This window comes from Ammospiza caudacuta, chromosome 24 (assembly GCF_027887145.1).
Source record: "Ammospiza caudacuta isolate bAmmCau1 chromosome 24, bAmmCau1.pri, whole genome shotgun sequence".
In the NCBI taxonomy this organism is placed as follows: domain Eukaryota; kingdom Metazoa; phylum Chordata; class Aves; order Passeriformes; family Passerellidae; genus Ammospiza; species Ammospiza caudacuta.
In genome coordinates this window covers 6,298,335-6,435,744 of record NC_080616.1, presented here as the reverse complement: position 1 = coordinate 6,435,744, position 137,410 = coordinate 6,298,335, and the positions used below count along the sequence as shown (strand labels likewise).

Here is a 137,410-nt window from a genome sequence, read left to right as displayed (position 1 = left end):
GGGGTTAATAACACACACACACACACACACACACACACACACACACACAGCCTTGCTCTGGTGTCTCTCCACCCCAAAAATCGCCTTTTTTACCCCCAAAAAACCCACCCAGCATAGGGATGGCTGCACAGCATCACCCGGCTGGGCATGGCAGCCATTAAGGGGTTAATAATACACACACAGCCTTGCTCTGGCGTCTCTCCACCCCAAAATCGCCTCTTTTACCCCCAAAAAGCATAGGGATGGCTACAGAGCATCACCCTGCTGGGCATGGCAGCCATTAAGGGGTTAATAATACACACACACAGCCTTGCTTTGGTGTCTCCACCCCAAAAATCGCCTCTTTTACCCCCCAAAAACCCACCCAGCATAGGGATGGCTGCACAGCATCACCCAGCTGGGCATGATGGGGAGGATGGTAACTCCTGGCCAGGTTTGGGGGCACAGAGAGGCAAAGGGACCCCTCAAAAGAGGGGCCAGACCCCCCAAACAAAGCCGGGCAGGAGCTGCAGGAGAGCCCTGATGGAAACATCACCGGGAATTCACAGCCCCGGCCCCCTCCAGGGCAGCAATTAAAAATAAAAGTGTGAACAAGGCAGGAGGATGGGCAGAGCCACCACCCCGGGCACGGTGATTAATCAGGACAGAGGAAGGGACCGAGGTGACCTTGGGAGGCTCCAGGTCCTGCTGCACATCCCGGGAAAAGGAGGGGAAAAAGGAGATTTGGGAGCGCAGCCCCCCAAGGAAAAGCCCGGCCCGGGGTTTGGGTGTTGGCCTTTGGAAAGAAGCGCATAAATAAATGAGCAATCGGGGGAACTGGCAGGGCTGACACTGCTCCAGGGGGCTGGGACAGCGCTGCAACCCGCCCCGAAATCCTAGAAATCACCCCTGAAAGGGGGGGGAAACCATCACATAAAATGGGGACAAATCAGCCTAAGAAGTGGGGAGAAATCATCACAAAAAATGGGGAGAAATCATACCAGAAAGGGGGGAGGAAATCATCCCATAAAATGGGGAGAAATCACCCCAGAAAATGGGGAGAAATCATCACAGAAAATGGGGAGAAATCATCACAGAAAATGGGGAGAAATCATCACAGAAAGGGGGGAGAAATCATCCCAGAAAGCAGAGAGAAACCACCCCAGAAAGTGTGGAGAAATCATCCTAAAAACTGGGGAGAAACCACCCATAAAGTGGGGAGAAACTGCCCCATAAAGTGGGGAAAAATCACTCCAGAAAATGGAGAGAAACCACCCATAAAGTGGGGAGAAATCATCCCAGAAAGGGGGCAGAAATCATCACAGAAAGGGCAGGGAGAAATCATCCAGAAAGTGGAGAGAAACCACCCATAAAGTGGACAGAAACTACCCCATAAAGTGGGGAAAAATCATCCCAGAAAATTGAGAGAAACCTCCCCAGAAAGTGGAGAGAAATCGTCCCAGAAAGTGGGGAGAAATGACCCCAGAAAGTAGAAAGAAATCACCCTAGAAAGTGGAAAGAAACCATCCCAGAAATTGGGAGAATATACCCAGAAAGGGGGGAGAAATCATCCCAGAATGAGGAAAGAAACCACCCACAAAGTGGAAAGAAACCACCCCACAAAGTGGTGAGAAATAATCCCAGAAAGTGGGGAGAAACTGCCCCAGAAAGTGGGGAGAAATCATCCCAAAAAATGGGGAGAAACCATTCCACAAAGTGGAAAGAAACCACCCCACAAAGTGGAGAGAAATCATCCCGGAAAATGGGGAGAAATCACCCCAGAAAGGGGGGGAAAAAATCATCCTAAAAAGTGGGGATAAACCACCCCATAAAGTGAGGAAAATCATCCCAGAGAGGGGGGAGAAACCATCCCAGAAAGAGAGGAGAAACCACCCCATAAAGTGGGGAAAATCATCCCAGAAAATTGAGAGAAACCACCCCAGAAAGTGGCGAGAAATAATCCCACAAAGTGAAGAGAAACCACCCAAAAACTGGGGACAAACCACCCCGGAAAGCGGCGATGCTCGACAAAACCATCCCAGGAGCTCCGGGCGCCCCAAGCTCTTGGTGCCACCAGCACCAGGTGACAGCGGCCACCCCCTGTCCCCTCCCTGGAGCCAGAGGCACTCCCATCACCACCTCCATCCATCCATCCATCCATCCCCACGAGCATGTCACATTTATAAATACCCCGCGTCCAGCCCCCAGCACCCAGCCCGGAGGCTCGGAGCTCCTGGAACCAGGCCCCAGAAATAAATAAACAAACTGGGGACGGCCCCTGCCTTGCCCTCCCCAACCAGCCCCCCTGGCATCCCCTGCCGTGCCCACCTCACCCGCTCTGAGGGGTTTGTGCTGTGCCCTCCTCGGTGCCAGGCTCTGCCCGCAGCTTTTCCTGCTCCCTCAAGGTCAAACTGCTCCCCTGGCAGCCCCTGGTGCCAGCCCAGCCCCTGGCCTGGCACGGTGCCCCTTCTCCCGGGCACGTTGCTCTGCTTGGAGCCCTGCAGGAGCTCGGAGGGTTTTTTTCCCCACTCAGATTTCTCCTCTGCCTGCCCCTTTTTGCCCAAAATGTTCAGCCAAAACCTGCTCCCTCCTCACCTGTGCCAGGTGGATGCAGCCCCTTCCTCATTTCCCCAAAATGTTCCCACCACCCCAAAATCCCAGCTGGGATTTCTCCTTTGCCTGCCACTTTTTGCCCAAAATGCTCAGCCAAACCTGCTGGCAGCAATCTGTGCCAGGTGGGTGAAGCCCCTTCCTCATTTCCCCCAAGATATTCCCACTCCCCAAAATCTCCCAGGCGCGTTTGCTTGGAGCAGTGCAGGAGCTCAGAGGGATTTTCCCCACTCAGATTTCTCCTTTTCCTGCCCTTTTTCTCCAAAATATTCAGCCAAACCGGCTCCCTCCTCACCTGGCAGCAATCTGTGCCAGGTGGATGCAGCCCCTTCCTCGTTTCCTCCAAAATATTCCCAAAATCCCGAGGGCACAGCCGGGACAGGAGCCAGCTCTGCTGGTCCCTGAGGCTTCCAAGAACCCCCCCTGGCCATCCCCACACTGGGAATTTCAGGTTTATCCGGAATTTGCAGCCATTTAAGCAAAGGAGGCAAGAGCTCAGGGTGTGGGGAGTTTGTCTGGAGCCAAAAGGTGACAAAACCCCGGGGGCTTTTCCTAGAAAAGGCTTTCAGGATAAGGTGGCACAACCTGAAGGGACATTGGGGACACTTTGAGGCCTCCCCAGGTGAGCCCGGCCAGGTGATGCCACCCAAACCATCCCACGGTGCCCATCCCACAAAGCGGAGAGAAATCATCCCAGAAAGTGGGGAGAAACCACCCCATAAGGTGGGGAGAAATTATCCTAAAAACTGGGGAGAAATCACACATAAAGTGGGGAGAAATTATCCTAAAAACTGGGGAGAAATCACACATAAAGTGAGGAGAAATTATCCTAAAAACTGGGGAGAAGAAACCACCCATAAGGTGAGGAGAAGGGCTCCTAGAAGAGGCTTTCAAGGTGGCACAACCTGTAGGGACCTTGGGGACACCTTGAGTCCTCCCCAGGTGAGCCCGGCCAGGTGATGCCACCCAAACTATCCCATGCCCATCCCACAAAGTGCAGAGAAATCATCCCAGAAAGTGGGGAGAAATCATCCTAAAAACTGGGGAGAAACCACACATAAAGTGGGGAGAAATTATCCTAAAAACTGGGGAGAAAGCACCCCATAAGGTGGGGAGAAATCATCCTAAAAACTGGGGAGAAAGCACCACATAAGGTGGGGAGAAATTATCCTAAAAACTGGGGAGAAATCACACATAAAGTGGGGAGAAATCATCCTAAAAACTGGGAAACCCACAGGGAAATCTTGCCCCGAGCAGCAGCCAGGTGCCAGGAGCAGGGACAGGAATTTGGGAGGGATGAGGGCAGAGCCATGGGGGGCTCTCTAGAAAGAGGAAAATAAAGATGAGCACAAAATCCCAGTGTGGTCAGGGAGAAATCCCCACTTTGAGGCCCCCCTCAAGTGTCACAGAGCCACCAGAGTGACCCCAGCTGCCTCCACACAGCTTGGCAAAGCTCATGGAGGTGGTGAAGGCCACCTTGGGGGTTTTTTTTGGGTTTTTAATTTTTTTTTTAAGGAAATTTCCCCCATCACCTGACTGCTGCTGGCCCCTGCCCGCTTCCTCTTTGCCTGGGATATGGGATAACCACACACACACACACACACTGACAAAACTGCTCCCTTGAGGCAAACCCAGCTTGAGGTGCCCTCTAAAACCACCCCAAAAAAACTCCAGATGGGAATTTCTGTCCCCACAGAGGGGACAGGGGTGCGGCAGCTCCATCCCTGCCATCGACACCCCAGGAAATGAGGGAGAAACATCAAATCCAGGGGTGGGATCCCATCACACCAGACCCAGCTCCCCATTCCAGCACCCCACAACACCAGGATGTTTTTACCCTCAGCACTGTGGATTTTCGGAGGGGGACACCCTCCCAATATCCCATTTCCCTGCTTTTTTCGTGCTGCTCAGCCCTGGGAATGGTGACCCCACACATCATCCCAAGGGGCTTTTCCCATCCCCATTCCAGCGTTCCAGGAAAACAGGGCAGGGCAGACCAGGAGCACACACACACAAGCAGAGTGGAAAAAGCAATAAAATCTGAAAATCTGAAATCCCTGGCTGGGCTCAGGGCTCCATCCCAAACACCCGGATGGCCCCATCCAGCAGCTCCACCCCAGCACAGTTTGCAGTTTCCTACTGATAAGGGCGGGCAGATCGCTCAGAAAACACAAAACACGCGGGGCCGGCATCCCTCGGGAAGCAAACCCAGAATTCGGCAGGAAACAAACCCAGAATTCAGCAGGAAACAAACCCAGCATCCCTCGGAAAACACCTCCACGTGCTGGCCTGAACCACCACCAGCACCAAATCTGGGTGTTCCCCCCAAATTTGGGTGTTCCTCCTAAATCCAGCCACCCCAAATCTGGGTGTTCCCCCCAAATCCAGCCACCAAATCTGAGTGTCCCCCTCAAATCCAGCCACCCCAAATCTGGGTGTTCCTCCCAAATCCAGCCACCCCAAATCTGGGTATTCCTCCCAAATTCAGCCACCCCAAATCTGGGTGTTCCCCCCAAAACCAGCCACCCCAATCTGGGTGCTCCCCCCAAAACCCAGCCACCAAAATTGGGTATTCCCCCCCAAATCTAGCCACCAAATCTGGGTATTTCCCCTCAAATCCAGCCACCCCAAATCTGGGTGTTCTTCCCAAATCCAGCCACCCCAAATCTGGGTGTTCCCCCCAAATCTGGGTGTTCTCCCCAAATCCAGCCAGCCCAATATGGGTGTTCCCCCCAAATCTGGGTATTCCTCCCAAACCCAGCCACCCCAAATCTGGGTTTTCTTCCCAAATCTGGGTATTCCTCCCAAATCCAGCCACCCCAATATGGGTGTTCCCCCCAAATCCAGCCACCCCAAATCTGGGTGTTCCCCCCAAATCTGGGTGTTCTTCCCAAATCCAGCCACCCCAAATCTGGGTGTTCCCCCCAAATCCAGCCACCCCAATCTGTGTGTTCCACCCAAACCCAGCCACCCCAAATCTGGGTGTCCCCCCCAGATCCAACCACCCCAATGCCAAATTGCCACCCTTGCCCAGCTTTGGGATTTGCCCCCTGCTGCAGCAGGTGAGCCAGAGCAGGCTGGGACAAACCAGCCCCGTTCCCGGCCCGGAGCAGCCGCGCATGAAGCCGAGCAAACACGGCAGGGAAGCACAGGGAAGGCGGGGGAAAGAAAAAATAAAATAACCCCCCCAAAGGCTCCCTCCGCTGCCTGCCGGCCTCTGTTATATAAAAAACACCCAAGGGGGGGAACACGCCGGGATTCCTGGAAACGAGCCCTGCTTTCCCCGGACTCGCACCGGCTTATTTATTTATCTTACACCAGCACAATAACCACCAGATTTTCTTCGTGTTTCTATTCTTCTTTTTTTTTTTTTTACTTTTTTTTTTAAATTTTTTGGGGGGTTTTACTTTTTTTAAGGAAATTTCCTCCATCATCTGACTGCCCCCAAGCTCTGGGGGCCGCGTAATCCTTTCCTGCCTCGTAATTAATTCATGAATGTAATTAATCGCTCCGGGGCAGTCCCCTCTATTCCTCCCCCAAATTTCCCCAGGAAGGAGGGACACGCTGTGTGTCCTCTTGGTGACCCCCCAAAAGCCGAGTGACACGAGGTATCTCAATTTTCCCATTTTTTCTAAATGGGAAAAGTCCCCACTTTGCGTCCCCCAAACCGGGGGGTGTCCCGGAGCATCCGTGCCTCAGTTTCTCCAGGCGTGTTCGGGGGGGTTCCCCATGGGAAAAGCGACCCGGGCAGGTCCCCCCGAGCTGCCGGGGGTCTCAAAACCCCTGGGACCGCCGAGTTTTGGGAGAGGGCACCGGGACGAGCTTCTGGAGCCTCCCGGGGGCGAGGGGGGCTGATTATTTACAGCAAAATAAGGGGGAAAAAGCAACTCCGAGTTCCGGGATGGCGCAGGACAGGGGGGAGCACCCCCAAGCCGCCCCAGCACCCCACAAGGTGGGCTCCGAGCCGAGGGGGCCCCCCCTGTCCCCAGGGACCCCCGGCCCCGCACTCACCCGCGGGGAAGGGCGAGGAAACGAAGCGGTTCGGCTGCGCTCGGCTCTGCTCGGCCTCGCTCGGTTCGGGCCCTCGGCTCGGTTCAGCTCTGTTCGGCCTCGCTCGGCTGCTCTCGGCCCGGCTCGGTTCGGCCCCGTTCAGCTGCGCTCGGCCCGGCTCGGCTGCGCTCGGCCCGGCTCGGTTCGGCTCTTCGGCTCTTCTCAGGTCAGTTCGGCCCCACTCGGGTTGGTTCGGATCTGTTCGGCTCACTCGGCTGCGCTCGGCCGGCTCGGTTCGGCACCACTCGGCTGGGTTCGGCTGCGCTCGATTCGACTCTTCGGCTCAGTTCGGCTCCACTCGGCCCGGCTCGGTTCTGTCGGGCTCCTCCGCTTGGCTCGGCCCGGCCCGGTTGGGCTCGGTTCCGTCGGGCTCCTCGGCTCGGCTCGGCTCGGCGCAGTCCGGCCCGGTTGGGCTCGGTTCTGTCGCGCTCCTCCGCTCGGCTCGGCGCAGCCAGGCCCGGTTGGGCTCGGCTCGGCCCGGCTCGGCCCCGTGCCGAGGGAGGGCAGCAGCAGCGCCCGCCCGGCCCGTTCCGCTGCCCTCGCTGCGCTGCCGGCCCCGGGCACGCCGGGAGCTGCAGTCCGCGCCTGCCGGGACTTGTAGTCCCCGCCCGGCCACGGCGGAGCTCGGGCTCGGCGCTTTCCTGCCCTGAAACGGGGGAGCGTCCTCCCCAAAAATGTGTGTTTTCTCCTCTAAAGTGGGAATTTCCACCCCAAAAACGGCTCGGGAGAGGAAGGATGGGGTGGGAGGTGAAGGCAGCGCTGTGCTGGGGTTGTGCAGTGCCGTGAACCAGGATGGTGCATCCCTTTCTGTCAGGAACACGGGGCATCGTGGAGATCCTTGGACCAGGATCCTGCATCCCTTAGCACCACAGTCCTACGTCCTTTTCGACTGGGACCATAGGGAGATCCTGGAGCTCCTTGAACCATGATCCTGCATCCCTTTGGATCAGGATCCTACACCTACATCCCTTAGGATTGGGACCACACAGGGATCCTGGAGCTCCTTGGAACAGGATCCTGCATCCCTTTGGATCAGGATCCTGCATCCCTTTGGATCAGGATCCTGCATCCCTTTGAACTGGGACCACACGGGGCTCATGGAGCTCCTCGTACCAGGTTTTTACCACTCCTTGCACCATCCTCCATCCGATTGTGGCCCTGGCAGGGCAGCAGTGTCCCCACATCCACCCTGATTCCCCTCCTGACCCCCAGTCCGAACACGGGACGCCGATCAAAAGCCAAACGCCATCGTTATCACCCAATTAAAGGATTTTTTTTTTTTTCTCCCAGCTCCAGCTTTCCCGAAAACAAAGGCACAGCCGCACACACCCCTTCCAGCAAGTGGAAATTCCTGCTGCTGGTGTTCTGGGAATGGGCAGGAGCCGTCCAGCTCCCATCCAAGCTTTTGGCCGTGGAATGATGCTGGGAATCCTTCAGAAGCTCGCGAAATCCCCACGAGGTCCCTGACGGGTCCGGGCAGGTCCTGCAGGGAGCAAAGGGGACAGCGAAGAGCAGAGGGACGTGGTCAGCCTTTGCTGGGCACCAGCGCCCTGTTTCCAGCAGAAAATTCCCATTCCAGAGGGAGGGGGAGGAGGAAGAGGAGGAGGAGGAGGAGGAGGAATGCCCTTCCCTGCTGTCGGTGCCCTCCAAATCTCGGTCTCGGCGCGCTCAGCCTGTGTCAATATTTTGACTTTGTGTCCTTCCCCCGGGAGGTGACAGAGCCCCGAACGCATCTGAGAGCGAGCTCCGGTGATAAAGAACTGCTAAAAACCTAAAAAACCACTCTGGGTGCTGGGAAAGAGCGGGGTCACCCAAGCTCCCCCTGCCCGGCGTGTTCCCCATCCCCTTGGGCCACTCCCTGCCATTCCCGATAATGGGATAAGAACGCAGTTTTCCAAGGCTTTTTTTCAGGGCTCAAGGGTCATTTGGGTGTCGCGATAAAGAAGTTCTGGTGATAAAGAACTTCTCAGAAACTCTGGGAAACAGCGGGGTCACCCAACCTCACCCTGCCCGGGGTTCCCCATCCCGGTATTCCCAATTCCCGATATTCCAGTGCGGCTTTCCAGCCCCATTTCAGGGCTCAGGGGTCATTTGGGTGTCCTGACTCACCTCACAGCCTCAGGATCCCACCTTGATACACCACAGGGCTTTGGCAAAGCTCCTCCAGCTGCAGGGAGGCTCAGGGGCTTCCACTCTGAGGCTTCCCGAGGGTTGGAGGTGGGGACTGGGGATTTATCCTAGGGCTTGGAGCTCATCCCAGCACTTACCTTGCTGGAAATGGGAATTGTGAGCCAGGGAACCCCTCAGGAATTGTGAGCCAGGGGACCCAGGAGCTCAGAGACCATCTGGGATGGCAGGGTTTAGTTGTTACAGGATCCGTGGGCACACAGACACACAAATCCCAAGGGATGGGGATGGAATCCCATCCCTGGGGATTAATCCCAGGGTCTGGAGCTCATCCCAGCACTTACCTTGCTGGAAAAGGGAATTGTGAACCAGGGAACCCCTCAAGCTGCTCCCCACAAACCCAGAAGCTCAGAGACCATTTGGGATGGCAGGGTTTATTTGTTACAGAATCCATGGGCACACAGACACACAAATCCCGAGGGATGGGGATGGAATCCCATCCCTGGAGCTATCCCAGCACTTACCTTGCTGGAAAAGGGAATTGTGAGCCAGGGAACCCCTCAAGCTGCTCCCCACAAACCCAGGAGCTCAGAGATCATTTTGGATGGCAGAGTTTATTTGTTACAGGGTCCGTGGGCACACAAATCCCGAGGGATGGGGATGGAAAGGAGCAGAAACGTCCCTGGGAATGCTGTGGGGCCGGGAGAGGGGCTGGAATTTGCTTCCTCTAGGCCGAGGGCGCGAAGCCCACGCGGTTGTTGGCCATGTCGAAGACGGTGTAAAACTCCTTCAGGAAAATGTTTCCCAGGATCCAGAGGGGCTGCCCGTCCTGGGAGGGCAGGTAGGTGGCCTCGATGGCCAGGGTGCAGTAGCCATTGCTCTGGAGGGGGGAATAACGGGGGGTCAGCACCGACAGCAGCACAGAGGGAGCTACGGGATCTTCCCGGGGCCTCGGGAATGCTTGGGACGTTCCTGGTGCCTCGGGAAAGCTTGAGAAGTTCCCAGTGCCTGGGCAACTCTCGGGGTGTTCCCAGTGACTGGGGAACTCTTGGGAATTTTCAGAATGTTCCCAGTGCCTCGGGAATGCTTGGGGTGTTCCCAGTGGCTCAGGAACTCTTGGGAATGCTTGGGGTGTTCCCAATATCTGGGGAACTCTTGGGAATGCTTGGGATGTTCCCAGTGCCTCGGGAATTCTTGGGGTGTTCCCAGTGCCTCAGGAACTCTTGGGAATGCTTGGGGTGTTCCCAATATCTGGGGAACTCTTGGGAGCTCTCAGGATGTTCCCGGGGCCTCGGCAACGCTCGGGATGTTCCTGGTGCCTCAGGAAGGCTCAAGATGTTCCCGGTGCCTCAGGAACTCTTGGGAATTCTCAGGATGTTCCTGGTGCCTCAGGATGTTCCCGGTGCCTCAGGATGTTCCCGGTGCCTCAGGAACTCTTGGGAATTCTCAGGATGTTCCTGGTGCCTCAGGATGTTCCTGGTGACTTGGGAACTCTTGGGAATTCTCAGGATGTTCCTGGTGCCTCAGGATGTTCCTGGTGACTTGGGAACTCTTGGGAACTCTGGGGATGTTCCCGGTGCCTGAGGAGCACTCAGGAACTCTCAGGATGTTCCTGGTACCCAGGGAACTCTCTGGAACTCTCAGGATTTTCCCAGTGCCTGGAGAACCCTTGGGATGCTCCCAGTACCTGGGGAACCCTCAGGAACTCTCAGGATCTTCCCATGCCTCGGAATGTTCCTGATGACTTGGGAACTCTTGGGAACTCTGGGGATGTTCTCAGTGCCTTGGGAACTCTTGGGAACTCTCCCCAGGTACCCGGGGAACCCTCAGGAACTCCTGGGAGGTTCCTGGTGCCTCGGGATGTTCCTGGTGCCTTGGGAACTCTTGGGAACTCTCAGGATGTTCCCGGTGCCTCAGGAACTCTCAGGAACTCTCGGGATATTCCTGGTGCCTGGGGAACCCTCAGGAATTCTCAGGATGTTCCCAGTGCCTCAGGAACTCTCAGGAACTCTTGGGATGTCCCCAGTGCCTGGGGATGTCCCCGGTACCTCGGGGACCCTGGGGAGCTCTCAGGATGTTCCCAATACCTGAGGAACTCTCAGGAACTCTCAGGATGTTCCCAGTGCCTGGAGAACACTTGGGATGTTCCCGGTACCTGGGGAACCCTCAGGAATTCTCAGGATGTTCCCAGTGCCTCAGGAACTCTCAGGAACTCTTGGGATGCCCCTGGTACCCAGGGAACCCCGGGGAACTCTCAGGAACCCTCAGGATGCTCCTGGTACCTGGGAAATTCTCAGGAACCCTTGGGATGTTCCCAGTGCCAGGAGGTGTTCCCAGTCCCCGTGGAACCCTGGGGAACTCTCAGGATGTTCCCAGTGCCTCAGGAACTCTCAGGAACCCTGGGGATGTTCCTGGTACCCTGGGAACCCTGGGGATGGATCCCAGTACCCATGGAACCCTGTGGAATTTTGGCCTGGACCCCACAGACCCCACACGTACGTTGAGGACGAAGGCGCTCGGGGGGAGCGCGAGCCGAGCGCCGCCGATGCCGAAGGTGAGTTGGGGCATGCTCTGGGTGTCACTGCAGTCCACAGCGTACTGAGGGGACAGGGACAGGGCTCATGGCAGCCAGGGGACGCGGCGGGGGCAAACACCCCACCCCTGGCAGCGCCACACCACGGAATCGTGGAGTGGTTTGGGTGGGAAGGGAATTTAAATCACCCGGTGCCACCCCTGCCATGGCAGGGACACCTGCCACTGTCCCCAGGGGGCTCCAGCCTGGCCTGGGACACTGCCAGGGGTCCAGGGGCAGCCACAGCTGCTCTGGGAATTCCATCGCAGCCCCTCTCCTAAGATTTCTTCCCAAAATCTCATCTAAACCTGCCCATGGAATCCTGGAATGGTTTGGGTTGGAGGGACCTCAAAGCCCATCCAGCGCCACCATGGGTCCCACACCTCCCACTGCCCCAGGGTGCTCCAGCCTGGCCTGGGACACTGCCAGGGATGGCACAGCCACAGCTGCTCTGGGACATCACCCCAGCCCCTCCGCACCCTCACAGGGAGGAATTCCTTCCCTGGATCAACCCTAAATTTCCTCTCTTTCACTCTGAACCCATCTCCCCTTCCCCTGTCACTCCAGACCTTTGTCCCAAGTCCCTCTCTGGCTTCCCTGTAGCCCCTTCAGATCCTGGAATGGGCTGTGAGGTTCCCACACAATGTTCTCTTCTCCAGGCTGAGCATCCCCACCTTTCTCAGCCTGATGTCCCCCTGCAGTCCCTTTTCCTGCAGGTGCCACCTGAGTTTTTGTAGGACCTGGTCAAACCCAGGGCTCTGACTCCCACGCAGGCTCCCCACTGCTCCAGACCCCCCAAAACCCCCACACTCACCCCATAGCTGGTCTCCTGGGCTCCCAGGGCCTCCAGGATGCTCTCTATGTACTCCTGGGGCACGGTCAGCAGGAATGTCCCCGTGTCCACGATGGCCTGGCAGCCCTGGCTGCACCAGCCGGTCACTGACTGCCCGATGGCAACCCTGGCAGGACAATGGGGACAAGGACGTGGCTTTGGGCACCCTTAAACCCCAAGCATCGAGCCTGGAGCCCTGCAGAGCAGGGTGTGATGGCCAGAGGTGCAAACACCACTCACTCCTCAAGTGCCACCTGCCAGTAGAGCCTCTGTGTCACCGGTGCCCAGATGATGTCCCCCTGGAAGAGCTGGGGGTCCACACCCCCCAGGAGGAGCTCGCCCCCGTAGTCGTAGGTGGGCTGGCTGTGAGGAAACAGAGCCAGGAGAGCCCTGTGGTCAACGTGGGATGGAGAGGGGGGAGTGCCCGAGGAACCCCCAGGGGGACGGGCAGGGGACAGCAGGATGTGAGGGATGGGGACACCAGGAGGTGAGGGACACCAGGATGTGCAGTCAGGGGACACCAGGATGTGAGGGACACCAGGATGTGCAGTCAGGGGACACCAGGAGGTGAGGGACACCAGGATGTGCAGTCAGGGGACACCAGGATGTGAGGGACACCAAGATGTGCAGTCAGGGGACACCAGGAGGTGAGGGACACCAGGATGTGCAGGGCACATGATGACATGAGGGCATGGGACACCAGGACGTGCAGATAGGGGACACCAGGACGTGAGGGATGGGGACGCCAAGATGTGAGGGCAGGGAACACTGTGACATGCAGGCAGGGGACACCAGGATGTGCAAGCAGGGGACACCTGGACATGAGGGCAGGGGACAGCAGGATGTGCACATAGGGGACATCATGACATGAGGGCAGGGGACACCACAACACGCAGGGGACACCAGGACATGAGGATGTGAAAGTAGGGGACACCACAACATGCGGGCAGGGGACACCAAGATGTGCAGATAGAGGACAGCAGGACATGAGGGATGGGGACACCAGGACATGCAGGGGACCAGGACATGAGATCAGGGGACACCACGACATGCAGACAGGGGACACCGGGACATGAGATCAGGGGACACCACGACATGCAGGGCACACCAGGACACTCACAGCACCCTGCAGGGCTCTCACCGTGAGAAGTAGAAGCTGAAGACGGGCTCGGCCAGCTGGTTCTGCTCCAGCATGCCCCCCAGGGCCGTGGCCATGCCCCCCACGGCCAGCGAGGGGAAGGCCATGCCCAGGATGCCATCGAAGGCCGCGAAGTAGAACGGCTGCGTGGGCTCCTCCTGGCTCAGCCCCAGCTCCTGCTGGGTCACTGTGATGCTCTGGATCTGCGGGGAAAGGGGATCTGAGGGGAGGCTGCTGCTCCCAAGGGGCCAACAGCACCAGGCAGAGGGGAAAACTGGGGAAAAAAACAGGAATTGGGGTAAAACCCAGCCAAAGGCCAGCTGGTGACTGGGTTTGTCGCAGGAGTTCTTGGATGAGGAAGAGAGGAAGATATGACTCCATGTTTCAGAAGGCTTGATTTATTATTTTATGATATATATTACATTGAAACTATGCTAAAATAGAATAGAAAAAAGGTTTCTTCAGAAGGCTGGCTAAGCTAAGAATAGAAAGGAATGATAACAAAGGTTTTTGGCTTGGACAGAGAGCTCGAGCCAGCTGACTGTGATTGGCCATTAATTACAAACAACTCTATGAAACCAATCACAGATGCACCTGTTGCATCTCACAACAGCACATAATCAGTGTTTACATTTTGTTCCTGAGGCCTCTCAGCTTCTCAGGAGGAAAAATCCTAAGGAAAGGATTTTTCATGAAAAGACGTCTGTGACAGTTTACCAACCTAGTCACAAAACAACCGATAACGCCCCTAGACAAAAAAGGACACAAATGAACCCTCATTTTAACATCCCTCATCATCTTCCTCCTGCTCATTAACCTCCTATGACTGCTGCCCAACACACTCACCCCAACCACCCAGCTCTCCACAAACCTGGCCCTGGGCACTCACCCTGAGCGTGTCGGAGCCCAGCACGATGGTGACGGAGCCGCTGCCGTAGGACACGTTGTAGGACTGGCCCCTGGGCGTGAAGGTGGCCGAGGCGCTGGGCTGGAACTTGGCGTGGTTGACTGGGGGAGGAAGAAGAGGGAAAGCCCTGGGCATGGGCAGTGAAATGCCATGAGGAGGAATTTCACTGCTGGGTGCTCCTTGGGGTGATTCCCAAGGGATCAGGTCCTGTTCTGCAGTGGGATTTCATTTCTGGGTGCTGCATCAGTGGGATTTCACTGCTTGGTGCTCCCCGAGGTGATTCCCAAGGAGCAGGTCCTGTTCTGCCATGGGATTTTTAAACCTCCCTGGGATAATTCCTGGGGATCAGGTCCTGTTCTGCAGAGGGATTTCATTTCTGAGTGCCCCATTAGTGGGATTTCACTGCTGGAACCTCCCTGAGATAATTCCCAGGAATCAGGTCCTGTTCTGCAGGGGGATTTCATTTCTGAGTGCCCCATTAGTGGGATTTCACTGCTGGAACCTCCCTGGGATAATTCCCAGGAATCAGGTCCTGTTCTGCAGTGGGAATTCACTGCTTGGTGCTCCTTGGGGTGATTCTCAAGGAGCAAGTCCTGTTCTGCCATGGGGTTTCACCTGGGATTTCACCTGATCCCCTGGAATTATCCTAAGGGAGCTGGATGGTGCCTTAGGATAATTCCTGGGGATCGGGTCCTGTGCTGCAGTGGGATTTCATTTCTGGGTGGTCCATCAATGGGATTTCATTTCTGGGTGGTCCATCAATGGGATTTCACTGCTTGATGCTCCTTGGGATAATTCCCAGGAATGAGGTCCTGTTCTGCAGTGGGATTTCACTGCTTGGTGCTCCTTGGGGTGATTCTCAAGGAGCAAGTCCTGTTCTGCCATGGGGTTTCACCTGGGATTTCACCTGATCCCCTGGAATTATCCTAAGGGAGCTGGATGGTGCCTTAGGATAATTCCTGGGGATCGGGTCCTGTGCTGCAGTGGGATTTCATTTCTGGGTGGTCCATCAATGGGATTTCACTGCTTGATGCTCCTTGGGATAATTCCCAGGAATGAGGTCCTGTTCTGCAGTGGGATTTCACTGCTGGATGCTCCATCGGTGGGATTGCCAGGAATGGCCAGGGAGCACCCAGAAGATGGCTGGGAGGAATTGAGGGCTCTGAACTCCCCAAGAAAGCCACAGCAATCCCAGATCAGCACCCCAGGGTCACGTTTTTGGCATCGTGATGTCCCCAGGGTGACAGGGGAAGAACAGGGACAAGGATGTGGCACCTAAACCCATTTTGGGGTGCTCAGAAACGCATTGAGCCCTGCAGTGCTGGGATAATTGGCACTGATTAGTGAGCACTAATTACTCCTAGCAGCAGGAACGTCCCTGCTCACAGCATCCCGGGCTACTCACAGCAAGCAGGACTCTTGCAGTCCGTGGAGGGCACCCACAGGTTGGAGGAGCCGGTGTCAAAGAGCACCAGGAACTTCTGGGGGGGCTCCCCAATGCTGATCTCCCCAAAGTAGGAGGACTGGGAAAAAAAGGGAATTTTCATTGGCCAGGGGATCAGGGACAGAGCAGGTTCCCCTCTGGCATCCCCCAGCCAGGCTGAGCCTTTATCCTGCCCCTACTCCCCCAAAAAATGAAATATTAAATCATTATTGTGGGTTTGTTTTGTACGGAAAAGCCTGGCTCTTTGTGGCTGGGGGTAAACTTCCTTGGGGTTCAAACCAGAAGTTAAAAAGCGGGGGGAAAAAGCAACTTAAGGGTGGGGGGAAAAGCAATTTAATAGTGGGTAAAAAAGCAATTTAAAGGTGGGTAAAAAATCAATTTAGGAGTGGGGGGAGAACAATTTAGGGGTGGGGAAAAAATCAATTTAAGGGTGGGGAAAAAATCAATTTAAGGGTGGGGGAAAAAATCAATTTAAGGGTGGGGAAAAAATAAATTTAAGGGTGGGGAAAAAAGAAATTTAAGGGTGGGGGGAAAAGTAGTTTAAGGGTGGGGAAAAAGCAATTTAAGGGTGGGGATAAAGCAGTTTCTCACTGCTGGAGGTTCAGGGGTGCCCAGGTTGCTGAGGGAGGAAGGACGGGCAGGGAGGGCACTCACATCCAGGTGGTTGGCTATGGGCTCCCTCACCACGGAGCCCTGGCTGGGCTGGAATTTCTTCACCGGATCGTATTTGATGTGCTTCAGGAAATCATCCAGCACCCCAGCTGCCCTCATCTGGTCCCGGATGGACAGGCCTTTCTTCAGGCTGATCCTGCACAGGCAGAGGCAGAGCACAGCAGAGCACAGCAGGAAAGAAGATTTCAGCATTTTCAAAGGGCTTGGTCTCTGGGCTCCTTTGAGACACGACAGGCACTCTCCATGTCCAGGAGCTCTGCAGATCCCCAGGAACTGCTCTCAACATCCCAAGAGCTCTCCGTGACCCCAAAAACTGCTCTCCACATCCCAGGAGCTGCTCTCCATGTCCAGGAGCTGCTCTCCACATCCCAGGATCCCTCCATGCCCAGGATCTGCTCTCCATGCCCAGGATCTGCTCTCCATGCCCAGAATGTCTCCATGCTCTCCCAGGATCCCTCCATGTTCAGGATCTCTCTCCATGCCCAGGATCTCTCGTTGTCCAGAATCTGCTCTCCACATCCCAAGATCTCTCCCTGTCCCAGGATCTCTCCATATCCCAGGATGTTCTCCCAAGATCTCTCCATGCCCAGGATGTCTCCATGTTCTCCCAGCATCTCTCCATTCCCAGGATCTGCTCCCCATGTCCAGAATCTCTCCCTGTCCCAGGATCTCTCCATCCTCCAGGATCTCTCCACGCTCTCCCAGGATCTCTCCACATCCCAGCATCTCTCCATTCCCAGAATCTGCTCTCCATCCCCAGGATCTCTCCCTGCCCAGACTCTGCTCCCCATGTCCCATATCTCTCCATGCCCAGGATCTCTCCATGCTCTCCCAGGATCTCTCCATGCCCACGAGCTGCTCTTCATGCCCAGGATCTCTCCATCCCCCAGGATCTCTCCACATCCCAGGATCTCTCCCTGCCCAGACTCTGCTCCCCATGTCCCATATCTCTCCATGCCCAGGATATCTCCATGTTCTCCCAGGATGTCTCCATGCCCCAGGATCTCTCGTTGTCCAGAATCTGCTCTCCCTGCCCCAGGATCTCTCCCTGCCCCAGGATCCCTCCATGCCCAGGATCTCTCCATCCCCCAGGATCTCTCCCTGCCCCAGGATCTCTCCCTGCCCCAGGATCTCTCCATCCCCCAGGATCTCTCCCTGCCCCAGGATCTCTCCCTGCCCCAGGATCTCTCCATCCCCCAGGATCTCTCTATGCTCTCCCAGGGTCTCTCCATGCCCAGACTCTGCTCCCCATGTCCCCTATCTCTCCATGCCCAGGATATCTCCATGTTCTCCCAGGATCTCTCCCTGCCCCAGGATCTCTCGTTGTCCAGAATCTGCTCTCCCTGCCCCAGGATCTCTCCCTGCCCCAGGATCTCTCCATACTCTCCCAGGGTCTCTCCATGCCCAGAATCTGCTCTTCATGCCCAGGATCTCTCTATGCTCTCCCAGGATCTCTCTATGCCCAGGATCTCTCCATCCCCCAGGATCTCTCTATGCTCTCCCAGGATCTCTCTATGCCCAGGATCTCTCCATGCCCAGGATCCCTCCATGCCCAGGATCCCTCCATGCCCAGGATCTCTCCATCCCCCAGGATCTCTCCATCCCCCAGGATCTCTCTATGCTCTCCCAGGATCTCTCCATCCCCCAGGATCTCTCTATGCTCTCCCAGGATCTCTCCATCCCCCAGGATCTCTCTATGCTCTCTCAGGATCTCTCCATACCCCAGGATCTCTCTATGCTCTCCCAGGATCTCTCTATGCCCAGGATCTCTCCATCCCCCAGGATCCCTCCATGCCCAGGATCTCTCCATGCCCAGGATCCCTCCATGCCCAGGATCCCTCCATGCCCAGGATCTCTCCATCCCCCAGGATCTCTCTATGCTCTCCCAGGATCTCTCCATACCCCAGGATCTCTCTATGCTCTCCCAGGATCTCTCCATACCCCAGGATCTCTCTATGCTCTCTCAGGATCTCTCCATCCCCCAGGATCTGCCCCGCTCCGTGCCCCCCGCGCATCCTCCTCGCTCCCACCATCTCGCCGTCCCCTCTGTCCCTGTCACCCACCTGACGGCGCCCTGGGCCAGCTGCAGCCACGCCAGCACCACCGGCAGCCACCTCATGGTGCTCGCAGCCCTCGGGAGGGGCAGAGCCCGCCGGGGCTGCGCTTTTATCCCGGGAGGCAGCGCCGGCTCTGATCCGGGCCGGCCTCAAGGGCGGCTTTGTGCCCCGGGACGCTGCGGGATCGGCCCCATCAAAGGGCAGCGAGAGATAAGGGGCAGCTCTTATCGGGGACCGGGGACCCGACGTCACCGCGCTGTGTCCGGGCCGCGCTGGCCAAAATCCCCGGAGCTGCTCGCCAGCCCTGGCAGCGGGACAAAGGGACTCGGTGCTCGGGAAAGGCTTTGGTCTGCTCGCCTTCCGCCCGTGGAGAGAGGGATGGAGGCGGGGAGGGCACGGGCGAGGAGATGGAGAACAGCAGGGTCCTCCTGTGGTGTCCTCCAGGACGGTCCCCAGTTCCTGCTCTCATTCCCTCCAGGACGGTCCCCAGTTCCTCCTCTCATTCCCTCCAGGATGGTCTCCAGGTTCCTTCTCTTCCTTTTTCAATGATGTTCTCCTATTCTTTCTCTCATTTCCTCCAAGGAGATCCCCAGGTTCTTCTCTTGTTTCCTCCAGGATGGTCCTCAGGTTCCTTCTTTCATTTCCTCCAAGGAGATCCCCAGGTTCTTCTCTTGTTTCCTCCAGGGTGGTCCTCAGGTTCCTTCTCTTGCCTTTTCCATGATGTTCTCCAGGTTCCTCCTCTTGTTTCCTCCAACGTGGTCCCAAGTTTTTCCTCTCATTCCCTCCAAGATGGTCCTCAGGTTCCTTCTCTCATTTCCTCCAAGGAGATCCCCAGGTTCTCCCTCATTTCTCCAAGGTTCCTTCTCTTCATTTTTCAGTGATGTTCTCCAGGTTCCTTCTCTCATTTCCTTCAAGGTGGTCCCCAGGTTCCTCTCTCTGTTTTTTCAGGATGGTCCCCAGGTTCCCCCTCTCATCTCCTCCAAGGTGATCCTCAGGTTCCTTCTCTTCCTTTTTCAGTGATGTTCTCCAGGTTCCTCCTCTTGTTTCCTCCAAGGTGGTCCCAGATTCCTCCTCTCATTCCCTCCAAGATGGTCCTCAGGTTCCTTCTCCGCTTTGCTCCGAGGTGTTCCCCAGAGCTGTCCTACCTGCTCCTGCTTTCACTATTTGGACAGAAATCCCCCAGTTGGGTTTGGTCACCATCTAAATATTTTCTAGCAAACAAACCAAAGCTTTTTTGGTGATAACCAAAATATTTCCCAGCAAAGGGGCCGTTACCCAGATATTTTCCACTGCTTGCATCCCAAATCCAAGCAAGACAGCTCTTGGAGAAGACACCTGAGGGATTTGCTGCAGCAGGAATTATGGATTTGGGGTTTCCAGCAGGGTTTGGGGGTTCCAGCAGGGTTTGGGGGTTCCAGCAGGATTTGGCGTTTCCAGCAGGATTTGGAGTTTCCAGCACGATTTGTGGTTTCCAGCAGGATTTGGGGATTCCAGCAGGGTTTGGGGTTTCCAGCAGGATTTGGGGTTTCCAGCAGGATTTGGGGATTCCAGCAGGGTTTGGGGTTTCCTGTAGGATTTGGGGTTTCCAGCAGGATTTGGGGTTTCCAGCACAATTTGGAGTTTCCTGTAGGATTTGGGGTTTCCAGCAGGGTTTGGGGTTTCCAGCAGGATTTGGGGATTCCATCAGGATTTGGGGATTCCAGCAGGCTTTGGGGTTTCCAGCAGGATTTGGGGATTCCATCAGGATTTGGGGATTCCAGCAGGATTTGGGGTTTCCAGCAGGGTTTGGGGATTCCAGCAGCAGAGATGTGGGGATGCCCACACAGAGCAGGGATCTCACACCCAGGATTTCCCTCGGGGCCAGGCTCTGGGCATTCCCTCTGCTTTGCTTTCAGTTTCTCTTCTGCGTTGGCTGGGTGGCCCAGCTCCAGCTCAGGGAGTTCCACCTCTCCACCAGGAGATTTCCTGGGATTCTGCAGCGCCCAAACCCCTGGGAGATGGAGCAGGGGAGGTTCTGGGGATTCCTCACGGCCCCTTCCAGGACCTGGAGGGGCTGCAAGGAGCTGGAAGGGGGCTGCTCACCAGGAACCGGAGAGAGAGACAAGGGGAAGGGGTTCAGGCTGAAAGAGAGGAAATTCAGGTTGGATATTGGAAGGAATTCTTCCCTGTGAGGGTGGAAGGGGCTGGTGGCTGCCCCTGGATCCCTGGAATTGTCCCAGGCCAGGCTGGATGGGGCTTGGAGCAATCTGGGACAGTGGGAGGTGTCCCTGCCCGTGGCAGGGGTGGATTCAGATAATTTTTAATTTTCTTCCAACCCAAACCAGGCTGGCATTCTCTGCCCCCAGAGCAGCTGTGTTTATGAACCCACACAAGCACTGGGATCCTTCACGAGCTGCTTTTGGTGCTTTGTTTCCAAAACAGAGGTCACAGCACACAGGAACAGCTTCCCTCACATCGAAATAAAGGTTCCTCTTTTTCCTGTGAGCAAAAGATGGGTAAATAAACTGTAAATACATGGTTGGGCTCCAGGTCTGGCATTTAAATTCCCAAACCAGGTGAGGATCAGCCACTTCTTGATGATCAAAACCTAAAGGGGGCTCTAAGGGAGCTGGAGAGGGATTTTGGAGGGGAAGCAGCACCAGGAATTGTCCTGGAAAGGTCTCCCCATGGGTCACCAGCAGAGACAACCACCCCATTGCATTCATTCTGTGCAGTTCCACACCTCAGGAGCCCTCCTCAGGTCACAGAGCTGCTCCTCAGAGAGGCTCAGCCTGGATTTCCCTGGGAATGACCCAAAGGAACAATTGCTCAGAGCAGCTTTGCTTCTCTGCCACATAGAAATGTCCAGTGGCACCAGCACAGGTGACAATGACAGCAGGAGCTTGAGGTGACACTGAAGCACCTGGAAAAAATCCCATTCACTCAGGGAAGGGAAAACAAATCAGATCCCATCTTTACAAGGAGCTTTTTCCATCTCCTGGCCTGTAATTGCCAACTTCAAAGCCGCCAGGGCTCTCAGTAATGAATCCACCTCCAGCACAGGAACCCAAACCTGTTCTGCTGCCTCTGAGCAGCACCTCCAGACCAGCCAGGTCTGGGGAAAAGACAGAATTCCCAGGAAGACTCAATGCAGCCTTCCCGGGGGCTGCAATGAGGAAATGGGGCTCATTAACAATCATTCATTAATGATCCTCCACTCGAGCAGCGTCACACGGAGAGACAATGAGAAAACAGGGAGCTGGGAATGCCACCCCTGCTTTGCTTTTGCTGCCAGTGAGCGGCACAGGTGAGGTGAGAAAAACAAGAATTCCTCAGAAAAACAAGAATTCCTCAGAAAAACAAGAATTCCTCAGAAACTACAAACACATTTGAGTGTCTGCGGAAATAAAGATCCTTTAACCTCCAGCACCTCCCCTTTACCCTCACTGTAAGGAATGCAGAGCTCACAGGGATTCCAGCACCTGAAATGGGTGAGAAGGGAAAAAACCCTCCCAGATGAGACCATGGGGCACTGGGAGAAGCTCTGCTCCCATCAGGAGGTTCTTGGGAAGGGGAAAAGGGGAAAATCTGTCTGTGCATTGACCAGGGAGGAAATACCAGGGGGAGAAATGTGGTGGATTAACTCAGACTCAAACAAGAACCGCTTAAAAAGGTCAAGGCAGGGATATTCCCTCTGCTCAGCCATGGCTGCTCACGAGACATCCCAAAATCCCAATTCCAGGTGCAGGAAGGAGCCCAGCAAGGCCAGGACAGTCCAAATGGGATCACACAGAACCACCCCCACCCCCAGGGCTCAGCACCACCCAAATTCACCTCATTTTGCTGCCTAAACCCTTTTTCGGGAGCCAAAATCTCAGCAAACTTTTCACCGAAGCAGCTCATCCCTCAATTTTCCAGTTGCCAAAGCACCAAGCTGAACCGTGTGAGCTTGGCACAGAGGAGATCTCAGAGCATCCCCTCGGCTTCAGGGACAGATTCCAGAACAGGTTTGGGAGGGTTTTTCCCACTCAGCTGTTCCAGGATGGATCCCTGAGAGCCAAAGGCACATTCATGGATGCATCCAAGGTGAGGATTCTGCTGAGGGCGTTCCACGGCTGGAGTGTCCCAATCCAGTTTCCCATCCAAGCCAGCAGCACCTGGGGAAAGCCCAGCAGAAGGTGCCAGACCCAAAGGAAAATCCATAAAAATCCACTTTTACAGGGTTCCATAAGGACACAACACACTGGGGGAGCATCACCAAGCCGAATAAAACAACCACAGGGAAAAACAGACCCCAAATCACAGAATTGAAGGGATGAAGGGGCACGGACTGGAATTCCAGCCCGGATCCTCCTCTGGAAGCGTTTCCCCCACGGCCACTAGAGGAAGCTGCGACACTGCTCAGGGAGAGTCCCAAAAGTGTCACCCGAGCTGCGGGGACAGCCCCGAACACCCCGGCAGAATCCTGTGAAAAATGCGTGTTTTATCATTGGCTTCCCGCAAATATTCAAATAAATATTATATGCGTTGTGTTAGGAAGTGATGCTGTTTTGATTGTCTTAAGTAGTGTGTTAAATATAGTTTTAGATGTGAAAAATGCGTATTTTATCATTGGCTTTGCACAAATATTAAAATTAATATTATATGTGTTGTGTTAGAAAGTAATGCTGTTAATTCTCTTAACTATTGTGTTAAATATAGTTTTAGGTTATATAAAAAAAAGTTAAAATAGAAACTATGCTATGTAAGGTACTTTTTTTAAAGAGAGGACTCACAGTGAGAATCCTAGAGCATCCCTAGAGCCACAGGACACCTGAATCTTTCAGAGAAAAGGAATTTCTTGCCCCATTATCAGACGAAATTAACTTCTTCCCGCCTCAAAGGATTTGGAGAAAGAAGTTGGCACTGACCAGACAGAATCCTGTGTTTGAATGGAATTTATGCATCATGTATGAGGTGTATGAATATGCAACAGGTTGTTGCTTTTAAGGGTTAATCCTTTGTTAACATGGGTCATTTTTCAGGCTTATTTTGCCCACAAAAAGGTAGACCCAGCCTGTCCATAACTTTTTGTTTTTATTGTCTCATATTGTCCCAATCCAAATTGTCCAAATTATTATTACTCCAACTGTATTACTATTTTTATAACCATTTTATTACTATTAAACTTTTAAAATTCTAAAAACAAGCGATTTCCCAACACAAAGCTCTGGTGGAGCCACCAAAATGGGATTTTGCCAGATTTTTTAAGGAACCCCAGTGCTGGAGTTGTGGATGCTGAAAATTTTGGATTTTCTGCGTTTGACCTGAACACAAACCATGATCTCATGTGCTTTCAATCCTGACCTTGACAGAGGTAGAAAAAAGGTGGAAAAGGTAGAAAAAAGAAGCAAAAAGTAGAAAAAAGAAGGCAAACCCAGCACTGCAGGGGGAATTCTCTGATCCCAGAATTGGGGTGGCACAAAGAGCCACCCCAGCACCTTCCCTGGAATTTAATTTCCCTGGGAAGGGCCCTCATGGAATTGGAAAACATTCCGTCCTTTTTTCCCTTTCTGGGCAAAAAGGGATTTTGTATTTCCAGCAGGTTCCTACTGAGGCTCCGGAGGGAGTTGTGCTGTCCCACAGGGTGACACTGACAGCTTAGAAATTCTTTATTTAAATACTTTATTTAAAGCTTAACGCAGTTAACTTTTATATATATATATATATATATATATATATATTTATATAGATAGATAGATATAAACAATTTCTTCTCTCACTTCCCTAAATGAAAGCTGGATTTAGGGGGATACATTACTTGGGGTGGGGGTTGTTTTTTGTTTTGTTTTTTCCCTTTCAAATAAAGTCATTTGTTATACATATAAAAATATATTACTTGGGTCTCCTTTCAGTTACAGGCGGCACAAGGGACAGATGAAAGAATGGAAGACGAGCACAAGGACCTCCAAAATGAAAAGAAAAACCAGTGGATTGAAGCACGTGGCACACTTGGAATTGATAGTGCAACAGCAAGCCAAGGACTGCACGTTCTGCGACACAAACATGGCACCACTGGCACTGGGGACACCTGGCCTTGTCCCCAACAGGGTCACGGCTCAACAGGACAGGACAGCACCAAAAAACAAAATTAAAAAAGGCAGAACTTGTGAATTTGCAAGGCCTGGAGCTGGGGGGATGGGGCTCCTTCCTCTTCCATCGGGGTCAACAGCAGGAAAAGGACAAGGGGGACACGAGGGCTGGCACTGCAGCCAGCCCCTGTCCCAGGAGGAACACGGGCACAGCCGGCAGGGAGGGGGGATCCAGGGCACCCCAGAGCATCCCAGGGCAACCCAGAGCACCCCAGAGCAACCCAGAGCAACCCAGAGGATCCCAGAGCAACCCAGAGCACCCCAGAGGATCCCAGGGCATCCCAGAGAATCCCAGGGCATCCCAGAGAACCTCAGAGAATCCCAGAGCATCCCAGAGGGTCCCAGAGCATTCCAGAGGATCACAGAGGATCCCAGAGCCCCCCAGAGAATCCCAGAGAACCTCAGAGAATCCTAGAGCATTCCAGAGCACTCCAGAGCAATCCAGAGGATCCCAGAGCACTCCAGAGCATTCCAGAGGATCACAGAGCATTCCAGAGCATCCCAGAGCACCCCAGAGGATCCCCAAGCACCCCAGAGAATCCCACAAGATCCCAAAGCACCCCAGAGCACCCCAGAGCACCCCAGAGCATCCCAGAGCACCCCAGAGCACCGCTCTCCATCAGAACAGGCACAGAAATCCAGGGAAAGGCCGAGGTGCCGCGTGTCCCACGGGGAGGGACAAGGGGACATCCCAGGGCAGCCCAGCGCCACCCCGGCACCGAGACAGAAATCCACAGCAAAAGGCCACGAATGTACCCAGAATCTGAGCCCTCCCAGGTCCACAGCTGAGAGAACAAAGTGCACATCCCCGACTGCCACCGAGCCGGGCCGCTCCCAGCCCCAGCCGGGCTCGTGGGTGTCGCTTTGATGCCGCTCCAAGCTCGGCTGCCCGGCGGCTCTGCTCCCACTCCCACGGCTCCCATTCCATTTCCCACCCACCCCCCGACACTCAGCCCCCCAGTTCACACATTCTGCATGCCCAGCTGCTCCTCTCCACAGTGTTTTTCCCCCAGCTGGTGGCTCAGCAAAGACACCAAGCTCTTTTGGGACCCGTCCTCCCAAGCAGGAGCCCCGGCGAGCACAGGCTGCAGACTGGCACCAGTTTGGCAACGAACTGGGATGCAAAGGAGCGGCTCATAAATAAATAAGTAAACAAATAAATAAACCCACAGCACTTCTCAGTAGCTGCCAAATAGAACCCTGGTAAAAAAAAAAAAAAAAAAAAAAAAAAACAAAAAAAAAAAAACAAAAAACAAAGCAGGGTATGGCACAAGTGAAGTTTTCTAGACCAAACTTCCGGTCTCCCTCATGGTTGTGGCCTTTCCCTCCTCTTCTAAAGCAGGGGAGGGAATTTAAGGATTTAGGCAATCAGGTTTCTGTGATCACAGTGTGTGCCCATGGCTCTGTGTCCTCCTGGTTTCATTGCAGCTGCCCAATTGAAATTGGATCTGAGACAGGGACAGAAGGATAAAAAGCTTCAGGAACGAACAACGAGCTGAGGGGGGAAAGGCCACGGCGTGAGCTCCTCATCTCCAGGCACCACTGGCAGCACAAGGCAAAGCCCAGCTCTGGAGTGGCCTCACCACAGAGCTCTCCTGGAGGTGTGAAATCCACGAGGAACAGGCTCCATTTGCACAGAGCTCCTGAAGCAGCTCAGTTTTGGGAGCACTGCCCCGAGGCACTGCCCAGCTGCCTCTGCCCTGCCCCAGCCCAGGCTGCGCCACCGCAATTCCACCCTCAGAGTCACCACACATCCCACAAGGCTTGAAAAACCACCACACACCCCACAAGGCTTGAAAAACCACCAAACATCCCACAAGGCTTGAAAAACGAGCAACACACAGAGAGGGGAGGACGGACAGACAGACAGAGCCTCAACAGCAGCAGCTGCAGGAGCCACGCTGGGCCCCGGCGATGGCAACAGCGAGAGAGGGAGCCACACTCAGGGGGGACAGGACACAGAGAGGGGCAGGGACCAAAGCCACGACACGGGGCTGGCACTTGGGGCCCTCAGAGGGGCAGGTCAGTGCTGTTGTGGCGAGTTTTCCTCGAGGTGCCATCGTCCCTGGGCAGGGCCCGCTGCAGGCTGGACATGGCCGCCGTCTTCTTGAGGTCGATGACGGCGTAGGAGTCGGTGCGGCGGGCACCGGGGCTGCCAGGGGCCGCCACCCTGGGCTCCTGCTGTCCCTTGCAGGCCTCGGGCTCCAGCTCCACCTGGATGTAGTTGAGCTGCCGTGGCGGCTCCGGGCAGGGCCGGGGGAAGTCGAAGCTGAAGACGCTGGGCAGGCGGCTGCGCCGGGGCCTGGGCAGGAAAGCGCGGCGCGGCTCCGAGCCCGCGGGGTTCTGCAGGGGCTCCTCCTCTCCAGCCTCAGAGAAGCCATTTGGGGATGGTGTGGGTGCCATGCCAGCGTCCTCATCCCTGTGCTGGGCCGGCTGCAGCTCCCACACCGGCGGCAGCGCCGGCAGGTTCTCGTAGTGCAGCAGCGCCGAGCGGCGCTGGGAGCAGCTGCCGTCCTCCCGGGACGCCTTGGGGCGGCCAGCCCGGCACAGGGACGAGCTGCTGGGGGCCACCAGCCCGTTGAGGTTCTCATAGACACACTGTGGGGACGGACAGCCCTGCTGGCACTCGTTGTTGTTGTTGTTGGGGGCGCAGAGGTGAGGCCGGCATGGCCGGGGCTGCCGGCACAGCCGGCGGTAACCCGAGGTGGGAGCCAGCACGAATTTCACCTCCCCTGGCTGCAGGAAGACCTGGGGGTTCCGGTCTTCCAGGGAGCAGCTGTGGTTCCTAGGGGGGAAAGGAGGGTGGGCTTCAGGCAGGGGGTGCAAACAGTGGCGGCCCCTCGGCTCCGGCTCGCCGGTGTTGACGTAGGTGTGGGACTGCAAGGAGAGAGAAGCAGAGGGACAGTGAAAGGAGGAGACAGCATAGGCCAGGGCAAAGCAGCTGAGAAACCACCAGGAGAGGGGGATTCCTCAGAGGAGACAGGATTTTGGAAGTTGGGGAGGCTTTGGGAGGTAAAATGTAGAAGTTGGGTTGGGTTTTGTGGGCTGGGATGAGAGCGCAGCTGCACACACACACTGTGTGTCCTCATGGATGGACAGCTGCAGGAATTTCCCTGCCACAGACATGTTTTACGAAAAATCCTTTCCTGAGAAGCCTCAGAAACAAAATGTAAACAATAATTATCTACTGCTGTAGAATGCAACAATTGCATCTTCGATTAGTCCATATTAATTATTTCTAATTAATGGCCAATCACAGTCCAGCTGTCCAGACTGTCTCAGTGTGTCACAAAATTTTATCATTCTTTTTCTATTTTTAGCTAACCTTCTAATAAAATCCTTTCTTCTATTCTTTTAGTATAGTTTTAATATAATATATATCATAAAATAATAAATCAAGCCTTCTAAGTCTGAATTTAGGTGTTTGTGTGACAGCTGGCAGGTCACTGCCACCCAAATACCAATGACTTGAGGACAAAACTCAGATTTTTTTGACAGAACACCAGTTCTGGTGAAGTATCAAAGAGGAGGAGCCACCAGGAGTAAAATGAAATAAAGAGAATGAAAAGGGGGACAAGGTGTGAGGATCCCCTGAGCTTTGGGTGATGGAAACCCAGAACTGCAGCCAGCAGAGCTGAGGATGGGTTTACCTGCTCCTCAGGCCCCAGGAGAGGGTGGGTAGAGTCTTCCCCCGCAGAGGAATGTCTCAGGCTGCTCACTGAGGGCTGCTGGGCTGCAGAGCAGGACAGGGATTCTCCAGGGAAGCTGTGAAATCCATTGGGAAGCCCAGTGTAGCCCAGACCTGCGAGGGAATCAAGGCAGAGGAGCATTACATTGGTACCAAATAGAATTATTACACTTTCAGAGGGAGCTGGGCTCTTGTGGACACCCTGGAAGGTAAAACCAGCCTGTGCAGGCACCATCCCAGGGCCAGGCCCTCCTTTAGATCTAAAGAATTCCTCACGGAGACAGGAATTGAGCCATTCCAACGCTCCAGCAGAAGCACATCTGGCACTGCAGGAGGACTGAGCCTCATGGAATGGGACTGTGCCACCACCAAGGAATGGGACTGTGCCACCACCCCGACCTACAGAGTGTCAGGCCATATTCTGACTGTCAGGGTTGCTTTGTATTACCGCATTTTTATTTTATTTTATTTTTATTTTTTCCCTAATAAAAAAAACTGTTATTCCTCCTCCCATATCTTCCCCTGAGAACCCCTTGACTTCAATAATCAGGAGGGATTATAATTAATTTATTTTATTTTTATTTTTTTTCCCTAACGAAGAACTGTTATTCCTATCACACATCTTCCCTTGAGAACCCCTTAATTTCAAAATTACAATTATTAGGAGGGAAGGGGGTTTAAATCCTCCATTTCAAGGCAGGTTCCTGCCTTCTCAGCAGACTTTCCAAAGCAAGACACAGCCCAGCCCCGTGTCCCTGTGCTGTCCCCTTGCCACCATGGAATGGGACTGTGCCACCACCCAGCTCCTGCTTTGATTCTGTCAGGGCTGCTTTGTATGACTGCATTTTTACTTACTTTTTTATTTTTTTCCCCTGATAAAAAATTGTTATTCCTATCACACATCTTCCCTTGAGAACCCCTTAATTTCAAAATTACAATTATTAGGAGGGAAGGGGGTTTAAATCCTCCATTTCAAGGCAGGTTCCTGCCTTCTTAGCAGACTTTCCAAAGCAAGGCACAGCCCAGCCCCGTGTCCCTGTGCTGTCCCTTACTGGGGGGGCCCTGGGGGCTGTGGGCCAGCTCCCCCTCCGAGGGGTGGCTGCTCCTGGTGGCCACCATGGGCTCCTCCACCACGTTGATGCTGTTGCACTGCATCAGGTCCTGCAGCAGGTTGAAGATCTCCTCTGCTCTGGAGCACTTGAAGGCAAAAATCCCTGCCAAGGGACAGAGAGGAGGGTTAGAACGGCGAGGAAATGATCCGCCTTTAAAAAAATATTTTAAAATATAAAAAAAAAAATTAAAAATTTAAAAAGATGTGTTGTTCGCATTCCTAAATGAATTCGGATTTATTCTGCTGTTGTTTAACGCCATCAAGCCACAGCTAAGAACCCTGTGGATTATTCAGGAAATAACAGCAGAAATCATGGAAAACAGAATGGTTTGGGTTGGGAGAGACCTTAAAAATCATCCAGTTCCACTCCCAACCTGCCACAAGCCCAGGCTGGCTTTAAACCCCCTCAGTGCAGTGGAATCTCAGCCCACACAGGTGTGGGGGCCAGGTGAGCCGCTCCCCTCTCCTACTGAACCCCCTCCATCCTTTTCCAGGGGAAAATCCAGGCAGTGACTCCTCAAAGCTGGGCTGGGCCCCGTGCACGGGAGGGAGGGATGGAAATGTAAAATAAAAAAAAAAAAAAAAAAAAAAAAAAAAAAAAAAAAAAAATACAATACAATAAAATAAAATATAAAGTAAAAGATAAAATAAAATAAAAAATGAAATAAAATAAAATAAAATATAAAAAATAAAATAAAATAAAATAAAATAAAAAATACAAATAAATAAAATAAAATAAAGTAAAATAAAATAAAATATAAAGTAAAAGATAAGATAAAATAAAAAATGAAATAAAATAAAATAAAATAAAATAAAAAAATAAAATAAAATATAAAGTAAAATAAAAAATAAAATAAAAAATGAAATGAAATGAAATGAAATGAAATGAAATGAAATGAAATGAAATGAAATAAAATAAAATAAAATAAGTTTTTTTAAAAAATCTCTGGGATTGAAGGAGCAGCCCAGCCCAGGAGCCAATTCCAGGCTGGCACACACACACACAGCACAGCCATGGCAACAGGAGCAGCCTGGCAACAAGGGCTGCTCCCAAACATCCTCATTTTCCACCAAAAAACCCAGCTGGATCTGCCTTGCATCAGGTGGGCAGCAGCATCAGCAAGGAGGGCTCCAGGTAAAATTAATAAGCAGGATAAAATCCTTCAAAGAAGGGAGAAAATTCAACAAAACACATCACCCCTCTCATTTCTGCCCAATAAAAACTCTGCAGGGTGTGAGAGCTCTGCTTCATCCCCTCTGCCTGGGCCTGAACAGAACCAAACCACACAGAGGGCAGAACTTTTATCCCTGGATTACATTTTCACCCCTGCAAAAGGCAAAGCAGAAACCAAAGGACAAATTCCCTGATGGGAGAGGAAAACCCCACTGAAATAAACATTAAAGAGCAGCAGATGCCAGTGCAGATTCACACAGACCCTGAGCGCTCACGGGAGCCCTTTTGGAGTTTACAAACACATTAACAGAACGAGGAAACAACTTTTGCTTCTCTCCCAGGGGATGCAGACGCCAAGGAAATGTTCGGCTCTTTTAAAAAGCATCAGAGCCAGACTGGTGAAGGAACCAGGAGGCACCGGTGTAAAACTGTGATTCCTCAATTCCCAGACTATTCCCAGTGCTGCTGTGACTTGGCACCAGCTCCTGGGTGAGTCACTTCCCTCTCCGTGCTCTCAGCATCAGGGAAACGTGGTGGGAAACCTTCTCCTCTGTCACAGAGTTCCAAAATCAAAGCTCTGAGCAAATTGAGGAGAGCAAACTGGGAGGATGGGACTGCACAACCTGGAGCTGGAACTGGACAATTAACCCCAATATGGAAATGGAGCAAAACTTATAAAAGTGTGAAAACTCATGACTCTGAGTCCATGTTGGATGGAGCCAAGGCTCTTGTGCTGTATCCTCGAAGATTCACCTTGGGCAGGCAGGATGGGGGGACAAGGTGAGGGGACAGGGACAGCCCTTCCCCAGCAGCTCTGTCACTATATTTTAATAAACAGGGGTCACTGTCACTATATTTTAACAAATCCCTACTTTATTCCTTTAACTCTGTCTAGGTAGCCTCTCTAGGCATCAAGGGGAGAGAAATCTCAGCATTGCTGCTCCCAGGGAGCCCCCAGGCACTGACCCTTTATCCAGGGAACCCCTCAGGCACGGACCCAGCCCCCAGGGAGCCCCCAGGCCCTGCCCCTGTCCCAGCACTGACCCTGGCCAGGCACTGCCACTTCCCCTGTCCCAAGGCATTGCCCTGTCCCTGTCCCACCACTGACCCTGGCCAGTGTGACAGCGGCCGCTCTCAAAGGAGAACAGGTGGGAGTTGAAGCACCCCTGTCCCTCTCCCTGTCCCTGTCCCTGTCCCTGTTCCTGTCCCTGTCCCTGTCCCTGTCCCTGTCCCTGTCCCTGTCCTGCCCCTGTCCCTGTCCCTGTCCCTGCCCCTGCCTTGTCCCTGTCCCTGTCCCTGTCCCTGCCCTGTCCCTGTCCCTGTCCCTGTCCCTGTCCCTGTCCCTGTCCTGGCCAGTGTGACAGCGGCGGCCGCTCTCGAAGGATAAGAGGTCAGACTCAGAGCCCCCCAGGCACTGTCACTGTTCCTGTTCCCCCTGGCACCATCCCTGTCCCAGGGAGCCCCCAGGCCCTGTCCTTGTCCCCCCTGGCACTGTCCCTGTCACTGTTCCTGTTCCCCCTGGCACCGTCCCTGTCCCAGGGAGCCCCCAGGCCCTGTCCTTGTCCCCCCTGGCACTGTCCCTGTCCCTGTCCCAGCACTGACCCTGCCCAGTGTGGCAGCGGTGGCCGCTCTCGAAAGGTTGGAGCCAAAGCCCTGCAGCCCCTCTGTCCCTGCCCTGTCCCTGTCCCCCCTGGCACTGTCCCTGTCCCCAGGGAGCCCCCCTGGCACGGTCCCTGTCCCCAGAGAGCCCCCCTGGCACTGTCCCTGTCCCTGTCCCAGCACTGACCCTGCCCGGTGTGGCAGCGGTGGCTGCTCTCGAAGGAGAACAGGTTGGAGCCAAAGCCCTGCAGCCCCTCTGTCCCTGTCCCTGCCCTGTCCCTGTCCCCCCTGGCACTGTCCCTGTCCCTGTCCCCCCTGGCACGGTCCCTGTCCCCAGGGAGCTCCCCAGGCCCTGTCCCTGTCCCAGCACTGACCCTGCCCGGTGTGGCAGCGGCGGCCGCTCTCGAAGGAGAACAGGTTGGAGTCGAAGCCCCCCTGTCCCAGCCCCTGTCCCTGCCCTGTCCCTGTCCCTTTGGGCACTGTCCCTGTCCCCAGGGAGCTCCCCAGGCACTGACCCTGCCCGGTGTGGCAGCGGCGGCCGCTCTCGAAGGAGAACAGGTTGGAGTCGAAGCCGTAGCGCCGCAGGCTCAGGTACGGCCACCGCACGGCGTCGCGCTTGTGCGAGTGCAGGATCAGCTCCCGCCGCGTCAGCTCCATCACCCCCGAGCCCAGCTCGTGCCCCTCGTCGTCCACGTTGGTCACCTGCAGGGACACCAGGGTTCATTAACAAATTAACGTTGGTTAATTAAGAAACCACCCTTTTGTCATCTCCGTAACGCATTCCGCGCGTTCTCCATAACGCGCTCCGCGTGTTCACAGTAACAGGTTAACATCAGAATTGCTTTTCATTCTTTCTTCTGATCTTCTCAACAGCCTTTCCCAAGAACAATGATTGGGAAAGTTGTGGGGAACTCCCTGGGCACTTCCAGGGCGTGACCACCCTTTCCATGAGGAAATTCCTGCTGCTTTCCAGCCCAAACCTCCCCTTTTTGGGACACACAACACTTTGGACCTGGTTACCATAAGAGATTTGATCATCAGGATGCCTTGGCAAGAACAACCAGCTTTGAAGATTGCAGGAAGATCAAACCAGGCTGGCTTACTGGATAAGAAAATCACACCAAGATCTCTGCAAGCGAGAGATGTTGTAAAATACTAAATTTTGTTTATGTGATGATTAACCAATCATTGCAGCCTTCCCAAAATAGTATATGAGCATAGGTAGTCCACAATAAATTTGGATTTTTAGTCCACAATAAATTTGGATTTTTCTGACCATCTCTCAGAGTGTCCCTGTCTCTCTCATCATTGCTGACCTCCCCAGCCCAGCCTGAGGCTGTTCCCTCTCCTCCTGTCCCTGTTCCCTGGGATAAGATCCCAAATTGCCCCTAAACCTCCTTTTCTCCAGGCTCAGCCCCTTCCCAGCTCCCTCAGGATTTTCCAGACCCTTCTCCAGGTGCTCCAGCCCCATTCCCTTCCCTCCAGCCCCTCCACATCCCCCATGCTCTGAGCACCCAGAGCTGGACAGGGCCCCCAGGTGTCCCTGAGCAGCTCCAGGCACTGCAGTTCCACGGATTTCCCCCATTTCCTGCAATTCCACGGATTTCCCCCATTTCCTGCAGTTCCACGGATTTCCCCCATTCCCTGCTGCCTTTTCCCCAGCTGCCAGCAGGGATCCGTGGCTGGCAGGAGCGGGCAGACCTTGGCAGCTCAGCTGCTCTGTCTGGAGCACAGCCCTGAGCAATAAAAGGTTTTTCTCTCCAGTCCCCCCCATTTCCTTGCATTTCCCAAGCAGAGGCGGTTTAGCAGCAAACACAAACTCGTTTTCAGCAGGAGTTTCTTAAGGAAAAGGGGGAAAAATAAAATAAAAACCCCCAAACTAGAAGTGATGAATTTGCAAATCCTCTGGAGGGATGTTGGTGCGCAGGAGTTTGCTCTCCCCCGAGATGTCCCAGACCCTCTGATGGGGTTGGAAGGACACAAATTTACCTTGAATTTGGTGGGATGGTTGTCTGGGATGCTGTCTGGGCACAGACAGCTGCAGCAGCTCCCCATGACGCCAGGCAGAGAGGAAATCCCTGGGGACAGGACACAAAAGGTGGCACAATCAGATCCCAAATCCCAAATCCCAAATCCCAAACCCACCTCTCCAGCTGTGCCCTCCCCGTCCCAGCAGGGCTGGAGCTCCAACTCTTTGCTCTGCTCCTTGATTAATGTCCCAAATGTTAATTAAAACCAATTCTTACCATCAGGCAGTTGCTGGATTTGTTGTGGAGGAGTGAGAAGGAGTTCCCACTGCAGTCCCTCTATCTCCCTCGGGATTTCATGGCAAGCAGGTTTCACCTAAAACATCCCATCTTCCACCTGGCAAGGAGAACACAATTAAACAATGATAAAAGCAGAGAAAATTAAAAAGCAGGGGGTGGGAGAGTGACTGAACTTCCCTTCAGACAACCCAGGGAAAGCAGGTGCATTTTGTGTTGAATTAATTACATTTATATCAACACAGAAAACTCTGCACAGCAATGAAAAATACCCAGCTAAAAATAATTTTTAAAAAAATTAAATAAGAGATATGTTATTTCTTGGCTTTGGGATCTTAGAGAGGAGTGGGGTTTAGCAGGGTGAAGGAAATAAAAGTGAGCAGCCAGGGGTGGTGAGGCAGCTGCTGCTGCTGCTGAGGAATGTGAAGGTGCCTTCAGTGCAGGGAAGGTCCTTCAGGGTCAGAGAACAGCAGCTGCTCTGCTTTGGAGGAGGAAAAAAAAAAAAAAACAAAAAAACAACCAGAAAACACAAAACCTCTGATATCTGACCCAGAAAACACAAAAATTCTGATATCTGACCCAGAAAACACAAAAATTCTGATATCTGACCCGGTCAGGGCAAGGATCAGGCAGGGAGGAGGCACTGAGGAACACTCCTGTGCTCAGCACTCACAGTGAGAAATGCTCCTAGGTTTTTCTGTTGATTTTTTTTTTTAAGTGTAGTGAGAAATGAGAAATTCTGTCATCCCTGATGGGAACTTGGGCAGGTGACAGGGGATGATGCCAGGTGTGCCCTGAGAGCAGCTCAGTGTCTCCACCTGATCCACCAGGATCCCCAGCCTGGCACCAGGGCAGGAAATGGCAATTTGGGACCTCCTTCCATTGGAAATCTCTTTCCGTTGGAAATCTCTTTCCATTGGGAATATCTTTCTATTGGAAACCTTTTTCCATTAGGAACCTCTTTCCTTTTGGGAACCTCCTTCCACTGGGAGCCTCTTTCTACTGGAAACCTCTTTCATTGGAAACTTTTTTTCATTGGAAACTTTTCTTCCCATTGGAAATCTCCTTCCAACTGGGAACCTCTTTCCATTTGGAACCTCCTTCTACTGGAAACCTCCTTCCATTGTAAATGTCTTTCCATTGGGAACCTCTTTCTACTGGAAACCTCTTTCATTGGAAACTTTTTTCCATTGGGACCCTCTTTCCATTTGAAACCCTCTTTCCCTTGGAACCTCTTTTTATTGCAAACTTTTTCCCTTTGGAAACATCTTCCATTGGGACCCTCTTCCCATTGGAAACCTCTTTCCATTGGGAGCCTCTTCCCATCGGGAGCCTCTTTCCATTTCAAGTCTCTCCCTCTGCCAGGCTCTGCCTCCCCCTCCTCCCAATGAACCCACAGCTCACAGAGTGGCAGAGCTGCCCAAGGGTCCCATTCCATTTCTACACACCAAAAACGGCTCCATAAATCACCTCCCACTGCACCTCTCGGCCCTTGCAGAATTCCCCACCGTGCCCCACGCCCTGCCAAGTGCCCAGGAGAGAGGAAAAGTTTCTTTCTGTGCGAGCTGAGAACAAACAAAGGCGGCGCCAGGTGCCCTCCTGCACACACCTGCCAGCCCTAGAGCAGCACCAGCCCTTCCCCTGTGCCACCCCACACCCTGCCCCAGACAGCTGAGGGATTTATTTATTTATTCCCTCACAGGAATTTAGCACAGATCCTGCTCCAGCTCATCTGGGCGCTGGGGGCTGGCTCCTCTCTGCCTGGGCTCTCCCACTCCCACCCCAGCAACTCCCTCAGGAATAACAGCAAGGAGAAAATATTCTGCCTCTTCTTTCTCCACTCCTCGCCCTCCACCCCATCTGTGAGGGGTCAGCCTGAAGTGCTGTGGCTTACCAAGGGCAGTTTTCACACTGAAAACAGAACAAATAAACTAAAAACCCACCAGGAGCTCCCTGAGCACTCCCTGGGTGCTTCCCCCTGCTCCTCACAGGTGAATTTTTCAGCAGCATCCCTTCCACACAGCCACAGAGATTCCCAACTCCCCGGGCTCCTGCTCTGCACTCCCAGCTCTCTTCCCCAGCCCTGTTTGCCAGTTCAGAGCCCAGCCAGGCCCTAAAACCACCCCAAGAGCCCAGCACGGCCCCACAGCAGGGCTGGGTCCCTCCTAAGGCCACCAGCCCCATCCAGACTCCCACATCCCAACCCAAACCCTCCTCAGCCCTGCCTGGAGCAGCCTCTCCCAAATTCCCAGCTCCTTCCCATCCTCCCAAAACCCCCTCGTGCCTTCACCCTCCTTAAAGCCAGAGCTGGAGAAGGTTCCCCGAATCCCAAAGGCTCAGGGGGACACCCTGGCACAGACAGACGGGGGACAGACGGACACCAGGGGTGGAAAAGCAGCTGGACCCACACCAGCCCCTCCAGGACACGCAGGGACAGAGCCGGGAAAAGGAGGGAGCAGGGGGGCAGCTCTGGGGGCAGGAGGGGCAAAAAGGGGAAGGGGGAAAGAGGAGAGGGATGGGGGGATTGAGGAGGGGCTGCAGGGAGGGAGAAGGGGACGGAGAGATGAGGAAGGGGATGGAGAGATGGGGAATGGGATGGAGGGAGGAGGAAGGGGATGGAGAGAAGGGGATGAAGGGATGAGGAAAAGGATGGAGGGAGGAGGAAGGGGATGGAGGGATGAGGAAGGGGATGGAGGGATGGGGATGAAGGGAGAAGGAAGGGGATGGAGGGATGAGGAAGGAGATGGAGGGATGGGGAAAATGATGGAGGGAGAAGGACGGGCCCGCAGAGCCCGTGGGAACGAGGGCCCTGAGGAAGAAGGGGCGAGTCCCGGGGGGCTCCCGGGGATTTGGCTGCGAGGAGCGGCGGGGGCAGCCCGGGGAGGGCACGAGGGGAGGGGACGGGGGCGATGCCGCGGCCCCGCTCGCTCCGGGCGCTGCTCGGTACCTGAGGCGCTCCCGGCTCCGCCGTCCGGGACCTGCGGCCCGGAGCCCCCGGCCCGGCCCTTCCCGGGGCCCGGAGCGCGTCGGGGCCCCCGGCCCGGCCCTGGCCCTGCCCGGCCCGGCGGGTCCGGGGGTCCCCGGTGGGGCCCGGAGCGATCGGGGCCGGGCCGGGCCCGCCGGAGCAGCGACACCGCGACAGCGCCGCGCGGCCGCCAGGGGGCGCCAGGGGGGCGCGGCCGCGCCGAGGGGGCGGAGTCTGGTGGGCGGGGCTTGGGTGGGCGGTGCCTGGTGGGCGTGGTCAGGGTGGAGGTGATGGACGGGCGGGTTTAGGGGGTCCCGGGAGGATTTTGGGGGGTCTGGGGAAGGTGAGGATCTGAGGAGGGTCAGTGGAAAGGTTTTGGGGGTCTGGGGAGGGTTTGGGGGGTTCAGTGAGAGGTTTTGGGGGCCAGTGGAGGATTTGGGGGTCTGGGGAAGGGGATCTGGGGGTCAGTGAGAGCGTTTGGGGGTCTGGGGAAGGGGATCTGGGAGTCAGTGAGGGCGTTTGGGGGCCTGAGGAAGGTTTGGGGGTCACTGAGAGCGTTTGGGGGTCGGTGGAGGGTTTGGGGGATCTGGGGAAGGGGATCTGGGGGTCACTGAGAGCGTTTGGGGGTCAGTGGAGGGTTTAGGGGGTCAGTGGAGGGTTTGGGGTTGTCACAAAGGGTTTGGGGCAGTCAGTGGAGGGTTGGGGGGGATCACAGAGGGTTTGGGGGATCACTAAGAGAGTTTGGGGGTCTGGGAAAGGGGATTTTGGGGTCAGTGGGAGGGTTTGGGGGCTCTGGGGAAGGAGAGAGGCATCACAGGAGGATTTGGGGGTCTGGCTTTGGGGGTTGCTGGAGGGGGATCACTGGAGGGGGATTTGGGGGGTCTGGGATGGAAGGATGCCCTCGGGGGTCCCTGGAGGAGGATTTGGGGGGTCTGGAGTAGACAGAGACTCTAGAGGGGCGTCGGGGGAGCTGCCAGCTCCTCATCCCAGCGCCACCAAGCGTGTCCCGCCCTCTCTGGGGACACTGCGGCCACACGGAGCCACCGAGCCGTGTCCTGCCCTTCGAGGGGACACAGGAGAGCCCCGGTGACCCCTCTGTCCCCCTCCCCATGCCCAGCGAGGACTTTGCCCGGGAATTTTTCCGCCCTGGGGACGGATGGAGGAGCGTGGGGGCAGCAGGGGACGAGGGGGGGCCTCTGCCACCACCCGCGGGGACAAAGTCCAACGGCACCGGGGCCGAGATAAAGGTGCAGGGAGCAGAATAACAGCGTGGGGACATTGGGGACCTCACAGGGACCCCTGCACAGGGGGGGAGAGCAGCATGGAGGTGCTTCCTCCTCCTCCTCCTCCTCCTCCTGCTCATGGGATTGTGCAGAGGATCCTCAAATGGTTTGGGTTGGAAGGGACTTTAAAAATCCGTTTTTAAAGGGGGCAATTTCCACTGTCCCAGGCTGCTCCTCATCCAGGCTGCCTAAAATCAGAGATCAAATAAAATTAAGAAAATAAAAAGCAGATTTATTTATTTATTTATTTATTTATTTATTTATTGAAGGGCCTTCAGGTGCATTTAGGGCTGATGGAGCCCACCCAAAAATGGACCACAGGTCACTGGGTTTTCACACTTTTATAAGTTTGGTTCATTTGCATATTGGGCGTTAATTTTCCAATTACAGCTTCAGGTAATGAAGTCATTGACCCCAAGTTTGCTCCCCCTAAATAAATCAGTTTTGTTCCCATCTCTCAGGGCCTGAGGCAGTGAGGTGTTGTTGACTCCCAGGCCTGGAGAGGAATTGTTGTGTCAAAATGGGAAAGCAGCAGCCGACACTGTGCGTGGAGTTTAGAGTTACGCACTTAAGAATTACAGGATTATAAATGTATGGAAAAGATAAAAGCTAAAATCCTAAGAAGGCATCACAAACCCCATCCAAGCTGACCTTGGGATGGGGCAACCACTTCCACAAAGCAGCACCACGAGCTGTGCCCAGCGCCGCCCTGCACGGCCTCGCCCAGCAGTGCCACGGGCACTGTCACGGAGCCTGGCACCTCCCGTGCCAAACCACCACCCCTGCGAGCTCTGGCTGCGCTCCCAGCCCTGATCCCAGCACCAACACCAGCCATCTGCACCCCTCAGGGCTCCCAAACCAGCCCCAGCTCCCAGGACCACGCAGGTGGCAGAGATCCAGCCTGGTTGGTCCCTGCGGGTCTGGGGGAGTTTTGGGGGACGCTGTGTCGATTCTAACCCCCAAAACCACATCAGCGGGCAGGAAAATCTTACAGCGCGGTGAGAAATGCACGGGAACACCAGCAGGACGCTGTGCTCTGATCAGTTTTTCCCCTGGCTCCTGCCTGGGTGGAATTGCTGCAGTCTGGAGGAGCGTCGTCAGGTGTGCAGGGCTTGTGGAAACTGGGGCATCCTGACTTGCCGCTGGCTAACTCCTTTGTGAGAGCCCAGCCAAGGTTTCTCCACCTCTCAATTGGGGTGTAATGACACTTCCCCCTCTTTCATGAAGCTTCAACTCTTTGTGATCTCGGCAGGGAAATAAATCACCGCGCGGGATCATAAAAAGCCATCAAACGGCAACCCGGGGTGAACCGAGCCGCAGATGGAGGGAAGGGCGCGGGCGCTCGGAAAATGAGAGGTAGGAGCGAGCCAGATGTCATCGGCAGCTCCTTCCCCTGTAGGGTTAATGTCCCCCCCCCCCCTTTTCCCCTCCCTGCCTGCCCTGGAATTCCAGCCATTGGCTGCCTCCCGAGGTTTAGGCTAAAAAGCCTCTAATTAGGACCCCGGCAGCCGCGGAGGCAGCGCCTGGGCAGGCAGGGGGGGAAAAAATAGAGAGAGAGGAAAGAAAGGGGAAAAAAAAAAAAAAAAAAAAAAAACCAGAAAAAAAAGTGTTTCCCTGGCTGAGCTTGGATGTTTTCCTTTCGCTTTGCGGAGTTTTCGCAGCCCAGGCTCCATTCCCTGGCGTGCTCCGGAGCAGGGCGGGACGGCGGGGCTGGAGCGGGCGGCCGAGCCCGGAGCGGCGGCGAGCGGGGCCCGGAGCGCCGGGACAGGGCAGGTACGTGGGGCTGGGAGAGAATCCCGGGACAGGGCAGGTACGTGGGAATGGGAGAGAATCCCGGGACAGGGCAGGTACGTGGGGCTGGGAGGGAATCCCGGGACAGGGCAGGTTCGTGGGGCTGGGAGGGAATCCCGGGACAGGGCAGGTTCGTGGGGCTGGGAGGGAATCACGGAATCCCGGGACAGGGCAGGTTCGTGGGGATGGAAAGGAATCCCGGGGCAGGGCAGGTTCGTGGGGCTGGGAGGGAATCACGGAATCCCGGGACAGGGCAGGTTCGTGGGGATGGAAGGGACAGCCGGACTCGGCCCTGCCCGCTCCCAGGGCAGATGGAGCTGGGGGAGAGGGGGATTGAGAGCGGGGGGCAGCGGGAGGGTCCTGCGAGGGGAAGGGGATGGGGCAGAGCGGGGGGATTTGGGCTGTTCCGAGATTTTCTGGGAGGAGATAACATCGCTGTCTTTGTTTTCGGGAATTGTCCCCTGAGAGCAGGAGGTGACGCGCGTCCCGTCGTGCCGGGCTCTGCCAGGTGCGCGGGCAGCGCTGGTGCCACCATCCCTGCTGGGATCGGCCGGGAATGGGATCAGTCGGGATTGGGGATGGAGCTGGAACCCTTGGACCTGCGGGGGTGAAGTGTGGTGGGCCAGGGAGGGGCGGGGGGCTCCGTTCTGGTGGTCACAGGGAGAGGAGGGGCGGGGGTCTCGGTCCGTACCTGCGGGTGCACGAATGGGTGAGCCAGGGTGGGTTAATGGGTTAATGGATTACTGCTCCTGCCGTGCCTGCGGGAAAACACAGGAAAAGCCTTTGGCAGCGCTGGCACATCCCTGGTGAGCCAACAGGCCACGGTCCCCTCTGGTGACACGGTGCTGTGCGGCAGAGCAGATGCTGAGACCCTCCCTCGTCATTTGAGGGGCTGCAAAGGCGTTTTTAAAGCGAGGGCCACGACTCTGCTGCGCCCAGCAGTGGCACCAAGGGCTGCTCCAGCTGGTGCCACCCCAGCTCCAAAAAGGCACCGTGGGCTCCTCGGTGGGACCGGCTCCAGGTCGGGCAGGACTGGCTGCTCCTGCTCTCCCTGCCAGACCTCAGCTTATCTCACCCCAAAAGATGCATCTTTATTGCTCTGCATCTTCGTTGTTATGCATCTTTATTTCTCTGCATCTTTTGGCTCTGCATCTTTGTTGTTATGCATTTTTATTTCTCTACATCTTTTTGCTCTGCATCCTTGTTGTTATGAATCTTTGTTGCTCTGCACCTTTGTTGCTCTGCACCTTTGTTGCTCTGCACCTTTGTTGCTCTGCACCTTTATTTCTCTGCACCTTTATTTCTCTGCACCTTTATTTCTCTGCATCTCTGTTCCTGCTCCTGCAGCTGTGTTGACGGCAGCTCAAGCACAAACAGCTTATCCCGTGGGTGAGGCCAGCGTGGATCCGTGCCCCTGGGAGCTGCCAGCGCTGCTTTGAGGGGCTTTTTGGAGTTGCTGTGTCTCCCTGGGGACTCTGCAGGGATGGGATGCGGCTCCCTGTGCGGGCTGGGAGCGCGGAGCCCGTGCTGAATTCCGAGCAGGCTGGCGCGGCCGAGCTCCAAGTTAATGTGTGACCTTGGCGGCAGAGCCCGCACGGGCTCCCACAGCCAGCTGGAGACGGGGGCCGCTCCCGCCGAGCCAAAGCCGATTAACATTCCCAGGAATTTCAGCCTCTTTTGCCCAGGGAGCCGCGACGGCTTCCGATGCTTTGGGGAGAGCGAGAGAGGAGCTCGGGCAAACGCATCCGGAGCGGCTCCCACGGGCAGCAGGGAGGGTTTGCAGCCAGGGCGAATGACAGCCAGGTGCCACCCGGCCTGCCCGACGGGTCTGTCGCACGTCCCTTCTCGGGGACTCGCTGGCAGGGACAGGCCACCCCAAAGTGCCACCGCGGTGCCACCTCCCGCAGGCTGGGAGCATCCCCGCATCCCTGGGCAGGGCAGGGCAGGGCAGGGCCCGCAGGCAGCGAAGGGAGGGCAGGAAGGAAGAGGGGACAGGGCTGGGCAGCGGAGGAGCCGGACCTGTTGGGGCTGCCTGGCTCTTTAGCATGGGAGGCGCGTACCTCTGTCACCGTCTGGGGCTAATTACAGGGACTTGTTTACAGCCCAGACGGCTGCCAGCCGGGGTAATCACATCAAACCGGGCTGGGCCGCGCTCTCCGGCGCATCCCCGCCCTGCCCAAGCCGCCCTCCCCACGCCGGTGTCGCCCCACCGTGCTGGTGGCCCTGCCACGGGGTCCCTGTGGCTCTCGGGGATGGGGCCAGGCTGGCACTGCCACCCCTCGGGAATGGGGCCAGGCTGGCGCTGCCACCCCTCCCGAGTCCCCCGGGCATCGCAGGGGTCCAATTAACAGCAAAGTTCCAAGAGATTACACAAATGCAGCTTGGAGGCTTAATGAGCCCAGCAGAGCCGGGAATGCCCCCACATCCCACGGGAGGGAGAAATGGGGACATTTTCCCAAACCGGGCAGCAGCAGAGCTGGGCTGGACACGAGGGTCCTCATTCAGCACCCCAGGGTCTCCCTGGCCCAGCCCTGGTCCCTCACCAAGCCAGCAAGGCCGGGGCTCTTTTTGGGCAGCAAACACCCAGATTATTTCATCCCTATCCCAAAGCACAGCTTTGAACAGCACCCTACAACCAGCCCTGCGTCCCCCCAGGCTTCCAGACCCCAAATGGCAGGAAGAAGCCAGCAGCCCTTTTGTTTAATCTCGCTGATTAGCCGGTGTGTTAATCATTGACCCGGCAGCAGGGCAGGGAAACCTGAGCTGATCCCACCTGCTGCCGGCCCCAGAGCTGCCCCTGCCACAGCCCAGCAGCCCCAGGCGCTGTTTGTGGGAGCACTGGGGACACTGGGGTGTCCCTGGCAGGGGGGACACACCAGCACCATCCCAGTGTGGAGCAGGGAATGGATCCTGGTGGTGGCAGAGGTGGAGAAAGACCAAGATTTCATGGTCTGGGGGTTCTCACCCCTCATCCCTGAGACTGTTTTGTGCGTGGAACATTTTCCAGAGGGGTTGATCCATCCATGGTGGGCGTTGCAGGGGTGAGCCCCTGGCTGTGTTTGGTCACGGCCCCGTGATTTTCCCTCCATCCCACCCTGGCTCCCCATGGCACGGCAGGAAATGTGGGCTGAGGGCGTCAGGCTCTGGGCTGGCATCCAGGGAGCCCCAGGAGCCACCACATCAGCATCTGGCCTTTGTTTTGGGAAGCCGGGGCAGGAAGGAAGCGCCGTGCTGGAGAGAGCCTGCGTGGGGAGGAGGGGAGGGCTCCGGATGGGTTTCACTGCCTGACCCCGAGCCAGGCTGTGCTGTGGGCTGGGACAGCCCTGGGCAGAACAATGGCAGCCCGAGGGGAGGGAATTATTTTCCACTGAGCTGGGCTCAACCTCGGTCTGCTCCCACTCAGGGATGGGCCACTAGACCCGGGATTAGCCGTGGCGGCTGGGGGAAAGCTCCTGCTGTGGGTGTTGTTGTTTTCCAAAACCTGTTCCAGCTTGAGCTTGGGCGTTTGGGGTCTCCCCTGTCTGGCTTCATCCTCATCCCCATCCCATCCCCATCCCATCCCATCCCCATCCCATCCCATCCCCATCCCATCCCATCCCATCCCATCCCATCCCATCCCATCCCATCCCTTCGTGCTCAGCAAGTGCCTGCCTCTATCCTCAGTGTGGGTTTGCTGTAACCCCCAAAGAGAAAGGAGCCCCCCAAAAATCCCTTGGATTCCTGCAGTGGTTCAGCTGAAGGTCTCAAGGTCGTGGTGCCTTGGAGCATCGTCCCAGCTGGACGTGCCCCAAGTCTCTGTAAGGGATGAGGAGCTGCTTGTCCTGCTGCCACAGGGACACAGGATCTGTGTCCAGGGATGGATCCCTGCTCCCTGCCCTGTGTCTGACACCTGTGGCTCTCTCTGTGTCCCCAGCTGATGTCCCTGCCGAGCCCTGCATGGCCCAGGGGTCCCTCCGAGAGACGAGGAGCTGGCACAGGGACACAGGATCTGTGTCCAGGGATGGATCCCTGCCCTGTGTCCGACATCTCTGACTCCCTTTCTGTCCCCAGCTGATGTCCCTGCCGAGCCCTGCATGGCCCAGGGTCCCTCTGAGGGATGAAGAGCTGACACAGGGACGCAGGACCTGTGTCCAGGGATGGATCCCTGCCCTGTCTCTGACACCTGTGTCTCTCTGTGTCCCCAGCTGATGTCCCTGCCGAGCCCTGCATGGCCCCAGCAGGACGAGCCCTCTCCCTGCGGCACCACCGGGGGCCTCCCCCCGGCCTCGTCCGACAGCGACTCCGGCTGTGCCCTGGAGGAGTACCTGGAGCCCCCCGAGGTGGGTGCTCCCCACCCCGTTTCCGGGGCTAGACACACACATTTCAGCCCCTTAAACACATTTTAATCCCTCTCTGAACTCGGTGTTTCCCCCAAGGTGCCGCCGTGCTCGCCCCAGCCGGGCTCTGACCGTGACCGGACGCGGCTCCGCGCCAGAGCGCTCCTGCAGCAGCTGCCCCCCCAGGACTGCGATGTGAGACCCCCTCCTCTGGCTGCTGCTCCCCTCCCCGGGCCCACCTGGGGCTGACATTACCCAAAAACAGAGGCCGGGCCGAATTAAGGGAGCAAAAAGCAGTTTTATTCATTATTCAGCTGCCCTAAATGCAGCTGAAGCCCACCCAAAAATGGACCACGGGGTCATGGGGTTTTCACACTTCTATAAGTTTGGTTCATTTGCATATTGGGGGTTAATTTTCCAATTACAGCTTCAAGTAATGAAATAATTGACCCCAAGTTTGCTCCCCCAACTCCCTTTTGTTCCAATCTCTGACCAGTGAGGTGTTGTTGATTCCCAGGCCTGGAGAGGAATTGTGTAAAAATGGGAAAGCAGCAGCTCACACTGTTTGTGGAGTTTAGAGTCTACCACTAAAGTTTAGAGTTTATCTCCCTGGCCTCATCTGGTCTTGAGATTACCCAAAAACAGAGGCCAGGCCAAATTAAGGGAATAAAAAGCAATTTTATTTATTGAAGGGCCTTCAGGTGCATTTAGGGCAGATGAAGCTCACCTAAAAATGGATCACGGGTCACAGGTTTTTCACACTTTTGTATATTGGGGGTTAATTTTCCAATTACAGCTTCAGGTAGTGAAGTCATTGACTCCAAGTTTGCTCCCTTTTGTTCCCATCTCTCAGAGCCTGAGGCGGTGAGGTGATTGATTCCCAGGCCTGGAGAGGAATTGTGTAAAAATGGGAAAGCAGCAGCCGACACTGTGTGTGGAGTTTAGAGTTTACCCCTAAAGTTTAGAGTTTACCACTAAAGTTTAGAGTTATACACTAAAGAATTACAGGATTATAAATGTCTGGAAAAGATAAAAGCTGAACTCCTAAGGAAGGATGTGATTCCGACTCCTTCTCAGCCAGTGAATAGGACAAATAGGTTGTTGGTGATGATGAGGATGAGTATGGCGATTAGGAAGAATAGTAGATAGGTGAAAAATTTTGTAATGTAGGGGTCTGAGGCCACATGTAGGATAGATCATGGTACAAATAGTGCAGTGAGGAAGAAGGTAAGGGAGTAGAAGTCTATTTTCAGGCTGATGGGGATTTTGAAGTTTATAATGGACTTTCATTCCCAGAAGGAGGTGAGGCTTTCTGCTCCGGAGTGGATATAGATTGCTATTGGGATCAGGCTGATTAAGAAGGAGGTTTTGGCTGTGTTTGTAACCGTGCTGGGAGGTTGCTGGATAGGAGAGGCGGTAGGACGGGGGTGCCCCAGCAGAGCCCGTGCCCTGACCCCCGTGCCCCACAGGAGCGCTACTGCCCCGGCCTCGCCGAGGAGGAGCGGCGCCAGCTCCGCGCCTTCAGCGCCCGCCGCCGACAGGAGGCTCTGGGACAGGGCCTGGCGTGCCCCGTGCCAGGGCCCTGCCACGGCCGTCCCTGCAGGAAGGTGAGCCGTCCCTCCAGCTGCCACCCCCTGGCAGGGAGCCGTCCCCAAAAGCCAGCCCTGCCCCACACCTCGTGTCCTTCTGCCTTGCAGTGCGGCCGGAGGCTGAACAAAGGCGACCCGGGGGTTTCGGCGTCTCGCCTGGGCGACCAGTTCTGGCACCCGTCCTGCTTCTCCTGCCACTTCTGCCACCAGCAGCTGGTGGATCTCATCTACTTCCAGCAGGATGGGAGGATCTACTGCGGCCGGCACCACGCTGAGCTCTTCCGACCCCGCTGCGCCTCCTGCGACCAGGTGGGCGCCTGTTGGGGAGGATGAAACGGGAAAGCCTTGTCAATAGGATTGCCTGGCAAAAGATTTTGAGAATATGGGAACCATAAGCGAGACTGAAGTGAAAGCAAGCTTTAAGGTCCGTTAGTTACTGAACAACAGGAAAACAATTGTCAATATTAAAAATAAGGGATAATTTGGTTCCAATAATAGCGCATGAGCAAAAGATAACCGCGGGGTACGGGGTGCCGGGCTCTGGACCCTTTCCATCTCACGTACGAGCTTGCCAAGTGAAGATTCCCCCCTATATGCCACGTGTCAATGCCATCCCCTCCCATTTTCGGTTTGTCACACTTCTACCTCTGCCCTCATCACCACCTTTGCCGTGCATGCTCCACCACTCGGTTCGGTGGTCGCATAACTCTTTGGGGGTCGTTTTTGATGAAGGCCTCTCCTCTTCCTCGATGTCCTTCAACTCACCCTTGGGTTACACATGCGCACCAAGCCAGTATAATGCAAGCCAAAACTAACATAATATTATATTTAAGCACCAAAGCAATAAATCTCATATAATTAACGTTTTCCTGGGACCCAACCAGATTTTCCCTTCTTTCTGTTCATTTTTAGCAACTGTTATCTCTTGCTTTTTCCTGTCCTTGAACATCTGCAGGAAAGGAGGGGGGGGGATGGAACCTCTCCCTTTCTTTCTTTCTTGGCATTACACCTTCTAACTCTTTTATCAATTACCGTATCAATATCGATTACCGTTCCGATTTTCTCAGCGTGAATCACACCTGTTCCCCACGTTCCCGTTCCAGCTGATCTTCATGGAGGAGCGCATCGAGGCCGAGGGCCTTGAACATCTGCAGGAAAGGAGGGGGGGATGGAACCTCTCCCATTCTTTCTTGGCATTGCACCTTCTAACTCTTTTACCAATTACCGTATCAATATTGATTACCATTCCAGTTTTGCCAGCGCAAATCACACCTATTTCCCACATTCCCATTCCAGCTGATCTTCACGGAGGAGTGCATCGAGGCCGAGGGCCTTGAACATCTGCAGGAAAGGAGGGGGGGGATGGAATTTCTCCCTTTCTTTCTTGGCATTACACCTTCTAACTCTTTTATCAATTACCGTATCAATATCGATTACCGTTCCGATTTTCTCAGCGTGAATCACACCTGTTCCCCACGTTCCCATTCCAGCTGATCTTCATGGAGGAGTGCATCGAGGCTGAGGGCCTTGAACATCTGCAGGAAAGGAGGGGGGGGGGGATGGAACCTCACCTTTTCTCTTTTGGCATTACACCTACTAACTCATTTATTAATTACCGTATCAATATCGATTACCGTTCCAATTTTGCCAGCGCGGATCCTACTTGTTGACCACGTTCCCATTCCAGCTGATCTTCATGGAGGAGTGCATTGAGGCTGAGGGCCTTGAACATCTGCAGGAAAGGAGGGGGGGGATGGAACCTCTCTCATTCTTTCTTGGCATTACACCTTCTAACTCTTTTACCAATTACCGTATCAATATCGATTACCGTTTCAATTTTGTCACCGCGAGTCCTACCTGTTCACCACGTTCCCGTTCCAGCTGATCTTCATGGAGGAGTGCATCGAGGCTGAGGGCCTTGAACATCTGCAGGAAAGGGGGGGGGGGGATGGAACCTCACCCTTTCTTTCTTGGCATTACACCAACTCTTTTACCAATTACCGTATCAATATCGATTACCGTTCCAATTTTGTCACCGCGAGTCCTACCTGTTCACCACGTTCCCGTTCCAGCTGATCTTCATGGAGGAGTGCATCGAGGCCGAGGGCCGGCGCTGGCACCTGGAGCATTTCTGCTGCCTGGAGTGCGAGGAGCCCCTGCGCGGGCAGCGCTACGTGATGCGCAGCGGGCGGCCCTGCTGCCGGCCCTGCTTCGAGAGCCTCTTCGCCGAGCCGTGCCAGGCGTGCGGGGACCCCATCGGTACGGCCGCCAAAATCTGGGGCTCCCCCAGCCTTTGGAGCATGGATTTTGGGTTTTTTTGGGTTTTTTGGGTTTTTTGGGGGACGGTCGTTTTTGGTTTTTTGGTTTGGTTTGGGGGTTTTTTGGGGTTTTTATTGTGGTTTGGTTTTTTTTTTTTGGTTGGTTGGGGTTTTTCTGTTTGTTTTTTTTTTTTGTTTGTTTGTTTGGTTTTGGTTTTTTTTAAATTTATTTTATTTATTTATATTTTTTATTTTTGGGGGGGTTTCGGGTTTTTATGGGTTTTCTTTTGGGGCGGTTGTTTTTGCGGGTTTTTTTGTTTTGTTTTGGGGTTTTTTGGGGTTTATTTAGGGGATTTTGGCGGGGTTTTTTTTGTGGTTTGTTTCTTTGGTTTTTGTTGTTGCTTTTTGGGTTTTTTTGTGGGGGGTGTTTTGGGGTTTTTTTTGTTTATTTTGTTTTCTTTTGGGGTTTTGGGGTGTTTATTTTGGGATTTTTTGTGGGTTTTTTGTTTTGTTTTTTTGGGGGTTATTTGTGGGCACAGTTGTTTTTGGTATTTTGTTTTGGTTTTTTGTCTTTTTTTTTTTTAGGTTTTTTTGGGTTTATTTAGGGGTTTTTGGTGGGAGTTTTTTTGTTGTTTATTTTTGTTTTGTTTTGTTTCTTTGGTTTTTTTGTTGTTGTTGCTTTTTTGGTTTTTATTTTTTGTGGGGGTTGGTTTGGGTTTTTTTGTTTATTTTGTTTTGTTCTGGGTTTTGGGGGGTTTATTTTGGGGGTTTTTCGGTTTGTTTTTTTTTGTGGGGGGTTTTTTGGGGGTGCAGTTGTTTTTGGTATTTTGTTTTGGGTTGGATTTTCTGTGGGTTTTTTTAGGGTTTTTGTGGGGGGTTTTTTGGGTTTTTTGGGATGTTTATTTTGTTTTGGCGTTTTTTTTGTTTTTTTTTTTTTTGGGGGGGGGGTTTGTGGTTTGTTTTGTTTGGGGTTTTTTTTTTTTTTTTCATTTTTGTTTGGTTGGTTGGTTGGTTGGTTGGTTTTTTGGGGGTTTTTCCTTTGCTTTGTTTTGTAGTTGTTGGGTTGGTTTTTTTTTTTTGTTTTTTATTTCATTTTATTTTATTTCTTTTATTTTTATTTTATTTCATTTTTATTTTATTTTATTTCATTTTATTTTTATTTTTATTTTATTTCATTTTATTTTATTTTATTTTATTTTATTTTATTTATTTTATTTTATTTTATTTATTTTATTTTATTTTATTTTATTTTATTTTATTTTTATTTTTATTTTATTTCATTTCATTTAATTTATTTTATTTTATTTTATTTTATTTTATTTTATTTTATTTTATTTTATTTTATTTTATTTCATTTTATTTTATTTTTATTTTATTTTTATTTTATTTTATTTTGAAGACCCTTCCCCTCACCCGCGTTTTGCCCCACAGGTGCGGACACCGAGCAGGTCACCCACCAAGGGCTGCACTGGCACGCCCGCTCCTCCTGCTTGTGCTGCAGCCTGTGCCGGGCCCCGCTGCGGGGACAGCCCCTCAGCTGCCACCGCGGCCGCCTCTTCTGCTCCGGCTCCTGCGGCCGCGGCCAGGACGGCTCCTCCGCCGCCTCCGACTCCTCGGACTCCGCCATCGCCTCCGCTCCGTCCCCCCAGTGCGCGCCCGCGGCCCGGAGCGGCAGGGACAGGGGGCAAGGGGATGGTAGGAGCTTCCAGCATGGGGTGGGAGCAAATCCAGAGGGCTTTGGGGAATTTGGGGATGGTGGAATCCTACTGCCATGGGATGGGAGCAAATCCAGGGATTTTGGGGACTTTGGGGATGGTAGGAGCAAATCCAGGGATTTTGGGGATGGTAGGAGCCTCCAGCATGGGATGGGAGCAAATCTAGGGATTTTGGGTGTGGTAGGAGCCTCCGACATGGGGTGGGAGCAAATCCAGGGATTTTGGGGATGGTAGGAGCAAATCCAGGGGATTTTGGGGATGGTAGGAGCAAATCCAGGGATTTTTGGGAATTTGGGGATAGTAGGAGCCTCTGACATGGGGTGGGAGCAAATCCAGGGATTTTGGGGATGGTAGGAGCCTTTGCCATGGGGTGGGAGCAAATCCAGGGACTTTGGGGAATTTGGGGATGGTAGGAGCCTCCAGCATGGGGTGGGAGCAAATCCAAGGATTTTGGGGACTTTGGGGATGGTAGGAGCCTCCAACACGGGATGGGAGCAAATCCAGGGATTTGGGGGATGGTAGGAGCCTCTGCTATGGGGTGGGAGCAAATTCAGGGATTTTGGGGATGGTAGGAGCAAATCCAGGAGATTTTGGGCACTTTGGGGATGGTAGGAGGCTCCGACATGGGGTGGGAGCAAATCCAGGGATTTTGGGGACTTGGGGGCTGGTAGGACCCCATTGCCACAGGGTGGGAGGGCAACAGGAGCAAATCCAGGCTCTGGATTTACTTTGGGGCTGGTGGGGTCCTGCTGCCCTGGGGTGGGAGGGGGAGCAGGAGCAAATCCAGGCTCCGGGGACTGTCCTGGGAGTGTCACCCCGTGGGAATTGGTGATGAACTCCCCAGGCTGGGTGGGTGGGTGGGTGCCAGCCCGCCGTGTCCCGAGACGCCCCTTGCTGTGGGAGGGCTGTGGGAGGACAGGCTCAGCCTCTCCTTCCCCCTCTGGCAGAGGCGTTCTCGGAGCAGCCCCCCGTGCACCCCGCCTTCAGGAGCCCCGGGGATCTCGGCGCAGCCCCACGGGAGCGGAGCGGCGACGCTGCCAAGGAGCACCCAGGGGCGCTGGGACCCCCAGCCGGCCACCCCTCAGCCCCCCAGCTGAACCCGGAGCCCCCCAAGGAGCCCAGAGCCCTTTTGGGGTCCCCTGAAGCCCGAAGAGCTGCAGAGCTGCAGGCGGGCACCTCCCGTCCCCGACACGGCGCCCGGGCAGGGCACGGCACAGAGGAGGAGGAGGAGGAGGAGGACTCCTGGTGCCCCACCTGCTCCTCATCTTCGGACTCAGACTCGGAGGAGGAGGGTTTCTTTTTCGGGAAGCCCATCCCCAAGCCCGGCATGACCTCCCTGGGCAGGGAGCCCACGCAGAGGGGCAGGGGCAGGACGGCCAAGCACTGCAGCGTGTGCTGACAGCGGGCTGGGGGTCCCGAGTGGCACTGCCAGCTCCTGCCAGGGCATCAGCGCGTTCCAATCGCATCCTGGAGGTGCCCAAGGCTGGTGGGAGAAGCTGCTGGGGTCGCTGCCCCCCGGTGGAGCAGAGCAGAGCAGAGCAGATCCTGCCATTCCTGCCCGGCTCTCCCGCAATTAGGAACAGGTAAAGCAGGAAGGGAGCGGGGCAGGCCCGGCCCCAGCACCTCCCACGAGGCGGCAGGTGGGGACAGGGACAGCTGCCGGCGTCCCCCCAGTGCTGGGGAACGCGGGGTGTCCTGCCCTGGATTGCTCTGTGCCCCACTGCCACCCCTCTCCATCCCTGGTGGCATCAGGTCCCCATGGGGAGGGGACCAGAGACGAAGCTCCAATAAAATCTGGCTGAAATCTGAACTCAGGGTCTGCCCTGTTCCTTCCCAGCCCATTGTGACACTGACACTGTCACCAGGGCCCCATCTCCATCCCTGCTCTCCATCCCTGGTGGCACTGTGGCCTACTGCCACCACAGGGAGGGAACCAGGGGTGCAGCTCTGCTGCTGCTGGTGACAAATCTGCAATAAAATCCGGCTGAAATCTGAAAGCAGGGTCTGCCCTGTTCCTTCCCAGCCCATTGTGACACTGGCAATGTCACCAGGGCCCCACTGGCACCTCTCTCCCTTCCTGGTGGCACTGTGTCCCCATGGGGAGGGGACCAGGGCACAGCTCTGGTCTCAGGTGACAAACTCCAATAAATTCTGGCTGAAATCTGAACTCGGGCTCTGCCCTGTTCCTTCCCACCCCACCGTGACACCGGCACTGTCACCAGGGCTGGGAGGTCCCCAGGGGTGATCTGTGCCCTCTGCCACAGCCGGGGTTCACCGTGGGACCCCTCCCTTGCAGGAACACAACAAGGGCTGCAAAAAGGACACGGTTTATTTGCAGATTTAAACCCAAAAACACTCGCTGGGGTTCGGGGCCGCACTCCTGGCCATCAGGAAAGGAGGGCAGGCACTGCTGCCCTCCCTCCAGTCAAACCAGCGACGCTTTGGCTGCCCTCAGGGCTTTGGGCAGGGCCAAAACACCAAACACATCCTGCTCGCTGCCAACACCTCCCACCTCACCCTGCAGGCTCCCGAGCACCCCAGGGCGCTGTCACGGCGCTGTCACAGCCCTGTCGCAGGGCAGGAGGGGTGGCAGCCCTCAGAGGCTGCTGGAGCCCACGGAGTCGAGGCTGTCGATGAACTGCTCCAGCTGCTGCAGGTGGTGCAGGCGGCCCTGGCGCAGGTTGGCCCTGAGCGCCACCCCCAGCGCCGCCTCCATCGAGGGCTCCTCGTGCAGCAGCATCGTGGCCACCACGGCGATGCTCAGGCTGAACTGCTGGTACGACTGCAGGGCCGCGGGCTCAGCGCCCCAGAACCAGCACCAAAACACCCCCTATTTTAGCCCAAACACCCACAAATACCATCCCAACCCCCGCAGGGCAGGGCACAGCATCAGCACCCCAGAACCAGCACCAAAACACCCCTATTTTAGCCCAAACACCCACAAATACCATCCAAACCCCTGCAGGGCACGGCCACGGGGTCAGCACCCCAAAAGCAGCACCAAACCACCCCTATTTTAGCCCAAACACCCACAAATATCATCCAAACCCCTGCAAACCCCTGCAGGGCAGGGCACACCATCAGCACCAGCACCCCAGAACCATCACCAAACAACCCCTGCTTTTAGCCCACAAACCCACAAATACCATCCCAACCCCTGCAGGGCACAGCCACGGGGTCAGCACCCCAAAACCAGCACCAAAACACCCCCTATTTTAGCCCAAACACCCCCAAATATCATCCAAACCCCTGCAAGCCCCCCCCAAAACGCCAAATTCACACCCTCACCCCCCGGCATGGCTCCCAAAGCTCCTCAGGTGAGATCCCCCCCATCCTGGAGCTGCTCCCAGACCCACAGGGCAGGGCCACAGGGTCAGCACCCCAAAACCAGCACCAACCCCTGCAAACCCACAGCACGCTCCCCCAAACACCAAATTCACCAACCAGCACTGTCCCCAAAGCTCCTCAGGTGACATTCCCCGTCCTGGAGCTGCCCCCAGCCCCTCAGGTGCCCCCCAGGACTCACCAGCTCGATCTTTGCCTTCCTCCTGAGCACAGCAGCAGAGCGGGAGTCGATTCCAGCTGGGAATGGCGTGGGGGGCTCTGAGCAGGGCTGCTGCTGGCCACACACAGCCTGGCACGGGGAAAAGGCCGAGGGTGAGCCCCCCTTTGTGCAGCAGGATGGAATTAGCTCAGGTTTCACCTGACTGTGGAAATCAGCAGTGGAGGGGGGGGGATCAGGCTGCCAGCAGCGCTGGAGAGCCCTGAGATCAGCAGTGATTCCAAAACCCCACGGGAAGCTCAGAGGGGAAAGGGACTGAGCCACACTGGTCAGTCACCAGCCCAGGACTGGTCACCCCATGGAAGGAGCCACTGGTTTGCTGTAGAGAGCTTTGCAGACAGCTAGCTAGCTGAGAAACGTCACATAAAGAGACAAGTGTAAGAGTCACACCCCAAAACCAGCACCAAACCACCCCTGATTTTAGCCCACAAACCCCCAAACATCATCCAAACCCCTGCAAACCCCTGCAGAGCATGGCCACGGGGTCAGCACCCCAAAACCAGCAACAAACAACCCCTATTTTAATCCACAAACATCATCCAAACCCCTGCAGAGCATGGCCACGGGGTCAGCACCCCAAAACCAGCACCAAACAACCCCTATTTTAACCCACAGACCCACAAATATCATCCAAACCCCTGCAGAGCAGGGCCACGGGGTCAGCACCCCAAAAGCAGCACCAAACCACCCCTATTTTAACCCACAGACCCACAAATATCATCCAAACCCCTGCAAGCCCCCCAAAACACCAAATTCACACCCAGCGTTGTTCCCATCTGACTGCTGCACTAAGGGCACAATGTTTTTCGTGTTACTGGACACATTGTGCCCTTAGTGCAACAGTAAGACAGGAAAGAACATCTTTAGCAAGAACACGAAAAAAAAAATTTCAATAAAATATCCACAAAAACACAAAAGTAAGCGTGGTTACCTAATAAATAACTAGCCAATAGTGAGCTCGCCTTTACAATATGCATAAAATTCATTAACACTAATACAAAGATACATACCTACCAACAAAGTTCAAAATTTACTAATCACTCGTATTAGTACTCCCAACAGTTTGTCACTGCTCTGTCACCCCTCCCTTGGGTGCCACCCCACTCCCCCTCTTTGCCCCAGCTTCTCTCCCTCATTAGCAGTAATTAATCTGCCCTGGAGGGTTCTCCTTGGCTTCCTCAGAGCTCCATTCCAGGCCTGCTCACACTCTGCTGTCACTGGATTTGTGCTGCGGGTTTAAGGGGTTTGGATGATATTTGTGGGTTAAAAGAGGGGTGGTTTGGTGCTGGTTTTGGGGTGCTGACCCTGTGGCCCTGCCCTGTGGGTCTGGGAGCAGCTCCAGGATCGGGGGGATCTCACCTGAGGAGCTTTGGGAGCCATGCCGGGGGGTGAGGGTGTGAATTTGGCGTTTTGCGGGGGGCTTGCAGGGGTTTGGATGATATTTGTGGGCTAAAATAGGGGTCGTTTGGTGCTGGTTTTGGGGTGCTGACCCCGTGGCCGTGCTCTGCAGGGGTTTGGATGGTATTTTGATATTTGTGGGTTTGTGGGTTAAAATAGGGGTTGATTGTTGCTGGTTTTGGGGTGCTGACCCCGTGGCCATGCTCTGCAGGGGTTTGGATGATATTTTGATATTTGTGGGTTTGTGGGTTAAAATAGGGGTGGTTTGTTGCTGCTTTTGGGGTGCTGACCCCGTGGCCGTGCTCTGCAGGGGTTTGGATGATATTTGTGGGTTTGTGGGTTAAAACAGGGGTGGTTTGTTGCTGCTTTTGGGGTGCTGACCCCGTGGCCCTGCCCTGAGGGTCTGGCAGCAGCTCCACACGCTGTTGTGACGCTGTGTGGTCACACCCCTGAGCCTCGGCTTCCTGCCCTGGCTGCTCTCGCGGGGCCGACACGGGCTGTGCCTCCAAACAAAGGCACCCCTAAACCCCACATCCTGCAGCCACAGGGACCCCCCTGGGTTCTGGCAGCGTCCCCAAGCCCGGGGGGACACTGGGGACACCCAGAGCCCGTACCTGATTGGGGGCACCAGCCCCAGGTGGGCTCTGGGGCGCTGTGGGGGTCTCTGGTGGGGTGCAGGCGCCCGGGGCAGCTTGGCTGGGCTGGGCTTCGGGCTCTGCTGCAGGTCCCGGAGGAAGCTGAGGGTTCTCAGGAGGATGAAGGCACTGCAGAGGCTGAGGGACAGAGAGTGGCTGTGCTGGGACACGGGGACAGCGCTGTCCCCCATTGGGGTGGGGACACGGAGCTGCCCCACGCCCCAAACTCACCCCAGCCTGGGCAGCTCGTGCCTCGGTTTCCCCAGCCGCACAGGAGCGAGGGCTGAGCTCTGCCTCCCCAGAGCTGCACTCCAGGATTTCCCTCCCGGCAGGCTCTGGAGGGGCTGCTGGGCTCCGGGGAGGTGACCCGTGACCGCCGCCAGCCTTGGGGACACCGCACGGCTCCGCCTGCGCGGCACAGACAGCCAAAGTTGGGAAATCGTTGTTGTTACAAACGGGAATTGCCGGCGAATTGCAACAGCTTTCAGACAGAAGGCGAATTTGTAACGGCTTCTGCGGGCTGAGGAACTGAAAATGCGCACAAAGCAAGGCTGGCGCAGGAGATAACAAAACGCAGAACCAAGATAGCACAGGCAGAGAACAAAACAGCACAAAGAGAGAATGCCAGGGGTCAAGTGGCATCAGGAGAAAACCAGGGGAGGGCCCTGGATGGACCCCCAGACCCTGCAGCAACCCAGGGTGGAGCTGTGGCAAACTTGGCCCTGAGAATGTGCCAAGAAATTTGGGGAAGTTGTGCAATTGCAGCAGCACAAAGGACTGAAAATTGTATGTGTGTGTGTGTGTGCCTCTGGCTGCAGCCAGGCACCCAGCACGGCCACTTCTGTTTTACTTAACTAATAAATAAATACTTATTTATTTATTTATTTATATAAATAAATAAATATATAAAAAGAATATTAAATACTTATTTAATAAGCAAATAAATAATAATAAATACTTCAAGAATAAATATTTATTAATAAATACATAAATAAATAATATCAATAATAAATAAATACTTATTTCCTATCGCTAATTAAACTCTTAAATTTCAGAGTGGGATTAGTCCCTCCCCACACTGTGCAGGGGCACTGTGGAGTCCACAGTGAGGGGATTAGAGGGTTTGGGAAAGGGGGCTGTGCCTCCCTGCAGGCTCTGCTTTAGGGTGGGAATAGAAAATAGGAAAAATAGAAAAATAATAGAAAAATAATAGAAAAAATATAGAAAAAAATATAGAAAAAATATAGAAAAAATATAGAAAAAAATACAGAAAAATACAGAAAAAAGATAGAAAAAGATAGAAAAAAAGGATAGAAAAATAATAGAAAAATAATAGAAAAAATAATAGAAAAATAATAGAAAAAATAATAGAAAAAATAATAGTGAAAACCAGGAAAAATAATACAAAATATAGAAAAAACAGAAAAAATAGAAAAAATAAAGAGAAAAAATAATAGAAAAAAAATAGAAACCATCCCCAGGGGAAGCTGTGTGCGCTGGTGGGGAGGGTTTGGGGAGCCTGGAGCTGGTCCTGTGTCCCTCCCCAGCAGCCCCATACCTCAAGGTGCTCCTGGATCTCAGGATTCCTGGAGGTCTCCTCAGGAGGGGCTGGATCTGCTCCTGGAGCACAGGGAGCCTGATCCTGGCTGCCCACGGGGCTCTGCCCAGCTCCCAGCTCCACCTGGGGACGGGAAATGGGCTGGGATGGGGTGGGATGGGATCTGTGGGGTGGGATGGGATCCATAGGATGGGATGGGATCCATGGGATGGGATCAATGGGATGGGATGGGATCCATAGGATGGGGTGGGATGGGATCAATGGGATGGGATGGGATGAGATGGGATGGGATCAATGGGATGGGATCTGTGGGATGGGATGAGATGAAATGGGATGGGATCCATGGGATGGGATGGGATGGGATGGGATGGGATGGGATGGGATGGGATGGGATGGGATGGGATGGGATCCGTGGGGTGGGATGTGATGAGATGAGATGGGATGGGATGGGATGGGATGGGATGGGATGGGATGGGATGGGATGGGATCAATGGGATGGGATGGGATGGGATCCATGGGGTGGGATGGGATGAGATGGGATCCATGGGATGAGATGAGATGGGATGGGATGGGATGGGATGGGATCAATGGGATGGGATGGAATGGGATCAATGGGATGGGATCTGTGGGATGAGATGAAATGGGACGGGATCTATGGGATGGGATCCATGGGATGGGATCCATGGGATGGGATCCATGGGATGGGATCCATGGGATGAAATGGGATGGGATGGACGGGACACTTAAAACCCACAGGAAACACTGAGAAAAGCCTGGAAAAACTCCACACCTGGCAAAAACAGCAAGGTGGAGAGGGGAAGGGCTGGAGCAGAGAGGAGGGAGATGCCCCAGCAGCCACGGACGCCCCTGAGCCAGGCAGCTCCAGGGCTGGGAGCACCCCTGGGATGGGGGAATGTCCTACCTGCAGCTCTGCAGCACCAGGATCAGCACCACCATCAGCAGCTGGGCTCTCCAGAGGGCTCCTGGCCGGGCCGGGGGGCTCCAGAACACCCCCAGTCCCCGCTGGCACATCCTGCAGGGAACCAGCACAGCGTGTGGGGCTCGGGGTGAGCACAGCCCTGCTGCGGGACGGGGTGGGACGGGTAAAACCCCTCACCTGCGGCTGCTCCTGCCTCTCTGCAGCCCCTGGGGGTGGCTCCGGGCGCTGGGGAGGCTCCGGGGGCTGCGGCTCCTTCCTGGCCCCGGGCTGGCTCCTCCTGGACGGGGCGGGACAGGAGGGCTTGGAGCGCGGCTTGTGCCCTGCAGGGTGGGAAACAGCGGCAGAAGCTCCTCGGGCTGGCCCGGGAGAGGACGGAGAGCAGCGAGGAGCCGGCCTGGGGGCAGCACAGACCTCGGGAGGGTCGGGGACACCACGCCCGGGGCACCAGGAGCAGCTGCCGGGGGCGGCTCCGTCGTGTCCCAGCCGGGTGGTGGCTCCAGGGCGGGCGGTGCTGGTGGAAATTCCCTGGATTCCTGCAGGAATTTCGGGAATTTCCTTGGATTTCTTCAGGAATGCCTCCAGCCAGCCCCAGCATGGGGGGGGTTGGCTTGGGAGGGGTCTCTGTGCGATGCCAACAGGCGGGGACAGCCGTGCTGGTGTCACTCGTTGTCACCCACCCTGCAGGGCCGGACGGGGGCCAGGGCTGGGGCTGGGGCTGGGGCTGCTCCTCCTCGGGGTACTCAGGCCAGGGGTCAGGCGGTGCATCCTGCAGGGAAAAACTGGATTTAGGGAACGGGGCAGGGTGCCCACACACTGTCCTTGTCACCAGGGCAGTGACTGTCCCCTGCCCCATGTCACCACTTGTGGTGCCACCACGGCCAGGTGCCACCAGCCCTCACCTGGTACCAGCACTCTCCAAAGTCACCCTCAGCTCCTGGCACGGCTGCTCTGTCAGGCCAGGGCGGTGGCAGGGGACACTCGGGGGGTGCCCACCTCCTGTCCTGCTCCTCCTCGTTCCAGGGCACGTCCCCAGGGCCAGGGAAGGCTCTGGGGCTGGGCTGCAAAGGGAACGGCCGTGGTGAGGACACTCAGCATGGGAATTTGGGGAGTTTTTTTTCCCCACGGGCCCACTGGGATTTTTGGGATTTTTTTTTTTTTTTCCCACAAACCCACTGGGATTTTTGGGATTTCTTGCTGCTCCCCCCTCCCCGTTGTGCCTCTCCTGCTCGCTGCTTTGGGGGCTGTGGGTAAATCCCTCCCTGCAGCAGCAGCAGGACGCATTTAGGGTGAACCAGCTCAGATTTCACCTGGCTGTGGAAATCAGCAGCAGCGGAGGGGGAGGATCAGGCTGCCAGCAGTGCTGGAGAGCCCTGAGAGCAGCAGTGACCCCAAAATCCCAAAATGAAACCCCGAGGGGATGCACAACCCCACGAGGATGTGAAACCCCACGAGGATGTGAAACCCCGAGAGCAAACGGCGCTGGCAGGGAACAGGGGCAGATGTTTCTTGGGAGGAACCAGAGGGCAAAAATTTGATTTTTTTTTAAGGAAAAATGCTCCCCAAACCCCCCGACATCTGTCATTTCATGCTGTAAAAGCTGAACCCCACTTTTGAACAGGGGAATTTCCCTGGAGTGAGTGTGGGCTCATTTCTGGAGCCCTTCAAGGTCACTCCTGGAGTGAGCCAAAGAGATTTGTGTGGGTCTGGGTGAGCAACACAATCTAAACTGCAATTGCTAATTAATTTTGAAGCTATTGATTTAATTAGCAGTGCCCTGGTGTAACCATTGTGATAAATGAATGTGATTTGGGCTAACAATTGTAAATATATTGTATTTGTAAATATATATATAATATAGTATATATTATATACTATATACTATAGTACGGTAATGTATAATATATAATATATAATATATAATATATAATATATAATATATAATATACACTATATAATATATAATATAATGTATTGTATTATATGATATGATATAATATATATTATATATTATATATAATATAACATATATAGTATAACACTATATATGACATAATAAGTAATATAAATATATTGCAATTGTAAATATCTTGATATTTTAGAAAATATTTGTTAAAAAGTAACAGAGGAAAAAGACATGTAATTAGTGCCACAAAACAGATGTTTTCAGATGTTGATGAGAAAATAGGATACAGGATGTAGTTTGAGATAAGTAACATCCCAAAATAGAATAGACCTTGAGATAATTAAGGAATCAGCCTTGAAATCACTGCCAAATTTGCTCTGTACATGCTTACTTGGTTGTATTAATTTTATATAAAATTGCTGCTCAATTTTATATAAAATTGCTGCTCAATTAAAACTGCTGCTAAGTTCTGATTTTGTGGTTTAATAAATTAAGACATACAGGACCTCATTCATAACACCATCCCCACTGCACTGCAGATTAGTGATAATAAATAAAAAATATATAAATAAAAAATAAAATTTTTATAATAAAATATTATAGAATATTTTTACAATAAAAAATATATTTTATAATAAAATTAAATTTTTATAAATAAATAATAAATAAATTATTTATTTTTATATATAAGTATATATATATATATATATATATATATATATGTACCTTTTTATATATATACCTCTATATAAATGCATTTTTATATTTAGGCATATATATATAAATTCATATATATATAAATACATTTACATAGGTATATTACGTATTTATTTTGCCATTCTTAATCCTGGGGTTGGGGGTGAACCTGTGAAATCCTTTAGATTTCTGCTGGATCCCGACATTTCCAGACTCCTTTCGGGAATTTAGAAATCCACCAACTCCTGTCTGTGCCTGGGGGACCACGAGTGGATCCAGACGTGTCCAGAATGGTTTTGGGACGGGGTTTGGTGACTTGGGAGGGTCTGCCTGACAAAGTGTGACCATCCTTGGGACACGTCCCCCAGCCCTGTCCCTTACCGGGCCCCTCCTGCGCTGGCGTCTCCTGGGCTGCTGCTCCCATGGTGGCACATCCCATGGTGGCACATCCCATGGTGGCACATCCCATGGTGGCACATCCCAAGGTGCCCCATCCCAAGGTGGCTCGTCCCAGGTGTCCTCAGGGCCATCAGGGGGACACGGCCACGGCCCATCCCACCACGGAGCAGGCTGTGGAGAGACCAGAGCCGTGAGAGCCCCAGGAGCAGGCAGGGATGGGGAGCCCCAGGAGCCCACCCGGCTGCCCTGGGAGAGCCCGCATCATCCAGGGTTCCTCCCCACCCTGGTGTCCTCCTGGCTCCTCAGCATCCCCAGGGGTGGAGATGGGGCAGGGGGAACCCAGGGTGGCCCCGGGGCGATGCTGGGCTCCCATCCCAACCCAGGGGAGCCCCAGGAGAGCTCCAGGAGAGCCCAAAGAGATCCCCAAGAGAGCTTTCCCAGGAGGGCTCCAGGAGAACTCCAGGAAAAGCTCCAGGAGAGCCCCAGCCCAGGAGAACTCCAGGAAAGCTTCAGGAGAGCTCCAACCCAGGGGAGCCCAAACCCAGGAGAGCTCCAGGAAAGCTCCAGGAGAGCCCAAACCCAGGAGAGCTTCAGGAGAGCTCCAGGAGAGCTCCAGGAAAGCCCAAACCCAGGAGAGCTTCAGGAGAGCTCCAGGAGAGCTCCAGGAAAGCCCAAACCCAGGAGAGCTCCAGGAAAGCTCCAGGAGAGCCCAAACCCAGGAGAGCTTCAGGAGAGCTCCAGGAGAACCCCAGCCCAGGAGAGCCTCAACCCAGGAGAGCCCCAGCCCAGGAGATCCCCAGGAGATCCCCGGCAGCCGCACGTACCTCCCCGGGGAAGCTCCTCCTGCAGCCCGGCGGGTGGAACATCCTGGCCGAGGGCGCCGGGAGCTGCGGGATCCGCTGCAAGGCAGGGAGAGGCCGGCTCAGCACGGCCCCCGGGGACGTCACTGCCGCCTTGGGGACACTGCCAGCCAGCCAGGTGCCACCCGTGCTGCTGCTGCTGCTGCCAGCCCCGCGACACCTCCGGGGACACCGCTATGGACGCCGAGACCCTGGGGGTGACACGGGGCTGGCAGTGCCCTGGCACCCCCTCTGCCCGCCCCAGGCTCTGTTTGTCCCTGCCCACGTGTCCCTGCCAACCCCACGCGTCACCCCGTGATGTCCCCAAGGGATCCGGGTATCGGGACGCGGGGGCTTGGGTGAGCCCCCCGCCAGCATGAAACCCCATTTTTGTCCTTAAATTGAGGGGTGGCAGCACTGGAGCATGGAGGGGTTGGAGAGCCCTGCACCCCAATCCTGAATCCAAATCCTTCCCTGCATCCCAATCCTTCCCTGCGCCCTAATCCTGAATCCCAATCCTTTATCTCTGCACCCCAATCCTGAATCCAAATCCTTCCCTGCATCCCAATCCTTCCCTGCACCCTAATCCTGAATCCCAATCCTTTATCTCTGCACCCCAATCCTGACTCCCAATCCTGCACCCCACTCCTGAATCCCAAACCTGCACCTCTGCACCCCAATCCTGAACCCCGATCCTGCACCTCTGCACCCCAATCCTGTGTCCCTGAATCCCAATCCTTCCCTGCACCCCAATCCTGTGTGCCTGAATCCCAATCCTTCACCTCTACACCTCAATCCTGAATCCTAATCCTTCCCTGCACCCTAATCTTGCACCCCTGAATCTCAATCCTTCCCTACACCCCAATCCTCCCGGCCCGCACCCCGGTCTCGTTCCACACCAATATCCAGCGGGTCCCTCCTGAGGAGCCCTCCCCGAGCTCTCGGTGCCTCCCCCAGGAGTTTCCCTTCCTCTTCCCGCCCCGCTCCCGGCGCTGATTCCGCCCCCGAGCACGGCCCGGGCAGCGCCGCTTCCCTGATCCCGCCCCGAGGATCTGAATTCCCCCGGGAATCTCGGGGTGGGAGCAAAGAGCCGCAAACTGCACCCCCAGGGTGTGGAATATCCATGGAAGAGGGGTCCTGCACCCCCAGGGCATGGAATATCCATGGAAGAGGGGTCCTGCACCCCCAGGGTGTGGAATATCCATGGACAAGGGGATCCTGGGGTGTGGAATATCCATGGAAGAGGGGTCCTGCACCCCCAGGGCATGGAATATCCATGGAAGAGGGGATCCTGCACCCCCAGGGTGTGGAATATCCATGGACAAGGGGATCCTGCACCCCCAGGGTGTGGAATATCCATGGAAGAGGGGTCCCTGCACCCCAAGAGTGTGGAATATCCATGGACAAGGGGATCCTTGCACCCCAAGAGTGTGGAATATCCATGGAGTGGGGATCCTGCACCCCCAGGGTGTGGAATATCCATGGAAGAGGGGTCTTGCACCCCCAGGGTGTGGAATATCCATGGAAGAGGGGTCCCTGCACCCCAAGAGTGTGGAATATCCATGGACAAGGGGATCCTTGCACCCCCAGGGCATGGAATATCCATGGAGTGGGGATCCTGCACCCCCAGGGTGTGGAATATCCATGGAAGAGGGGTCCTGCACCCCCAGGGTGTGGAATATCCATGGACAAGGGGATCCTGGGGTGTGGAATATCCATGGAAGAGGGGTCCTTGCGCCCCCAGGGTGTGGAATATCCATGGACAAGAGGATCCTGGGGTATGGAATATCCACGGAAAAGGAGATTCTGGGTTATGGAATATCCATGGAAAAGGGGATCCCGGGGTCCCTCGGGGCACGAACCCCCCAGCTCCAGCACCAACCGCTCGGTGCCCGCGCTGCTCCCAGGCTTGTCCCGGGACACTTCGGGGAGCGGGACCCCCCCCATTCCCGGGGAGCTGGAGCAGAACCGAGGAGGGAACAAAGCAGGCTTGGGGAGTTCGGAGAGCCCTGGCAGGACGGGGCTCCACGGCACCCACCTTTGCTGCCATGCCGGCGCCGCTGCTGTCCCCTCCCGGCGGGTCCGTCTGTCCGTCCGTCACCTCGTGGCCCTGCAGGAGGGTCTCCCAAAGTCGCTGCCCACCCAGATCATCCCCTCCCGAGCCAGCCCGGCGCCTCCCGGCTCTCCTCCCCCCTATCCCCCGGCATTCCCGCCGGGAAAGGCGCTCCGGGGGCTGCGGGGCTGGTTCCAGGCGCGGCCACCCCGCCCTGCCCCGGGGATTTCTGCCTTTATCACCTTGACCCGGCCCGGAACGGCCCCGGCAGCCGCGGGGGCTTGGGCTGGGACGCGCTGATAAGGAACTGGTCGGAACTGGTCGGAACTGGTCTGAACTGGTCGGGCCGGCCATGCGGATTGCTGCATGCACATGGCCTGACCTTCCAGGAACGTGGGACGTGTTATAAACTAGAAGGTTGGCTAGGCAAATATTCAAGCAGGAATCAATTTATTCATTAATAAATCAGCAATTTATTAATGAATAACCCAGCAATACAGCGCTGGGTACAGTGGGGGAAGTTTTCCCTCCTCACTGATAGTTGAGGCTCACAGGTATTTATAGGGGTACTCATCAGCTTTCTCAGCAGTTTTTATATAATATATGTATTATACAGAATATATATATATTCTATATATTCTATATATTCTATATACGATACATTATATATAGAATATATATTCTATATTCTATATAATATATATAGAATATATATATTCTAGAATATGTAATATATACTCTATAGTATACATAATATATTGAATACATATAATATATTCTATATAATATATATAGAATATATATATTCTAGAATATATAATATATGCTCTATATTATATATATTAGAAATATAGAATATATATTATATAGAATATACTACATAGAATATATTCTATATATATATTCTATATATATTATATAGAATATATAATATAATATATATATTCTAAAGCTATAGTTTCAAAGTTTCTATTCCTATTCTTTACTCATCAGCAGTTTCCATTCTCAATTTTTACTCATCAGCAGTTTCTATTCCAAATTTCTACGTCACAATTCTATACACGATTGTGATTTAGTTTTTTTCAGGATGTATCCCAGAAAAGGAGCATCCCCAGGTGGTGGGGGTCTGCTTTCCGAAAGAAGGATGAAGAATCCCATCTGGTGAGGTCCAGATTCCAGATGTGGGTCCACCTTTTGATTGCAAGGACTATAAATCTCATAGCAGTGATGTCCAGCTTCCCGTGGTCAAAACTACAAATCCTTGAGGTGATGTTCATCTTCCTTTCTCAAGCTGCTTATCACTGCTTTATTAAGGTGTGAGATAAGCACGTTTCCTTTTTATATATTCTAAAGCTGTAGTTTCAAGGATACAAGCAATATTCTAAAATTATGCTTCAAAAAGTTATTATTGCAGAACTCAGCCACAAGCAGAAAGTTCCTGTCAAAAAGCAACATCTTTAAAGCTTTAATTCAAATGCTCCTAAATCAACTTAAGACTTAAAAAGGTTAATTGTGAACAAAGGATAGGTTCAAAGGCCTTCATCCATGCTCATTAGAATTGGGCTAAACCCTTCCAAAACCCCAAACAGGGTGTGGGGCTGGGGCAGCCCAGGGGATCTGGCTGCTCCTGCCAGGGGGATAACGCCTGGATCTCCAGCTGGCCCCTTAATGAGGGTCACTAATTGCCATAAATCAATTTGGGTGGATCAGTTTGTGGGATCTGGGGGGAGGATCCAGCAGCAGGGACAGACGAGGCTGCAGGATTGGATGGATGGATGGATGGATGGATGGATGGATGGATGGATGGATGGATGGATGGACAGTGTGGCAGGATGTCCCCACGGATCCAGGCCTGGCTTGGTCACCTGGGTGTCCCCAAAGAGGAGCAGGAGGGAAATGGGAATAACAGGAAAACTCTGCTAATTCCAGAAATTCTGTGCAAGAATAAGTTACTTTTATTGTTAAAAGCATTCTATAATAAAAATTATAATAAACCTCTGAAGCCCCAAAACAGATAGCCTTCAAGAAATAATGAGTTAAAACATAGAATGTGAGGCATTTGAAGAAAGCATAGCATTTAGGAAACACATAGAGCAATAAATCGGCTAAAGCATGGAACACAGTGACAGGAAAGAGAGATAGGGATGGGGGAACTGATGGGCTGAGCATGTTCAGAGCCAACAATGTCAAACTGACCCTAAGAGCCTTGCCAAGCCATGGGGACCAAGCCAAGTACACCGGGAATTGCCCAGATTAGGAAAGAGGTTCAAAGGTTCAAGGAGGAAGACTCATCAGGAGACCCCAGCCCATGATGAAGGCAACCCGAACGACCACCAAGATGATCCTCAAAAGAGGTGTCCCCGCCCACGCTCCGCCTACACCACGCCCCATATGAATATTCATGCAAAGATATTATTATGTATATGATCTGATGTAATCCTATATCCAAAACTGTATAAAAGGCCTGCCTTTGTTACGGGAAACTCAGAAATCCATTTTGTGATTTCTCCGACGCGTCGCAATAAAACACCTCCTGCTTATTAGACTTAAGCTGAGTCTCTTAGGCAGTTATTCTCGCCTTTTGGGGCAAAATTCGGCATCACCTCACTCTAACCACAGTGCTCACCCCACCGAGGGCCCTTCAGGACCCTCATTGCCACCGTGGCACACCGAGCACCCCAAATCGTGCAGCTCTTGGCTTTGGGGCTCCACCCGAGCCTCTCCCCTGGGCTCTGTAATGGGTTGAAACTTTAAGTTTGTTCATCAAAACTGACAAAGTTGCACCACCTCAATTTGTTTGCTTAAGTAAATTTCCAGGCTTAAAAGGATAAGGAAGGTGAAACCAAAGACAATGGGTTTCACAAACATTTGTTTATGTGTTTAGTAAACTGTTAATATGGGTGATGGGCTTGCTATGATTGATAGCACAGTAACAGTTTATCCGCTCAGTAAACCTAAGATTCCAGGAACTCAGCAGATTGAGCCTAAAATTCCAGGAATCAGACAAAGGAAAATACCAATCTTCATCTTCAGACCTCCGGGGTGTGGACTATGACCACCTAGACACAAAAGAAGAATACGCAGAGTACTACACATCAACCCAGAAGCAGGACTGTATAAGAACTCCACGAAATATCAGAAGAGTGCGGCAGTGTTAGAGCGGGGACTCTCCTGTCACCCAGCGCGCCCGGGGCGCTGACTCTGCCTATTATCGCTTGCTGTATCAATTAATAAATTTCATTTTATTTGGACTTATTAGTCGGTGATTAATTCCCCACCGCAACTAACCTATAACAGTCCTGATCCCAATCCCGGTTCCGCTCTCGATCCCGGTCCCAATCCCGATGCCGATTTCAGTCCCAATCCCAGTGCCGCTCCTGATCCTGATCCCAGTGCCAGTCCCAATCCCGGTCCTGGTGCTGGTCCCGATCCCAGCCCGATCCCAATCCCTATCCCGGTCCCGTTCCCGCTCTTGTTTCCGATCCCAATCCCGCTCCCAGTCCCAATCATGATCCCGCTCCCAATTCCCGATCCCAATCCCTGATCCTGCTTCCGTTCCCGATCCTGCTCCCAATCCCAATCCCCGCTCCCAATCCTTGATCCTGCTCCCGTTCCCAATCTCGATCCCCGATCCCATTCCCAATCCCGCTCCCGATCCCAATCCCAGATCCCGCTCTCCATCCCAATCCCAATCCCGCTCCCAATCCCAGATCCCGCTCTCCATCCCAATCCCAATCCCGCTCCCAATCCCCGATCCCGATCCCGCTCCCAATCCCCGATCCCGATCCCGCTCCCGCTCCCCGATCCCAATCCCGTTCCCAATCCCCGATCCCGATCCCGCTCCCGCCGCTGCCCTCACGCAGCGCCCCGCGCGCCGGCGGTGACGTCACGCCGCGCCGGTGACGCCGTGCACGGGGCGCGCGCGCGGCAGCAATGGCGGCGGTGGCGGCGGCCGGAGCGGGAGCGGCGGGAGCGGCCGGGGCGGTGGCGGCCCCGCCGCGGGGCATCCGCACCTGGCTGCGCAGCGCCTTCCGCTTCGCCACCGACCGCAACGACTTCCGCAGGTCGGCACCGGCAGCGGGACCGGGGCACGGATGGGGCCGGGATGGAGGCCGGGCCCGGAGCAGGGGTCCGGGTCGGGATCGGGAGCCCGGTGTCCGCCCCGGCCTGGATCAGGAGCAGGGCAGGGATTGTCCCTCCGTCCAGTTCGGGCTCCTCGCCTCAGGGAGGACATTTTGGGGCCGGAGCGAGTCCGGGGAAGGGAGCGGAGCTGGAGGGGCCTGGAGAGTCCTGAGGGAGCTGAGAAGGGTTTGGAGAAATCTGGAAAAGGTTTAGAGAATCCTGAGGGAGCTGGGAAGGGTCTGAGGGATCTGGGCAGGGAATGGAGAGTCCTGAGGGAGCTGGGAAGGGTTTGGGGAGTCCTGAGGGAGCTGGGCAGGGGCTCAGCCTGGAGCAAAGGAGGCTCAGGGGGAATTCCTGGCTCTGCACAACTCCTGCCAGGAGGGCACAGCCGGGGGGGATTTGGGATCTTATCCCAGGGAACTGGGACAGGAGGAGAGGGAACGGCCTCAGGCTGGGCTGGGGAGGCTCAGGTTGGACATGAGCAGGAATTTCCTCATGGAAAGGGCTGGAAGGGGCTGCCCAGGGGGGTTTGGAGCGCCCATCCCTGGAGGTGGCACTGAGTGCTCAGGGTGGGGATCGGGCACAGCCTGGGTTCGGATGAACTTTCCCAAAATCTTTCCCGAGCTCAGCGCTCCTGGGGCTCTGTGATTGCAGGAACCTGCTGCTGAACCTGGGGCTCTTTGCCGCCGGGGTCTGGGTGGCCCGGAACCTCACCGACATCGACCTGATGGCGCCGCAGCCCGTGCCGTAGCTCCGGTCAGCGCGGGGGAGGCACCGAGGGGCAGGACCGGGAACATCCTGAGCTGGGAGGGACCCGCAGGGATCGAATCCAACCCCTGCCCTGCTCAGGCACCCCAGGATCCCACCTGGGTGTCCCCGAGATGCCAAAATCCCACCTGGGCGCCCCTGAGAGCCCAAAATCCCACCCTGGGGAGCGCTGTCAGCCTCAGGGTTGTTCCCATTCCCTGGGGAGCCTGGGCAGTGCCCCAAACCCTCTGGGGGGGAGGAACCTTTCCCAAAATCCACCCTCAAATATCCCAAATCCAGCCCTGCCCTGGCTGCTGTCCCTGCTCACCAGGCTTTGGAGCTGCAGCCCCCCAAGGCTGAACAAACCCCCCAAACTCATCCTGCACCCCCAGGACAGCACTGTCACCACTGAGGTGACACAAACCAGGGGTGAGCCCACCCCAAACCCCACAGAACCCTTTTTTACCAGATTTTAGAGCAGAATCAGCTCCCCTGACGGTGCTGACTCCCGTCCCAGGAAGGAGCTGGAGCTGCTGGGAGCAGAGCTCACCATCCCACCAGGACTGGAGCTGTGGAGCTGCTCAGATGCCACCTGCAGCTGCTCAAATCCCTTTGGAGTTGTTCTCATCCCACCTGGAGCTTCTGAGATTGCCTTGGAGCTGCTAAAATCCCTTTGGAGCTTCTCTGATCCCACCTGGAGCTGCTCTGGTCTCACCTGGAGCTGCTCTGGTCCCTTTGGAGCTGCTCTGGTCCCCCCTGTCCTGCCTGGAGCAGTGACAAGGACAAAAGGTTCAATGCTGAGAGGAAGATTTGGTTTCCCATTCATTCCTCGAGGATGTTCATGGAATTGCCTCCTGTACCCCCCAGAGGTTTATTAAATTTTATGGAATAACAACACAACCCACTGGAATTTCTTTCTTTTTTTCTCTCTTTGTTTTTTCTTTCTTTTTTTTTTTTTTTTTTTTTTTCCTTAATAAGAAATTTCAGCTTACAAAAAAACAAGGTGTAAAAAGAGTAAAGATTTACAAAATAACAACAACAACAAAAAAAATCATAAAAACATGATTTCTGTTTCACACCCGAGAGAGAGACAGGGACGAGCCCAGCCCTGGAAACCAGCAGCTGCTGCTGCCAGGAAATCCAGCCTGGGATGGAAATCAGGGAAAATCCAGCCTGGGATGGAAATCCAGGGAAAATCCAGCCTGGGATGGAAACTGAAATCCAGCCTGGGATGGAAATCCAGGGAAAATCCAGCCTGGGATGGAAATCAGGGAAAATCCAGCCTGGGAAGGAGCTGAAATCCAGCCTGGGATGGAACTCCAGGCTGTGCTCTGATCCTATCCCTGCTCTCCCATTCCTGCTCTCCTCTGTGATCCCATTCCTGCTCTGATCCCACTCCTGCCCTGACCCCATTCCTGCTGTGATCCCACTCCTGTTTGATCCCATCCCTCTTCTGATCCCTGATCCCATCCCTAAACCCATTCCTGCCCCAATCCTATCCCTGCCCTGATCCCATTCTTGCCCCATCCCACTCCTGCCCTGATCCCACTCCTGTCCTGACCCCATTCCAGCTGTGATCCCACTCCAGCTCTGTGCCCTGATCCCATCCCTGCCCTGATCCCATTCCTGCCCCATCCCATTCCTGCCCTGATCCCTGATCCCATTCCTGCCCTGACCCCATTCCAGCTGTGATCCCATTCCTGATTGATCCCATCCCTGCCCCAATCCCATCCCTGCCCCGATCCCATTCCTGCCCTGACCCCAATTCCTGCCATGATCCCATTCCTGCCCTGTGCTCTGATCCCATTCCTGACTGATCCCATCCCTGCCCCATCCCATTCCTGCCCTGATTCCTGATCCCATTCCTGATTATCCCATCCCTGCCCTGACCCCATTCCAGCTCTGATCCCGTCCCTGCCCTGTTCCTATCCCTGCCCCATCCCATTCCTGCCCTGATTCCTGATTATCCCATCCCTGCCCTGACCCCAATTCCTGCCATGATCCCATTTCTGCCCTGTGCTCTGACCCCATCCCTGCCCCGATCCCATCCCTGCCCCATCCCATTCCTGCCCTGTTCCCATCCCTGCCCCAATCCCATCCCCGATCCCATCCCCGATCCCATCCCTGCCCCATCCCATTCCTATCCTGACCCCATCCCTGCCCCAATCCCATCCCTGACCCCATCCCTGCCCCGTTCCCATCCCTGCCCTGACCCCATCCCTGCAGTTCCCCCCAAATCAGGGCAAGTCGAACCCCAGAAGTCCCCAAAGCAGCCGGGAGCGTTTCCCCTGGTGGCAATGTCACTTGTGTGTCCTTGTCACTGGCTCTGGGTGGCAAACACCTGAGTTTGGAGTGGTTGTTGTGGCATTCCTGCTCTGTCCTGCAGCGTTCTCTGAGTGTAGAAGAGGATGTAGGCCTGGGTCTGGCACACCTCCTCCACACTGCATACATTCAGCCTGGAGTCATTGCAGTGCACCCAAAAGCCTGCAAAAAAGGGAAAAAATCAGGGAAAAAATCCTGCAAAAAAGGGAAAAAATCAGGGAAAAAATCCTTTTGAGCTGAGGCTGGAGCCCTTTTAATCTTGGAGCTGCTCACAGGAAACACCCACAGGAGAAAAGACACCTCTGGCTTTTCCTGTAAGCTGGAAAATGGCTTTACTTTCATTTTTAACACAATTTTAATATCATTTTAATATCATTTTAATTACATTTTTAATAAGCATTATTTTAATATAAATATAAATTTAATACAATTGCTTAAATACATTAATATACATTATTAATGTATATTACACTATATATATAGTGTATATATATAGTGTAATATATATATATTACACTATATATATTTATATTACACTATATATATATTACACTATATATATATTTATATTACACTATATATATATTACACTATATATATATTTATTTATATAGTGTAATATACATTATATATATACACTATAATACATTACAATATATATAATATATATTACAATATATATATATTACAAAATATATATACACTATAATACATTACATAATATTATAGTGTTATATAAATATAATATATTATAAATGTTATACTATTTAAATATTTAAATATAAATTAAGCAAAAATTTTAACATAATTTTAAAGTATAGTTTAAAATATAATTTTAAAATGTAGTTTTTAATATAATATAAAAATATATAATTTAAAATATATAATTTTTGGCGTTCTTTACAAATATCAAATCATGATTTCATCAGCCCAAAAGCTCAATTAGCCATAAATAGAATAGAATAGAATTTTTTAATAGAATTTAGAATAGAATTTTTTAATAGAATTTATAAAAATATAGTTTTTAATACAATTTTTAAAATATAATTTTTTGGGGTGCTTTAGAAATATCAAATCATGATTTAATCAGCCCAAAAGCTCAATTAGGCAGCCAAAAATAGAAGTTTGAAATAGAATTTTAAAAATATAGTTTATATTATAATTTAAAAATATATAATTTTAAACAGACTTTTTAAAATATAAATTTTTGGGGTTCTTTAGAAATATCAAATCATGATTTCATCAGCGCAAAAGCTGAATTAGGCAGCCAAAAATAGAATTTTTAAATAGAATTTTTAAATAGAATTTTTAATGTAATTTAAAAAGACATAATTTTAAATACAAATTTTAAAATATAATTTTACAAATATCAAATCACGATTTCATCAGCCCAAAAGCTGAATTAGGCAGCCAAAACCAGAATTTTTAAATAGAATTTTAAAATAGAATTTTTAATGTAATTTAGAAATACATAATTTCAAATACAATTTTTAAAATATAATTTTACAAATTTCAAATCACGATTTCATCAGCCCAAAAGCTCAATTAGGTATCGAAAAATAGAATTTTTAAATCGAATTTTAAAATAGAATTTTTAATGTAATTTAGAAATACATAATTTTAAACACAATTTTTAAAATATAATTTTGCAAATTTCAAATCACGATTTCATCAGCCCAAAAGCTGAATTTGGCAGCCAAAAATTCCCAATTTGTGGCCCGGGGAGGCAGAGCCTGTCCTGGTGCAGCCGCGGGTGTTGCTCATGAATAGTTCCTGTTTTTCCACCCTCCAAACCCGTTCTGTTCATGTCCTGAACCCCCAGGATCCTGAGCAAACCCAGCTGCAGCAGCTTTGGCAGAATGAAGAATTCCCACCATTCCCAGGGGGGGGGGAAAAACCAAAAAACAAAAAAAAAAATGAAAATAAAAAAAAAGCGCAAAAATAAATGCTTAAAAAAAATATTAAAAAAAATAAGAACACACAGGGAAAAACAAACTACTGAAGGGCAAGGAGTGGACCCCAAGGAAGTGGAATTTTGGGGGGAGGATTCCAAGGGAGGGAAAATGCAAGGAAAGGGAGGAGGGGAGAGGTTTGGGGGGATTTGGCCGGGCCAGCTCACGCACCTCCCTCCGTGTTGTAGCAATAGGCTGTGTAGTGTCCTGAGCCAAAGCCCTTGCCGTGATGCATCACCACAGCTGCCAGGTCATAGACACAGCCAGCTGTGCCCGGGGAGGCCGGGGAGTCCCTGCAGCAGTAAGGTTCCATGTTTAATACCTGCTCAAAGAGCACGTGGACCCCGATCTTCTCGCGGTGATTGCGCTCAGACCACCTGCAAACACAAAGCCCGGGCTCAGGGGGCTCGGCAGAGCCAAATCTGGGGGGGTTGAACCAAAATTCCCTGCAAAAATTCACCAAACACAAGTTCTGTGCTCAGGGGGCTCGGCAGAGCCAAATCTGGAGGGGTTGAACCAAAATTCCCTGCAAAAATTCACCAAACACAAGTTCTGTGCTCAGGGGGCTCAGCAGAACTAAATCTGGGGGGGTTGAACCAAAATTCCCTGCAAAAATTCACCAAACACAAGTTCTGTGCTCAGGGGGCTCAGCAGAGCCAAATCTGGGGGGTTTGAACAAAAATTCCCTGCAAAAATTCACCAAACACAAGTTCTGTGCTCAGGGGGCTCAGCAGAGCCAAATCTGGGGGGTTTGAACAAAAATTCCCTGCAAAAATTCACCAAACACAAGTTCTGTGCTCAGGGGGCTCAGCAGAACCAAATCTGGGGGGTTTGAACAAAATTCCCTGCAAGAATGCCCCAAACACACAAATCCCATGCTCAGGGTGCTCAGCAGAACCAATCTGGGGGGGTTGAATCAAAACTCCCAATAAAAACCCACCAAACACAAATCCCACACTCAGGGTGCTCAGCAGAACCAAATCTGGGGGGGTTTCAACCAAAATTTCCTGCAAAAATTCACCAAACACAAGTTCTGTGCTCAGGAGGCTCGGCAGAGCCAAATCTGGAGGGGTTGAACCAAAATTCCCTGCAAAAATTCACCAAATACACAAATTCTGTGCTCAGGGTGCTCAGCAGAACTAAATCTGGGGGGGTTGAACCAAAATTCCCTGCAAAAATTCACCAAACACAAGTTCTGTGCTCAGGGGGCTCAGCAGAGCCAAATCTGGGGGGTTTGAACAAAAATTCCCTGCAAAAATTCACCAAACACAAGTTCGGTGCTCAGGGGGCTCAGCAGAGCCAAATCTGGGGGTTTCGCCCCAAATCCTCTGCAAAAATTCACCAAACGCACAAAGCATGAACTCAGGGTGCTCAGCAGAACCAAATCTGGGGGGTTTGAACAAAATTCCCTGCAAGAATGCCCCAAACACACAAATCCCACACTCAGGGTGCTCAGCAGAACCAAATCTGGGGGGGTTTCAACCAAAATTCCCTGCAAAAATTCACCAAACACAAGTTCTGTGCTCAGGGGGCTCGGCAGAGCCAAATCTGGAGGGGTTGAACCAAAATTCCCTGCAAAAATTCACCAAACACAAGTTCTGTGCTCAGGGGGCTCAGCAGAGCCAAATCTGGTGGTTTCGCCCCAAATCCTCCGCAAAAATTCACCAAACGCACAAAGTGTGAACTCAGGGCGCCCAGCAGAACCAAATCTGGGGATTTGAACCAAAACTCCCAATAAAAACCCACCAAACACACATCCCACACTCAGGGTGCTCAGCAGAACTAAATCTGGGGGGGTTGAACCAAAATTCCCAACAAAAACCCACCAAACACAAATTCTGTGCTCAGGGTGCTCAGCAGAACTAAATCTGGGGGGTTTGAACCAAAATTCCCTGCAAGAATGCCCCAAACACACAAATCCTATACTCAGGGTGCTCAGCAGAACCAAATCTGGGGGTTTGAACTAAAATCCTCTACAGGAACCCCTCAAACAAACAAATTCCATATTCAGGGTGCTCAGCAGAACCAAATCTGGGAGTTTTGAACCAAAATCTTCTGAAGGAATGCCCCAGACACACAAATCTCACACTCAGGGTGCTCAGCCCTGAGTTTCACCCCAAAATCCCCCCAAACACAAATCCCACACTCAGGGTGCTCAGCAGAACCAAATCTGGGGGTTTGAACCAAAATTCCCTGCAGGAACCCCTCCACACACAAATCCCACACTCAGGGCTGCTCAGTTCTGAGTTTCACCCCAAAATCCCCCTCATACACAAATCCCACACTCAGGGTGCTCAGCAGAACCAAATCTGGGGGTTTCACCCCAAAATCCTCTGCAAAAACCCACCAAACACACAAATCCCATGCTCAGGGTGCTCAGCAGAAACAAATCTGGGAGTTTCACCCCAAAATCACCTGCAGGAATGCCTCACATACACAAATCCCACACTCAGAGTGCTCAGCAGAACCAAATCTGGGGGTTTGAACCAAAATCTCGTCCAGGAACCCCCCAAACACACAAACTCCACATTCAAGGTGCTCAGTCCTGAGTTTCACCCCAAAATCCCCCTCATACACAAATCCCACACTCAGGGCTGCTCAGCGCCACCAAATCCAGAGGTTTCACCCCAAAATTCCCTGCAGGAATGGCCCAAACACACAAATCCCACACTCAGGGCTGCTCAGCGCCACCAAATCCAGAGGTTTCACCCCAAAATCCCCTGCAGGAATGGCCCAAACACACAAATCCCACGTTCACGGTGCTCAGTGTCACCAAATCCAGAGGTTTCACCCCAAAATCTCCCTTTGCCATTGATAATTTTTATTTTAGGTGGGGTCTCCCCCTGCCACTGATAGTTTTTATTTTAGGTTGGGTATTTTTGAGCCAGATTTCTCCTCTGACCACCTTCAAACCCCTCAGTGCTACCCATAAAACCCTCCTACACCCACCCTAACCACTGCAGAGACTTTTCCTCATATTTTCAGCTTTTCCTGCTTTCTGCTCCCCAGGTAAACACCAATATTGGCATTGAGTTCTCTCAATCTCCCACCTTCCACTCAGCTTACTGACCTCTCCTTCCAAGCTGCCTGCAAGCTCCATTAAAACCCGAAAAAATTAAGAGTTAAATGCACAAAATATTAAATTGTGACAGAAGAAAAAACCCCTGCAAAGAGGCAACACAAGGGGGTTTCACAAATGTGACAGCTCAGAAGTTACACAGCTGATTTTAGCAGGAATTGAGGGTACTTAAAGGCAAATTTTTGGTCATTTTTCCCCCAAAATTTCCTCACCTGAAGCGTTTAAGGTGCAGCCGGAGGACCTGAGGTAGTCTGTAGATCAGCAACTGCTTCTTAGCTTCACTCAGAACAAGAGGTTTGGGAGAAGATTTTCGCCGTTTGCCTGCCAAAAAACAAACCCCAAAACCCCCCCAAAAGCAAAGATTGTCAGGATTAATTAATTCCCCAAAGAGAAAATTCCTCAGCCATTCAGAATTCCTCAAAAGTAGAATTCCCCGGCCATTTAGAATTCCTTTAAAGCCAATCAGAATTCCTTACAAATCATTCAGAATTCCCAAAAAATCATTTAGAATTCCTTAAAAATAATTCAGAAATCCTTAAAGTCATTCAGAATTCCTTTAAAATAATTCAGAATTCCTTAAAAGCAATTTAAAATCTCAGTGAGCTAGAATTCCTCAGCCATTCAGAATTCCTCAAAAGCCACTCAGAATTCCTTAAAAATCATTTAGAATTCCTTAAAAGTAATTCAGAATTCCTTAAAAGTCATTTAAAATCTCTTAGTGAGCTAGAATTCCCGACCCATTTACAATCCCCCAAAAGCCATTCAGAATTCCTTAAAAATCATTTGGAATCCCTTAAAAGTTATTAAGAATTCCTTAAAAGCCATTCAGAATGTCTTAAAGTAGAATTCCTGACCCATTTAGAATTCCTCAAAAGCCACTCATAATTCCTCAAAAGCCATTCAGAATTCCTTAAAAGCCATTCAGAATTCCTTAAAAATAATTTAGAGTTCCTTAAAGTAGTTCAGAATTCCTTAAGCCATTTAAAATCTCTTAGTGAGCTAGAATTTCTGACCCATTTATAATTCCTTAAAGCCACTCAGAATTCCTTAAAAATAATTTAGAATTCCTTAAAAGCCACTCAGAATTCCTAAAAAGCCACTCAGAATTCCTTAAAAATAATTTAGAATTCCCTAAAAGCCATTCAGAATTCCTAAAAAGTAGAATTCCTGAGCCATTTAGAATTCCTCAAAAGCCACTGAGAATTCCTTAAAAGCCATTCAGAATTTCTTAAAAGTTATTCAGAATTCCTTAAAAGTCATTTTAAAACCTCTTAGTGGTCTAGAATTCCTGACCCATTTAGAATCCCTCAAAAGCCACTCAGAATTCCTTAAAAATAATTTAGAATTCCTTAGAAGTCATTAAGAATTCCTCAAAAGCCACTCAGAATTCCTTAAAAGTCATTTACAATTTGTAAAGTCATTCAGAATTCCTTAAAAGCCATTTAAAATCTCAGTGATTCAGAATTCCTTAAAAGCCACTCAGAATTCCTTAAAAGCCATTTAAAATCTCTTAGTGATCTAGAATTCCTGAGCCATTTAGAATCCCTCAAAAGCCATTCAGAATTCCTTAAAAATCATTCAGAATTCCTGAAAAGTAGAATTCCTCAGCCATTTAGAATTCCTCAAAAGCCATTCAGAATTCCTTTAAAACCATTTTGAATTCCTTAAGAGCCGTTCAAAATTCCTTAAAAGTAGAATTCCCGAGCCATTTAGAATTCCTCAAAAGCCACTCAGAACCCCTCAGCCATTTTAATTCCAAAGTATAAATTAATAATAAACAAATTAATTAATAAATTTAATTTATTTTTCCTCCCAAAGAATCAAAGCAAACCTGAGTTACGCCGAGGCCGGACCCTCCCAGTCTGTGGCTCAGGATTTATGCCAGGCTCTGTTTGCCAGCACATCCACGCTCTGCCAGCCCTGCAGGGGCGTCCCTGGCAGGGCACAGTGCCAGGGCCTGGTGGCACTCACTGTTGCACTGGTCAGTGCCAGGCCTGGTGGCACTCACTGGTCACAGTGCCAGGCCTGGTGGCACTCACTGTTGTACTGGTCAGTGCCTGGCCTGGTGGCACTCACTGTGGCACTGGTCACAGCGTCAGGCCTGGTGGCACTGTTACACTGGTCAGTGCCAGGCCTGGTGGCACTCACTGGGCACAGTGCCAGGCCTGGTGGCACTCACTGTTGCACTGGGCACAGTGCCAGGCCTGGTGGCACGGGTGGCACTCACTGTTGCACTGGTCACAGTGCCAGGCCTGGTGGCACTCACTGGGCACAGTGCCAGGCCTGGTGGCACTCACTGTTGCACTGGTCAGTGCCAGGCCTGGTGGCACTGTTGAAATGGTCACAGTGCCAGGCCTGGGCACTCACTGTGGCACTGGTCACAGTGCCAGGCCTGGTGGCACTGTTGCACTGGTCACAGCGCCAGGCCTGGTGGCACGGGTGGCACTCACTGTTGCACTGGGCACAGTGCCAGGCTGGTGGCACGGGTGGCACTCACTGTTGCACTGGTCACAGCGCCAGGCCTGGTGGCACTCACTGGGCACAGTGCCAGGCTGGTGGCACGGGTGGCACTCACTGTTGCACTGGGCACAGTGCCAGGCTGGTGGCACGGGTGGCACTCACTGTTGCACTGGTCACAGGCGTAGATCCTCCCCTCCAGGGCCTCGCTCTCGGTGAACTTGGCCAGCATCTCGGTGAGCAGGCACTCGGCCTGGGGCTCGGGCAGGATCCCCTTCTCCAGGGCGTGGTAGCGCTCGGGGAACTCCAGGGACAGGTCCCAGAAGGGCTCCACCGTGTTGGATTTGTAGTTGCACGTCCTGCAGGTGACCTGGGACAGGGACACAGGGACAACAGGGACACACGGCTGGCTGTGGGGTGGAACTGAAACGCAGGGAATGCTCACAGCTTTGGGATTTTGGGTTTTCATCAACTGGAAGGACAAAAGGGTCATCAAATGTGGCTCCTGGCCGTGCACAGGACACCCCAAATCCCCCACATCTGCATCCACCCACGGCTCACAGGTGTCACTGCTTCGACCATGGGAAGTAAAAAAAAACACAAGGAAAAGGGTTTTAGTGCTGTAACATGGATTTGAAATCTCCTTGTAGGGTCATTGGAAGGGTTAAAATCATCAAATCTGATTCCTGGCCCTGCACAGGATATCCCAAATTCCTCACATTTGCATCCACCCATGGCTCACAGGTGTCACTGCTTCGACCATGGGAGGCAAAAAACAAAGGAAAAGGGTTTTAGTGCTGTAACATGGATTTGAAATCTCATTGTAGGGTCATTGGAAGGATTAAAATCATCAAATCTGACTCCTGGCCCTGCACAGGATATCCCAAATTCCCCACATTTGCATCCACCCGTGGCTCACAGGAGGCGTCACTGCTCCAGCCTTGGGGGGTAAAAAAACACAAAGAAAAATATTTTAGAGCTGTGACATCCATTTGAAATGTTTTTATAGGGTCATAGGATATCCCCAATTGGAAGGTGGCCAAAAGGGTCATCAAATCTGACTGCTAGTCCTGCACAGGACACCCCAAATTCCTCACATTTCCATCTACCCATGTCCCACAGGAGGTGCTGCTGCTCCAACTTTGGAGGGAAAAAAACACAAGGAAAAAGATTTTAGAGCTGTGACATGGATTTGAAATCTCATTGTAGGATCATTGGAAGGGGGTTTGATTGGAAGGGTTAGGATCATCAGATCTGACTCCTGGCCCTGCACAGGACACCCCAAATTCCCCACATTTGCATTCAGCCATGTCTCACAGGAGGTGTCACTGCTCCAACTTTGGGAGGCAAAAAACCACAAGGAAAGGGGGCATAAAAAATGCAAAGGTACCTTAAAAACACATTCAAAGCCTAAAACCTCAGGACTAAACACATTTAAACCCTAAAACCAGGGGCTCAGGACTTCTGTGCTTGAGCAGGTCTCATCCAGAAGTGGCACAACTGAAATGAATTTGTGCTAAATTTGTGCATTTCCAAGGGTGGAAATGGTGGCAATTCAAGGGATTTTTTCCTCAGGAATTGGGAAATCCTAAGAGACTCCTAAATGGGATCCTCAACGTGCAGAGCCTTTGCCTAAAACCTCAGGACTAAACACACTCCAACCCTAAAAGCAGGGGCAGGACTTCTGTGCTTGTGCAGGTCTCATCCAGTAGTGGCACAACTGAAGTGAATTTGTGCTAAATCTGTGCATGTCCAAGGATGGAAATGGAATTTGTGCATTTCCAAGGATGGAAATGGTGGCAATTCAAGGGATTTTTTCCTCAGGAATTGGGAACTCCTAAGAGACTCCTCAGTGGGATCCTCAACGTGCAGAGCTCCTTGGTGCGAACAGCTCCGAGTGATCCCTGTGGAAAAGCAACTCCATACCTGGCTGAGCAACTGCCCGTGGAAGATGGTGTTGACCACCTTGAGGACCTGCTTGGTGAGCTTCCTCTGCGAGAAGGGGATGAGGATCCTGCGCCTGCTGCCCTCGGACTCGAGCTCCTGCTGCACCTTGTCCAGGAGCTCGCACAGGAACTCCTGCGCGTCCTGCTGGTCGTAGCCGCGGAAGGCGGGGATCAGGCTCCACACGGAGTGCAGCATGGCAAAGGGCGACACCAGGGCCCACTTGCCAGACCACATCACCCTGAACAGGGTGTGCAGCTCGTGGCACAGGGAGATGTGCTTGGAGCTGGGCTCCTTGGGCTGGATCAGCTCCAGGCTGCGGCTGATGGAGGAGCCCCCGTTCAAGGCGCCCGGGGAGCTCTGAACCTTGTCAGGCTTCCCCGGCTCGTTGGCAGCAGCTCCGTTTGCCAGCCTGCCCGGCATCCTGGCCCTCCCGTTCACAGTTTTAGCTAAAAGTTCTTCTGTTTCACAGAGATCAAGAGTCAAGAAACATTCTCTGAACTTCTGGAGGTGGCTGAGCACCTGCAGGATGGAGTTCATGTAGCAAGTGTTGCCCAGGTTCCTCAGCCCCGTCACCCCGGGCGTCATCAGGGGCTGCCTGCGGATGGAGTAGAACTGCTTCAATGTCTGCCTTGAGGTAGGGGAAGCTGTGGCCACCTCCCTGAATTTCCTTGGGATCAAGCTCTCCCTGTGCACGTGGGACAGCAGCCTGGCGCTCTTCCTGGGGGGAGTGCTGGCCAGCTCCTCCAGGAGCTGCCTCTTCATCTCGCGCCGCCGCTGCCGAGCCGCCTCCTTCTTCCTCTCCAGCTCCTCCATCTGCTTCTTCTCCTTCAGTTTCAGCTGTCCCCGGGAGCTCCTGTGGAACCAGGTGCGCAGAGCCCTCGCCAGCAGGGCCTGGCGCCGGTGCCACAGCGCCGTCAGCATCTGGGACTGGCCCTGAGGGCTCCTCCTCCTCCAGGCATCCTCGGCCAGCGCCATGGAGCGCAGCGTCCTCCCGCTCCTCTGGCCCTTGATGGCCGACAGCGAGCTCCTCAGCAGCTTCAGGTCACCCTCGGGGTTGTCGTTGAGGACATAATCCTGGCAGAGGTAACAGAAGACGTAGAGCTCGTGCACCTCCATGGCCAAGGGGTGCCGGCTCTCCTGGAAGTGCCTCAGGGCGTGCTCCTCGATGTAGCGCCCGCACGCCACGTGGGAGCACTTGAGGCAGGCCCAGAGGGACTCGGTGGTGTGGCAGTCCACGCACTGCCACTTCTGGGGGTTCAGGATCGAGTGGTCCTGGGCGAGTCGTAGCCGCCCCACATGTTTGCATCGATCCATGTCTCACAGGAGGAGTCGCTGCTCCGACCTTGCGGGGGAAAACAAAAGGGAAAGGGTTTTAGAGCTGTTGACATGCATTGGAAATCTCCTTGTAGGGTCATTGGAAGGGTTGGGATCATCAAATTTAACTCCTGCACATGATATTCCAAATTCCCCACATTTGCATCGATCCATGTCTCACAGGAGGAGTCACTGCTCCGACACAGGAAAGGGTTTTAGAGTTGTGACAAACATTTGAGATCTCCTTGTAGGGTCATTGGAAGGGTTAGGATCATCAAATCTGACTCCTAGTATGGCACAGGACATTCCAAATTCCCTACATTTCCTGCACAAGACACACCAAATTCCCCACATTTGCATGTCTCCTGTCCATGTCTCACAGGAGGAGTCGCTGCTCCGACCTTGGGGGGATAAAACACAAGGGAAAGGGTTTTAGAGCTGTTGACATGCATTGGAAATCTCCTTGTAGGGTCACTGGAAGGGTTGGGATCATCAAATTTAACTCCTGCACATGATATTCCAAATTCCCCACATTTGCATCTGTCTATGTCGCACAGGACGTGCTGCTGATCCAACCTTGGGGGCAAAAAACCACAAGGAAAAGGGTTTTAGAGCTGTAACATGGATTTGAGATCTCCTTGTAGGGTCACTGGAAGGGTTAGGATCATCAAATCTGGCTCCTGGCCCTGCACAGCACACCTCACATTTCCCACATTTGCATCGATCCATCTCTCACAGGAGGAGTCGCTGCTCCGACCTTGGGGGGATAAAACACAAGGGAAAGGGTTTTAGAGCTGTTGATATGCATTGGAAATCCCCTTGTAGGGTCATTGGAAGGGTTGGGATCATCAAATTTAACTCCTGCACATGATATTCCAAATTCCCCACATTTGCATCGATCCATGTCTCACAGGAGGAGTCTCTGCTCCGACCTTGGGGGGATAAAACACAAGGGAAAGGGTTTTAGAGCTGTGACCTGCATTGGAAATCCCCTTGTAGGGCCATTGGAAGGGAGGGGATAGGGTTAGGGTTAAGATCATCAAATTTGACTCCTGGCCCTGCACAGGACATCCCAAATTCCCCACATTTGCATCGATCCACGTCTCACAGGAGGAGTCGCTGCTCCAACCTTGGGGGGATAAAACAAGGAAAAGAGCTGGGATACAGATTTGAAATCTTGTTGATGGGTCATTGGAAGGGTTAGAACCATCAAATCTGATTCTTGGCCCTCACAGCACACCCTAAATTCCCCACATTTGCATCCACCCATGTTGCACAGGAGGAGTCACTGCTCCAATCTCGGGGGCAAAAAACCGTAAGGGAAAGGGTTTTAGAGCTGCAATGTGGATTTGAAATATCCTTGTAGGGTTATGGGATATCCCAATTGGAAGGGGGCCAAAAGGATCATCAGATTTGAGTCCTGGCCTTGCACAGGACACCCCACATTTTCATCTTAATCTTTCAATTACAGCTTCACATGATGAAGTCACTGACCCCAAGTGACTTCATCGTTTGCTCCCCCAACTCAGTTTTGTTCTCACCTCTCAAGGCCTGAGGCACTGAGGTGTTGTTGATTCCCAGGCCTGGAGAGGAATTGTTTTGTAAAAATGGGAAAGCAGCAGCTGACTCTGGATATGGAATTTAGAGTTATACACTGAAGAATTACAGGATTATAAATGGACGAAGATCTAAAATCCTAAGGCTTGATAAAAGATTGGTTTGACAGAAGCTCCCCAGTGAACTGTGGCTCCTTTCCCAGCCCCTCCAGGCTCTGGGGGCTCAGCACTCTCGGGGTGCAGCTCACACATCCTCTCCTCAACCACGGAGTTTAGAGTTATACACTGAAGAATTACAGGATTATAAATGTGTAAAAAGCTAAAATCTGAAGGCATTGGTTTGACAGAAGCTCCCCAATGAACTGTGGATCCTTTCCCAGTCCCTCCAAGGCTCTGGGGCAGAAGGAGGGGTCAGATCCCCAGCTGCATGGGGTGCAGCTCACACATCCTCTCCTCAACCACGGAGTTTAGAGTTATACATTGAAGAATTACAGGATTAGAAATGTATAAAAAGCTAAAATCTGAAGGCATTGGTTTGACAGAAGCTCCCCAGTGAACTGTGGCTCCTTTCCCAGCCCCTCCAAGGCTCTGGGGCACAAGGAGGGGTCACACCCCCAGGTTACTCATGGGGTGCAGCTCACACATCCTCTCCTCGGCCACATATTTATACAGGATTATAAATGTATAAAAAGCTAAAATCCTAAGGCTTGATAAAAGATTGGTTTGACAGAAGCTCCCCAGTGAACTGTGGCTCCTTTCCCAGCCCCTCCAGGCTCTGGGGGCTCAGCACTCACGGGGTGCAGCTCACACATCCTCTCCTCGGCCCCGCCGCGTCCCGGCCGTGCAGCAGCCCCATCGTCCTCCCACGATCCCGGAGAATTCAATTCTTGGCAATTCCTCACTGCCAGGCAGCTCCAAAGCCCTGGAGAGAGAGACAGAGAGAGGGGGGAAAATATCCTGGTGATCACAGAAACCAAGCCTGGAACGCTGGCAGGAGCATCATCAACCCCTCAGTGCAGAACTCATTTATCCCAGAAATAATTCTCTGGAATTACCCCCAGCATCCCAAATTCTCACACACAAAATTCCATTTCATTCCCTGCTTTCATTTTTTTTTTTTTTTTTATTTGTAAAAAAACCTGCTGATCACATGGAGCCTCTTCATGGTGAGGCTTTTTGTAGTGGATGGCCCAACATATGGGAAAAAATGGGAGTCAAAAAAAAGAAAAAAATAAAACAAACAGGAGGAAAAAATCCTGTGATCGCTTTGGATTTTTGGCTGCTTGGATTGCCTGGTGAGAGACACAGGGAGGAGAAGGGGGAAAGATCAGAAAAAGAAAAGCTGTGCTCAGTTAAATTTCAGTTCTAGGTGGTTTCTCAAACAATAAAAAGGAAGCAATGAGGAGCTGGCGGGTGCAAAGTGCAACAAAATAACCAGAGAGGAGAGAAAAATGGGGACAAAACAGAGAATGGAAAAGCAGATCTGAACGAAGTTAGTTACACAAGGGCCTGGCACACAGAAAATGTGGTAAAAACATCATTTTATGAGGTGTAAAATTAAACATTTGCCAAAGCTTTGGGGCAGGGATTGAGCCCTCGCCTGCCTGGGAGGGCAGGGCGCTGGCCAGGTGAAGGAAATGCATTTCAGTGACAGAAATTTGCTTTAATTGTCACCTTTAGCAGTGCTATTGCTGTGGAGGGTGGGATCTCAGAGAAATCTCAAAGCTCTTCAGTTCTTTCTCCTGGACTGCCCTGAAAGCTCAAGTGGCCACTTGAGCACCCTCAGAACCCCTGAGGATTTGATTTAAATCAGAAATTCCCACATTTCCCTCGGGCTGGGCTCACTCCCTCCCAAACCCCAACATGAGGATTTCCAATTTTGGAAATCCTCACTTAAACAAAGGATTGATTTGGTCTCTTTTTTCCAAATTGGAAAAATCCCTTTTTCCTCACCTTTTCCCCCTCCCTGAGCATTTTTTCCTCTTAATTTTCCTCCTCAGGTGTGGATATAAAAAAAAAAATGAAATTTTATTTCAAATCTTTAACCTCAGTGAGAGCAAGTGGCAGAAATTGCAGCGTGCAGGAGCGCAGACACTGTGGTACCACTGACAGCCTTCATTTACATAAAAGAATACTAATTATGTTGTATCATCAACATCTGTGATTCTGCTCACTGCCATATGCGACAGTGGGGGGGATTTAACCCTTCAGCCTCCCCAGCACAGCCAATTTCTACTTTGGAACAAAAACCAGGCCTGAAAAATAAAATTTTTTTAGGGATTCATCAAACAGCTGGTTGCTGTTGTTTCTGTGAAGTGTAATTTTCATAATTTTCAAAAAATATTGAATTTCTCCTCAGTCCCCAAAGGGGAATTGCTGCTGGGTTCTCCCAGGAAATCAGTCCCACAGCAGATCTATGGAATTTAAAAAATATAAATAAAATAAAAAACATAAAATCAATATAAATAAATAAAAGCAGATCCCCAGCACAGCAAATTTTTACTTTGGAACAAAAACCAGGCCTGAAAAATAAAATTTTTTAGGGATTCATCAAACAGCTGGTTGGTCATGGGCTCTGTGAAGTGTAATTTTCAAAAAATATTGAATTTCTCATCAATCCCCAAAGGGGAATTGCTGCTGGGTTCTCCCAGGAAATCAGTCCCACAGCAGATCTATGGAATTTAAAAAATATAAATATAAATAAATAAAAGCAGATCCCCAGCACATCAAATTTCTACTTTGGAACAAAAACCAGGCCTGAAAAATAAAATTTTTTAGGGATTCATCAAACAGCTGGTTGGTCATGGGCTCTGCGAAGTGTAATTTTCAAAAAATATTGAATTTCTCATCAATCCCCAAAGGGGAATTGCTGCTGGGTTCTCCCAGGAAATCAGTCCCACAGCAGATCTATGGAATTTAAAAAATATAAATATAAATAAATAAAAGCAGATCCCCAGCACATCAAATTTCTACTTTGGAACAAAAAACAGACCTGAAATACAGAATTTTTTGGGGATTTATCAAACAACTGGTTGGTCATGGGCTCTGTGAAGTGTAATTTTCAAAAAATATTGAATTTCTCCTCAATCCCCAAAGGGGAAGAGCTGCTGGGTTCTCCCAGAAAATCAGTCCCACAGCAGATCTATGGAATTTAAAAAATATAAATAAATAAATATAAATAAAATTAAAAATATAAAATCAATATAAATAAATAAAAGCAGATCCCCAGCACATCAAATTTCTACTTTGGAACAAAAACCAGGCCTGAAAAATAAAATTTTTTAGGGATTCATCAAACAGCTGGTTGCTGTTGTTTCTGTGAAGTGTAATTTTCAAAAAATATTGAATTTCTCCTCAATTCCCAAAGGGGAAGAGATGCTGGGTTCTCCCAGGAAATCAGTCCCACAGCAGATCTATGGAATTTAAAAAATATAAATAAATAAATATAAATAAAATTAAAAATATAAAATCAATATAAATAAATAAAAGCAGGGGATCTGCTATATTAAATAGATTAAATATTAAATATATTTAATATTTCTATATTAAATATAAAATTTCTAGTTTATTTATATTTATATATTCCATTTATTTATATATTTAAAAATATATACATAAAATATATACATAAATAAAATATATAAATATAAAAATAAAAATATATATTTATTATAAATTTATATTTATATAATATAAAAATAAATAAATAAATAAAATAAAAAAGAAATAAAATATATAAATATAAAAATAGAAAAATGTATATTTATTATAAAATTCTATTTATATAAATAAATAAATAAATATAAAAATAGAAAAATGTATATTTATTATAAAATTCTATTTATATAACATAAACATGTAAATAAATAGAATATAAAAATAAATATATAAATATAAAAAATAAAAATATAAAATGTATACTTATTATAAAATTATATTTATATAATATAAAAATGTAAATAAATAAAATATATCAATAAATATAAAAATGTATATTTATTATAAATTTGTATTTATATAATATAAAAATAGAAATAAATAGAATATACAAATAAAAATATATAAATAAATGAAAGGTATAAATATAAAATAAAAATATATAAATAAATGAAAGGTATAAATATAAAAATAAAAATATACATTTATTTATTTATTATAAATTTATATTTATATAATATTTTAAATGTAAATAAATAAAATATATAAATAAATAGAATATATAAATTATATAAATATAAAAATATAAAAATGTATATTTATTACATTTATATTTTATAATATAAAAATAGAAATAAATAAAATATATTAAAAATATAAAAGAAGACTGGATCTAGTTGAATAGTTACAACATGGGTTGGACTTCATGATCTTATAGGTCTCTTCTGTGATTCTGTGTGATTCTGTGATTAATATAAACATAAAAATATAAAAATAATCTAAAATAAAAATATAAAAATGTATATTTATTATAAAATTTCTATAATATAAATCAATAAAGCCATAAATAAATCGAAGGGAATATGAATCAATCGAAGGGAATATAAATAAATAGCAGGGAATATAAAGAAATAGAAGGGAATAGAAATCAATAGAAGGGAATAGAAATAAATAAAGATATAAATAAATAGAAGGGAATATAAATAAATAGAAGGGAATATAAATAAATAGAAGGGAATATAAATAAATAAAGATAGAAATCAATAGAAGGGAATAGAAATAAACAAAGATATAAATCAATAGAAGGGAATAGAAATCAATAGAAGGGAATACAAATAAATAAAGATATAAATAAATAGAAGGGAATATAAATAAATAGAAGGGAATAGAAATAAATAGAAGGGAATAGAAATAAATAGAAGGGAATAGAAATAAATAAAGATATAAATAAATAGAAGGGAATAGAAATCAATAGAAGGGAATAGAAATAAATAAAGATATAAATAAATAGAAGGGAATAGAAATAAATAGAAGGGAATAGAAATAAATAGAAGGGAATATAAATAAATAGAAGGGAATAGAAATCAATAGAAGGGAATATAAATAAATAAAGATATAAATAAATAGAAGGGAATATAAATCAATAGAAGGGAATAGAAATAAATAGAAGGGAATATAAATAAATAGAAGGGAATAGAAATCAATAGAAGGGAATATAAATAAATAAAGATATAAATCAATAGAAGGGAATAGAAATCAATAGAAGGGAATAGAAATCAATAGAAGGGAATAGAAATCAATAGAAGGGAATAGAAATCAATAAAGATATAAATAAATAGAAGGGAATATAAATCAATAGAAGGGAATAGAAATAAATCAAGATAGAAATCAATAGAAGGGAATAGAAATAAATCAAGATAGAAATCAATAGAAGGGAACAGGATGAAGGAATGCAGGAGATCAATCAGTGCCCTTTGCCCTCTGCTCCAGCTTTTCCTGTGCTGGCCCGGGAGATTTCCTGCTGGGAAAGGGAAGGGACCCCAACCACCTGAGGCAGCTGCCGAAGCAGCTCTGTCTGTCCAAATTCAGGAATTCCAGCACAAACCCCCTCTGATGCTGCCTTTGATATCCCCTCTTCAATTCAGGTACCCCCAGATAATTCCCTACAAATCCAGGCCATCGTTGAGTTAGGAAGGATTTGTGTTTGTGACACTTCAATGAGAGGTTTTTCCTCAAAAGTGAATTCTCCACCCACCAGAGTTCTTCCCATTCAACACTTCTGCTGCTGACTCAGATTTTTGACTCTTTCCATGAAAACACAAAAAATTGGAATAAATTCTCACACGTTCCAAAGGCAGCTGGAGCTCCCAGGGGCAATCCCAGGGCTGGGATTAAAGGGGAGCAGGATTTGTGAGCCAGGACTGGAAACAAATATCAAATGATGCTGATTTGATATCCCCTCTTCAATTCAGGTACCCCCAGATAATTCCCTTACAAACCCAGGCCATCACTGAGTTAGGAAGGATTTGTGTTTGTGTCACTTCGGTGAGAGGTTTTTCCACAGAAGTGAAGTGAATTCTCCACCCACCAGAGTTCTTCACATTCATTTCTCCTGCTGACTCAGATTTTTGATGCTTTCCATGAAAACACAAAAAATTGGAATAAATTCTCACACGTTCCAAAGGCAGCTGGAACAATCAGAGTGAAATAAATCCCTGGAAAAGCTGGCCCAGGACTGAGGAGAGAAGTTTTGCTCTTTTCCACGTGCTCACAAACATTTTGTGACAATCCCCTCCTGGAACCGAGAGCTGCAGCTCCCAGGGCTGGGATTAAAGGGGAGCAGGATTTGTGAGCCAGGACTGCAAACAAATATCAAATGATGCTGATTTGATATCCCCTCTTCAATTCAGGTACCCCCAGATAATTCCCTCACAAATCCAGGCCATCACTGAGTTAGGAAGGATTTGTGTTTGTGTCACTTTAATGAGAGCTTTTTCCTCAAAAGTGAAGTGAATTCAAACCACTTGAATGAGAGGTTTTTCCTCAAAAGTGAATTCTCCCACCAGAGTTCTTCCCATTCAACACTTCTCCTGCTGACTCAGATTTTTGATGCTTTCCATGAAAACAAAAAATTGGAATAAATTCTCACACCTCCCAAAGGCAGCTGGAGCAGCTGCAGGTCCAGCCCTGCACCCCCTGCAATCAGAGTGAAATAAATCCCTGGAAAAGCTGGCCCAGGACTGAGGACAGAAGTTTTGCTCTCTTTTCCAAACATTTTGTGACAATCCCCTCCTGGAACCGAGAGCTGCAGCTCCCAGGGCTGGGATTAAAGGGGAGCAGGATTTGTGAGCCAGGACTGCAAACAAATATCAAATGATGCTGCATTTGATATTCCCCTCCTCTCTCTAGGTACCCACAGATAATTCCCTTACAAATCCAGGCCATCATTGAGTTAGGAAGGAATTGTGTTGGTTTAACCCCAAACCACTTGAATGAGAGGTTTTTCCTCAAAAGTGAATTCTCCACCCACCAGAGTTCTTCCCATTCAACACTTCTGCTGACTCAGATTTTTGATGCTTTCCATGAAAACACAAAAAATTGGAATAAATTCTCACACCTTCCAAAGGCAGCTGGAGCTCCCAGGGGCAATCCCAGGGCTGGGATTAAAGGGGAGCAGGATTTGTGAGCCAGGACTGCAAACACTGATGCTGATTTGATTTTCCCCTCTTCAATTCAGGTACCCCCAGATAATTCCCTCACAAATCCAGGCCATCATTGAGTTAGGAAGGATTTGTGTTTGTGTCACTTCAATGAGAGGATTTTCCTCAAAAGTGAAGTGAATTCAAACCACTTGAATGAGAGGATTTTCCTCAAAAGTGAATTCTCCACCCACCAGAGTTCTTCACATTCATTTCTCCTGCTGACTCAGATTTTTGACGCTTTCCATGAAAACACAAAAAATTGGAATAAATTCTCACACGTTCCAAAGGCAGCTGGAACAATCAGAGTGAAATAAATCCCTGGAAAAGCTGGCCCAGGACTGAGGAGAGAAGTTTTGCTCTCTTTTCCAAACATTTTGTGACAATCCCCTCCTGGAACCGAGAGCCGCAGCTCCCAGGGCTGGGATTAAAGGGGAGCAGGATTTGAGAGCCAGGACTGCAAACACAGGAAAAACCTCAAAACGAAGCTGGCAGAGATGCCAGGGCTGGGGCTGCCCCAGAAACCCCAAAGTGGATGGGATGGGACAAGCCACGAGCACCAGCAGGATTTAGGGATGGGGAATGAACAGCTTGGGGTGCAAAAGCTCTGGAAGGAAACACTCAGAGCTCTGCTCTTTGGAATTATCACCTTTAACTCTTGGGTTTGCTTTGTTTTTCCCATAAAAGCTGATTTTAAGGGATCTCTGTAAAATCTTCATTTTCCCATCTGCTTAGATCTTTACAAGAGAAGGGATGGGGGGGAAAGGAGGGAGAAGGGGAAAAGAGGGAGAAGGGAAAAAGAAGGAGAAAGGAAAAAGGAGGAGGGAAAAGAAAGAGAGAGAAGGGGGAAAGAGGGAAAAAGGAGAAGAAAGAGGGAGAAGGGAAAGGAAGAAGGGAGGAAAAAGAGAGAGAAAGGAAAAAACAGGGAGAAGGAAAAAAGAGTGAAAAAGTAGAAGAAAGAGGGAGAAGGGGAAAGAAAAAGGGAGGAAAAAGAGAGAGAAAGAAAAAAGAGGGAGAAGGGGAAAAGAAGGATAAAGGAAAAAGGAGGAGGGAAAAGAAAGAGGGAGAAGGGGGAAAGAGGGAAAAAGGAGAAGAAAGAGGGAGAAGGGAAAGGAAGAAGGGAGGAAAATGAGGGAGAAGAGCAAAAGAGGGAGAAGGGAAAAAACAGGGAGAAGGAAAAAAGAGTGAAAAAGTAGAAGAAAGAGGGAGAAGGGGAAAGAAAAAGGGAGGGAAAAGAGAGAGAAAGAATAAAGAGGGAGAAGGGAAAAAGAGGGAGAAGGGAAAAGAAAGAAAAGGGAAAAAGAAAAAGGGAGGAAAAAGTGGGAGAAGGGAAAAGGAGGGAGAAGGAGAAAAAAAGGAAAAAGGAGGGAGAAGGGGAAAAGAGGGAAAAAGGAGAAGAAAGTGGGAGAAGGGGAAAAGAGGAAGAATGGAAAATAAAAAGGGAGGAAAAAGGAGGGAGAAGGAAAAAAAAGGGAGAAGGAAAAAGAAAGAGGGAGAAGAGAAAAAGAGGAAGAAGGGAAAAGAAAAAGGGAGGAAAAAGAGGAAAAGAGAGAGAAAGGAAAAAGAGAGAGAAAGGAAAAAACAGGGAAAAAGAGGGAGAAGGGAAAAGACAGAGGGAGGAAAATGAGGGAGAAGGGAAAAGAAGAAGAGAGGAAAAAGAGGGAGAAGGAAAAAAACGGGAAAAGGAAAAAGAAAAAGGGAGGAAAAAGTGCGAGAAGGGAAAAGGAGGGAGAAGGGACAAGAAAAAGGGAGGAAAATGAGGGAGAAGGTTAAAAGAGAGCGAAAGGAAAAAGAGAGAGAAAGGAAAAAACAGGGAGAAGGGAAAACGAGGGAGAAGGGAAAAGGAGGGGAAAAGGAGAAGAAAGAGGGAGAAGGGAAAAGAAAAAGGGAGAAGGGGAAAAGACAGAAAGGAAAAAGAGGGAGAAGGGAAAAGGAGGAAGAAGGAAAAAAGAGGGAGAAGGGACAAGAAAAAGGGAGGAAAAAGAGGGAGAAGGGAAAATGAGGGAGAAGGGAAAAAACAGGGAGAAGGAAAAAAGAGTGAAAAAGTAGAAGAAAGAGGGAGAAGGGGAAAGAAAAAGGGAGGAAAAAGAGAGAGAAAGAAAAAAGAGGGAGAAGGGGAAAAGAAAAAGGGAGAAGGGGAAAAGACAAAGGAAAAAGAGGGAGAAGGGAAAAGGAGGAAGAAGGAAAAAAGAGGGAGAAGGGACAAGAAAAAGGGAGGAAAAAGAGGGAGAAGGGAAAAAGAGAGAGAGGAAAAAGCAGGGAGAAAGGAAAATGAGGGAGAAGGAAGCACTTGGCTCCTCTGCATGGAGATGGGGAAGCAAAAGAGGGAGAAGGAAGCCCTTGGAGCCCTGCAATCCGTTCAAGATGAGTAAAACTGAACAAAACCCCCAGGGAATAAAATCAAAATAGGGGCATCAGTTCAGCTAATAACATTTGAGAGGCGATTTGAAAACTTCTCGCCTTGTAAATCACTTCAGCACCGGGGCAAACCCCACTGTGCTGCCTTGCAGGCTCAGAATCCCGGAGAAACCTCACAGGGAGCTCCTCTAAAACTCCCAGAGCCAAACGCAGCAAAACCAATTCGGCTGCTGCCCCTCAAAGGGAGTTACAAGAAACCATCCGGGCTCATTCTGCTCCTTTGTGCCATTGCTGCTCGTTTGGAACCTGATTAAAGCCATCTGGTGACAGCAGCCACTTTCTTTTTCTAAAGAAATCTGCAAAAAGTAAAAATAAAACCCAATCCAGGGGCCGGGAGAGGTGCTGGGGGCTCAGCCCTGCAATGATGCTGCTTTATTTGTCCAAAAGGTGATTCCAGAATGAATAAAAGAGCACAAATCCCTGAAAATCATCTGCCAGGACAGGTGGGAAGCTCAGATTTTTTCACTCATTCCTCCAGGGAATGGCAGAAGTGAAGCACAGAACCATTAGCACATTAAACAAAGCACATTTGATTTTTTTTTTTTTAACTATTTTTTTGTAGCATTGTAGGAAAACATGGATAAAATTACCCAAATCCTGCTTTTTTTTGTTTTTTTTTTTTTTTTTTTTTTTTCCTGCTGTCACCTCCCTCTGCTTTTCCTGGTGAATCCCAAGGAGTCAGAGTGTTGGGCAGGATGAAACAAGAAAGTTTTTCAAATATGACTGCTTAGTAAAAGATTTTGAGAATACAGAAACTATATGTGAGATTGAAATGAAAGTAACTTTGGAGATACTTTAGTTGTGACCAGTTGAATGTGATTTTTTGGGAAGAAACAATTTTTTCTGCAAGTAGGTAGACTTAAGATTCAGAGCAGGCTTTGCAGCTTGGTAGATAAGGCTTAAAGAATAAGATTTAGGGTTTAACATGTAAACATAGCATGGCAATGTAGTGATTTTTATAGGTTGTGTAGAAATGTTATAAGATATGCATGCTGTAGTAGATGGGTTAATGAGAATTTGCATATTTAACACTGAAGACGATTTATTGTATTGTAACGGGAGTTTTGCTCTCTTTTTTTGCTCTTTTTTGTTTTCTTTTGTTTCCCTCCAAACAGAGATCTGAACTAAAAACTAAAAGAATAAAACTAAATTTGAAACGAAATGTGTTAAAAATAGAATAAAACTAAAATTTGACTCCTCAGCCCCAGCCTCACCTGAGGTTTGTGCCTCAATTTTTGGGTACAAAAGGAAAAATTTCACTTGTCCAAATCTACATTTCCCTGATGGAATTATTCCTGATTTGCTTATCAGGCTGGAATATTTGATTTATTTGTGAATTTTAGGATGTGAGGGGTGCCTTGGTCCTGGTGGAATTATTCCTGATTTGCATTTTAGGCTGGAATATTTTATTTATTTGTGAATTTCAGGATTTTGTGAGGGGTGCCTTGGTCCTGATGGAATTATTCCTGATTTGCTTATCAGGCTGAGATATTTTATTTATTTGTGAATTTTAGGATGTGAGGGGTACCTTGGTCCTGGTGGAGTTATTCCTGATTTGCTTATCAGGCTGAAATATTTTATTTATTTGTGAATTTTAGGATGTGAGGGGTGCCTTGGTCCTGGTGGAGTTATTCCTGATTTGCATTTTAGGCTGGAATATTTTATTTATTTGTGAATTTCAGGATTTTGTGAGGGCCAAGGTGGAGGCAGGACCCTGATTTGTGAACTCTTCCTTAAGAGCTGCAGGCCCATCCTGCAGCATCTGTTATTTTAATAAATTATCTGTTATTTTAATTTATTATCTGTTATTTTAATAAATTATCCTCCTAAGGGGTTAAAGTTCATCCCCTCAATTTGTCCTCAATGAAACAACACCAGGACAAGGAGGGAAAAGAGGGAGAGGTGAATTTGGGTTTGATGCCACAAAAAGCTGCTCCTAAACCCTTTTAATTTTATTTCCTTCCTAATTCTGATTTATTTCCACATTACCCAAACCAACTGAGAAGTGCAGGAAAAGAGCAGAAAAAATTCCAAAAGAGATTTTTTTTTTCCCCTCCCTTGCTGTTTCCGCATTTTATTTTATTTTGTTTTATTTTATTTTATTTTATTTTATTTTATTTTATTTCCTTCCTAATTCTGATTTATTTCCACATTACCCAAACCAACTGAGAAGTGCAGGAAAAGAGCAGAAAAAATTCCAAAAGAGATTTTTTTTCCCCCCTCCCTTGCTGTTTCCACATTTTATTTTATTTTATTTTATTTTATTTTATTTTATTTTATTTTATTTTATTTTATTTTATTTTATTTCCTTCCTAATTCTGATTTATTTCCACATTACCCAAACCAACTGAGAAGTGCAGGAAAAGAGCAGAAAAAATTCCAAAAGAGATTTTTTTTTTCCCCTCCCTTGCTGTTTCCGCATTTTATTTTATTTTGTTTTATTTTATTTTATTTTATTTTATTTTATTTTATTTTATTTTATTTTATTTTATTTTATTTTATTTCCTTCCTAATTCTGATTTATTTCCACATTACCCAAACCAACTGAGAAGTGCAGGAAAAGAGCAGAAAAAATTCCAAAAGAGATTTTTTTTTCCCCCCTCCCTTGCTGTTTCCGCATTTTATTTTATTTTATTTTATTTTATTTTATTTTATTTTATTTTATTTTATTTTATTTTATTTCCTTCCTAATTCTGATTTATTTCCACATTACCCAAACCAACTGAGAAGTGCAGGAAAAGAGCAGAAAAAATTCCAAAAGAGATTTTTTTCCCCCCTCCCTTGCTGTTTCCACATTTTATTTTATTTTGTTTTATTTTATTTTATTTTATTTTATTTTATTTTATTTTATTTTATTTCCTTCCTAATTCTGATTTATTTCCACATTACCCAAACCAACTGAGAAGTGCAGGAAAAGAGCAGAAAAAATTCCAAAAGAGATTTTTTTCCCCCCTCCCTTGCTGTTTCCACATTTTATTTTATTTTATTTTATTTTATTTTATTTTATTTTATTTTATTTTATTTTATTTTATTTCCTTCCTAATTCTGATTTATTTCCACATTACCCAAACCAACTGAGAAGTGCAGGAAAAGAGCAGAAAAAATTCCAAAAGAGATTTTTTTTTTCCCCTCCCTTGCTGTTTCCGCATTTTATTTTATTTTGTTTTATTTTATTTTATTTTATTTTATTTTATTTTATTTTATTTCCTTCCTAATTCTGATTTATTTCCACATTACCCAAACCAACTGAGAAGTGCAGGAAAAGAGCAGAAAAAATTCCAAAAGAGATTTTTTTTTTCCCCTCCCTTGCTGTTTCCACATTTTATTTTAATTTGTTTTATTTTATTTTATTTTATTTTATTTTATTTCCTCCCAAACAAACTCTGCTGAGCAGGATCTCCATCCCTGCCCTGCTTCAGGTGAATTAACTATTCTTAGTTAAACAGATTTGCTTTAGTCTCAGTCTGAAGCCAGATTAACTCCTGACTGCTGGGATTATGGATTTACCTCTGCAAATAAATCACTTTTGAATCTCAGTTCCAGCTTTTAGTTCATTCTAGCTCAGCTGAACAGCTTTTAGTGCCTCCTTTGTGCTTCTGAAAGAATGATTAAACATCATTAAATCCAAGCTCAGGGCTCTTGCTCACAGCTCCAGGGAATAAACAGCTGATTTCAGGGGTTTTTTGAAGAATAACAGAGTTTTATATGGATTTTTTTTTTTCAGCATAATTAATGCCATTTTAATAATAATGCCAATTTTTTCAGCATAATTAATGCCATTTTCTTCTAAATCTAGAATGTTTTTGTAGTCCACACCACCTCCCCCTAAACAATTATTTCCTTTAAAATCCAAGTTATTTAGAGATTCCAGCCTTGTGGGGGGATTCCTGAGGATGCACTTTTTATTTCTTTGCTATTTTAATCAGCAAACTCCTTAAAACTGCACCAAAACACCTCCTCAGTGAGAATCTGTCTTTAAATATTCCATTTGCCACGAGTGCCACGTTCCTCAGGACACATTTCAGAGCAACTTGGAGCTGTCACATCCCTGGGCTGCAGCTCTGTCTCCATTCAGAAGAGAAAAGCAGCAGAAATCTGAATTTCAGAGCCCACACCACCTCCCCCTAAACAATTATTTCCTTTAAAATCCAAGTTATTTAGAGATTCCAGCCTTGTGGGGGGATTCCTGAGGATGCACTTTTTATTTCTTTGCTATTTTAATCAGCAAACTCCTTAAAACTGCAGCAGAAACACCAAAACACCTCCTCAGTGAGAATCTGTCTTTAAATATTCCATTTGCCACGAGTGCCACGTTCCTCAGGACACATTTCAGAGCAACTTGGAGCTGTCACATCCCTGGGCTGCAGCTCTGTCTCCATTTGGAAAAAAAAGCAGCAGAAATCTGAATTTCAGAGCCCAGCAGAGACGCGAGAGAAGTGAGAGCACCAAGAAAAGCTCCAGGTTTTTTCAGGTATTTTTTTATTCCCTCACTAAATCCCGACTTCTGAGTGATTTCCAGCATAATTAGCTAATTAAAGGGGCTCACCCAGCCAGTGTTCTTGCAAAAATCTCGAGGTAGGTCCCAGGAATTTGCTGTTTTCTGAGGGATTGCAGCTGATTTGTCACCAGCTGGAGGTGGAACAGCTCACGTGCTCCTCATGATCATCTTGCAAGCTAAAAGCTCATTAACAACAATTAGGAAAAATAGATAAACTTGGCAGCTTTGTGTTGTTTTCTGCCTACTGCAGGCACTCCTTAATGCTGTTGTAAAAAGGGAATTTTATTTTCCCTTTCACAGCCAGCAGAACAGTGGGGTTTAATCTGAATTTCCCTCAGTGCACCAGGATATCAATTACAGCAAATTGATAAATAATCAGCTTTATTTCACCTCAAATTCCATCCCAAAGGTGGCAAAGGGCAGAACCTCACCTCCAGCTTTATCTCTTCTCCTTTTTAATCTGTTTTGTTTCCATGGGGTGCTCTGGCTGCTCTGGGCCGGAATTTTGAGCCACAAAAGCCTCACCTGACCCAAAAACCTCCAAAAACCCCAAAGTGAAAAGAATCTGTGGGCATACAGGGAAACATCAACCAACAGCTGAGATATTCTCAGCTCTGAATGGGATTTTTAGATAATTTCTGTTCAATAATTTGGATTTGCTCAGCATCCTTAGGAGCAAAAGCTCATTAAGGGTTTGACACTAATGAGGGAGCTCCTTCTCTCACTGGAATTCAAGGGGGGATTTTTTCCAGAGAAGAGTCTGGGGGGGAGGGTTTGGGAAAGGGGAAAATTTTGGGAAAAGTGAAGGAGTTTAGGAAGGGGTGGAGAAAGGGGGTTTGGGAAAGGTGAAGATTTTGGGAAAAGTGAAGGGATTTGGGAAAGGTGAAGATTTTGGGAAAGGTGAAGGGATTTGGGAAAGGTGAAGATTTTGGGAAGGGGTGAAGTTGTTTGGGAAAGGAGAAGATTTTGGGAAAGGTGAAGGGATTTGGGAAAGGTGAAGGGATTTGGGAAAGAAGATTGGGAAGGGTGAAGGGGTTTGGGGAAGGGGAAGATTTTGGGAAAAGTGAAGGAGTTTGGAAAGGGGTGAAAAGTTTGGAAAGAGTGAATGAGGTTTGGAAAGGGTAAAAGGGTTTGGGAAAGGTGATGGGATTTGGAAAAAGGTGAGATTTTGGGGAAGGTGAAGGGGTTTGGGAAAGGGTGAAGGGGTTTGGGAAAGGGGAAGATTTTGAGAATGATGAAGGGGTTTGGGAAAGGATGGACAGGTTTGGGAAAGATCAAGATTTTGGGAAGGGTGAAGAGTTTGGGAAAAGGTGAAGATTTTGGGAATGGTGGAGGGGTTTGGGAACAATGACAGTTTTGGGAAAGGTGGAGGTGCTTGAGAAATGATGAAGAGGTTTGGGAAAGGGGAAGATTTTGGGGAAGGGTGAAGAGGTTTTGGAATGGTGGAGGGGGTTTGGGAAAGAAGATTTTGGGAAAAGTGAAGGGTTTGGGAAAGGGGGAAGGGGTTTGGGAATGGTGAAGGGGTTTGAGAAAGGGGAGGATTTTGGGAAAAGTGAAGGAGTTTGGGAAAGGGTGAAGAAAGGGGATTTGGGAAGGGGGAAGGTTTTGGGAATGGTGGAGGGGTTTGGGAACAGTGAAGATTTTGGGAAAGGATGGACAGGTTTGGGAAAGATCAAGATTTTGGGAAGGGTGAAGAGTTTGGGAAGTGGTGGAGGGGTTTGGGAAGGGAGAAGATTTTGGGAAAAGTGAAGGGTGAAGTGGTTTGGGAAAGGGGAAAGAGTTTGGGAAGAGTGAAGGGGTTTGGGAACAGTGAAGGTTTTGGGAAAGGTGGAGGTGCTTGAGAAATGATGAAGAGGTTTGGGAAAGGGGAAGATTTTGGGGAAGGGTGAAGAGGTTTGGGAATGGTGGAGGGGGTTTGGGAAAGAAGATTTTGGGAAAAGTGAAGGGTTTGGGAAAGGGGGAAGGGGTTTGGGAATGGTGAAGGGGTTTGGAAAAGGGGTTTGGGGAAGGGTGAAGGGGTTTGAGAAAGGGGAGGGTTTTGGGAAAGGTGGAGGTGCTTGAGAAATGATGAAGAGATTTGGGAAAGGGGAAGATTTTGGGGAAGGGTGAAGAGGTTTGGGAATGGTGGAGAGGGTTTGGGAAAGGGGGAAGGGGTTTGGGAATGGTGAAGGGGTTTGAGAAAGGGGAGGATTTTTGGAAAGGGTTAAGAAAGGGGGTTTAGGAAGGGGGAAGGTTTTGGGAATGGTGGAGGGGTTTGGGAAAGGATGGACAGGTTTGGGAAAGATCAAGATTTTGGGAAGGGTGAAGGGTTTGGGAAGTGGTGGAGGGGTTTGGGAAGGGGGAAGATTTTGGGAAAAGTGAAGGGTGAAGTGGTTTGGGAAAGGGGGAAGAGTTTGGGAAGAGTGAAGGGGTTTGGGAACAGTGAAGGTTTTGGGAAAGGTGGAGGGGTTTGGGAAGGGGTGAAGAAAGGGGGTTTGGGCAAGGGTGAAGATTTTGGGGAAGGGTGAAAGGGATTGGGAAGGGTGGAAGAGGTTTGGGAAAAGTGAAGGAGTTTGCAGAGGTGAAGGGGTTTGGGAAAGGCAAAGATTTTGGGGAAAATAAAGGAGTTTGGGAACAGTGAAGAAAGGGGGTTTGGGAAGGGTAAAGATTTTGGGAAAGCTGAAGGGGTTTGAGAAAGGGAAAAATGAAGGATTTATGAATATCAAGCTGCTGAGATAAAAACATCTCCCAACGTTTCATTCCCCAAAGGGAAAAAAAATAAAAATAAAAACCCCAGCAACAAACCCAAGCCTTGATGAAATATTCAAGCTGAAACCCACAAATGTTGTTAAACAAAGCGAGAAAAGTTCCCATTCTCACCGGAGAGAATTCCTGCACAACACAAAGGGTTGGAGGGGAAACCTTGGAAACTTCAACCCCATCTTCCCATTCCTCCTCACCTCAACCCCTGCTCCCACTTACAGGCAAACTTATTTATTATTTCTCTGTTTATTTATAACAATTTTAAACCAAACCCCTCAGTTTTGTTCTGCCTCAGAGCTGGGGTCAATTTCAGAAAACCTTTCACACTTCCCCAGAGCTAAAAACAGCCAGGAAGGAATTCACACCAACAGCTGAATTTTGTAGGATTTTTTAGAATTTTGTATTATTTTGAATTATTTCCATTTGTTAACTGCTCTAAATCAACCCATTAACATCTTCTTAGGGTTGAGGGTTAACATCATCTCACTAAATTTCATTTTATGAGTCCCTGTGACATTTCAGTATAAAAACAGAAAAGAGGGGGAAAAAAGGCCAAGAAAAACAGGATCTAAAAGGCATTTTCAGTCCTTTCTAGTGAATAAACCACTTTTGGTGCTGAGCAAGTGCTTCTTGTCACGTGTCCAGAGGTGCTGAGACAACACAGGGCTGCTCAAAAATAATAATTAACAAGTGAGTGTGTTTAGCACTGAGGAGAATGACCTGTGATGTGGGCAGAGCTGCAGCAGCCACAAGAAATCCTCTGCAAAAAAAAAAATAAAGACACCCAGAACCTGAATGTGCTTTTTTCTGTCCCCACTGAGCAATTGTCAGCACTCCCTTCCCAACCCGAATTTCTGCATCCTCACAAGCCCTGCACCACATGGAGCTGGGATCTCAGCGGGAATTGCAGCAAGAGATTCCTCCCTAACAATCCTTGGCCACAAAACAGCCCAAAAAAATCCCCACTTTGGGCTTTTTTGGCTCTTTTCTAAGCCCCTAACCCGTTGCATGTGTGACTATTGTCCAAGCTTTGCTCCTGAACAAGCAAAATTCTCTTGTAACCAACCCAGCCTGCACAAAACCAGGAATTATTCCACGCTGGAAAAAAAGAAATCTGCCAACTTCAAAACATCCTTTTCCACTTGGAGTCAGCTGGGAGAATGATCAGGGCAGGGATAAATGCACATTTATGGTTTGCTGAAAGCACAGAGACATCAAATGCTGCTCACACTTGGCACATCCCTCCCAAATATCAGCACCCAGCAATTAAAAACACCAAATAAAACACCAAACGCTTTTGTTGCCTTCTCCTTTTCGGGTTCTTAAAGATCACCCAACCTCTCTGACCCTGCATAAAGCACAGGAGCCCCCCCAGGGCAGAGCCAAATTTTGGTGAAAATTCCACACAGGGCAGCTCCCAACACTTCATTTAATCCGAATTTAATCCACACTGCTCGCATGCACAGGGAGTTTTTAATTCACAATTCCACTCGTTTATCCCCTCTTATCCTCCAGCTCTTCCTCCCATCCTCATTCCCACATCCCAGCCACATTTCCTCAGCTCTCAGCCCCCTCCACAACACTTCATTTTTTGCTTCCAGCCCTACAAATCATCCCTTTTAATCCGCTGCTTTCTGCACTTCTTCCTCCCAAAAACGGCTGAAAACTCCAGGAAAAATCCATCGGTTTTCCCCGGGACCTCCACCTCCATCCCTGGGCTCCAGGAGCATCTTCCCGGAGGCAGCAGAAAACGTGAAAGGACCAAATTTCGCCTCGTTTCACACCAGACGAGCCCGGCCACTCCAGGCATCTCTGCCTGACTAAAAACTGCAGCAAAAAAAAACTCCACAAAGCGAAGAAAACTTCCCACTTTCCCAGCTCCAGCATTTCGGGATAACGGGATGCTCGCCCCACGCCGCTCCACCCGCAGCTGCCCTGACACAAGGATCAGCCTCGTTCCCTACGCGTAAAGCGATTAACGGGAGATTTTTTTTTTTTTTCCTAAAATTACGCTGGATTCCCGTTTTAAAGGGCTCGGTTATCCCTGATCCGTGATCGTGGCAAAGGGGGATCCCCTTGGAGGTTTAAAAAGGGGATTTTGGAGCAGTTTTGCTGCCAAGCCCTCCCCCGGATTAAGTTCAGCTCTTCCCCCCTCTTGGGGACACAAACGCACGGCTTTTTAAGCTTGTTTTTTTTTCCTACATAAACACAAACCCGCACCGAATTTTCTCGTTTTGGTGCCCTTGCCCCGTTCCAGCTTAGCACGGAGGTTTAAAGGGAGTTTTTTAAGGGTTTTTTCCCCCCCCCTCCCAGCAAAGCCACGACCCCCAGCACCCCCTCACGGTCCCGGCGAAGGGAAGGGGAGAGGATCCCGGCGAGGAGGAGGTGGAAGGGGGGTTTGGGGGATTTTAGGAAGAGGAGAATAAAGGGGGAATCTGGGGAGAGGTGGGAGTGGATCCCGAGGATGAGGGGGGGAACGTGGAGAGCGGAGGATGTTCCCTCAACAAAGGCAAAGTTGCGGAGCCACCGAGCCCGGCGCGGGGGTCCCGCCCGCACACAAAGGCGGCGACCCCCGTGAGGGATGAGGGGGGAGCGGAGCGGGGTCCGCCTCAGCCCCACCACGGAGCACGGCGGGGGGGGTCCCTTTGAGGGGGGCATCACCGAAGACCCCTCCTCTCCTCTCCTCCTCCTTCTCCTCAGCCCCCATATCCCCCCAGCTCTCCGTCCCTCTCTGCCCTCAGGAGGGGTCGCGTCCCGCGTGTCCCCCCCCGCACACCTCCCGTCGCCCCCCCGCCCCCCCGTCCCCTTTATTTACCGCCATCACCAGCACGCGCGAGCTGTCACCCAGCGCGAGACGCCCCGGCCGGCCACGCCCCCTCCCCGCCCATTGGCCACCGCGCCCCGCCCCGCCTTTCCATTGGCTGGAGCGCGCGTCGCTCAACGCCAACACCCGCCTCCCTCTCCGCCGCTTACGCCGATTGCGTAGCGTGGCACACAGGCGAGGAGCGCGGGTGTTTACGCTGTTTGCGTAGCGTACGCACTCCGCTGGCGTAGCGTACGCCGCGGCGGGCAGAGCGGTATCGGGGCGTACGCAGTCTGCGCAGCCGGCAGGCGGCGCTGTTCAATGGGCGCCGGGGGGGGCGGGCCGGCGCAGGTTCGAGTCCCGCCCCCGCCCGTGACGTACCGGGCTTTGTGAATCGCGGGGCCGAAGTTCGGTTGAGGCTCGGGAGGGTAAATAAGGGTGTCTCGGAGACAAAGAGGCTCCTAAAGGGGCGGCGCGGGGGCCCCCGAGGGGGTGGCGTGGGGTGGGAGGTACCCCACGGCGGCCCTGAGGTGATGGCGGTGCTGAGGGGATGGCGAGGGCGCGCCCCACGGGGGTCCTTTAGGTGATGGGGGGGCACAAGGGGGAATCTGTGAGGGCTTTGAGGTGATGGATGCCTTGAGATGGAGATCCTGAGGCGATGAGGGGGCACCCCGGGGGGATCAAGGGAGTTCTGAGTGATGAAGACCCTGAGGGGACTGGGGGGACACCTTAAAGGATCCCTGAGGGGAGGCCAAGGGGAGGCCAACTATTGAAGACCCTGAGATGATGAGGGGGCTAAGGAGGTGCTGAGGTGATGAAGACCCTCAGGGGTCTTCCTTCTGGTGAGGAGACACCCCAAAGTGTCCATGAGGTGGTGAGGGCACACCTCAAAGGGTCCCTGAGGTGATGAGGGGACACCCCAAAGTGTCCATGAGGTGATGAGGGGACACCCCAAAGTGTCCATGAGGTGATGAGGGGTAACCCCAAAGGATCCATGAGGTGATGAGGGGTCACCCCAAAGGGTCCATGAGGTGATGAGGGGACACCCCAAAATGTCCATGAGGTGATGAGGGGACACCCCAAAGTGTCCATGAGGTGATGAGGGGACACCCCAAAGTGTCCATGAGGTGATGAGGGGTCACCCCAAAGGATCCATGAGGTGATGAGGGGTCACCCCAAAAAAAACAACCAACTCTGATGGCAGTGAGACTTGGGACAGGCTCTGCCACTGAAGCACTTGCAACCCTGATAACATCACCTGTATAAATAAATAAATACAAATAATGAAAAAAATCCCTCTTGGGAATGAATTTAGGGAATGGAACAACACTGACAGAGATTTTGAGAGGCGCAGAAGCAAAAAAAAAAAAAAGGATCCACAATGGAGCATGATCTCACCTCTACATCTGAGAAAACAACCAACCTTCCCAGTTGGGATTTGACAGCAAAAATGAGGATTTTTTCAGGGAAAAAGAGTAATTTTGGCCATCAAGGGAGTGAAAGGAGCAGCTCCAGGGGTCCCTTTTTGGAGCTCCAGGAGCAGCACAATGAATTCATAAAACCCCAAGAATCCCCAGGGATTCCAGCACACACTTCCATGGTTTTTAGGCACACGAGCAGAGTTTTGACATCTCTGGTTACGGAATTAACAAAGTATTCCCGACATTCACCATGACTAATCTGCTCATTAACAGGGATTTTTTATTTTAAACTTTAAGGTTTGTAATGGGAAACAGGACAGGGATAACCATCCCTATAAATCCCAGTTTGTTTCTCTAAGTTTTCCCAGTTTAGGACAGTGAATTTTCACCACTGAACAGTCGTGAACTTGGGGCTAAAATCTGCAAAAAATTCAGTGTATTCAGCATGTTGGAATTTTTTACCTCACTTAGGGGACATTGTGCCATTTCTTATGGCTCATGAACCATCTCTTTCTGGGCCCTGTGCTGATTAAATTTATTAAATCCAAAGAAGACTGGAAATTTACAGCACAAACCAGCCCAACCCTCACTGTGCAGGGACAACTCCTCCTCCCAAAATCCATCCTTTTATTGAGATGAAATACAACAAAACACCGATGTGGATATAAAAAATAATAGGAATTTAAGGGATGTCTGTATTTTTCTGGAATTTCTCTTTTCCCTGCACAAAACACTGTCCACAAAACCAGAGGACCAATGGATCCAAGGGAGGAAACAGATTTTGACATTCCCATCAACTACAGAGGATGAAGGCAAGGTAAGAACGTGCCAGGAAGAGGAAAATTAGGGAATTCCTGGATTTTTTTCACAGGGAAATATTTGCTTTAGGGGCATAAAGTTCTTGAAGTAAATCCAAAGGAAGACTGGAAATTTACAACACAAACCACCAAACCCTATCCTTTTATTGGGATGAAATACAACAAAACACCTATGTGGATATAAAAAAAAATAATAGAAATTTAAGAGATGTCTGTAATTTTGTGGAATTTCTGTTTTCCCTGCACCAAACACTGTCCAAAAAGCCACAGAACCAATGGATCCAAGGGAGGCAGCATATTTTGATATTTCCATCACCTACAGATGAAGGCAAGGTAAGAATGTGCCAGGAAGAGGAAAATTAGGGAATTCCTGGATTTTTTTCACAGGGAAATATTTGCTTTGAGAGCATAAAGCAAATCCAAGGGAAGACTGGGAATTTACAACACAACTCTCACTGCAGGGACAACTCCTCCTCCCAAAACCCATCCTTTTATTGGGATGAAATACAACAAAACACCGATGTGAACATAAAAAAAAAAAGAAATTTAAGAATGTGTTTTTCTGGAATTTCTCCTTTCACTGTCCAAAAAACCACGGAACCACTGGATCCTACCCTCCCAAACCACGGAGGACACCCAGAATTGCACGGTTTGGAACGGGGAAATCTCCAGAAGGAGCAGCTCCTGGGGCAGATTTTGGAGGAGCTGGTGGTGCAGGCAGGGTGAGGGTGCAGTCAGGAGCTGCAGGGGCTCCTCCTCACCTGATGCCAGCCACGGGCACCTGCTGCTGCTTGCGGATCTTGTTGAAGAGCTCCATGTACTGCACCATGGTGTCCCCGGGGCTGTAGGTGCTGTCGTGCTTGGCGCCGAACACCGACGGGACGCCGGGCGTGTGGCTGCCCATGAAGCTCTGCATGAACTCCATCAGCAGGTTCCAGCAGTCGTTGGCGATCACACAGGGGCAGTATTCCACCTGGGAACACAGCCCTGCAGGTTTGGAGCTGCTCAGAGGGGCAGAATCCCACCTGGGAACACAGCCCTGCAGGTTTGGAACTAGCAGCAAGAACAGTATTCCACTTGGGAACACATCCCTACAGACTTGGAGCTGCTCAGAGGGGCAGAATTCCACCTGGGAACTCATCCCCACAGGTTTGGAGCTGCTCAGAGGGGCAGTATTCCACCTGAGAACTCATCCCCACGGGCATGGAGCTGATCATAGGGGCAGAATTCCACCTGGGAACACAGCCCAGAGCTCTGGAGATGGTGCCAGGGGCACTATTCCACCTGGGAACACAGCCCTACAGGCTTGGAGCTGCTCAGAGGGGCAGAATTCCACCTGGGAACTCATCCCCACAGACTTGGAGCTGCTCAGAGGGGCAGAATTCCACCTGGGAACTCATCCCCATGGGCATGGAGCTGATCATAGGGGCAGAATTCCACCTGGGAACTCATCCCCACGGGCATGGAGCTGATCATAGGGGCAGAATTCCACCTGGGAATATATCCCTACAGGTTTGGAGCTGGCAGCAAGAACAGTATTCCACCTGGGAACACAGCCCCACAGGCTTGGAGCTGGCAGGAAGCACAGGATTCCACTTGGGAACACATCCCCTCAGGTTTGGAGCTGCTCATAGGGGCAGAATTCCACCTGGGAACTCATCCCCACAGGTTTGGAACTAGCAGCAAGAACAGTATTCCACTTGGGAACACATCCCTACAGGCTTGGAGCTGCTCAGAGGGGCAGAATTCCACCTGGGAACACAGCCCTGCCGGCTTGGAGATGGTGTCAGGGGCAGAATTCCACCTGGGAACACAGCCCCACAGGTTTGGAGCTGCTCAGAGGGGCAGAATTCCATCTGGGATCACAGCCCCACAGCCCTGGAGCTTCCATGCAGGGAAGGCTTTTCATGGAAACATCTCAAAACATTCAGCATCTAACAAGGATGGGTAAATACAAACAGGACATGCTGGGAACATGCAAGAGACCCTTTCCAAAGGGAAGGTAAAATTCAAAGGGAAGGACAGCAAGCCCCAAATCAGCACGGAATTAGCACTGGAGAGGTTTTATCCCCTTTACCTGATTAACCTGAGGGATGGTGCTCCTGTTGTGCAGCTGGAATTTAATCAGTTTTTTATCGGGATAGAATTCCTGCAGGGATTCCCACTGCAGGGACAGCCCTGGAGCACCAAGGATTAAACCTCAGGAGAGGAGATCCACAGCTGCCTGCTGCACCAGCAACACCACTGAGACACAGACAGGACAGGGAATTCCAGAATCGTGGAATGGTTTGGGGATAAAGCTCATCCAGGACAGGGACACCTCCTACTGTCCCAGGCTGCTCCAAGTCCCCTGGCCTTGGACACTTCCAGGGATCTGGGGGCAGCCACAGCTGCTCTGGGACATCTATTCCAGGGTGTTCTCACCTTCCAGGGAAGAATTTCTTCCCAACATCCCATCCATCCCTGCCTGGAACTCCATGCCCTTGTCACTAACTCACTCCTCTCCATCTTCCCCCTTGGCTCGCTTCAGGACACCCTCAATTCAATCCCCCCTAAACCTTCTCCAGCTTCTCCCGTGGACTCCCCCTGCCCATCCATGAATTCCCCACCCTTCCCAAAGATCTCTCACCTCCACGGAGATGCCCCTGGCGCTGGGGCCCATGGTGACCGTGCCCAGCTTCACCAGGAAGTCGCAGTACTGGTAGCGGGTGCCGCGGCTCTCGATCTTGTTGGCCTTGGCGTTCTGGAAGAAGCCCTTGAGCTTCACCATGAGGGTGTCAAAGTTGGCATCGGCCACCAGGCAGGGCCCGTTCTCGAAGAGGGCGAAGCAGCTCAGGGGGTACTCGGAGTTGTGCATGACGTACATCAGCTTCCCTGTCTGCCCTGCAACGACAGCGAGGGCTGGAAAAACGAATTCTCTCGGATTCTCTGCTGCTCAGAATGACCCCGAGATACCCAAGCCCTCTTCCCCTCCTTTTTTCCCTTTTCCTTTCTCCCTCCTCTCCTGGCTCCCCACATCCCTTCCAGGCACTGATGTGTTCACAGCCCTGGCTCTGCTGAGCTGCCGTTCCCAGCTAGACCCATTGGGATGTTCCAGAGCAGCTTTTTCCTGCTTTTTTGGCAGCTGGAACGTGGAGGAGAGGCCAAGCCCAGCTCCCTCTGGGCAGTGGGAGCTCCTGGGGTTCTCCTTTCACCTCACCCCGAGCCGTGCTGATGTTTTATCCCGGTGCTGCCGAGGATTTCTTTTCCCCTATAAATTTCCATCAGAAAAACCAAGCTGTTGCCTGAGTGCATGCCATAACAACACGTGAGGATGGAGAATTAAAGCAAGGACGAGAGGCAGGAAGAGGAGCTGCTTTAAGGCAGGAATTTTGTGGGAACCCAGGAAATTCCTCTGGCTGGGAACAACAGGCTCAGCAGAGCCAGGGCTGTGTGGTGAAAATCACATCAGTGCCTGGAAGGGATGTGGGGAGCCAGGAGAGGAGGGAGAAGGGAAAAGGAAAGGGAAAAAAAGGAGGGGAAGAGAGGAAAGGAAAAGGGAAAAGAAGAAAGGGGAAAGGAAAGAAGGAATTGTAGAATCATCAGAAGTTGGAAGAGACCTTCAAGATCAGCCAGCCCACCACTGCCACTGTAACCCCTAAACCACATCAAGCAGCATCAGATGCAGGCGCCTCCAGGGAAGGTGGGGAAGGAGGAGAGAAGGGGGAAAAGGACGGGAAGGAGAAGGGAAAGAGGAGCTCGGAGAAGGGCTCAGCTGACCCTGCGTGCCGAGGGTGGCCGCGGTGTGATAGGTCTCGCAGTCCACGCCGAACGTGCCCTGCTTGTCCGCGCCCAGCGCCTCCAGCCGCCGCGCCAGCAGCTCCACCGTCTGCTGCACGCTCTTGCCCTCGGCCACCGGCACCTGCGACACGCTGCGACACGGGCCGGGGCTCGGGGACCCGCCGGGACATCCCCGGGGCTGCTCCGCATCCTCGCCCGGAGACTCTCCCCGCGTCCCCGGGGCTGTCACCTCATTCCGGGAGCCTTTCCCGGTGCCTTCCCTCCATTCCAGGAATCTATCCCGGTTCCGCCCCCCATTCCAGGAGTCTATCTCGGCGCCTCCCCTCCATTCCAGGAGCCCTTCCCGGTTCCGTCCCCCATTCCAGGAGCCCTTCCCGATGCTGTCCCCCATTCCAGGAGCCCTTCCCGGTTCCGTCCCCCATTCCGGGAGTCTCTCCCGGTTCCGCTCCCCCATTCCAGGAGCTTTTCCCGGTTCCGCTCCCCATTCCAGGAGCCCTTCCCGATTCCGCCCTTCATTCCAGGAGCCTTTCCCAGTGCCTCCCCCCCCCATTCCAGGAGCTTTTCCCGGTTCCGTCCCCCATTCCGGGAGTCTATCCCGGTGCCTTCACCCCCATTCTAGCAGTCTACCCCGGTTCCACCCCTATTCCAGGAGCCCTTTCCGGTGCTTTCCCCCCGTCCCGGATCCCCCGCTCTCACCAGGTGACCCCCATGGTGCCGGCGCCGCCACCGGAACGGGCGGTGCCGGTGGCCCCGGAAGAGGCGGGGGCAGATCCCGCGTGTGCCGCTCCGCCGTGCCCCGGTTCCGCTCCGCCGTGCCCGGTCCCGCCGCGATGCCCAAGGCCCGGCGGGCGCGGGGCTCGGGCCCGGCGCCGGCGCTGCCCTTGGCCGAGCAGATCCTGCAGGACGCGGCCCCGCGGCTCCGGGCGCGGGAGAAGCGCGGGGCGGAGGAGCCGGGCGGCGATGGCGGCACCGGGGACGGGTTCGTGGACGCGCGGCTGTCCCGGCGCATCCTGGAGCAGGCGCGGCGGCAGCAGGAGGAGCTGGAGGCCGAGCACGGCCCCGGAGCGCCCGCGGCACCCCGAAAGCTCAGCGCGGTTCTCGGTGAGCCCCCCGGTGAAAAACGCCAATCGCTTGGTTTTTTAGATTTTAAAAACGCCAATCACTTGTCTTAAAAATTTTAAAAGTTATAAAAGTAAAAATTCTAATACAAGTAATAGAGTAATAGAATGATAATAGAGTAATATTAGAGTAATAATAATTTGGACAATTTGAATTAGGACAATATGAGACACTAAAGAGTTACGGACAGTCCGGGTCCGTAACCTTTTTCTGGGCAGCACGAACCCGAAAAAGGACCCACGTTAACAAAGGATTAACCCTTAAAAACAACAGTCTGTTGCGTATTCATACACTTATGCATTCGTTATACTTTTATTATGTATGATGCATAAATTCCATTCAAACACAGGATTCTGTCTGGTCATCGACAACTTCTTCCTCTGAATCCTGACAGCGCCTTTGAGGCAGGAAGAAGTTCGTTTCTTCTGATAAGAGGGCAATAAATTCACTTTCTCTGAAAGATTCAGGTGTCCTGTGGCTGCTATCTCGCTGCGAGTCCTTTCTTTAAAAAAAAAGTATCCTATATAGCGTAATTTCTATTTTAACATTTTTTATAACCTAAAACTGTATTTAACACGCTACTTAAGAGCATCAATACAGCATCACTTTCTAACACAAGACATAAAATATTAATTTGAATATTTGCAAAAAGCCAATCTTAAAATACCCGAGGGTGCTCGGCCCCGGGCTGAGCCAGCTCCGCTCCCCACAGGTCCCGACCCGGACTCGGAGGATGATGAGGAGTGGCCTTCGCTGGAGAAGGCGGCGGCGGCCGCGGGACGGAGCGGGGACTACGGCGGGGAGGTGGAGGTGGACCCCGAGGACGAGAAAGCCATCGAGATGTTCATGAACAAGAACCCACCCCTGAGGTGAGCGCTGTGGGCTGGGGCCGCCTCCCTGCGCTGGCTGTGCCCTGTCCGGTGTCAGCCCCACGGAGCCCCGAGTCACCCCAGTGTCCCAGTCCCTATCCAGTGTCAGCCCCCAGGTCACCCCCATCCCCTGTGATGTGATCCCATCGTGTCACCCCCCTGTTACCCCCGATTGTCCCCCTGGTGCATGCACAGATTGTCCCCCAGCTGGCCCCCATCCCTTGTCAGCCTCTGGCTCGCCCCTGTCCCCTGCCAGCCCTCCCATGTCCCCCACTGTCCCTGTCCCCTGCCAGCCCTCCCATGTCCCCACTGCCCCTGCCACCGCTCCCACGTCCCCTGACCCCGTCCCTGCCGTCCCAGGTGCACGCTGGCCGACATCATCATGGAGAAGATCACGGAGAAGCAGACGGAGGTGGAGACGGCGCTGTCGGAGATCTCGGGCTGCCCCATGCCCCAGCTCGACCCCCGTGTCCTGGAGGTCTACAGGGGTGTCAGGGAGGTGAGGATGGAACATCCAAACCCACAGCCACCACCCTGAGGTGACAATGTGCTCTCTTGTCCCTGCTGTCACTTCCCCCAGTCACAGCCTGGCCCCTGTCCCTGTCTCTGAAGGTGCTGTCCAAGTACAGGAGTGGGAAGCTCCCCAAGGCGTTCAAAATCATCCCTGCCTTGTCCAACTGGGAGCAGATCCTCTACATCACCGAGCCAGAGACGTGGACAGCGGCTGCCATGTACCAGGCCACCAGGTAAGGTCACCTCAGGGACCCTCTGCCATGGCATCTTTGGGGTTTTCGTTCCCATAACCACAGTCAGATCACCAAAACTGGTTACAAAACACCAACCCGCCCATCGGGCCTCCTTTCCTCACCCACCCCTTCGTGCTTTGCTGGTCCCAGGATATTTTCCTCCAACCTGAAGGAGAGGATGGCCCAGAGGTTCTACAACCTGGTGCTGCTGCCGCGCATCCGCGACGACATCGCCGAGTACAAGCGGCTCAACTTCCACCTGTACATGGCTCTGAAGAAGGCTCTGTTCAAACCAGCAGCCTGGTTCAAGGGTAGGGCTCCTGCAGGGTCCCTGAGGGGCTGGTGCATGCCAGGGGGTGTCCCGGTGATGCTGCAGGAGTGGGGATTTCTAGGGGGAAGGGGCTGAGCTGTGCGTGGAGGTGGTTGGTGCCTGACTGTGGTGGGGCTCACAGGGGTCCCAGGATGAGGGAAGAGAATCTTGACTTCATGTTCAGAAGGCTGGTTTATTATTTTATGATGTATATTACATTAAAACTTTACTAAAAGAATAGAAGAAAGGATTTCATCAGAAGGCTGGCTAAGAATAGAATAAGAAGGAATGGTAACAAAGGTTTGTGGCTTGGACTTTGTCCGAGCCAGCTGACTGTGATTGGGCATTAATTAGAAACAACCACATGAGACCAATCACAGATGCACCTGTTGCATCCCACAGCAGCAGATAACCATTGTTTACATTTTTTCTGAGGCCTCTGAGCTTCTCAGGAGGAAAAATCCTAAGGAAAAGATTTTCCATAAAAGATGTCTGCGACACCTGACTGTGGTGGTGTTCACAGGCATCCCAGGACGAGGGAAGAGAATCTTGACTACTCCATGTTGAGAAGGCTAGTTTATTGTTTTATGATATATGTTATATTAAAAGTAAATGATATATTAAAACTATAGTAAAAGAATAGAAGAAAGGATTTCAGCAGAAGGCTTGCAAGGAAAGGAAAGGAATGGAATGATAATAAAATCGTGTGACTCTGAGAGTCTGAGCCAGCTGACTGTGATTGGCCGTTAATTAAAAACAACCACAGGAGACCAATCACAGATCCACCTGTTGCATCTCACAGCAGCAGATAATCATTGTTTTTCTTTTCCTCTGAGGCTTCTCAGCTCCTCAGGAGAAAAAAATCCCAAGGAAAAGATTTTTTATAAGATGTGTCAGTGACACCTGACTGTTCCCCTTCCCAGGGATCCTCATCCCCCTGTGTGAGTCTGGCACCTGCACGCTCAGGGAGGCCATCATCATCGGCAGCATCCTCAGCAAGTGCTCCATCCCCGTGCTGCACTCCAGGTGAGGCCCTGAGGGGCTGGGGGGGAAGAGTTTCTCCTGCAGGGGCCCTGGGAAGCGCCTTGGATCCAGCCCTCAGCCTCTCCAGCCCCTCGGAGGTGGTCAGGGGTCACTCAGCTCCCTCTGGGCTTGAGGTTCAAGGCTCAGCTTTGTGCCTCGGTGCTCCATGGTCCAGTCCAGGTCCCCCTGACCCCTGTGGTCCCTCCCTGGTCCTTGTGGCTCCTGCCTAGCCCCCCCATGCCCATTCTTCAGTCCCCAGGACTCCAGTCCCCCTGGCCCTTGTGGTCCCTTGTCAGTCCCTGAGCTCCATTCTCCATCCCCATGGCTTTGGCTCTGCCTGTTCCTTGGTCCCTGTGGCTTCTGCCTGGTCCCCCTTGACCTCTGTGGTCCCTCCTCTGTCCCCGTGGCTCTGTCCCCTGGCCCTTCACCCTGTCCTGTGTCCCTGTGGCTCTGTGTCCTGACTCTGAGCCCCTCCTTGGTCCCCATGGCTCTGTCCCCTGACCCCTGACCACTCCTGTGTCCCTGTCCCCTGGCCCCTCACCTCTCCTGTGTCCCTGTGGCTCTGTGTCCTGACTCTGAGACCCTCCCTAGTCCCCATGTCCCTGTCCCCTGACCCCTCACCTGTCCCATGTCCCCATATCCCTGTCCCATGGCTCCTCAACAGTCCTGTGTCCCCATGGCTCCATCCCCTGACCCCTCACCACGCCCTTGTCCCTGTGTCCCTGTGTCCCTGTGCCCTGACCCGTCACCCCATCCTGTGTCCCAGTGGCTCTGTGTCCTGACTCTGAGCCTCTCCCTGGTCCCCATGTCCCTGTCCCCTGCCCCCTCACCTCTCCTGTGTCCCTGTCCTCTGACCCCTCCTGTGTCCCCGTGACTCCATCCTGTCCCCTTACTGTTCCCATCCCCATGTCCCTGTCCCTTGACCCCTCACCTTTCCTGTGTCCCTGACCCCTGACCTCTCCCATGTCCCCATGTCCCTGACCCCTCACCTCCCCCATGTCCCCATGACTCCATCCCCTGTCCCCTCACCTCTCCCCTGTCCCGTGCCCCATCCCCTGAGCTGTCCCCTGACGGCTCCCATGTCCCCATGACTCCATCCCCTGAGCTGTCCCCTGACCTCTCCCATGTCCCCATGTCCCTGACCCCTGACCTCCCCCATGTCCCCATGACTCCATCCCCTGTCCCCTGACCTCCCCCATGTCCCCATGTCCCTGTCCCCTCACGGCTCCCATGTCCCCATGACTCCATCCCCTGTCCCCTGACCTCCCCCATGTCCCCATGTCCCTGTTCCCTGACCCCTCACCTCCCCCATGTCCCCATGACTCCATCCCCTGTCCCGCGCCCCATGCCCCGAGCTGTGCCCGTGCCGTCCCTCCCGCAGTGCGGCGCTGCTGAAGCTGGCAGAGATGCAGTACAGCGGCGCCAACAGCATCTTCCTGCGCCTGCTCATCGACAAGAAGTACGCGCTGCCGTTCCGCGTGCTGGACGCGCTGGTGTTCCACTTCCTGGCCTTCCGCGCCGAGCGGCGCCCGCTGCCCGTGCTGTGGCACCAGAGCCTGCTGGCCCTGGCCCAGCGCTACAAGGAGGACCTGGCCTCGGAGCAGAAGGAGGCTCTGCTGGAGCTGCTCAAGTTCCACAGCCACCCCCAGATCTCGGCCGAGATCCGCCGCGAGCTGATGAACTCCGGCACCAGGGACGCGGAGGGGGAGCGGGCGCCGGCCATGGAGTGAGCGGGGAAGGGCCGGGACGCAGCTGGGAGCCTGGGGCAGGAGATCCCTGCTGGGTCCTGCTGCTCTGAGCGGGCACTGGGACAGGCTGGGCCCTCAGAGCTGGACTGTGCTGCTGGCAGTGCCACCCAGGAGCCCGGGGACACCAGCACGGGGACACTCTGGCTTGTCCCTGCACACTCTGGCTTGTCCCTGCACACTCTGGCTCGTCCCTGGACCCTCTGGCTCATCCCTGCACACTCTGGCTCATCCCTGCACACTCTGGCTTGTCCCTGCACACTCTGGCTTGTTCCTGGACCCTCTGGCTCATCCCTGCACACTCTGGCTCATCCCTGGACACTCTGGCTCATCCCTGCACACTCTGGCTCGTCCCTGGACACCCTGGCTTGTCCCTGGACACTTTGGTTTGTCCCTGGACACCTTGGCTTGTCCCTGGACACTTTGGTTTGTTCCTGGACACCTTGGCTTGTCCTTGGACACCTTGGCTTGTCCCTGGACACCCTGGCTTGTCCCTGGACACTTTGGTTTGTTCCTGGACACCTTGGCTTGTCCCTGGACCCTCTGGCTTGTTCCTGGACACCCTGGCTTGTCCCTGTACTCAGAAATAAAACCAGAGCCCTGTCACTCAGTCAGGGCTGGCTCTGCCCCGCGTGCTCCCAGCCTGTCCCTGTCCCCACCAGCTGCTGGAGCTCCTTGCCCAGGGATTTTCCCAAAAAAAAAGCTTCTCAGGGTTTGGTTCCTGAAGCCACAGGGCCACCATCCTCACCTGGCCATGGGTCACCTGCCTGGTGTGCTCCTGGCACTGTGCCCGAGTGCCACCTCTGCTGGAAAAACAAACCCAGGGGAGACTTTTCCACCAGGCCCTGGTGCCACTGTCACTGCCAGCTCTGTGCCCTGCAGCTTTGGGCCACAGAGAGGAGCCCCTGCTGCCCCCTGAGCTGTGCCCAGGGCAGCTGCCCCGTTGTCACCTCTGGTGGCAGGAGGAGCCCCTGCTGCCCCCTGAGCTGTGCCCCCTGTTGTCACCCCCGAGGTCCCCACGCCCCTCAGCCTTTTCTGTGACTCGCTGATTTTATCTGATTCGAGGCCAATGGGCACAGGAGGGAGCCTGGGCTGGCACAGAGCTCCTGGCACTGTCCTGGCACCCCCTGAGCTGCTCCAGGGCCCCTCACCCTGCTGGGGAGAAGGTGAGAAGGTGATGCCTCTGCTCCAGGGCCACCTCACCTGCAGGAAGGATTTTGGCTCCACCACCACCCCTGAGTGTCCCTCAGGGTCCTCTCCCCACTCCATGCTGGGAAAAGCAGGGCTGGAGCTCCCAAGCGATCCCCAAAACCAGGAAAAGATCCAAGAACAGCACAGGGAAACCCTCGAGCCACCGTTTTTTTGGGTTTTTTTTTTTTTGTTTAAAATATTTTATTGCAACATCACAGGGTTCTCTGGCTCTCCCAGCAGCGAGACTCGTGCGAGTGAACACCAAACCAGTTTTACTCTTAAATTAAAAATTCACTTTGATATATATATATATATATATATATTTATATATTAAAAAAAAAAAAAAAAAAAAAAAAAAAAAAAAGAAAGAAAGACATTTCCTCTTGCACAGGCAGGCCCTGTCCCAGCCCTCCTGCTCGCAGGAGGCAGCGGCTCCGTGGGTTTCCGGGCCAGGCAGGCTCAGGGAGGAGCAGCAGCCCCACCTTTTTCCGCCGGATTTTTGTGGGCTTGGTGCCATCCAAAAGGAAGATCTCGACCTCCTTTTCCACACATCCCCCACGGGAGGACAACAGCCACACGTCCAGATGTCCCCAGGGAGCAGCAGCAGATTCTGCTTCCCATCCCTGTGGAGTCTCTGGCTTCTCCTGGCTAATTCCACTCTGGATTTCTTATAGAAAAGCAGCATTATTTTTTTTTTCCTTTTTTTTTTTTTTTTTTTTTTTTTTCTGTTTTACAACAATTTTTATAAAAAAAAACTAACAAGGAATCAACAACAACAACAATACAAAAATGCGGTAATTGCTTTCCCAACTCAAGTGCGCAGCAAAGTTTTCCACCCTGTCAGGAGGCAGCTCCAGATCCACGCGGATTGGACGCAGCTCCCTCCTGAGCACGATCTGAAATCCCTGCCTTGGAAGAGTGGAGATGCATCCCAGACCATAGCAGCACATTCAGAGGTTTTCCTTAAATCCTAGTCTGATGCCTAAGCTACCAGAGGCAGCTCTGAGGAGAGTCTGCCACTGCCCAGGGAGCCAGGGAAGGGAGAAAGGGGGAAGGCACTTGACTGGGGAGGAGAGGAGAGCAGCACCCAGCACCCTGAGGGATTCCAGCTCTCCTCCCTCCCCTTTTCCCAGCAGTGAACAATAAATTAAGCAGCCGAGGGGACCCTGAGCTCCTCCCGAGGCGCGTCCCCCGAAATTCCCACATCCAACAGCAAAAACCCAAACAAGCCCCACGGCTCCTCCCCAAGCACAAGCAGCTGCACGGAGTCCCCCGGAGCTGCGGGGACGTGGCACGAAGCAACGGGGACCAAGCAGCTGCTCCACGAGCCCCACAGCAGCTGGGGGTCACCGGGACCGGGGCGGCTCTGCCGTTTCCGTCCCTCACGGGGGCTGGAAGTGGCCGCGAGGAACCCGGAGAGCCGGGGAACACCAACACAGAAACGATTCCAACTTCCCCTCCAGGCTCCTGGGTGGGCAGGGGGGGCGTGCGGCGAGCCGGGGGTGTCCGGGGAGGGGCTGCAGCTCTGGCCGAGGGCTCCTCGCTCACAGGTTGACGTCGGTGACGTCCGTGGGGGTGCTGGTGGGCACGGGCTGGCTGCCCGCGTACGGCGCCGCCTTGGAGCTGAATTCCTGCTGGGGTTGGGATGCCTGCTTCAGGCTCTCGGCCAAGGCCGCCTCGATCTGCTCCTGGCAGGCCTTCAGGCAGTCCTGCAACGGGGAAACACAGATGGGGCATCAGATCCTGCTCCTGCTGCTCCTTCAGAACAGCTCTGTCCCTGTCACCGGAGCTCCTTGCCCGGGGATTTTCCCAAACAAAACCTCCCAGGGCTTCAAGTCTCTGACTCCCCCAGCAACCTCTTGGATTGCACTGGGATGGTTTATTATGACTATGACAAGAATATATTGCTTTTCTGCAAGCAGACATGATATTTCAAGAGAAGACATCGACTTCATCTGCAAGGGCAGGGCATGAAAGAAATGAAAATAATTATTGATTTTTTTTTTTTCCATCTGGCCAGCAGCAAAAGGAGATTTTCTCCATCTTTGTCCCTCCTCAGGTAAATCCCCACACTTTGGTTGTCCTCCCGCCTCCCTGGAATGTGTCAGCAGAAGTTCCCAAAGTCCTGGAGCCAGGGGGTGGCTCCAGATGGGTGACAAGAGCAGGACAAACGTCCCAAATCCGAAAAATGTGAATGTCCTTGCGACATGGATCCTTCTCCAGCTCCCCAGCCCCTCCAGGCCAGCATTCCCAGGAATTCTGCTGCGTGCCCCTGGTTCAGAAACTTCTGACAAGGTTTCCACCCTCCTGTCCCCTCTGGGACACCCCAGAGCTGGGGGACAGCACAGAACCTCGCCAGAAATGCAAACCCTGCTCTGGTTTTTCCCCCTCGAGCTGTAAAAGCAGGAGGAAACTCCCACCCGGACACCCCAGGGGCACAGCCCGGCCTGGTGACAGTTTGCACCTCACGGGACATTGTCACACCCTGAAATCAATTACCAGGAATCCGCGGCGGTTCTTAGAAACTGACAGAGGATGTGGCGAGCGAAAATAGCAACGCCCGGCTCCCCCTGCCCGGCTCCTCCTGCCCGGCTCCCCCTGCCCGGCTCCTCTGCCCGGCTCCTCTGCCCGGCTCCTCCTGCCCGGCTCCCCCTGCCCGGCTCCCCCTGCCCGGCTCCCCCTGCCCGGCTCCCCCTGCCCGGCTCCCCCTGCCCGGCTCCTCCTGCCCGGCTCCTCCTGCCCGGCTCCTCCTGCCCGGCTCCCCCTGCCCGGCTCCTCTGCCCGGCTCCTCTGCCCGGCTCCTCCTGCCCGGCTCCCCCTGCCCGGCTCCTCTGCCCGGCTCCTCTGCCCGGCTCCCCCTGCCCGGCTCCTCCTGCCCGGCTCCCCCTGCCCGGCTCCTCTGCCCGGCTCCCCCTGCCCGGCTCCTCTGCCCGGCTCCTCCTGCCCGGCTCCTCTGCCCGGCTCCCCCTGCCCGGCTCCTCCTGCCCGGCTCCTCTGCCCGGCTGCTCTGCCCGGCTCCTCCTGCCCGGCTCCTCTGCCCGGCTCCTCTGCCCGGCTCCCCCTGCCCCGGCCCTGAGTGCCAGGGGCACCTGGGCAGGGGCTGGGCACCCCCTGGGCACCTGGGCAAGGGCTGGGCATCACCAGGGGCACCTGGGCAGGGGCTGTGCATGCCCTGGGCATCTCCATGAGCACTTGGGCAGCGGCTGGGCATCCCCTGGGCACCCCCTGGGCACCTGGGCAAGGGCTGGGCATCCTCTGGGACACCTGGGCAGGGGATGGGCATCCTCATGGGCACCTGGGCAGGGGCTGGGCATCCCCACAGACACCTGGGCATGATCTGTGCATCTCCTGGGCAGGGGCTGGGCATCACCAGGGGCACCTGGGCATGGGCTGGGCATCTCCACAGACACCTGGGCATGGGTTGGGCATCTCCACAGACACCTGGGCAGGGGCTGGGCATCCCTAGGGGCACCTGGGCAGTTGCTGGGCATCCCCTGGGCACGGGCTGTGCATCATCATGGGCACCTGGGCAGGGGCTGTGCATCCCCACAGACACCTGGGCATGGTCTGTGCATCTCCTGGGCAGGGGCTGGGCATCACCTGGGCCTCTCCATGGGCACCTGGGCAGGCGCTGGGCATCCTCATGGACACCTGGGCATGGGCTGTGCATCTCCATGGGCACCTGGGCACGCTCAGGGAGAAGCAGCAGCACAAATGAGGGAGCTGAGCCCAGGAGCTCTCGCAGGAACCCAAAACTCTGGGTTCAATCCCAGGAGGAGCTGCCCTGGCCCTGCCCGGGCTGGAGCTGTTTGTGAGGCACCCCACACCTGGGCAGGGGCACAGCAGATGCTGGGGAGGGCCAGGAGGGGACAGCAGGGGACAGCAGGGGACAGCAGGGGACAGGAGGGTGCCGGGCTCCATTTCAGCTCCTCTCCCTGCACAGAGCCCTCCCTGCTTCCCACCTGTTCCCTGCACAGCCCCGGCTCCCAGAGCAGGTTGGGAGCAGCTGGCTGCACTGATTCTCTCTTCAAAAAGGCCCCGGAGAACAAAAAAATTCCATCTGCACAAACAGAGCAGGAGCCTCCCCCCGGACAAAGCCACCCCAGGTCCTGGCAGGGGAGTGTAACCCACCTGGGCAGGGGAGGAGATCAAAGGGGAGAGGAGAAGCTCAGATTGGAGCCCCACAGGGTCCCTGTGCCCCCTCCCAGGGCGCTGAGGGGCTGCAGAGCCCCCCCAAAGCTGCAAGGTTTCAAGTCCCAGCCCCCCCTGTCCCCCCCAGGTGCAACCGGACACTGAGGGGAGCAGATGCTGAGCCTGAGCGTCCCTGTCCCCATCCCAGGCCGAGAACCCGATCCTGCCAACACCTGCCCGGGCAGGGAACGGATCCTGCCCTTTGTGTGGCACTCCAAGGGCTCTGAGCCCACGCTGCCCTGCCGGGCTGTGCCTGGGATCAGCCCTGGGCTCTCCTCAAACCGGGGCAGCACCGTCTGAACAGCAAAATCCCACAGAACCCAGAGCAGATGGGGCTGGAAGGGCCCTCGAGTCCATCCCTGCAGCCCAGGCTGACCATCAGCACAGCCAGACCATCCCAGTGACCATCAGCACAGCCAGACCATCCCAGTGACCATCAGCACAGCCAGAGCACCCCAGTGACCATCAGCATGGCCACACCACCCCAGTGACCATCACCTCACCATGGCCAGACCATCCCAGTGACCATCAGCACAGCCAGACCACCCCAGTGACCATCAGCATGGCCTGACCACCCCAGTGACCATCACCATGGCCAGACCACCCCAGTGACCATCAGCATTGCCTGACCATCCCAGTGACCATCAGCATTGCCTGACCATCCCAGTGACCATCAGGATGGCCACACCATCCCAGTGACCATCAGCACAGCCAGACCATCCCAGTGACCATCAGCATGGCCTGACCACCCCAGTGACCATCAGCACAGCCATCCCAGTGACCATCACCATGGCCTGACCATCCCAGTGACCATCAGCATGGCCAGACCATCCCAGGCTGACAATCCCTGTGGCCAGTCCATCACCATGACCAGTCCATCTCAGGTTCTCCACCACCACAGCCAGACCATCCCTGGGCTGACCATCACCATGACCAGTCCATCACCATGACCAGTCCATCACCATGACCAGTCCATCCCAGTCCCTCCCTCACCACGTTCACCTGGAGCAGGTGACACAGGTGACACATCAGGTGGATCTGGAACATCTCCAGAGGCACAGAGCCCACACCCTCCCCATGCAGCTGTCCTATCCTGATGGAGAGCCCTTCCTCTGAGTGGCAGCAAGGCTCCCACAGCTGTGCCAGCCCCAGTGCCCACTCAGAGCTCGGTGCCAGCCCCAGTAACACTCCTCACCTCGGTGCCAGCCCCAGTGGCACTCATTCACCAGCTCGGTGCCCGTGCTCCTGGCCAGCAGCTCGGTGCCAGCCCCAGTGGCACTCCCCAGCTGTGCCAGCCCCAGTGCCCACTCAGAGCTCGGTGCCAGCCCCAGTAACACTCCCCAGCCCTGTGCCCATCACTGACCAGCTCGGTGCCCGTGCTCCTGGCCAGCAGCTCGGTGCCAGCCCCAGTGGCACTCCCCAGCCCCAGTACCCACTCCCAGCTCGGTGCCAGCCCCAGTGCCCGCCACTGACCAGCTCGGTGCCCGTGGTCCTGGCCAGCAGCTCGGTGAGGGCCTCTCCGCTGCCCGGCAGCCCCAGGCCGTGCGCGGCGGCGCCGATGCTGCCGGTGGCGATCATGGACGGGGGGTACATCACAAACGTGCAGTCTGCAGCCAGCACAGAGGGCAGAAAAGGAGATGTTAGAGACGGTCAGGTGGGGTTTGGGGTCGGGGTTTGGGGTCGGGGTTTGCCCCGCAGGGCCCCACAGAGGGGTCTGCGCAGCGTGGCGTGCAGGAGAATTGTCACAGAGGCATTTTATGGAAATTTCTCTAGGATTTTTCTGCTGAGAGGCCTCAGGAATGAAATACAAGCAATGATTATCTGCTGCTGCGGGATGTGGCAGGTGAATCTTTGATTGGTCTCGTGTGGTTGTTTTTAATTAATGACCAATCACAGTGAGCTGTGTCGGGACTCTGAGCAGTCACAAGCTTTTATTATCATTCCTTCCCTTCTCTATTCTTTAGTTTTAGTATAGCATAATGTAATATAGTATAGTATAATATAGTATGGTATGATATAATATGGTATAATATGATATGGTATAATATAGAAAATATCATATTCATTCTATTATGCATTATAATGCATATATTATATTAGAATATGGAATATTATAATATATTATATTATATTATAACATGGAATAAAAGAATATTATAATATAATGTAATGTAATATATTATAATATAATGTAATGTAATATAATAAAATAAAATATAATATAATATAATGTAATGTAATATAATATAATATAATATAATATAATATACATTATATTATAATATGGAATAAAAGAATACAGTATTATAATATTATACATTAATACAATATATTATTAATATAATATATAATATAATGTAATATAATATAGAACATAATAGATATTCTATTCTATTCTATTCTATTCTATTCTATTCTATTCTATTCTATTCTATTCTATTCTATTCTACATTAATAAATTGCCCTTCCAAGGACATGGAATCAGATTCTCAACTCTCCATCCTGGGGACCCCAGCCGCCCTCCCACAGGCACACAGAGCCTGGCACACACCCCTACTCCCCTGGCATCCCACAGCACCATCCCACCCCGAACCCTGACTACAGAGAAGCCCCCAAAAAAGGAGGGGAGCCCATGCCAGGCGTGCCAGGCGTGCCAGGCGTGCCAGCAGCCCCCACCTGTGGCGCAGAGGGCGATGAAGGTCTGCGCGTGCTTCTTCACCAGCTCCACCTTGTCGGCGGGCAGCGGCAGCCGGTGCAGGATGTGCGGCAGGAAATCGTTGGCAATCACCGACACCAGGTCCCACTTGAGCTTCTCCAGCACCAGCAGCTCCCAGTGCTGAGGGCACAGAGAGGGCGGCACGTCATGGGGGGCTCAGGGGCACCAGGGACAGGGCAGGACGGGGAAGGGCACAGGGACCGTCCCCGCGCTGTCCCCGTGGCGCCATTCCAGCCCTGGAGGCCCCAGCGTCAAGGCGGGACGGGGAAGGGCAGATGGGTTGTCCCCGCGCTGTCCCTGTGCCACCATGCCAGCCCAGGAGGCCCCAGGGCCAGAAGGACAGGGAAGGGCAGAGGGGTTGTCCCCATTTTGTCCCTGTGCCACCATGCCAGCCCTGGAGGCCCCAGGGCCACTGTAGGACAGGGAAGGGCGCAGGAGCTTACCCCACTGTGCCCATGGCACCATGCCAGCCCAGGAGGCTCCAGGATGGGGAAGGGCAGAGGGATTGTCCCCACGCTGTCCCCATGGCACAATGCCAGCCCAGGAGGCTCCAGGATGGGGAAGGGCTGTCCCTTGGGCTGTCCCCACGCTGTCCCCACGGCACCATGCCAGCCCTGGCTGTGTCCCTGCCGAGGCTCCAGAGCTGCCCCAGGCTCAGCTCAGGCTCAGGTTCATTTCTGTTCCCCCACCCAGCACAAATCCCCTTCTGCCCCAAACTCAGGATCCCACCAGCGCTGCCCCAGAGCTCAGCACAGACACTTTGAGGAAGTGACAACGGTGACAATTCTTTCCCAAGCTCAGATCTTCATTTTCCCCTTTTTTTTTTCTGGTTGTTGCCTCCCTTCCCCTTGCACAACAAACCCGCCCTGGGTTGCTCAAAGGAGCAGAATTGCTCAAGCTGCTCCAAACCCACCCTGGGCAAAATGTGTCACCCTCAGGAGCCATTCCTGTCCCAAAGGCCACCCTGGGCACAATTTACCACCCCATTGTCCCCTCAGGAGCCATTCCTGTCCCAAAGGCCACCCTGGGCACAATTTGCCACCCCATTGTCCCCTCAGGAGCCATTCCTGTCCCAAAGGCCACCCTGGGCACAATTTGTCACCCCATTGTCCCCTCAGGAGCCATTCCTGTCCCAAAGCTGCTCCACCCAAGCTCTGAGCAGCTAAACCCCCTCTCAGCCAGGCCAGAAAAGTCTTTATAAAAATGAAATAAAATAAAATTAAATAATAAAATAAAAGAAAACATTAAAATAATATAAAATAAAATAAAAAATAAAATAATAACATAACATAAAATAACATAAAGTAATAAAATAACCTAAAATAATGTAAAATAAAATAAATTACAAAATAAAATATGAATCACATAAAATAAAATAACAGAAATAAAATAACATAAAATAAAATAACATAAGATAAAATACTATAAAATAAAATAACATAAAAATAATAGCATCAAATAAAATAACAGAAATAAAACAATAACATCAAATAACATAACATAAAATAATGTAAAATAAAAAATAACATAAGAAAAAATAAAATAAAATAAAATAAAGAATTAAATTTAAAAATAAAGAATTGAATTTAAAAAAAAAAAAAAAATAACCCCAAGGTGGGTTAGAGAAGGGCCTGGACGGAAACCCAACTTCCTCCAAATGGACAAATCCCTCCTTGCATCATTTCCTTCTCCCCCAGAATGACTCCAGAGCGCTTCTGTGTCCTTCTGAAGGGCTGAGCTGCTGCCAAGCCCCTGCCCGAGGAGGAGGAGGAGGAGGAGGAGGAGGAGGAAGCAGAGGCCGGGAATGCGAGCCAGCTTCCTGCAGGGATGGCCCCGGGCCACCAGGATGTGCCATTGTCCCCAGGCTGCTGGAGAAGCTCCCCTGGCCCTGCTCTGCCCTCCCTCCTTTGGGAAAGAGCAGGGGATGAGCACAGAGGGGCAAGGAGCAGCTCTGGGCCGAGGAAATTCAGATTTAACTCCCTCGGGGCCCTCGGTGAGGGTGAATCCCTCATATCCCTGGGTATTCCCTCCATTCCCTCTTTACTGGAGCAGGGGGTGAGCACAGAGGGGCAAGGAGCAGCTCTGGGCTGAGGAAATTCAGATTTAACTCCCTCAGGGCCCTCAGTGAGGGTGAATCCCTCAGATCCCTGGGTATTCCCTCCATTCCCTCTTTATTGGAGCAGAATGAGCTCCAAAAAGGGTTAAAATCCATGGAAATCCAGTTAATCTGGGTTTAAATCCCTCAGCCAGGGTGAATCCTTCAGATTTCTGGGTATTCCCTCTATACTGGAGTAGGATGAGCTCACAAAAGGTTAAAATCCATGGAAATCCAATAACCTGGGTTTAAATCCCACAACCAGGGTGAATCCTTCAGATCCCTGGGTATTTTCTCTTTACTGGAGCAGGATGTGCCCCAAAAAGGGTTAAAATCCATGGAAATCCAGGCAGGAAGACTCTCCATGGACAATTCAGATTTAACTCCCACAATCAGGGTGAATCACTCATATCCCTGGGTATTCCCTCCATTCCCTCTTTACTGGAGCAGGGGGTGAGCACAGAGGGGCAAGGAGCAGCTCTGGGCTGAGGAAATTCAGATTTAACTCCCTCAGGGCCCTCAGCCAGGGTGAATCCCTCAGATCCCTGGGTATTCCCTCCATTCCCTCTTTATTGGAGCAGAATGAGCTCCAAAAAGGGTTAAAATCCATGGAAATCCAGTTAATCTGGGTTTAAATCCCTCAGCCAGGGTGAATCCTTCAGATTTCTGGGTATTCCCTCTATACTGGAGTAGGATGAGCTCACAAAAGGTTAAAATCCATGGAAATCCAATAACCTGGGTTTAAATCCCACAACAAGGGTGAATCCTTCAGATCCCTGGGTATTTTCTCTTTACTGGAGCAGGATGTGCCCCAAAAAGGGTTAAAATCCATGGAAATCCAGGCAGGAAGACTCTCCATGGACAATTCAGATTTAACTCCCACAATCAGGGTGAATCACTCATATCCCTGGGTATTCCCTCCATTCCCTCTTTACTGGAGCAGGGGGTGAGCACGGAGGGGCAAGGAGCAGCTCTGGGGTGAGGAAATTCAGATTTAACTCCCTCGGGGCCCTCAGTGAGGGTGAATCCTTCAGATCCCTGGGTGTTCCCTCCATTCCCTCTTTATTGGAGCAGAATGAGCTCCAAAAAGGGTTGAAATCCATGGAAATCCAGGGAAGAGACCTTTCCATGGACAATTCAGATTTAACTCCCTCAGCCAGCGTGAATATCCATGGAAATCCAGTAAATTGGATTTAACTCCCTCAGGGCCCTCAGCCAGGGTGATCCTTCACAGATCCCTGGGTATTCTCTTTATAGTGGAGCAGGATGAGCTCCAAAAAGGGCTAAAACCCATGGAAATCCAGTTAACCTGGGTTTAACTCCCTCAGCCAGGGTGAATCCTTCAGATCCCTGTGTATTTTCTCTTTACTGGAGCAGGATGTGCCCCAAAAAGGGTTAAAATCCATGGAAATCCAGGGAGGAGGACTCTCCATGGACAATTCAGATTTAACTCCCTCAGCCAGGACGAATCCTTCAGATCCCTGGATATTCCCGCCATTCCCTCTTTACTGGAGCAGAATGAGCTCCAAAAAGGGTTAAAACCCATGGAAATCCAGAAACCTGGGTTTAAATCCCACAACCAGGGTGAATCCTTCAAAGATCCCTGGATATTCCTTCTATACTGGAGCACGATGAGCTCCAAAAAGGGTTGAAATCCATGGAAATCCAGAAACCTGGGTTTAAATCCCACAACCAGGGTGAATCCTTCAGATCCCTGGGTATTTTCTCTTTACTGGAGCAGGATGTGCCCCAAAAAGGGTTGAAATCCATGGAAATCCAGGGAGGAGGACTCTCCATGGACAATTCAGATTTAACTCCCTCAGCCAGGGCGAATCCTTCAGATTCCTGGGTTTTCCCTCCATTCCCTCTTTATTGGAGCAGGATGTGCCCCAAAAAGGGTTAAAACCCATGGAAATCTAAAAACCTGGGTTTAAATCCCACAACCAGGGTGAATCCTTCAAAGATCCCTGGGTATTCCCTCCATTCCCTCTTTACAGGAGCAGGATGAGCTCTAAAAAGGGTTAAAATCCATGGAAACCCAGTAAAATTGGTTTAGCTCCCTCAGGTCCCTCGGCCAGGGTGAATCCTTCAGATTCCTGGGTATCTCCTCTATACTGGATCAGAATAAGCCCCAAAAGAGATTAAAATCCGTGGAAATCCAGTAACCTGGGTTTAAATCCCACAGCCAGGGTGAATCCTTCAAAGATCCCTGGGTATTTTCTCTTTACTGGAGCAGGATGTGCCCCAAAAAGGGTTAAAATCCACGGAAATCCAGGGAAGAGGACTTTCCATGGACAATTCAGATTTAACTCCCTCAGCCAGGGTGAATCATTCTCAGATTCCTGGATAGTCCCTCCATACTGGAGCAGAGTTTGCCCCAAAAAGGGTTAAAACCCATGGAAATCCAGGAAAGAAGACTCTCCACGCCCAGGGATCTCCCCGTGCCTCAGTTTCCCTCCCTCAGGTTCCTGACTCTCTGTGCAGCCCTTGGACATCAAACAGGACCAAACCCCTGCTCTGCTGAGCGCTCTCATTCCCACCAGGAGGGAAGAGAAGGATCCAGTTTGCTTGGAAAAGCCAAAAAAAAAAAAAAAAAATCACTTTTGACCCCCAAAATAAAATTATTTTCATTCATTAAACATCCAAGCGCAACCCAGGGATCCTGGGAGGGGAGGGAAAATAAATTAATTTATTTTATATCCCCTTGCTGGATGGAAGGAGAATTCCCAGCAGGAATGGAGCCTGGGAATGAGGGGGAACCTGCAGGGATGCTCCAGGCTGAGCTGGGAACAGCAAATCCTCCCCCAAAATCAGATTTAAACCTGCAAGGAGCACCAGGAGAGGCCGTGGTGTCCCCCAGGGATGGGGCACCCCATTCCTGCGGCCATCCCCATCCCTCATCAGCTAATTAGGAGTGTTAATTAAGGCAATCACCCCCCACCAATGACTGTTCTGGAGGGGAGGGGATTTTCCCCAGAATTGGGAAAAACCAGGTTGAGCTCAGAGCTCTGCAGTGCCCCTGAGTCACACCTGAGAGTTTTGGGGGTTCTGGGGCTCAGATCCCACCCCAAAACCACCAGAGCTGCTCGGGGGGTGATGAGTAAACCCCAAAAAGCCCCCGGGGTCCCCAGGGATGCTCTGTCACTGAGGAGAGGTCACTGCTCCCTCCTGAGGCCCCAAAAAAAGGGTTTTTCTCCCATTTCCTCCCTCGTGGCCGAGGCTGAGCTCGCAGGGCTGGATCTCAGAGTTTTTATCAGACTCTTTTGGCCCTTCAGAGCTCAGAATGGAACTCTGTGGATGCAGGATGAGAAGTGCAGGGGTTAGAGCAGGAATTCCACCCATCCTCAGCAGCCTGGAGCACCCACTGAGCTCACAGACCCCTCACAGACATTCAGCTGCTTCACTCTGCACCTGAAATCTGAATTTTTCCTGCTGCTGTGGAAGCGAAATCTCCCGCATTCCCCCGATTCCCACATTCCCCCGATTTCTGCAGCTGGGGGGAGGCAGAGCTGCAGAAACTGGGGGGGATGTGGGAAATTCACATTCCCTGACCCTGAGCGTGGAGATGTCACTGCAGTGACAGCCCAGAGTGACAGCCGAGAGTGACAGCTTGGTGGTGGGACAGAAAACTTCATCCACGGCCAGGATGGGGACAATTGAGGGGACAATTCTGCTGCCCAGCACGGGGAGGGTGGAAAATGCAGAGGGATGGGATCAGCAGAGCAGGAAGAGGAGATGCCAACCAGAGCCTGGAGACGTCACTGCAGTGACAGCTCAGAGTGACAGGACAGGAAACTTCACCCACAACCAGCAGGGGACAATTCTGCCGCATGGGGAAAGTGGAAAATCCTTCACCAAGAAGGAAGGGAATGCAGAAGGACGGGATCAGGAGATGCCAGGAGGATCTGGGCGCTGGGAAGGCACCAGAGCTGTGACTTTCGGAGATGTCACTGCAGTGACAGCTCAGAGCTGGGACAGGAAACTTCATCCACAGCCAGGAGGGGACAATTCTGCCGCCCAGCATGGGGAGGGTGGAAAATCCTTCACCAAGGAGGGGGCAAATGCAGAGGGACGGGATCAGGAGATGCCAGGCAGGAGCTGGGCACTGGGAGGGGGCACTGGGATGTTCCCAGAGCTGTGACTCTTGGAGATGTCACCGGAGTGACAACCCAGAGTGACAGCCCAGTGGTGGCACAGAAAACTTCACCCACAACCAGCAGGGGACAGTTCTGCTGCTGCGCTGGGAAGGTGGAAAATCCTTCACCAAGGAGTAAGGGAATGCAGAGGGATGGGATCAGGAGATGCCAAGGAGATGCCAGGCAGGAACTGGAACTCAGGGCTTTACCAGCAGCTCCTGGGGCGTGATGGAGTTGTCGGTGTAGATGCAGAGCTTCTCCACGGTCAGGGGCATGGTCTCCCTCAGCTTGGAGGCCAGCAGCATGCACACAGCCCCCAGCAGCTGCAGGTGGTTCTTGTGCACGGCCACCGAGGCCAGGAAGCGATCCACGTAGTTCATGGCCAGGGGGAACACCTCCTCCTCGCACTTCTGCTCCTCGCACACCTGCCTCGGACGCGGCACAGAGAGAAAAGGAAGTTTTGGTGAGGGGAGAGAGCTGAGCTCGGCCTCAGAGCTGCTGCTTCACGCTCCTCACAGGGAGCTGCCCCCGTGGTGTCACCCTGAGGCTTCGCCTTCCTGTGGGGAGCGGCTGCAGCTCCAAAGGGCTCGTGGAGAAACCTGAATTTGCCCCGTTTGGCCCCGTTTCTGCTGCGCCCTGCTGGGAACGGCTCCTGTCTGCTGCCACCCCTGCCCTGGGCAGCTCTGGAGGGTGGAGAGGAGGATCCAGGGCTGGAAATTCTACCTAGAACATGTGGATAAATCTGAATTTGCTCCATTTGGCCCCATTTTGCTGTGCCCTGCTGGGGATGCCCCTGCCAGCTGTCACCCCTGCCCCGGGCAGCTCTGGAGATCCAAATTTCCTTTTTTTGGCCCATTTTCTGGCTGGAGGGTGGAGAGAAGGATCCAGGGCTGCCAATTCCATCTGGAGCACATGGATAAATCGGAATTTGCCCCATTTGGCCCCATTTCTGCTGTGCCCTGCTGGGGATCCCCTGGGCAGCTCTGGAGCTCCAAATTTCCTTTTTTTGGTGCATTTTTTGGCTGGGGGGGTGGAGAGAAGGATCCAGGACTGCCAATTCCACCTGGAGCACGTGGATAAATCTGAATTTATCCCATTTGGCCCCATTTTGCTGTGCCCTGCTGGGGATGCCCCTGCCAGCTGTCACCCCTGCCCTGGGCAGCTCTGAATGGGACAAATCCTTTAGACCCCTCTATACTGGAGTAGGATGTGCCCCAAAACGCAGGAAATGGAAACGCAGGGATGAGGGCTCTCCATGCCCAGGGATCTCCCAGTGCCTCAGTTTCCCTCCCTCAGGTTGCTGGGGGTGTGGAGAGAAGGATCCAGGGCTGGGAATTCCACCTGGAGCATGTGGATAAATCAGAATTTGCCCCATTTGGCCCCATTTTGCTGTGCCCTGCTGGGGATGCCCCTGCCAGCTGTCACCCCTGCCCCGGGCAGCTCTGGAGCTCCAAATTTGCTTTTTTTTAGCGCATTTTTTGGCTGGGGGGGGTGGAGAGAAGGATCCAGGGCTGGGAATTCCACCTGGAGCATGTGGATAAATCAGAATTTGCCCCATTTGGCCCCAATTCTGCTGTGCCCTGCTGGGGATCCCCTGGGCAGCTCTGGAGCTCCAAATTTCCTTATTTTGGCGCATTTTTTTGGCTGAGGGGGTGGAGAGAAGGATCCAGGACTGCCAGTTCCACCTGGAGCTCTCCAGGGACACGACGGCAATCAACGGCATCACCCAAATCAACCCCAAACTCCACAAATTCCCCACCAGCAGAGCCCAGCAGCTCCCAAATTTCAGCCCTGCGCCTCTTATCTGTCCCCAGCCACTTGTCACAGCGAACTTCCTTCTTTCGACACCGCCGCCGCCAAATCTATTGCGGTTTCTGCTCCTCCCGCAGCCAACGCCACCCTGCTGCCAGCAGCGATGGGGACAACGACACGCGGGTCGTGACATCCCCCAGGGCCACCTCGCTGCTTTTAGAGCCGCTCCCAAAGCGGGGTTTATCTACAAAAGGGGATTGCGGGAATAATGACAGCAAGGGGGGAAAAAAAAATCTTCTTTAAAATATAAATATTCTGGATTTTTTTTTTTTTTTTTTAGAAGCGTTCCCCGCAGCATCGGCTGGGACAGGCAGGACGGAGCGCTGCGGAATTGGCATTTATGGGGACCCTGGCCCGAACTTCACCCGCAGATTCATTTTTAATTTCAGGAACTTAACAGCAGCGTTATTATTTCCCCCTGGGGCTGAGCTGTGCCCTGCCCGGAGCTTTTGAGGAAAAAAAAAATCCCAATTTTAGCACAGGAGAGCGAATTTCACCCTCCATCCCCACCGGCATCACCGCTGTGCCCGACACCCGTCAGCTCTGCCTTGTCCCCCGGGCTTTTTGGGTGCAAACCCCGCAGCATCCCGGTACCTCCAGCATCCAGAAGGCCAACATCTTCCTCATGTAGGGCTGGATGTCCCTCTGCACGCACTGGAAGTAGGACACGCGGGGGCTGTAGCGCTCCTCCAGGCTCAGCAGGTTCTGCAGCACCCGCCGGTCCCCCAGCAGATGCGGGTCCCGCCCGGCGCGGGGGGCGCGGGCCGCGGGTTCCACGCACAGCAGCTCCATAAGGGGGCGGGCAGGGGTTCTGGGGACGCTGAGGGGACGCTGAGGGGACGCTGAGGGGACGCACGGAGGAGGCGCCGCGGGCACCGCCGGCTCCGCCGCGGGACGCCGGGAACTGGCGCCGCTCCCGCCCCGGCCCCGGCCCCCAGCGCCGCCGCGCGCCGGGAGGGGGCGTGCCCGAGCCGCGCCGCAGCCAATCACCGAGCGGCACCGCCGCGCTGCAGCCAATCAGAGAGAGGCAGCGCCGCGCCCGCCGAGTTGAGGGGCGTGGTTATAACGGTACTGACCAATCAGAACGCTGAGCGCTGTGGAGGGGGCGGGGCCAGGGGTGCTCTGGCGGGACGGGCGCACGTGGGGCGCTGCTGCCATCTTGGGGGGGGACGCGGGGACAGACGGGGGGACGGACAGACGGACACTGCGCCACCCCCGCGCGTTTCCGCTGCGTCCCCTTCATCTCCCCGCTCCGAGGCGTCCGGCAACCCCTGACACTTGAATTTCTTCTCCTATAACTTTTTTTTCCTTTTTTTTCCTTTTTTTTTTCCTTTTTTCCCCCTTTTTTTTTCCTTTTTTCCCCCATTTTTTCCCCTTTTTTCCCCCTTTTTTCTTCTTTTTTTAGCACATTTTTTCAAGGCTGTGGAAATAATCAGCCGTGCACATGTTTGCAGCCTGCTGGCTTCCAAAATTCACCCTGGTGCGGGAGATAACCGTGGGGGGAGCTGCCCAGATAAGCTAGAAAGCATATAAAATTTATATTTTATATTTAATTTTTAATTATATATATAAAATTTATATTTAAAAATCATATATTTGTGTGTATATATACTTAAATATTTTATATATAAAATATATTAAATAATTTTAATATAAATATGTTTTATTTTATATATGAAATATATAAAGTAAAATATTTTAATATAAAATATATAAAATAAATATATAATAGAAAATATAAATGTTATCTATTTTATATATGAAATTAAATATTTTATATATAAAAATTTAAAAATTATATGAAAGAAAAGATATAAAAATAAAAATATAACAAAAAATTAAAATATACCAAATATATCAAATATAAATAATAATAAACCTAGAATTAAAAATATATAACAAAAATATATAAAATAAAAGAAAATATTTAATAGCATAAAAATATATAAAATAAAATAAAATAAAATAAAATAAAATAAAATAAAATAAAATCCACACAAAACTCAAGAACAGAGCAAAAATTTCTGGGATCTGCCATTTAATAATTGCAACTTATGCCATTTAATATTGCAATTTATGCCATTTAATATTGCCATTTATGCCATTTAATAATTGCCATTTATGCCATTTAATTATTGTCATTTATGCCATTTAATATTGCAATTTATGCCATTTAATTATTGTCATTTATGCCATTTAATAATTGCTATTTATACCATTTAATATTGCCATTTATACCATTTAATTATTAACAAAAATAACAAAAATAACAAAAATAACAAAACTTTTGACTCCAGCAAAGGAGTCAGAAGTTTTGTTAATTTTGTTATGTAAACTCCAGTGGTTCATTTTGGGCCTTCTGGTTTTGTTATTTTTAAAAAATTTTTGTTATTTTGTTTGTATATTTTTATTTTTTATTTTTTCTTATTTTAATTATTTTGGTTTTTGCTCCTTTTCTGGTGTTTGTGGCCCCAAAAAAGGGGGAAGGGAACATTGCACAAGCTGCTGTTCCCTCCAGATGATGACTGGGCAGAACTGGAGCCTCTGAAAGCCACAAGGAGAGGCTGGAAATGCAAAAAAAAAAAATTAAAATGCAGGATCCTAAAAAGCTTAAAATGTCTGAGTGTGGGCAGAAAAATGGGGGAAAATTCCAGGAAAACCAAATGTTGGTCACTGCTGGCCGTAGATAGGCGATTTCCTGGCTTGGGCAAGGTTAAAAAAGGAAATTCCTTGGGAGTGGAAATGACAAAAAAACCTCAGAGGTTTCCAGGAGCTCGGCAGGGTGAGGTTGGTCTTGGCTGAGGGATAAAATTGGGATTTTTTTGGGATGTTGGTGATGAAAAGTGGGAGTTTTCCATGGAATGTGGGGTCATTTCTGTGTGTTCCTGGAATTGCTGGGGCTGGAAAATCCCTGCAGGATCTCCCAGTCCAGGCTGGGAATGGTCCCCAGGTTGTCACCAGCTCTGTCACATCCAGGAATTCCTTGGACACCTCTGGGAATGGGGACTGGAAATTCCTCATGATTTTATGGGGAAATTCCTCCTGAATCCATAGGAAATTCCTGATTCCATAAGGAAATTTCTCCTGATTCCAGAGAGAAATTCCTGCTGATCCCATAGGAAAATCCTCTTAATTCCATGAAGAAATTCCTGATTCCATGAGGAAAATCCTCCTGATTCTATGAAGAAATTCCTCCTGATTCCATAGGAAAATTCCTCCTGATCCCATAGTAAATTCCTCTTGATTTCATAGGAAAATTCCTGCTGATTCCATGAAGAAATTCCTCCTCATTTCATGAGGAAATTCCTGCTCATCCTGTAGAAAAAAATCATCCCGATTCTATGGATAAATTCCTGATTCCATGAGGAAATTCCTGCTGATTCCATAGGAAAATTCCTCCCGATTCTATGAAGAAATTCCTCCTGATTTCGTAGGAAAATTCCTGCTGAGTTCATAGGAGAATTCCTGCTGATTCCATGAGGGAATTCCTGCTGATCCTGAAGAAAAATTCATCCTGATTCTATGAAGAAATTCCTGATGATTCCATAGGAAAATTCTTCCTGATCCTGTAAGGAAATTCCCGATTCTATGAGGAATTTCCTCCTGATCCTGTAGAAAAATTCCTCCTGATTCTTTGAAGAAATTCCTGCTGATTCCATGGGGAAATTCCTCCTGATCCTATAAGGAAAATCCTGATTCCATGAGGAATCCTGTAGGAAAATTCCTCCTAATTCCTTGAGGAAATTCCTGCTGATTCCATAGGAAATTCCTCCTGATCCCATAGGAAAATTCCTCTTGATTCTATGAAGAAATTCCTCCTGATTCCATAGAAAACTCCTCCTGATTCCATAGGAAAATTCCTTCTGATCCCATAGGGAAATTCCTCCTAATTCCACAGGGAAATTCCTGCTGATTCTGTGAAGAAATTCCTGCTGATTCCACGAGGAAATTCCTCCTGATTTGATGAAGAAATTTCTCTTGATCCCTTAGGAAAATTCCTCCTGATTTCATGAGGAAATTCCTGCTGATTCCATGGGGAAATTCCTCCTGATCCCATAGGAAATTCCTCCTGATTCCATGAAGAAATTCCTCCTGATTCCATAGAAAACTCCTCCTGATTCCATGAGGAAATTCCTTCTGATCCTGTAGGAAAATTCCTCCTAATTCCTTGAGGAAATTCCTGCTGATTCCATGGGGAAATTCCTCCTGATTCAGTCGGGAAATTTCTCCTGATCCTATGAAGAAATTCCTCCTGATCCCATAGGAAAATTCCTGCTGATTCTATGAAGAAATTCCTGATGATTCCATAGGAAAATGCTTCCTGACTCCACAGGAAATTCCTGATTTCATTAAGAAATTCCTCCTGATTCCATAGGAAATTCCTCTTGATTCCATAGGAAATTCTTCCTGATTCCACAGTGAAATTCCTCCTGATCCTATAAGGAAATTCCTGATTCCATGAGGAATTTCCTCCTGATCCTGTAGGAAAATTACTGCTGATTCCATAGAGAAATTCCTCCTGATTTTTTGAAGAAATTCCTTCTGATTCCACAGGGAAATTCCTCCTGATCCCATAGAAAATTCCTGCTGATTCCATGGGAAAATTCCTCCTAATTCCATGAGGAAATTCCTGTGGAAATTCCTTCCATGAGGAAATTTCCCATAGGAAAATTCCTTCTGATCCTGTAGGAAAATTCCTGCTGATCCCATGAGGAAAATCTTCCTGATCCCGCAGGGAATTTTCTCCTGATCCCATGTTTCATTTATCCTGATTTTTCAGAGCGTTTTTTGCCCTCCTTTGCCATTTCCCAGCTGTTTGGTGCCTCAGTTCCCTTTTCCCAGGGAATTTCCAATGAAATCTCATTTTCCTTGACTCAGACTCGGAACCAGAGCGAGGCAGCCCTGGGTGAAATCTCATTTTTACTCCAAAAATCAGCGTTTTAGAACCAGAATTCACCAGGAGAGAAAGAAAGAAAGAAAGAAAAAATAATAAAATTTAAAAAAAGAAAAAAAAAAAAGAAAAGAAGAAAAAAGCAAAGTTGAAACCAAAATTTCAGAAAACAACCTGGGCTTGGAAAGCCCCCGGATGGGACAAATTTAGGTCATTTCAGGGGATTATCTGTGGTCACCAATTATGCAAACAGTGAAACAAAAACCACTGCCCTGATGTTTTACATCTAAAATTCAGCTTTTGTTCCACGCCCCTGCCTTGTCCATCCTTCCTGCCCTGATGGGAGATTCCATGGGTTTGGGTTTTTTGAATATTTTAAATATTTTATATATTTAAATATTTCAAAAATTTAAAAGAATAATTTGGGATTGCAGATTATTTTTTTAATATATATTTTTATTTTAAAAATATTTTTATTTGATGTTGTGAGGTTGGGGCTCCTCAGAGGAGCAGCACAAATGGAATTTCCAGGGATTTCCTGGGAGAATAATTTATAAGCTGAGCTCAGGGCAGGGAAGGGAGGATTTAAGCCAAGTTTAAGATGGAGCCTGGAGAGAATCATTCCCTGTCCAGGAATGGAGGGAATCCTGAAGGATTTCCTGGAATAATGATTTTTTTTTTTATTCTGGAAGAATAATTTTTTTTTTATTCTGGGATAATAATCCAGTGAAGTTTCGGGGTTTTGGAGATGAACACCCTGTGAAGTTTTGGGGTTTTGGGAGATGAACACCCAGTGAAATTTGGGGTTCTGGAGATGAACACCCAGTGAAATTTGGGGTTTTGAGTGGCAAACACCCAGTGAAGTTTGGGGTTCTGGGAGATGAGCATCTGGTGAAGTTTGGGGTTTAGGGAGACAAATATCCAGTGAATTTTTGGGGTTTTGGAGATGAACTCTCTGTTAAGTTTGGGGTTCTGGAGATCAACACCCAGTGAAATTAAGGGTTTTGGAGATGAACCTGGTAAAATTTGGGGTTCTGGGAGTTGAGCATCTGGTGAAGTTTGGCGTTTTGGGAGACAAATATCCAGTGAAATTTGGGGTTTTGGGAGATGAATACCTGGTGAAATGTGGGATTCTGTCTGGGAATTCCTTGGGAAACACTGGAGCAGCCCCAGGGCAGGAGGATGAGGAGAATTTTGCTGCCCTCACTCAGCTTTGGGGT

General features: G+C 51.3%; 10 protein-coding genes across 13 annotated transcripts in view; 3 read left to right on the top strand and 7 right to left on the bottom strand.

The window, feature by feature from the left end:
* TFEB (transcription factor EB) overlaps nt 1–7,060 on the bottom strand; it is a 21,269-nt gene extending 14,209 nt beyond the window's left edge. For both annotated transcript variants that reach the window (XM_058819277.1, XM_058819278.1), the window contains exon 1: nt 6,601–7,060. The gene's annotated coding sequence lies outside the window, so the exon portion shown is untranslated. The remainder of the gene's footprint in view (nt 1–6,600) is intronic.
* Nucleotides 7,061–9,493: 2,433 nt separating this feature from the next.
* PGC (progastricsin) lies at nt 9,494–18,450 on the bottom strand. Its single transcript, XM_058819235.1, has 9 exons — nt 18,395–18,450; nt 16,314–16,467; nt 15,621–15,738; nt 14,198–14,316; nt 13,312–13,511; nt 12,411–12,533; nt 12,153–12,297; nt 11,266–11,364; nt 9,494–9,646 (listed from the first exon to the last, which is right to left on the bottom strand). Exons 1-9 carry the CDS (start codon nt 18,448–18,450, stop codon nt 9,494–9,496), a joined length of 1,167 nt encoding a protein of 388 aa, XP_058675218.1.
* Nucleotides 18,451–26,508: 8,058 nt separating this feature from the next.
* FRS3 (fibroblast growth factor receptor substrate 3) lies at nt 26,509–37,451 on the bottom strand. Its single transcript, XM_058819521.1, has 7 exons — nt 37,282–37,451; nt 34,317–34,434; nt 34,060–34,148; nt 32,586–32,772; nt 29,239–29,400; nt 28,149–28,300; nt 26,509–27,375 (listed from the first exon to the last, which is right to left on the bottom strand). Exons 3-7 carry the CDS (start codon nt 34,123–34,125, stop codon nt 26,509–26,511), a joined length of 1,434 nt encoding a protein of 477 aa, XP_058675504.1. The 5' UTR covers nt 34,126–34,148; nt 34,317–34,434; nt 37,282–37,451.
* Nucleotides 37,452–40,190: 2,739 nt separating this feature from the next.
* On the top strand, nt 40,191–52,061 carry PRICKLE4 (prickle planar cell polarity protein 4). The gene is made up of 8 exons (XM_058819570.1): nt 40,191–40,355; nt 44,558–44,692; nt 44,789–44,884; nt 46,159–46,296; nt 46,387–46,587; nt 48,351–48,537; nt 49,968–50,231; nt 51,199–52,061. The coding sequence occupies exons 2-8, from the start codon at nt 44,561–44,563 to the stop codon at nt 51,648–51,650; spliced, it is 1,470 nt and encodes a 489-aa protein (XP_058675553.1). The 5' UTR covers nt 40,191–40,355; nt 44,558–44,560; the 3' UTR covers nt 51,651–52,061.
* A 550-nt stretch (nt 52,062–52,611) lies between these two features.
* LOC131567576 (basic proline-rich protein-like) lies at nt 52,612–64,588 on the bottom strand. The gene is made up of 13 exons (XM_058819234.1): nt 64,220–64,588; nt 62,167–62,241; nt 61,325–61,513; nt 59,244–59,402; nt 59,022–59,110; nt 58,756–58,877; nt 58,522–58,664; nt 58,327–58,437; nt 57,405–57,527; nt 56,078–56,254; nt 55,826–55,984; nt 53,778–53,885; nt 52,612–53,033 (listed from the first exon to the last, which is right to left on the bottom strand). Exons 1-13 carry the CDS (start codon nt 64,586–64,588, stop codon nt 52,848–52,850), a joined length of 2,010 nt encoding a protein of 669 aa, XP_058675217.1. The 3' UTR covers nt 52,612–52,847.
* A 3,564-nt stretch (nt 64,589–68,152) lies between these two features.
* Nucleotides 68,153–69,997, top strand: TOMM6 (translocase of outer mitochondrial membrane 6). Of its 2 annotated transcripts, none has more exons than XM_058819517.1 (3): nt 68,153–68,298; nt 69,011–69,112; nt 69,621–69,997. In XM_058819517.1, the coding sequence occupies exons 1-2, from the start codon at nt 68,168–68,170 to the stop codon at nt 69,105–69,107; spliced, it is 228 nt and encodes a 75-aa protein (XP_058675500.1). In that variant the 5' UTR covers nt 68,153–68,167; the 3' UTR covers nt 69,108–69,112; nt 69,621–69,997. The 2 variants fall into 2 exon arrangements, with proteins under 2 accessions (XP_058675500.1, XP_058675501.1); XM_058819518.1 differs by having other exon boundaries at nt 69,573–69,997.
* Nucleotides 69,998–71,420: 1,423 nt separating this feature from the next.
* On the bottom strand, nt 71,421–82,177 carry USP49 (ubiquitin specific peptidase 49). The gene is made up of 5 exons (XM_058819523.1): nt 80,840–82,177; nt 79,079–79,283; nt 76,669–76,777; nt 73,549–73,754; nt 71,421–71,587 (listed from the first exon to the last, which is right to left on the bottom strand). Exons 1-5 carry the CDS (start codon nt 82,172–82,174, stop codon nt 71,421–71,423), a joined length of 2,022 nt encoding a protein of 673 aa, XP_058675506.1. The 5' UTR covers nt 82,175–82,177.
* A 22,931-nt stretch (nt 82,178–105,108) lies between these two features.
* MED20 (mediator complex subunit 20) lies at nt 105,109–110,094 on the bottom strand. Of its 2 annotated transcripts, none has more exons than XM_058819348.1 (4): nt 110,043–110,094; nt 109,326–109,495; nt 108,196–108,449; nt 105,109–106,539 (listed from the first exon to the last, which is right to left on the bottom strand). In XM_058819348.1, the coding sequence occupies exons 1-4, from the start codon at nt 110,054–110,056 to the stop codon at nt 106,324–106,326; spliced, it is 654 nt and encodes a 217-aa protein (XP_058675331.1). In that variant the 5' UTR covers nt 110,057–110,094; the 3' UTR covers nt 105,109–106,323. The 2 variants fall into 2 exon arrangements, with proteins under 2 accessions (XP_058675331.1, XP_058675332.1); XM_058819349.1 differs by having other exon boundaries at nt 109,326–109,477; nt 110,043–110,070.
* A 28-nt stretch (nt 110,095–110,122) lies between these two features.
* On the top strand, nt 110,123–115,419 carry BYSL (bystin like). Its single transcript, XM_058819347.1, has 7 exons — nt 110,123–110,447; nt 111,178–111,334; nt 111,695–111,833; nt 111,947–112,080; nt 112,231–112,391; nt 113,314–113,416; nt 114,795–115,419. Exons 1-7 carry the CDS (start codon nt 110,177–110,179, stop codon nt 115,141–115,143), a joined length of 1,314 nt encoding a protein of 437 aa, XP_058675330.1. The 5' UTR covers nt 110,123–110,176; the 3' UTR covers nt 115,144–115,419.
* Nucleotides 115,420–116,735: 1,316 nt separating this feature from the next.
* On the bottom strand, nt 116,736–132,141 carry CCND3 (cyclin D3). The gene is made up of 5 exons (XM_058819389.1): nt 131,894–132,141; nt 129,697–129,912; nt 123,217–123,376; nt 122,014–122,147; nt 116,736–118,058 (listed from the first exon to the last, which is right to left on the bottom strand). Exons 1-5 carry the CDS (start codon nt 132,089–132,091, stop codon nt 117,894–117,896), a joined length of 873 nt encoding a protein of 290 aa, XP_058675372.1. The 5' UTR covers nt 132,092–132,141; the 3' UTR covers nt 116,736–117,893.
* Nucleotides 132,142–137,410: the final 5,269 nt, after the last annotated feature.

Coding starts and splice junctions, on each gene's coding strand:
- PGC (XM_058819235.1), bottom strand. CDS start 18,450: ATGAGGTGGCTGCCGGTGGTGCTGGCGTGGCTGCAGCTGGCCCAGGGC. Junction 13,512..14,197: donor TGGGCTCCGACACGCTCAGG/GTGAGTGCCCAG, acceptor CTTTCCCCGCAG/ATCCAGAGCATCACAGTGAC. Junction 11,365..12,152: donor CCCAGGAGACCAGCTATGGG/GTGAGTGTGGGG, acceptor CTGTCCCCTCAG/TACGCTGTGGACTGCAGTGA.
- FRS3 (XM_058819521.1), bottom strand. CDS start 34,125: ATGGGGAGCTGCTGCAGCTGTCTGTGCCCAGACAGCATCCCAGACAAC. Junction 29,401..32,585: donor CCGCTGCCACACCGGGCAGG/GTCAGTGCCTGG, acceptor GTCCCTTGGCAG/GGATTTTTGCCTTCAAGTGC. Junction 27,376..28,148: donor TCCTGGGGCCTGAGGAGCAG/GTAAACCCATCC, acceptor CTCTCCTTGCAG/TCCCACACCTACGTCAACAC.
- PRICKLE4 (XM_058819570.1), top strand. CDS start 44,561: ATGTCCCTGCCGAGCCCTGCATGGCCCCAGCAGGACGAGCCCTCTCCC. Junction 44,693..44,788: donor AGTACCTGGAGCCCCCCGAG/GTGGGTGCTCCC, acceptor GTTTCCCCCAAG/GTGCCGCCGTGCTCGCCCCA. Junction 46,297..46,386: donor ACGGCCGTCCCTGCAGGAAG/GTGAGCCGTCCC, acceptor TCTGCCTTGCAG/TGCGGCCGGAGGCTGAACAA.
- LOC131567576 (XM_058819234.1), bottom strand. CDS start 64,588: ATGGCCGGCCCGACCAGTTCAGACCAGTTCCGACCAGTTCCGACCAGT. Junction 59,111..59,243: donor TTGGAGAGTGCTGGTACCAG/GTGAGGGCTGGT, acceptor TTTTCCCTGCAG/GATGCACCGCCTGACCCCTG. Junction 55,985..56,077: donor CACGAGCTGCCCAGGCTGGG/GTGAGTTTGGGG, acceptor TCTGTCCCTCAG/CCTCTGCAGTGCCTTCATCC.
- TOMM6 (XM_058819517.1), top strand. CDS start 68,168: ATGGCGGCGGTGGCGGCGGCCGGAGCGGGAGCGGCGGGAGCGGCCGGG. Junction 68,299..69,010: donor GACCGCAACGACTTCCGCAG/GTCGGCACCGGC, acceptor CTGTGATTGCAG/GAACCTGCTGCTGAACCTGG.
- USP49 (XM_058819523.1), bottom strand. CDS start 82,174: ATGGATCGATGCAAACATGTGGGGCGGCTACGACTCGCCCAGGACCAC. Junction 79,284..80,839: donor ACGGGCAGTTGCTCAGCCAG/GTATGGAGTTGC, acceptor TCCCTGTCCCAG/GTCACCTGCAGGACGTGCAA. Junction 73,755..76,668: donor CTGCACCTTAAACGCTTCAG/GTGAGGAAATTT, acceptor TTGTGTTTGCAG/GTGGTCTGAGCGCAATCACC.
- MED20 (XM_058819348.1), bottom strand. Junction 108,450..109,325: donor GGCCACCCTCGGCACGCAGG/GTCAGCTGAGCC, acceptor CTGTCGTTGCAG/GGCAGACAGGGAAGCTGATG. Junction 106,540..108,195: donor CCAGGGGCATCTCCGTGGAG/GTGAGAGATCTT, acceptor CTGTGTTCCCAG/GTGGAATACTGCCCCTGTGT.
- BYSL (XM_058819347.1), top strand. CDS start 110,177: ATGCCCAAGGCCCGGCGGGCGCGGGGCTCGGGCCCGGCGCCGGCGCTG. Junction 110,448..111,177: donor AAAGCTCAGCGCGGTTCTCG/GTGAGCCCCCCG, acceptor CGCTCCCCACAG/GTCCCGACCCGGACTCGGAG. Junction 112,392..113,313: donor ACCAGCAGCCTGGTTCAAGG/GTAGGGCTCCTG, acceptor TCCCCTTCCCAG/GGATCCTCATCCCCCTGTGT.
- CCND3 (XM_058819389.1), bottom strand. CDS start 132,091: ATGGAGCTGCTGTGCGTGGAACCCGCGGCCCGCGCCCCCCGCGCCGGG. Junction 123,377..129,696: donor TCACGCCCCAGGAGCTGCTG/GTAAAGCCCTGA, acceptor CTGTGCCCTCAG/CACTGGGAGCTGCTGGTGCT. Junction 122,148..123,216: donor CATCGCCCTCTGCGCCACAG/GTGGGGGCTGCT, acceptor TGCTGGCTGCAG/ACTGCACGTTTGTGATGTAC.